The sequence below is a fragment of the Hemitrygon akajei genome, unplaced genomic scaffold, assembly GCF_048418815.1.
Source record: "Hemitrygon akajei unplaced genomic scaffold, sHemAka1.3 Scf000167, whole genome shotgun sequence".
NCBI classification, from domain to species: Eukaryota; Metazoa; Chordata; class Chondrichthyes; order Myliobatiformes; family Dasyatidae; genus Hemitrygon; species Hemitrygon akajei.
Window position 1 is genome coordinate 162,128 of NW_027332053.1, and position 144,179 is coordinate 306,306.

Sequence of the window (144,179 nt, forward strand, 5' to 3'; positions counted from 1 at the left end):
ACAATCACACGATTGCCTTCAGTTCTTTCATGCACGCATTAGCTCTGTTGAAAGATTTTACACTCGTGTGTTCCCACGTTAAACTATCGCAGAGCCCTTAAGTGTTCAACAGTTAACAAATAGTCTATAATTAGAATCATACAACATTTAAGAAATCCTTTCGAGTCTAAAACAAATGGGCGCTGGAAGTTATGTATCATCCACAAATTATTATGCAACATTTCTAAAATATGACGTTACGACGTTAACAAATCTCCAACTCCTTAAACGTTTTCTCACCTCCAATCGCTGACCAAAGATATGATTGAGATTAAATGAACAATTTGTTGAATGTTATGAGTTTTAATGATCTCCACCACCACCGTTAAAGTAACAAATTCGTTTACAGTACTGGTACCTTGGCCACATGCGCCCCCCAACCGGAACTATGTTCTTTTCTGCCTCAATGATGGAGTGAAGGTATATTCCTTTAGTGTTTTACCTCCTTTATAATCGGAGGGAGGAACTTAGATGATGCCGCCTAACGGAGACTCGTTTGCTGGCATCTTCTGATTCAGCTATATTTCTATCTTTAATATCTCTTCTTCTTTCATTTCTGAGCACCTTTTAAGGCCGTGGCCTGGAGTTACACGGCGTAGAAACATATAAAACTATGAAAGGGATGGATAAGATAGAGGCAGGAAAGTTGTCTCCACTGGTAGATGAAACCAGAACTAGGAGACATGACCTCAAGATACACTATATACATTTTGGACTGAGATAAGGAGGAAATGTTTTCCCAGAGAGTGGTGAACCAGCAGAATTTTCTGCCCAAATGAACAACTCAGGCTACCTCATGAAAAAATAGTTAAGACATGTTCGGATAGAGTTTAGCAATGTAGGGGAATTAAGGGTTAAGGGGAAAAGACAGCTAGTTGGAGATGAGTCCATGGACAGATTGGCCATGAACTGATTAAATGGCGAAGCAGGCTCACTGGCTCAAATGCCCTACCCCTGTTCCTATTTCTTAAGTTCTTCTGTTTTTTATGCTTGCCGCTCGTATGACTGCATTAGGTTAGCACGGCTCGCGGCATCCACTGCTAACACTTAAAAGTAACTTAACGAATTCTTTAATTCTTCGCTTTGTCCTCTATCCTTGTATTTCCGGAAAAGTTGAATGTTACGAAATTAATTCTGAGACTTTATAAAACTGTTATGTTGCGGTCTTTTGAGATCTTCGCATAGGAACACAGTCCAATCAATTTCATTTCCTCTGCCATACCGTGACATGACACTACTCTCTAGTGATCAGTTGCTTGTAACAGCTCACAATGATTATCCGCGGGCAGTAATGTCCCAATATCATAATCAATATTTATCAGTTACTGTTCGGATTACAGAATCTGGTCACTCTTTGACACCCTCTCCGTTCCTCCATTAACCTGGTCACCCTTTACCCCTCTCTCCGTTCCTCTATTAGTCTGGTCACTCTTTGACACTCTCACCACTAATCTCCAGAAGTCAAATTATAACACTATCAGAATAGTCCTGAAATTCTCAGCAATTGAGAAATGAGCATGCCTGGCTCTGGTCGTACCTTGGGGTTTACCGTCGTGAGCTGAGAGAAAATAATAGAAAAGAAAACTAATAATAAGAGATTTCTGTAACATTAGATATGTCCGGCAGAACGTTTGCAAGGATACTGCTTAAACTTTCCATTTCGAAGTTATTTCTCAGGAACACGTTTTAATAAAACTTTAAGATATAGACCAATTATCAATGTGATCGTTGGGGCGCATGTCAGAGAAACAGAGAGAGAGAGAAGGAATAGACAGAGAAAGAGAGAGCGTAGGCATAGAGACGGGCGAACAGTCACGGAACACACGATTTTCTAAAACATACAGTAATTGTGAGCACCGCACATGCGTACGATGTAATGTTATTACTCAATCTCACATTTCCTCTTGCTAGAACCATGCAGACGGATGCGGATTGAAGGACAGAAACAAGTGAAATCGGGATTCATGAGACCATGAGGTATTCCTTTGTGTTTTCTAGCAGGAGAGCTCCATGTTGTGAGCAACGTGAGCAATGACCTGTTTTGTCACTGCGGATGTTTCCGACATTCCAAGTGGTTTTAATTTTCTACAACAGCACTGACTGGTATTTCACACCTTGCGCGTCTGTACCCCCTTTCTCCATCTTTAATGTTGCTGTCTCCACAATCACCAAATGTTTGGCTTGTAATATGGCCAAACTCTATTAGAAATCTATTTTCTCAAATGACCACATTCCCATCCTCTTTGCAAAATGATTTCGCGGACGAGAACCATTCCATAGGTTTTGTTTGTACAGACCTTACCTGAAATGCTTCCTGATGTTTGCCTGAACTTTCTTTTCTTTTGCCAGTCTGCACCTATGGCCCGGTGCCTTTGAAGCAGGATTAACTTTGAAGTAGCAGCTCTCTTCGTTACATAGCTTAGTAATTTTGAAGATCTCTATCATGTCTCCTTGAATTACATTTCTGCCGAGGCTAAAAAATTTACCTCCTTCATTCGTTCTTCTGAGCTCATACCCTACAGACGTAGAATAATTCTAGTCTCCCATCTCGGAACTGTCTCCAGTGTCTTCATATCCCATTCTGAATATGGAGATCAAGATTGCACACAGTACTCATGGTGTGTCCATAAAAGCGCATTATACAGATACAGGTAAACTTCTCTAAAAATGAACTCCACTGAGCGCATTGTATAGGCCAACATTCTATCAGCCTTCTTAATTGTCCAGATGTTGATAGTGATGAGTCTAACACGGCTCCCAAATGATTCTCATACTATTAACTCTATAACTCAAGACCCGCCTTTGTATATTTATGTCTAATATTTGCACTTTTCTAAATGTAATACTTTATATTTACTCACATTAAATGTTCTAATGTTTATCTGCTCCAATCTCGATTTTGTTTCGATCTAACTGCATCGATTCTGCTGCATGGATGTTATTAGGAAGCACCCTAATTCAGTGTCATCAGCGAACATTACTAGTTTAATTCTTATGTGATTAACAGAAATATTAATCTTAAGTTAAAACAGCAGGCGTCCCAAAATTGATCCCTGCAGAACCCCACTTTAAACATCTTCTATGTGTGAAAATGATCCTCTCACAATAACTCGTTCTCTTCTGCTTTTCAGCCAACTCTCCTCCCAATTGCAGACCTTACCCTGATTCCCTACCTCCTGCAATTTGATAATTAACAACATCTCAAAGTCTTGGTAAAAATGTCAACCGCTCTAATGTGTACATAAATTCTCTCTGTCATAGAACTTCAGCATATTAGTAAAACACGATTTCTGCTTTTTGAGCCAATGCTGACATTTTGCGAACATGCTGGATCTCATCAATTGCTTGTGTTTCTCATTCTTATAGACAGGGACAAATTTAGCCAATTCCTACTCCGTAGGGATTTCCCCAGTCGTCAAACACTTCTCAAAAATACAAATTTGGGGTTTGTATATAGAATCACAGACCTCAATAAGTAACCTTGGATATCTGTTGTCCGGCCCTGGTGATTTATTAATTTCAGCATTTTCAACTGAAGATGCCCTCACTTGTTAAAGTCTGTAAGTCACTTAAAATATCTTTTTTTTCACTCTACACCTGCTAGCATATCGCTGGCATCTTCACAGGTGAATGCTTCAGCAATCTATGTGTTAACGGTATCCGCTATGACATTCTCAGCATAATTTAACACCTCACTATTATTCTTAATACACTTAAGTTCTTCAATGGCAGTTCCTTTAATACTAAATTATTGATAAAATGTCTTTTTGTTTAACTTCGACTATATACATCTCAAACTGTCTTTTGGCAACATGAATTTCCCTCTTCACTGTAGTTCTCACGTTTCCATATGTCCTACGGTTAAGATCGTTAATATGTTTTTGTAATCCTTATATAGCTGTCTTTTATTCAATATTTTATTTATATCTTTATTCATCCATTTCACCTTCTATAGATTTGCTATGTACAGCAACAGGAAATAAATCTTAGGGTTGTGTGTGGTGTCATATGTGTACTCTGACAATAAATTTTACTTTGAACTTTGAACATTGATCTATTGTTTTTTATTGCCTCTCCTGACCTTGGCTATGAATTTTCCCTGCACTGTGTGGATTACTTTCTGCCCCATTGCTGCTTAAATGACCCAATGTTAAACAGTTCCTTCCAGATCATCTTCCAAAGTCTTAGCTGCATCTTCACAAACATTACCTTCCCGAAATTGATTTACTTGATTTGTTCTTTACTGATACGTTATCTCCAAAATACTGAGACTAACAATGTTATAATCACTTGTTCCTAAAGGCACAGCAACATATGTACTCAAAATACTACTCTGATTGTTACAGAATATCAAATTTAGACAGGATTCTGCTCTTGCTGGTGTATGAACAAAAAAAAAACAATAATTTAAAGTTCTAACGAATACGCTTTTTTCTTATCCATTAGTCACTGGGTTCTCCGACATAGTATTTCGGAAATTAATGTCACCCATAATTACATCACACCCTCACTTTTTTTTAATAGTCTGATGGAGAAATACGTAAGGTCATTGTGTAGACTACGCTGGTCATGGAGGCATGGATGAAAATGAATAAATAAATAAGTAGATAGATAGGTAGATAGATAGATAGATAGATAAGTAAATAAATAAATGGATGAATAGGTAAATAAATAAATAAACAAACATACAAACAAACAAACAAACTATGACACAGATGTGAATGACTGCTTACGGGAGGATGTGACGTGTGGTATTTAAACGAGAGCATAAGGATATTTAATTGAGGATTGGGGTCAAAGTGGGCAGCAATCCAAAGCACAACGGGAATAATTAGAAGAAGCAATTATGCGTCACATGAGGATCTGTCCGACTTGAAGAGCAAATATTCACCTTAAGGAGAAGCCTAACAATTTACAAGGCAAGTGGATTCAAGGAGCGTGGATAATGATGCATGTCAATCAGTTTTAGAAAGCTTATTATAGAAAAGAGTAAGTGTTAAGAATCATTTTAGCTTGTAGCAAAGTGGAAGGATTGGGGAAAATGTGCACTGATGTAAACACATTATGATTGTAATTCCTAAATCAATATTAGAAAAGAAACATAACACTAAAGTTTAGAAGAAGTTCCCAAAGCAGTTAGAAGAGCTGCAGGGCCATCTTGCCCATTCAGCGAGAAATAATGTGTGTTTTCGACCTAGGAAGGGACGGGGTGACGCAGCTCCGTACGGTTATGACGAAGACAGGTTGCCTCGTTCCAAACGTCTCTTGCCAGCATACAAATCGAAGAAGTCTATACTATTCCTGGCAGTTTTCCCATGTGGGACTAGAGAGAAATCGCAAAGTAAGGAAACTGAAATAAGTATATAACATGCACTACTTCCTTTGTGTTTAAACGTCTGACGGATATTGCTCAGGGAGTTGGGACATTAGTGCCTGTGGATGATCATACTGAGCTGTTACTGACAGCTGATCACCGGACAGCAGTACACGGTCCAGGTACCGCTGTTGCAAGGACATTGATTTTAATATGTTTCTGTAGGAACATATCATTAGGTCATAGCACACAGCAGCCTTTTTAAGCCTCAGAATTACATTCTTAACACACGACTTTGCAGAAAATACAAGAAAAAAAGGCAGCAAGTGAAGAATTGAAGAATCCCTTAAGTTATTACAGGGTATGAACAAAGTATCTCACTAGACATTCTAACCACATGTAACCAGAGGAGTGGCAAGCACTCAAGTACATTTTCGTCAGATCGATGAATGGTGCTCCAAGGGCCACAATGAATAAGTATCATTTTGAGACAATTTAGAGCCAGTAGTCAGATATATATGGTGACGAATTTTAGTGTCTCGCAGAAGCGACGAATCTAGACAGTCAATGACATTGTTTCATCCCTCTGTCCTTACACACAGTGAGGCATTGAGATTTAGTAAAACGTTTTAACGTGTGCATAAGAAAGTGCAAGTCTGAGATTATAAGGGAGGTAACGCACTAAAGGAATATACGTTCACTCCATCAGAAAGGAGATAAAGGCGGTATTTGCGGACCGGATTTTCTTGGGGCAAATTCCCAGTACTGGGTCCAAATCTGTTCATTCAGCGGTAGTAACAGGAATTATTAAGCCTGATACTATTCAATAAAATTTTCATTTACACCGAATCCTATCCTTGTTCGGAGATTGGAGGTGAGAGAACGTGGACGCCGCTGGAGATTTGATGACGCGCTGACGTTATTTTTAAATAGGCTGAATATTAATCTGCGGACGATACATAGCTTCCAGCGTCCATTTGCTTTAGACGCGAAAAGATTTCTTATATGTTGTATGATTCTAATTGTAGATTATTTGTGAATTGTTCAACACTTAAAATTATGTCATTTTCTGTGATAGTTTGAAGTGTGAATGCATTGAGAATGTAAAATATTGTAGAAGGACTGGACATTTATCAGTTCACTTGAAATATAAAGAGAGATAATTCGTGCATGAATGAACGGAAGGCAGTCATGTGTTTGCTAGGTTTGTTTTGAGAGAATATTGGAATTAATCCTCTGTTTCACAACACGATACGACTATCTCAAAATGTCTGTTTCTTTGAGTGAAATGTATTTCCAGGATCTGATGGAAATTTCAGAATGTGGGTTTCTTTCAGAAACTGTTAGTGTATCTGGGCGACTATCAACCGCATTTACTTTCCCTTTGCCCTTTAGCATATTTGATAAGGAATTTCACCCTGGTAATTAACTGTATATTCTCCATACGCCAGTTACCTGAAACGGTTTTGACGATAGAAATGTGCAAGTGTTTATTTGTGTTTTGCTTTACCTGCGTATTTAGAATGTATTCTTTTATTTGTCTGCTTTTGTACTGATTTCAGAGAGAGACGTGGATTCCACATCGGCCAGGTGGAATCAGGGTTAAAGGGATCTCAATATTAATGTGTCTGTTCCGGGTACGGCAAACCCACTGTTGAAAGATAATTTGGCATAAGGACAAATTCATGTATACTTGAAATCGGAATTCGGAATTCGCATTTTTGGAGCTTGGTTGATTTGGGGAGCACAAACAGAGGCTGCTGAAGACTTTGAAATGTTGAGTATTAGGGTTCGACAGGAAATATTTGTTTCGATATCATTGTAGCATCAGCTCCGTAATATGCAAACGGGAGGTCAGATTATATAGCGTACAGTTCCATTCTGAAATTCAGAATTTTGCATTCATCGTCAGCAGTAATTCAATAAAATATTCAAGCGTTGCAAGATGGTCAAGCTACTGTCGGTCTTTCAGAACACTGTAATTGCGGAGTGGAGCCATAGTTGTAAGGTGCACTGAAGTGTATACCTTCCTTGCGGAGCATCACTGGCCACTGTCTTCCCTTTTTGTATTATCTAATCTGCCTTCTGTTATCCAAAATGAGGTGGAGACCTATAGAGAAAGGGTTACACAGTGGAGAGCTCTAGACCTGATGCATATGAAACATTTTTGGTTCAAGTGTGAGAAATAACTTAACTAAAATAAAAAGTGACTGAGAGGCCACAGTCGCGAAGGATGAAGTGGAGTACATAAGGAAACAGTTCAGTGATTTACAAACGGTTATATATGTGATTCGGAATTCCGCATCGAAATGAAAAGCAACACAGGCGATCGTGCAAAGTGTATAAAACAGATTCAAACGTTGCAGACCAACTTGCAGCACAGAGAAAAATAAAAAGTGCTTTTGGATCTAAACACGGGAGGAAGCTGAACATGGAGATATTGATTTCCATGATTTAACAGATGAAGCTACTTGATACAGTTACGATAACTACACAGCACCATTTCTCGTGGAATTCCCACCAAGGCACTATCAACAGGAGCGGGTACTACCATCTGCACAATTCATAAATCTAGTTATTATCAGAAAGCTGTGGGGTTGGGGACAGCGCAGGGTGAGCAAATTAAATACGAACGTATCATACACCGCACCGCTCGCGGAAGAGCAGCTTAGAGACATTGCTGCGTATATGGGAACATGTGTGCTCGAAGACGATCCTCGAGAGCTTTTCAAGCAACTGGTCATCACAGAGTTATACATGGCCTAGATCACTCTGAGGAAAGGAAATTAATGATAGTGTTTATATCCAAATATGCACTCAGCTTTGCCAGATATACAAACATACGTCCTGGGAATGGACTGAAGAACGCAGTAATAACTGCAATGCGTGTTGACAGACGAGGCCCGGCAGACTCGCTATCCAAATGCTACCAGGGGAGAGAGGAACATGCCTGTGCATTTGCATACAGTTTATGGACTGCTGGATCGATAGGGGAGAGTGAAATTAAACGGCTTGAAGATGACATCGCAAAGTGCTTGACGATATTCGAAATTAGGAGAGAACACTGAGATATTTTCATTACAAAAACATGTCTTCTGCTCCCCTCCAGCTTGGGCTGCCGTGCTTCCGGGCCCAGTTTGACAGACAAAAGCTCTCGGTTTTCGAATTCGTAGTTAAACACGGCGAGAGTCAAGCGACGGGAAGCTAACACATAATGGCGCAGCCAGTTATTCGCTGAAGTGAAATGGGGGAGTACAGCTCCAATGCTCCAGTGGATTGAACTCGACGATGAAGGGACGGCACAAGTCCGACTTTTATGACACTGGGGTTCAGAGAATTCCTGCCCGGCTTCACTTGTCTACAAGGTTGTTGCACACAGTGAGCACATTTAGAATGGCCACCTGATCAATTGTGGGTAAAGTATTGCAAACCCCATGTGATCGCCGCATCTGCTTTTCCTGTAGTTGGTTTGGGCCACTCTGTAACTGACTGCACTTTAACCGCGTCGACTTGAACTCTGGGCGGTTTGTGCATATTTCCCAGTAAAACAGCACCGATTCCTTGTAGAATTCACACTTCTCTGACTTGAGATAAAAGATATTATCTATGATCTTCATGGGAATCTCCTGAAATTTTTGACGTGTTCCTGGTGACGACATATATATTGTAGATTATTATGTTGTATAAATAAATGATCCTGGTGAAGGGTCAATAATCAATATTCAGAAGAAAAAGAAGACCGGGAATGTTGCCGAGGTTCGCCGGCAGACAAACCCGGAACCATATGCCATCTAAATGTACTCTTCGATGGCCACCATTTCGGGACAATGGATGGAATAGTTACGGGGAGGACAAGCATCGGGTCAGATGTCAATGGCAAAGTCGGATGGTCGGTGTCGAGACAGAGAGGCCGCCTTGTTCTTTATAAAGATCACATGAAGGTCGGCATTTTCAGCAGGAATGCCAGGGAGTCCACACTAGCAGCTAACAACGGAAAGGATTCACGGGCAGATGAGTTAGTTACCGCCGCACTGGAGGGTGTCATGAAGGGCGCCTCGTGGAGACGTTTAGGGGTATTAATCCATTGGTTGTTATAACCAGGGAAGTCCAGGAGCAGCAGTAGTTCAGTTCAATGTGATAGATGCTCGCTATGGTTGCCTTCCAGCACAAGTTGAAGGAGTTTTGGGAAGATGGATCTTGCTCGTGCCAAAGGCTGACAATTCTAGGCATGATATCGGCATTCTCTCATCTGCTCAGTGGGAATGGCCTTTTACAGCCAGAGGATAACCTTGAGTTTCCTACTTCTCCGGATTCAATAATGCCGGAAGTTCATGGTTCTGAGACACCCAAAGCAAATAAGCTAGTAGCATTATACAGTTGGGTAAAATGCTTGCAGTTAGAACTGATCCGTCAGAACTCGCCATTTTGCTGGCGGGTATCTGTTTACACTGGGCTGTTGGGACATGAAGTCCAGAAATGTTCCGCGTCCTCACAAGCTTATTCCCCTGCGCCGATATCTTCCCTTGTGAGATTGGTGCAGGCGCCTCACATGGAGAGACTCCTCGCTGATTGTGTACTTGGTAGTGCGGGAAAACCCTCTACCTTGGCGCAGGTACAGTATTCGTTGGGGAGACTCCTGACCCCTGCAGTCGCTTAACTGAAAATCAGTACTGATCTTAAACAGTGTAATTGTAAACGGGAGTCTTTCTTTCCCTGAGCCTGGGCAACGGTAAACAGGGAGCAATGACGTCGTTCTGCTTTGGGTTAAGTCTGGACAAGACTGAAATGATAGGAAGTAAGTTAAATACCACCACAATCAAACACTGTTTGGTTGGAAAGTGCATGATTGCCGAACCCGTTCTACAGCCGCCACTCAGTGCGCACAGGCTCCATGGCAAATTCCATGGCTGTAATAATGATAGCGTTGTTCAGTTGGTGTTTAGATAGGCATATCACTGTGCGGGAATGTAAGTTGGTGGATTTTGTGCAGGCAGAATGCATTATTATTAACAGCATCGTTTCCGGCGCAAATCTTGTAGGCTGATATGCTTGTTCCTGTGTTTTATGGTTGTAAGTTCCATACAGTGTGCCCGATGAAATCGACATGAATTGTAACATTGCGCTGGCAAATCGCACAGGATTGATTCCATGGGCTTGAAGGCAAAGGGATAGGTTGGAGTTCGGATTGTCTCAGTGACACGGTGTGTTGCCACTAATGAGGCGAACCCAACTGCAGGACACAGGCTCAGAGATTTAGTTAGGATGCAGACGTGAACGGCAAACAAGAGGGTGAGCAGGAAGGCAGGAGACGGACAGAGTTTATCTTGACTCGAAGCGTAGAGAGGGAAACGGCGGACAAAACTCGTCTTTGCACGGTGAGACCGAGTTATGCAGACAAACCTCGGTGCTGCAGTAAAACTTCGGAAGTCTTCCCTTGACGCGGAGAGGCTGGGTTTTATAGTTAAACCTCTGAACTGGACTAGAACTTAGAAAACTGATCTTGACACGAAGAGACTGAGATTCACAGGTTATTCTCGATACTGGAGCAAAACCGAAAACTTACAGTCCTAAGCGGTCTGGAAACATTAATTACCACACTGGCGAAACCAACGAGCTGGCAAGTAGTGGATGTAACGCCGAGGTTCTCGTGCTGCAGATCCTGCTGGAAACCAGGTGTGCCGTCATCAAAGACAATTTGGTGCAAATGGAAAATTAACGGTCGGAACCAGGGCACAATCAAAGGAAATTAGGATGAAATAATGAATACACGATCGGGACCGATATTGTACACCATCCTCAACTCTCAACTGGAGCCTTCCGGTGAGCCAGCAGCCTTATCCAGATTGTCGCGATGGAATTCATGGATGAGGGAAGGGTCCAAGATGAAGGAGCGATGAATCCAGGAGCGTTCCTCCGGGCCGTAGCAGTCCCAATCGACCAGGTATTGGAGACCCCTGCCTCCGCCGGGCATGTCCAGCATTCGTTGGACGGTGTACGCTGTGTAGTCGTTAATGATCTAGGCGGGTGAAGAGAGCTCGCAGAAGGGCACAAAGTGCTGAGAGGCACACGTTTCAATTGGGAGACGTGGAATATGGGATGAATGTACATCGATCTGGACAGTTTGAGTCTGACTACCGAGGGTTTGTTTACACTCTCGATTTCGAATGGTCCGAGATAACGAGGAGCTAGTTTCTTGAGTTCATTCTTAAGGGGGATGTATTTTGACGAGAGCCAAACCTTCTGACCTGGCCGATAATTGGGTGCAGGAATTCCATGGCGATTGGCAATCCTCTGCCTACGGTTGGCTGAGCAGAGCAGGGCCGAGCGTGCATCCTTCCAGATCTTGCGGCACCGACGGAGATGGGCCTGAACTGAAAGAACAGCAAAGTCTTCTTCATATGCGGGAAACAGAGGGGTTTGTTAACCGAGGGAGCAATCGAAGGGCGACATGATGGTGGCGGTGCTGACTAGGGAGTTGTGGACGTACTCTGCACGAGTGAGAAGGGTGCTCCAGGAAGAAGGGGTTGTTGGCGGTTATACAGAGCAGTGCAGCTTCGAAATCCTGGTTTGCTCGTTCTGCTTTACCGTTAGTCCGCGGATGGAAGCCGGAAGACAGAATTATTGAGACTCCCAGTAATTGACAAAAGGATCTCCTGACTTGAGAGATGAATTGGGCGCCCGGGTCAGAAATAACGTCAGAGGGAATTCCACGAAGGCGGAAGGCGTGTTGATCAAGGAGGTCGGCTGTTTCACGGACTGTTTCAAGCGCCGGTAGAAGTTGGCTTTCCACAGAAATCGCTGGAGTTGTTTCAGCGTCGTGAGTTTTGGCCACTCAGCGACCGCCCGGATCATTTCGGGATCCGCCCACACTTTCCCGCTCTCGATTATGTACCCCAGGAAACTAACACAAGGGACATTGAACTCGCACTTCTCTGCCTTAACGAATAGCTTGATCTCCGAAAGCCTCTGAAGAACCTGGCGGACATGGCGCGTGTGTTCCTGTAGATTACGTGAGAAGATTAAGATGTCGTCCAAATAATAATAAAGTCCCTAATAAAGTCATTTACCAGGGCTTGGAAGACAGCGGGGGCATTGGTGAGACCGAACACATTGCCAGATATTCGAAATGACCGGCTGTGTGTGTTAAAAGCTGCGGCCCATTCATCTCCCTCCGTTATCCTGACAGGCACTCAGCAAGTCCAACTTAGAGAAAATGGCGCCTCCGTGAACGGGTTCGAAAGCAGAGTTGATAAGGGGCAGTGGTTACTTATTCTTTATGGTGATGCTATTCAGGCTACGGTAGTCAATGTAGGGGCGCAGTGAGTCGTCTTACTTCCCCACAAAGAAGAACCTGCGCCTGCAGGTGCAGATAAGGGTCGGATAATGCCCGCCGCAACAGAGTCATTTAGGCAAGGCTCCATTGCTTCCTTATCTGGTCGGGACAGGTTGTACAGGTGAGTAGAGAGGTTCCGGAGAGAAGCTTAATTGAACAATCGTATGGGCGATGTGGAGGCAGGGAAAGAGCTCGTTATTTGCTAAACACTTCTCCCAGATCGTGATACTCGACTGGAACTTTGGTTAAGTCGTGGAGTTCAGAGGCGGGCGAGGTAGCGGTGACCTCCACTGGGGAAACAGCTGATTGTTGACAAGTGGTGCGACAGAATGAACTCCAGATGACTATCTTCCCGGTGGACCAGTCAATGTGGGGGTAATGACGATTTAGCCAGGGCTAACCAAGAGCTATGAGAGCTTGAGGTGAGGAAATTAAATTGAATCGTACCTGTTCACGATGGTTTCCGGAGAGAAGGACAGACATGGGTGGTGTGCAGTGTCTGACCCGGGCCGGTAATCTACCGTCCAGTGCCCGGATTTCCAGGGGGTACAGCGTCTCACGAGGAATTCCGGCCCAGAAAGCTAAGATTTTGTCCTAAAGGTTACCCTCAGCGCCGGAGTCCACTGGTGCTACTAAAGGCAGCTGCGGTTTGTTGTAATGCAAAGAGGTTTGATGCTGAATCCGGGTTACGGAAATGGAAGGGTATGTTGTCTGGCTCACCAGGGTTCCCCTCTCTACTGGTGAGTCTTCCCTTTTGGCAGAACGGGACAGGTAACACCGAAGTGGCCGGACAGTCCGCAATAGAGTCACTCTCCCACTGTCAATCTCTGTCGTCGTTCTGTGGGGGAAAGGCGGTTCCATCCCAGCTGCATGGTTTCCTCTCCCGTGGCTGTGCAAACGGCCGGGCTGGAAGCGACTCTAGGAGCAGGAGCAGGAGAGACGCTTGATCCGGCGGGAGGCGGTAATGTGTGCGGTGGAGTGGCCAAAGGTGCTGGACGACCAGTTCTTTCTCTATGGCGTTCTCGGAGACAATTGTCCAACCTGGTTGCTAGGGAGATCAAGGAATCCGAGCTGTCGGTGTCATCTATGGCCGCCAACTCGTCTTTCACCATGTCGCTGAGACAATCCGAAATACCCCTTGGAGTGCCTTATCGTTCCACCCCGAGTCGGCCGCTAACGTCCGGAACTCCAAGGGATTAACGGAGCGGGCGACGGAGTAGAGGGAGACAGAGTAGGAAGGTTTTTGCTCAGGAGGCTTCGGCCAGCTGAGGCTGAGGACGAGCTTGCTCCCATTCAGGTAAGGCCAGGTAAGCTCCTTTAATTGATCCAATTAGCTTAGGACTGGGTAATGGACGCAGCAGGTTGGGTAGTCGAGTACTCCATTTGCAGTATGTGGTAAGTCAGGGCAAGAACAATTGTCCCTGATGACTACACCTGCAAAAGGTGCATCCAGCTGCAGTTCCTGACAAACCGTGTTAGGGAACTACTGATGGAGCTGGTTGAACTTCGAAGCATTCGGGAGGCCGAGGCACAAACAGACAGGAGTTTCAGGGAGATAGTCACCCCTAGGAGTCAGGAGACAGGTGACTGTCAGGAGAGGGAAGGGGAATGGACAGAATGAAGAGAGCACACCTGTGGCCGTTACCGTCAATAATAAGTATACCATTTTGGATACTGTTGGTGGGGATGACCTACCAGGGACAAGCTGCAGTGCTTTTAGTCTCTGGAACAGAGAATAAACCCTCTGCTCAGAAGGAAAGGAGGGAAAAGAGGAGAGCAGCTGTGTTAGGGTATTCGATAGTTAGGGGGACAGATAAAATGTGGAAGAGATCGAGAATCCCGGATGGTCTTTTGCCTCCCTGGTGCCAGGGTCCGTGATAACTCGGATCGAGTTCTCAGTATTTTCAAGAGGGAGGGTGAGCAGCCGGTTCTCGTGGTCCATCTAGGGGCCAATGACGGAGGTAGGAAGAGAGAGGAGGTCCTGAAAGGTGAGTTTAAGGAGTCAGGCGCCAAGTTAAAGGACAGGACTTCCAGGATAGTAATCTCAGGATTACGACCAGTGCCACGTGCAGGTTCGTTGAGAAATAGTAACTGGCTATTCTGAAGACACGGTGCAGGAGCGAGGGCTTCAGATTTGTATATAACTGGGCAGTTTTCCAGGGAAGGTGGGACCTGTTCCGGCGGGACGATTTACATCTCAACTGGAGGGGAAAAATATTTTTGCAGGTAGGTTTGCTTGAGAAGCTCTTGTGAATTTAAATTGGATGCAATGGCGGAGGGGAACCAGAGTGTAGGAGCACATGTATGGGAGAAAGAAGAAAAATAAAATAGTGAAGTTGTTTGCACCGTTAGTGATAAACAGAGGGTTACAGGTGGAGAATTTCTTAAATACATTTATTTTAATGCGTGGAGCATTGTAAGAAGGTTGAATGAGCTTAGAGCGTGGATTGATAACTAAACAAATATGATGTTATAGCTATTAGAGAAATGTGGTTGCAGGAGGGGTATAATTGGGTTATAGGGGTTATAGGGGTGTATTATAGTCCACGTAACGGGAAGCGAAAATTGGATTAGCAAGTTTGTAAGGAGATAGCAGATATTTATAGTAATCACAGGGTTGTGATTGTGTGAGATCGCAATTTTCCACACATAGACAGGGAAGCCCATTCTGTAAAAGGGCTGAATGGTTCGCAGTTCGTAAATTGTGTGCAGGATAATTTCTTTCGCAGCAATGCATAGAGGTACCGACTAGAGAAGGGACAGTGTTGGATCTCCTGTTAGGGAATGAGATAGGTCAGGTGACGGAAGTATGTGTTGGGGAGCACTTTGGATCCAATGATCACAATGCCATTAGTTTCAATATAATTATGGAGAAGGATAGGACTGGACCCAGGGTTGAGATTTTTGATTGGAGAAAGGATAACTTTGAGGAGATGCGAAAGGATTTAGAAGGAGTGGATTGGGACAATTTGTTTTATGGGAAGGATGTAATAGAGAAAAGCAGATCATTTAAAAGTGAAATTTATGAGGGTACAGAATCTTTATGTTCCTGTTAGGTTGAAAGGAGATGTTAAAAGTTTGAGAGAAGCATGGATTTCAAGGGATATTGGAAACTTGATTCGGAAAAAAGAGAGATATCTACAATAAATGCAGCATGAAGTAAATGAGGTGATCGAGGAATCTAAAGAATGTAAAAAGAATCTTAAGAAATAAATTAAGAAAGCTAAAAGAAGATACGAGGTTGCTTTGGCAGGTAAGGTGAAAATAAATCCAAAGCGTTTCTACAGTTATTTAAATTGCAAAAGATTAGTGACGGATAAAATTGGTCCCTTAGAGAAAGAGACTGGACAGCTATGTGTGGAACCAAAAGAGATGGGGGAAATTTTGAACAATTTCTTTTCTTCGGTATTCACTAAGGAGAAGCACATTGAATTGTGTAAGGTAAGGGAAACAAGTAGGGACGTTATGGAAACTATGATGATCGTCCAGTTTCCGCAGGGAACCCTGGCTGGCGATGGCTTGTTGAAGGGTATTTGTGTCCGCTGGGACTATAGTGGACAGATCATTCTGTTGCAACGAGCGAGGGAAACCCAAACGCCAAACACAGACACGGAGACTGTGCTAAGATGCAGACGCGGGCGTGAGCGTTGAATGATAAACAGGAGGGAGTGCAGGACAGTAGGAGACAGGCAGAGCTTATTTTGACACAAAGCGTAAAAAAGGGAAGCGGCAGACAATGCTTCTCTTAGCTCATAAGCGGCAGATAAACGTTAATTACCTCAGTGGCAAAACCATCGCTCTTGCAACTAGTCGGTGCAGAGCCGAGGTTCTAATGCTGCAGATTCTGATGAAAACAAGGTGTACCGCTATCAAAGGAAATTAGGGGTAAATGGGGAATTACCGGTCGTGACTATGACACCGGAGTTAACACAGGTGGAGCGTCGAGGGAAATCTGAAGAATATGGGAAATATTTGAACATACAGTTACGGAATCTGTTTGTAGATACTAATTACAAATATGTGTCGCGAAAACATCAACGGAAAAGAAATATTGGTAACATTGCAATTTTGGTCATCACGGAGTCGATTGAGCAGTTGCAGAATCTGTCTTGGTGGCCAGAAATGGAAAATGAACATATTATTGTCAGAATTGTTTTATCAATGCCCACTTCCATCCAAATATATCCATTGCAGAAGCAGTTTTATGACAGACCCACCCTGTGGAAGAACGATGGATGAACTTTCAGATCGATTTTAAGTGCACTTTATTTTCATGCCCTGGAGTACAGAAATATATCCTAGTGCTGGTGAGTACTTTCTCCCAGCTGATAAAGTCTTTTTGAACTGGGAAAGACATGCGAAGTTTACAACCAGGATATTGTGAGCAAAGGATTTTACCTGTTGCAGATTGCTGAAGGGTTTTTCATCAGATCAAGGTCCTCACTTCACTGGAAACTTTGTAAAACTGTTCTCCCGAACGGCCGAAGAGTAGGCGAGTTGTGAACGAGATTGATAAGATGACAGGGACATTGATACACTACACACCCTGTTTCTTTTGTTCCATCGAGAATAACACGCAGTAAGCTGCTCGAGCTCAACAGCTCAGGCGGATTTATGGAGGGGAGTAACCCACTAAACAGGTCGGGCCGAGAATTTCATCGGGACTGAAAAGGATCGGCGAAGAAGATGGGGACTGGGAAGTGGCTGAATAAAGAGTTTACAAGACAGAGGGCGATAGGTGACATCAGAGGGGTGGTAGTTCGGTGATGGGAGATAAATTAAAGATCTGGGTGTGATAACACGAAGCGATTAAGAGCAGAAGGGAGAATCAGTCGAGGAAGGAAAAAAAAATCAAGCATGAGAAATAGGACTGGAATGGTCGCCAGGCAGAGGAGATGGGCAGAAGAGAAAATCAGCATGGCTAATAAGTGGGAATGGACAAGTTTGAATGTGGACGGAGATATTATTATAATTTAGAAAAAATGTATTCATAATGCAATCACAGTTCAGGCGATCTAGATGGAATGTGACGTGATTTTCAACCAACTTGGGTGTGGTCTCCTTCCTTTCGTACAACTGGAACTAGGAAATTTCCTTTTTGTGGCGAATCCCTGTTCTCCGTCGAATCTCTCCGATGTACAGAAGGCCGCACAGGGAGCACCGGATACAGAAGGTGACCCCGATAGTTTCTCCGGTGCACTGTCACCTGACCTGCAAAGGTGGGTTGTGGCCCTGAATTGCGGAGAATGAGGAGATATGACACTTTCTTAACTTGCAGGAATAAAAAGTAAGAGGCAGGCCAGAGGGGTAAGAGGATTGGACAAGAGAGACATGTACAGAGCGACGCCTTTGGGACGAGCCGGATTATGGAGGGATGGGGGAAAATTTGCTTCATGTTTGACTTATTGTTATCATTTGTACCAAGTTACAGGGAAAGCCCTTCATTGTCATGGCATCCAGACATATCATCCATTCATTACTCAGATCGGACAACTCTCATTCAGCCTCACACTGAGACGCCACCACGAATCTGATCCTAAACAGCACTGTTTACTGAGACCTGACCCTGACATGTGAAGGTTAGACTCTATCATACCCTTTCATTTTACAGAAGTGGTTGACTGCTGACCCCACCAAGCCCTCAGCCCTGATTTGGATGTGTGACTGTGATCACAATACAATCAATGCAGCGACCTTGGACAGCTCGGAAACTATAATACACTGACTCCTATGTGTGAAACCTAACCTAGAGCTTCCTGAGATCTGAGCCCGGTGGGTGATGCCTGACCGAAACACACTCCCAGAGATAACCGGGAGCTTATACCACCAACCCAAATTCACTCCGATTTGTGACATTGTGCGTGACCCCTGACACAGCCACAATCTGAGAGCAAACTCGGACACGTGACACTGACGCTACCGCAGCCTGTTATCTAACCCCATTGTATGACCCCGGACGCCAGAACACGCTGTATTCGGATCTCTGGCCACACCATTTAATGATATTTGACATGATGTCTGCGAACACTAACTACACTACTCGCTGCTATCTGATTGCATATGTGTAACCACTGACCGAGATCACACTGAGAATAGATGCACACATGTACCTATCGCCTGAACCTATCACCATGTCATACGACTCCAAGTGAAGATAATACCCCACTACACACTGAGAGCTGACCCAATACGCGTGATCCCAGACCCCACCATAGCTTGAAGGCTGTGAATGTTAATTTGCCTCCAAAGCCACTTTTCCCTGAGAACCGATCCCCATGACGGACGCCTTTGTTGAACACTGACATGAAATCCCTTAGTTCTTGCTCCCGTGTTTGACAAGTGACCGAAACATATCTTGTAATCCTGTAAGCGTGTGACAGCGTCTGACGCTGTTGTGTTATACCAGCGCACCCTGATTTTTGAAGCTAACACATGCTTCAAGCCTTCTCTCCGATAATATATTTCAAAAGTAGAGGCGTGTTTACCGGGAGATGGCAGTATAATTATGTAGAAAGTGTCCTTTAATATAAATAAGTTACTCAAAACAACTGACCCTCCAACCTGCTGAGATCAAAGCCGGTGTGCTTGATCTCTGACTCCAATTCATTCTGAATTTTATCCCATATTTGTGGCTACTGACACATACACTCTGAATTCTGACATGGTGCATGACGCCGACTAACAGCATCTCATATAAATAAAGTGCGTGATGACTTCCCCCGCCATCCGATGAAAAATGAATGGACTGCCATGCCCTGAGAATAGTCCGTCGTCTACCGGCTCGATTACGTATTTCAGTCTGCATTCAAACCCGATTGTTTTTACTTCGATTAATTACAAGCTACCATCCATCTCCCATGATCATCGACGGCTTTACTCCTGGGAGCAATGTACACCAGAGTGGCAGTTACAATAGAAAACAAGCGGAACGCTAATTTGACAGCTGAGCCGGAAAATCGATTAGTGTTCATGTGTGCGTGTCTGTGTTTGTGTGAGCCTCTTAGTTAGCATCTGTGTGTGTGTGTGTGTGTGTGTGTGTGTGTGTGTGTGTGTGTGTGTGTGTGTGTGCATGTGTGCATGTGTGCGTGTGTGTGTGTGTGTGTGTGTGTGTGTGTGTGCGTTCATGTGTGTTAGTCCACTCTTTCTATCTGCCTGAGTCTGACTGTGCCTGTGCATCTGTGAACGTGTGTGTATCAGGGACAGGTAGAAGTAGAAAAACTGAAGGGCAGAGAGGACATGAGATGCAAGATTAGAAGCCGCGTTAAAATCCAGTATAGACAAAATAGAAATCGAAACCCTGCATTTTAATGTATGACTTATAACGCTACTTTTTTTTTCTTTATAAAATGAAAGAAGTATGACAACAACTTTTTTCTTAGAAAGGAAATAATACAGAGACATCGAGAAAATTTACCAATTCACTCTGGATACAAAACTAAACGGTTGTAATTAACCGAATTGACTCAAAACCCTATCGTCAGCACAGACATTCATTGGAACGCTGACTGGACGGGGGCCACACGGTAGACCAATGATTACCTGGCGCAGTACTGTAGGGGTAGAATTGAGAGCTCTGAAACACACCTAGGGCCTAGTAGAGAAGATAGCTAAGTACAGAGAGAGATGGAAGACATTCATTGCCGCTCTAAGCGTCAGAAGCGGACAGGAACAAAGTCGTTGGGACGGGAAGGACATAGAGGGAGACATATTCATTTCAGAATCTGCTACTCTATGTCCCTCACCTCTCACCGCTTTTTGAAAGTCACAATTAGAGTAACAGGATAAATAAATACACTCTTCAGCTGCTCCCGGAACTTCCTCTGGGTTACTGCGTAGATGGCCGTGTTCGTGCAGCAACTCAAGTGCTGCAGGATGAAGCCCATCTTCTGCACAAAATTAGGGAGAACGATCGATCGAAACCCCAGCCACCACAATCGATTCCAGATGGAGTGGATCATGAACACCGCCCACAACACGATGAAATTTCCAGAGACGGCGAAGAGTAAAATGATTGATTTTCTTCGACTTTCCATCTCAGCGTCTCTGGGCTTCTCCCCGCTGCTCTGACCCCGAAGTCTGTTGCGAGCTCTGCTGGCTGTTAAAATCTGTTTTACGGTTAAAGTGTTGAAGAGGAGAATGAGAAAAAAAGGAGCGACCGGGTTGAGGAAATAATGAGTGAATTCAATCGTTGCCCAAAGAGTTGAGCCAACAACACCACCTCTTCCCCAACAAATCCAGGGATCACTAAGAAGGTTATATTCACCCGTCAGCATAAAATACCAAAACAAATCCTTCAGGCAGTTGAGGACGGTCACTGTTCCCAGAACCACAGCCACCGTTCTCTCAGTACAATATGTGGATTTCAACTTCTGACAACAGATGGCGACAAACCGGTCGAAGGTGAACGAGACTGTGAACCAGACAGAGCAGTCTGTCGCTGCATAAAGGATAACGGCGTGAAAATTACAGACCGGAACTGGCCAGGGGAAGTGAAATTGCCGCCAGTACACCATCGTGATGTGCCTCAGTATCAGGTCAAAGATGACGACAATTAAATCCACCGCGGCCATGGCCACCAAATAGAGAGTGACACATTTGGAGAGACCGCATTTTCCACGTGACAGGATCAGAATGGTCAGCAAATTGCCTGAAAGAATGGAAATAGACATCGATATGTGAAAACAAGTTTAGCTTGTTAACACAATATTGTTAATTCATGTTTTCATAAATTCATAAATACCTGAGTTCAGGTCTTATTTTCAAACTAGTAAACTCCTCCTAAAAACTTTGCCCATCTTTACAGGCCACTGACGTTCGAATAGAACAGCGAGCCAGATCTTCAATTCGATCTTTGACATTTCCGCTATTTTCGTGCATGAGGTCTTTGTTCTCATTGTACAGGGGTGTGAGAATACACCGTGCACCTTCATCTTCCCCCTAAGGGCCCCGTGACAAATGGACAACATCTCGGTTTTGTTTTGTTCTGCATGTGGCAGCGAACAGGGAGGGTAAAGAAAACAACACGGTGAAAATAGAAATAGACACATAGCAAGAAAGGAGCAAAGGGAGAGAAAATCATGGCAAATGAAAGGCGATTTGAAGGGGATAAGTTGTCACTTTCTCCTCGGAGAATGCGGCAAGCCGGCAGAAAGCAAGAACTTGCAGATTTTTTTTTTTCACAAAGGTACAAAGCGACAGGAGTAACAATAGAAACAGTCAGATAGGGTTTGATGAATAATGATATGAAATACAAAAAAAACTGAAAACAACAATGACCCTGCAGGATTAGACGTCCTGTCTCCTATATAATTGCAGAGATTACTGCAGACGTTCTCTCGGGGATAGAATTTACTTGCATGAATACTTACAGTAACAGCTGTCGAATTAAAGACAAGAGCGATTTTTTTTTTTTTAATTGGACGATCTTCCGAATAGAAAGACTTATTAAAACTTAACATACGGGGGGAAAAAAACGAGACGGTGTGGTGACCAAAATGGTAATTAATAGAAAGGAAGTAAGTTGGCCAACTGAACGAAGTGTGTTCTGTTAATCGCTGCCTGTCGAGGGCTCCATTGTGTTTAAGAAGTACAATCCAATAAATCCTGCGGCTGCATTTACAGAGAGCTGATTGAAAGCAAATTATCAGAACTAAGCTGGACAGGCTACACGTATGATTCGAGGAGTTGGCACCCAATCAATATCCCTGCTTCAGCAGGCACTTCCTGGAATATCATCTCATGAAAATGTATTCTGATGGGAAAACGGGAGGAAACCCGAAGTTGCAAATTGGATACTTTATTGCGAATGCACAGCTCTCGGAGGGCGGAGATACGGAATCGAGAACATAAGCCAGAATGGAAGTAGGAGAGAAAAATATGTCATTTTATGAAAGAGTATTGGGATAAATAACGGGAACATTTAGAAAAATATCAGAAAACTTGTAATTGTTAATGTGCAACGTGTTTGATTTTGAGAAGTAGGTCTGGATCGGTTAGTCCTTCGGATCATTAAGACGTCAACAAAAGCAAGAGGTTAAATCGGAATTTCAATACAGAGTGGACTTAATTAATTTACTAGCATTAACTAAATAAGGCGATCATTTAACTGGCCGCAGAGCTTTGTAGTATGCAAAGAAGCTTCCAAGTGTTTATTTCTTTGTAAAACCTAGCCCAGTTAGTTAGTTCTCATTCTATTACAAAAACAAAACAAAAAACCTGAGCTCTTTCAGACAGGGTTATTTGAACCGAAATATATCGTCGGGAGTATAAATAAAGACATAATAATGACATATTTGTAATTATACATAAGTGCAGACGGAAAGGCACAATGGCAGGGAGAGTGGAGTAAAATTGAACTGTGTGTAAAGCTCAACATGACTTGCATCAAGAATAGTTGAATAAAAACAAAACTTACCAGGAACCGCAATAATAACAAGTAAAGCGAAGTAGATTGGCTGGATACCCTTAAGAAGCAAAACAATCCGATCTTCGAGTGGTAAACTGCCATAATGTTCCGTAAGCTCGGTAAATGCCCAGAACACATCTTTTCCCATCCATTGAACATTAAAATCGACTTTTCTCAGTTCTCTCTCCGTTTCTGTATCATTCATCAGCTTCAGATCCGCTGACAGAATGGTGGAATTGATTACCGTCAGGCTGTGATTTCTGCTCTCCATCCTCTGCAGATTTTAGTGTCTGTCAGAGGCGGAGCAGCTGCTTTTATTAACGTCAATGAATCGCTGATGAAGAACTCATTTGTTTCAGACACTCCAAGGACTCAAATTAGCCCCAGGGAGACTGTGCTTAATTTTATCCAAATAACAATGTTAGCGGGAGGGGCAGATTCAATTAACCATTTTAATTCCACGCTGCACACTGCAGTACACAGAATATATGTCCGCATCAGATTATAATCTGAATTAGTTTTAATATCACTGATATACACCGTGACTTTCTTTTTGACTTTGTGACAGCAGTACAGCTTAATACATTATAATAGAGAAACTGAATTAATAAAGTAACCATAAATAAACTATATATAAAGTAAATATATAGTTATACATTTAAATAAAGTATAAAATGTCATCTGGTAGCTTTCGTTGTTTTCAATGTCCATTCAGATATTAAATAGTGAAGAGGACAAAGCTGTTCCTGTATTTCTAAGTGTTTGCCTTCGGGCTCCGCTAAGTGTATCCAGGTGGTAGAAATGTGAACAGGGCATGTCCTGGGTGATGTGGGTGTTTAACGAGAGACGCCGGCTTTCTGAGGCATCGTTCTCGAAGTTGTCCTCTATTCTGTAGAGGCTATGGAGCTGTGCAGCGTACAACTCTCCGCATCTTATCTCAGTTCTGTGTAGTGATACTCTTCTCCCCAACCCCAACACCCCGCCCCCGCATTCCATACGACAATACAGCCGGTTAGAATGTTCTCCCCGGTGTATCTGCAGAAACGTGCGAGTGTATGCCATACCAAATCTCCCGAAACACCTCATGAAATATAACTGCTGTTCTGCCGTCTTTACAGCGTCATCCCTATGTTGGGCCCAGGATAGAAACTCGGAGAAATTGACAGCCTGGGGCTTGAAATTGCTCACTGGCTCTTCTTCTGTTCCGTCTATGAGGGCTGGGGTGTCTAATCGAGATCCATGAAGAGTTAGCGGTTCAAAATGACGTTTAGTCAATCTGTCTAGAATGTGTCTCTTTTTGCGATTCAGAACTGAAATTAAAAATCGGATTAGATGTAAATAATGTCAGTGCGAAGCCAGTGACTGTTTGAATTATTATTGTTTTTTACGTAGTTGGCGGCCAAAACGTAAGAATCCTTACAGGGCTCATCTTCTAAGTCTTTCGGGGCTCATTTATTTTTGCATCCAGGACCCGTTAGCAGGGTGAGAACACTGTCAGCCTGAGTCTTCATTGGAGTGCGAACAAACTACATAATCAAATGCTGGTCCTTTCTCAATGTTTCCCACACTTTCTGCAGAGTTGCAGCTCTTCCACAGGTGTTGCGGATCTGACAGGCGTGCCGGACTATTCGCTAAGCCTTTCTGCGCTGAAAACGTCGCAGCATGGCCATTCTCTATAGGAAGGCAAACGAATTCTTCAAAGAAATTAATTTGATAGTATTTGATTCCAATGACTATGGAGGGACGAATCCTCTCATGCGCATTGATTCTGGCTTCTGTGGTAAAAATGCTATGTCCTCCTTTGGCACATTTTCTCTGAGGTCCAAACGACGAAGCCAGATGTCTGAATTTACTCTCCGTGCAATTCCGGTCTGGAAAAGCTGGATGGTCAGACCTCGTGAAGTTTGTGACCTTTGTTTGTCGATAGGACGCTGCCCCATGGATTGGAGGCAAATGTACTGTTTCAAATACTTTGCAGACAGTATGAAATCCTTCTTTCTATTTGGTAGTTATACATACAAAAACACACTTTGGATCATTTTGTTCATAATGAATGAGATGTCTATTGGAGTTGCTCTCCTTTTCCTTCAGTTCACCAATAACTTTGTAAACCCTTTTAATTCCTGTACTTACCCGAATGTCCATTAAACTTCGGAAATGGGCAGATTGCGATCTGATCTTTCCGATTCGTGGTCGCTGCTATACTCCGCCAAACTGAGAAACAACTTCAATCGCTTCACGCCAGTGAGTAGAGGTGCATTTATCACAGCATCCACACCCTGTTTATCAATCTCTCGACTCCCCAGGTTATGAGCACTCCCAGGTAACCAACCTGCTGCTGCATTACTTGAGTATTTTCATGGTTACTCTTCAATCCCATCTCCTGTAAGAGTTATTGTAGTTTCTCAAGTATTTCATAATGCTCCTCTCGGGTCTTTGTACGAGGAGATCATCTACATATTGAAGTAAACACTGGGGAGACGAAAGAGCATTCAGTCCATTTGCAAACCATTCGTGGAAAATGGTCGGGGAACTGTGAAATCATTACAGCAGACCGTTCCATGTATGGTGTTGTCCTTACCAAGTGAAAACAAATGTATGTTAACACTCACTTTTCAATGCAACAAAACTAAATCATTACTTACATCCAGTAAAGTAAACCGCTTTGCTAAAATACACTGTCTAATCCTTGTCTCTGGACTCTTGTCTACAGTAGATGTTGTAAAAGAATAACTCGATTCTATTCTCAGTCATCTCCGGTGACTCTACAACTTCCATTGAACTGACCATATGGGCGAATCATTAGTGGATGCAATTTCTTCCAAAATTCCTGTGGTTACAAACCCTAAATAATTTTGTATATACGTGCTTCTGCTTGCTTCGGAGATCCGTATTGTTTCCGAAGTTTTAGATTAGAGACTTAGTATCCATCCACATCACTCCAACAGCACATGTCCTGTCTTCATATTGTCGTACTGGAATATCAAAAGGGATCTGCTCTCTATCCCAACTGACGTTCTTGATCAGTCCGCAAATCGATGAGCACAACTGAGTGGAGCAATCTGTTTTGTCCCAACCGTAATTTCAATGGTGCAATCAAATTCTCTCGTCGTGAGTACCTAGTGCATCAAGTTAAAATAATATCTATTTTTATTGTAACTTGGTGCATTAAATGTGGCTGTATGTAGGCTTTCTCCCCAAAGCAGTCTATAGTTGCTTAGGATTTATTTTCTACTTCTACAAATGTTTGGGTTTGCAGATAGCAGCATCCGACCTTGCGGTTCACAATAATGTAACCCGGACCTAACTCCATTACTGAGCCACCATGTAAATCTGGGTGTAGCCTGGACAGAACACAAGAACCGCTATTACGTTCAGAATGCAAAGGGCTCAACTCTTGTCAAGCCAAACAAGCTCCGCAGTAAACATTTTGCATCTTTCCTTTGCCCTTTCTCACTGTAGATAGCACGATTGTTGTGTCTTTAAAGAAGTCCCATGGGACAATGCTGTCGATCGTCCTCCACGACCATCCATGCAGTCAATTCCAGACCCTCACCGCTGAAAGTTTTCCCTCGTTGTCCTTCGTGTTTCGTTAAACATTCAATTCCTCTGGAGTGGTGCTCCCTCGATAGTACGTGCGGTTTCTTTTGTATCCCTTAATGATTTATGTACAGCCAACAAACCCTCACACAACTGTCCGTATGACCACAATTCTTAACTTAACTTCAGTAAATGTCTTCTTTAATCGAGAAGGGCAACATGAAAAGTATAGGATACATTAAAATGTGTAACTAGAGTAAGTTAAAAGAAAGTAAATTCAAACAATTCCCTTATCTATTGGCGGCATTCAACACTGGTTGGGATAATGCAAATTCCACAAATTAATCACCATATGGGACAATCAGGTTAAGATACGACAACGTCAGTGTGGTTGCCTGTCAAACCTGTTGTAATACTTGGCAACCAGAGACCAAAACCTAATGTGTTCGGCAACGATCATTCATTGTTCATGCGGCTCGTATTAACCCTTCACAATCGTTTTGGCATGATATACTGACGCCACACTTGATCACTTCTGGAAACGTTTCATATCCAGTGAATAACACAAAGTACTGGCTCTGAGTCGGTTTGAAGAAACGGCATATTCTAGTTATAATGTCCTGGTTAAGATTTTTATTACGTTGTTAACAATGATTCAATCAATTGCAAAGTCAAGACGAAATGACTACTTTTTTCGGGGGCGGGGGAATAATGTATTGCCCTGGTGTTTTAGAGAAATATGAGAGGAGAAATTTTAATGTCGGACATCGTTGAGCTTCGAGGTCTTTTATTTTTTGGTGTGGCGGGAACCGCAGGGAGGAGATCGGCAGAGATGGCCGTCGGATTCCATCCGACTGGAAGGTGCGATTGCAAGCGGTAGTTCGCAAGTCGAAGGAGTTCAAGATGGGAAGTTCCACCTGTGAATAGGGATGAGAGGTCGGCGCCGTGAGTATCGGACACATTCAGGATTTGGAAGATAGAAGCTCCAGCAATATGCACATTTAAACTGGCTTAATTACAAAGGCGCCTTTTCTTTTTTTTATTATTTCATGTTCTTATCTTCATAGTAACTGTTTGATGAAGCTGAAATTAGTAAATGCAGTTTATTTATAAATGAATGGATGTACCATCTGCTACTCGAGCGGGTGGGGGTCGTCAGCCTCGGACGGCTGCCCGCCGTAGACAAGCAAAACTGTTTTTCAGTCTCCGCTGAGTTGCGGCCATTGCCACCAGGGGGAAAGGCTTCGGGAGTAAACCTCGAGGATGAAATCTGCAGCCGGGATCCCAAAGGCAGTTTGATTTTGTTTAAAATTCACTCTGGTAACCTCTGCGACGATAGTCGTGTCAGGCTGCATCGGCGCTTCTCTTCCTTTAGACTACACCAGAGACGTGGGCAAACAGCCTTTTCCTCAAAACTCCCGCCCAGTCTTGCACCATGGAGAGGACATAGTCCACCAGACGAGCAAACACGTGATCCCCTGGGATCGACGGTTGCCTGCTACTGTGATCTGTTATTTCATGCTTACGGATAATTGTGTATAGGCAGCATTTACACAGCATTCTCTCAATCGGGATTCCATCAACTACCCACCGTTCCATTCTATCAACCCAGCGTTGTGCTTGGGTGAGAGTCACATCATACCGACCCTAGCCGTGTATTGCTTGATAAAGGTGGCTTTCTCACCGCTGAGTCATTTGACTGTAAGCAGAACCGGCTATCGATACAAGTTTCTATCCAATATAGTACAGGTTTTCGTACTATATGTCGATTCATGAAGTCAAAAAATCTGAGACAGACAGCACGGGAAAGCGCAAATGGTCAATACCGAACAGGATTGTCAGCTTGCATCGTCTCATTTAGCTGGGCTTGGCCAATGTCCTCTACAGTGTTTTGGTATCCGCAGATCCCTTTAGTCGATGTAAACTTCCTATGCTCTCTAAATGCTGTTGATCGAAGTGACTGATCTAAGTTCTTGGCAGGTCATTTCAGACAACGGCAGAAAAGGTTAACTCTTCAGTTCCCCTGACATCCTTTCCCTCTCGTCATTAATATATGCCCTATACACCTAAATTCGCCATCCCTGGGGAAACGATTCAGCACGTTATCTCTCGACATAATATAAGACGCCTCTCCGACCTTTCCAGTGCAAGAAGATTCAGCCTGAGCAATACGTCACTCGAGTCCCGACTTCATCTTCGATGATCTTCACTGCATATGTTCCAGGTTGTTGGCACCTTCCCTGTTCAAAGGCAACTAAACCCGAACGCAATATTGCAAACAGGGCAAAGTCTGAAGATGCTGGAAATCAGACAGTGCCGGTGGCACTCAACAGGAAATATTACCAATGCGGTCTCAGCAGCGTCTTCTAGGTCTGCATCGTAAAATCGCAATACCTAAGCTTCATGTCCTGACTGAAGTAGGAGTATCACTGTTCCAGACCAAGGTAGATTCAAACCCAGTGCTGCCGACCGCCCCGCAACAAGTTATTTTCAAATCTGCTGTAAATGTTGGTAACCAGCGATGGCCAACAACACCGGAAATGCCGCAGTGCCTGCGATGGTTAACTCGTCACTGGGAATACCAGTGGATTCGATCTGATCTTTCCAATTCCCCTGAAAAGACATCGATTCAGATAAAAGCACAGCACACTAAAACGTTCGGAGCTCAAATAAACAGTGAAAAGTCACTTAACCAACTAACTCTGTCAGCAGTGGAAAAACAAATGGATCAGTGAAAGGAACACTTTTGCGGAATGACTGCTGCTGTTTTTCACACAACTGCTTCCGAAAGGCGGTTGGATGGGCAGGGCAGCTATTTATTTTGGATGTCGTCAGGAAACATGGCCGGGGATCATAAATCACTAGTAGACGCTTTCTGCAGTTGCTTTGGCCCTGTGAGTGTCCACTCTAACGGTATGTGCTTCACAGGTGACTAGCAATGTGTGGTTACACATGAAGGCCAGAAATACATATTTCACAACAAAACCGTTTTAAAGATGTCTGTAACGGTACCTGTGTGTTAAAAATCTTTTAATGTTTGCTTCATTGGGTGAGAAGATTGACTCAGGGCTAAGCTCTGAGTCAATGATGCATATACCTCCCAGATATATGCATCTGGGTGTCTTGACTTACAAGATGCATATACCTCCAGATCTCATTTAACTTATAATCAGTTGAAAAGGAATTAATAAGTGATGTAGAACGAGAAGTGATATGCATCTTGTCTTGTTCTACAAGACAAGTGGTGTATATGTAGAACAAGATACCACTTGTTTTTTGCATCAAGACAAGCGGTGTCTTGTCCTGGTATATGACTGGTATATGCATCTTGTCTTGTCCATACATTTTCATTCACAGCAGATAGCAATCACCGTTATTATCCGTGTTCCAATGTCATAATCTTATGACAAAATTTGTCCGGCCTTTGCTTGACTGACAAAATCGTCACACAGAAATAGTTTAGGATTTATCGATATCTATATCTCACTTTTTAGAGTATTATCATCTGTCCGCATCACCGCTGAGAAAAAAAAAAGATTCTTTCTTCATGTTGTTATCTAACATCGTCCCTGTAGCAAGAAAACTTAAGTAGTTCTTTATACCTGAACGATTGGCATCCAGTCACACTCACCTCAATCATAAACAAATGCTTTGAGAGGCCGGTGAAGGCCTATATCTTCAGCATGTTACCGCGCTTGCTGGACAAGCCACAATTTGTCATGGCCCAGTCCGTGAGTCCGCATTCCGGTTCACGGTCCGGTCCATTTTCTTATTCCAGGTATTCCGGGTTTCCTCAAATTCTGTTGAGGCAGCTGTTTCCTATTTCGGCTGGCCTCATAAATAGCTTCAGGACTCAGCCTCTGGCTGCTAGATTGTTCCTGTCCTAACCCTCTGTTTGTATCCTTCCCTTCACCTTCCTGCCGGGAGCCCTGCCTGGCCTCGCCTCTGCCTGGAGGCCTGCCTCGCCTTGTCTGTGTCTGGAGCCTCGCCGTGTTTGGGATTGTCTGTCCATGTCCACACCTTCGCTATGTAGATCTGGCCGTTTTGCCGCTGTCTAGCGTGGGGAACTGTCTCGTCGTGTTTGGGATTCTGTGTAATGAGTCCCGGCCCTATGTCCTGTACCCAAGGAGGGGTCCCGGCTTGCTGTTCCATGTCACTGTCATGTAGGCTCTGTAGGCTCATGTAGGTTCCATGTAGGCTCTGTGTCCTTGTCATGTCCATGTGCTCCGCCCAGCACAGGAGTACCTTGTTCAGCCCGGTGCTGGAATTCCTTCGTCCTGTCCTGGGGTTCCCTTGTCCAGAAGTCTCACGTCCATTCCTGTTGTCTCTCCCTCGACTCAGGCTCTGAGTTCTCGTCATGTCCATGTGCCTCACCAAGCACAGGAGTACCTTGCCCAGCCCGGTACTGGGATTCCCTGTGCTGGGGTTCCCTTGTCCAGGAGTTTCACTTCCAGTCCTGTTGTCTCTCATCGTCCTGTAGCCACGTCTTGTCCAGCACAGGAGTACCTTACCCAGCCCTGTACTGGGATTCCCTGTGCTGGGGTTCCCTTGTCCAGGAGTTTCACTTCCAGTCCTGTTGTCTCTCATCGTCCTGTAGCCACGTCTTGTCCAGCACAGGAGTACCTTACCCAGCCAGGTGCTGGGATTCCCTCGTCCTGTGCTGAGATTCCCTTGTCCCGTCCAGGAGTCTCTCGTCCTCGTCCTGTAACCTTGTTATGTCCTCTACTGGTTCTGGACTTCGAGCCCGAGTCAAGACCCAGATTCTGGATCCTTGTCCATTCTCTGGCTGGGAGTCCAAGATCAGGCTCCTGGTTCCCAGGTCCATGGCCTGATTCCCTATTCTAGTCAGGTCCTAGCCCAGGTCGGAAGTCCATGTCTCGTCCCGGGCCGGTTTCATGTCCTGTGTCCTTTCTTCCCCACTTTCCTTGCTTCCTTCTCACGCCTAGTCCTGTTCTTGGTACTTCAGTGTCTGTGTCTTGCATCTGGGTCCACTCCAACCGCTCCCTGTATGACACAATTAGCCTACTGATCAACAGACTTTGCAAACCCGTAGCACGGCACTCACCTGAGAAGAGGGCTGCATACGATAGAATGCTGCTATTGGGCTACATGTCTGCATACAACATTATCATTCCGCCCAGTCTCAACGAGATGTTCAGAAACCTCGGCTTGCACCCCCTGCCTTGCCCAGCTGTATCGTGGACGTCTTGTCGGTTCGTCGGCAGTTGGAAAGGATGAGTTCACTCACCGCTGCCCCTCTAACCCTCATCACAGGAGACCCCTTGGTCCTGAGTCCCCGCCTCTCTCCCGATAGACCGACGACCGTGCTGCTAGGCGCTGCTCCTGCCAGCTGATCTTATTTGCAGATGATACGACATTGATTGGCCTTCAGAGGAGGTTAACACTTTGACACAGTGGTGCCAAGAAAACAGCATCATCTTCAGTGTTGAAAGGAAAAACCGAAGGAGCTGATCGTAGATTATGCCAGAAACAGGTACAGTCTAGCCCCTATTGACATCAATGGAACTGTAGTTGAGAAGATGATTAATTTCAAGTTCCTCGGTTTACACATCACCGAGGATCTCACTTAGACAGTTCATCCCGGCTCTGTGGTGAAACGAATGGAGAACAGCTCATCTTTCACCTCAGATGGCCGAAGAGGATTGGCATGAGTCCCTCAATCCTCAGGACTTTCTACAGGGGCAGTATCGACAGCATGCTGACTGGCTGTGTCACCGCCTGGTAAGTGAACTGTACTAACTTCAGTCGCAGAGCACTGCACAGAGCGGTGCCGACTGCCCAGCGCATCACTGGATGTGAACCTTCCTCTCTGCGGGACAACAGCAAATGCGCAAAAAGGGCACGGAGGATCATCAGAGACTTCTGCCACGCCAACCATAATCTCTTTCAGATGTTTTCGTCTGTTGTTACAGCAGCATGAAGATCAGGATCAACAGGCTCCGGGATAGCTTCTTTCATCAGGCCATCAGATTTATCAATACACATTGATCTGATTGTATATCTGACTGTACATTACATATATGCAAAATAATTACCCACACAATCTTAGTGTTTGAGCAATATCTTACCACATAGATGATAAATAACAACGGACCTGACACCAATCCCTGCAGCAGACTAGTCACAATCAAAGAATCAAAAACTTCCGGCTTCTAATGTTAAACCAGTTGGTTTATTTTGATGCGTTTGAAAGAAAATTGTAAGAAAACATGTGATTTTCATCTGTAGAATCAAAAATATGTGGTGACTCAGCAGAGTTGGATGGGGACATAAGCAGCTCTTTGGATTTTCAGTGCACAATTTCAGTGCGAATGTAACGTATTATATTTTATGGAGTTTAATTCTGTTTTCGTAACAATAGACCAGCAAGATGCTAGCCTTTTGTTGGTAGAATATCATATGGAGACTAAGATGCGTAGAGGAGCGAGATATGGCAACTGAAAGAGTGGTGTCGCAGCAACATCCTGGTAGTCAACGTCAGTGAGACGAAAGAGCTGAGTATGGTCTTCAGGAAGGGTAAGGCGGGGGAACATACACAAACCCTCATAGAGGGATCAGAAGTGGAAAGAGTGAGCAGTTTCTACTTACTGGGTGCCAATATCTTCCAGGATCTAACCTGGTCCCAACATCGATGCAGTTATAAAGCAGGCAAGACAGCAACTGTACTTCATTAGGAGTTTGAAGAGATTTGGCGTGTCAAAAACGTCTATATTGAGTATATTGGCGAATATTCTGACAGGCTGCATAACTGTCTGTTATGGGTAGGAGGGAACTACTTCAAGGGACCGAAAGAATCTACAGAGGGTTGAAAAATTTATTCAGCTCCATCTTGGGTACGAGACTACAAAGTACCCAGGACATCTTCAAGGGGCGGTGTCTCAGAAAGGCAGCGTCCATCATTAAGCACCCAAGGCATGCCGTTTTTCTCAATGTTTCTCATTCTCGTGTAGAAATCAGAATCAGAATCAGTTTTATTATCACCGGCATGTGACGAGAAATTTGTTACCTTAGCAGCAGCATTTCAATGCAATACATAATCCATCAGAGAGAGAAATATAAATAAAATCAATTACGTTGGATAGATTTTTAAAAGAATGTGCAGAAACAGAAATTCTGTATATTACAAAAGTGAGGTAGTGTCCAAAGCTTCAATGTCCACTTAAGAATCTGATGGCAGAGGGGTAGAACCTGTTCCTGAATCGCTGAGTGTGTGCCTTCAGGCTTCTCTATCTCCTACCTGACGGTATCAGTGAGAAAAAGGCATGCCCAGGGTGCTGGAGGTCGCTGCCTTTCTGAGAAACAGAAGCCTGAATGCACACACTCAGCGGTTCAGGAACAGTTTCTTCCCCTCTGCCATCCGATTCCTAAATGGGTATAGAAACCGTGAACACTACCTCACTTTTTGGTATATATTATTTCTGATTTCTGAAAGAATTTTAATCTATTCAAATGCGTATACACATATTTATTTATTTATTTATTGCTGCTATTATATTTTTCCTCTTCCTCTATATTATGTATTGCATTGAACTGCTGTTGCAAAGCTAACAAATTTCACGACAAATGCCGATGATAATAAAATTGATTCTGATTCTGAAAGAACACTGATCAGAAAATATTCCATTTCAGCAGCTGACGCCAGGTGTCTTGGAAATTAAACTGGCAATGTTCACATTATCTTTTGTTTTAACTTATAACATCCCTTGAGGAAACAAATTCCTTGCACAGACTCAGAGCGAGAAAAAAAAATAATGCAAGAGTTTGTGCAGCTGGCTAATGTGGCTGATGTGATAACCACGCTAATTGCCTCTGTGGAATTACTCACACTTGCATATAACTCTGCAAAAACCGATCACCGGTCCATAGGAGCAGTAGGACCATTCCGTACAACCGAACGCTGCTTCTGACGGAATATGGGATATCCAGCGATTTACTACATCTCGAGCATTTTCTATCCTACACTTGTAGCGGTTGGTGTCCCTGGTAAGATACTGGAGCTGATCACTATATGTATGGTGCCGGCGTCTTGCGCCTGTAAGACATCTCGGAGTTTTACTCAGCACAGATGCTACCCTCATCTGACAAGCGTTTCAAGAATGGAGGGTTCATGTATCTGATGGATTTATTTTCATTTTCCATATGTGAATAGATGTTTTTTCTTTCTTGTCAATTACGTTGGTGCCGATATTGACATAGTTTCATAGTTTCACCTGGCTCGGCTTTCTGAAGCGATACTGGTCTATGGGTTTCTAGGTCGGTGTCTCTATCAATACAGACACTTCGACCTTACAACAACAACATGACGGCTTCTTCAAATGACCGGCCAGTCTATTTCCGACACGCAGCTCTGTTCTTCCACAAGTCAGTAAAATATAATTTATGATTTAAATCTCTTTAATTTCACTACAAATAATTCCGTTAGCCGTTTCACCTCTAATAATAGGAATGATGTTGTTTATGCAGCGATCGACTGTTCACCAGTACGTGAATTGTGGAAATCAGTTGCCTGGCTCTGAACTGTCGGAAGGTCGCCAACACACTGTCACATCAGTCCGATATTGTCCACTAGACGAAGTGCGCCGACGGAGTCCGCACACACTGGATTTCCAAAAAAATAAACGGGTCCTGTATAGCATCAGAAGAATGGTAGGCATTCAGACAGATGCAGCTAACGATAATTCTTTTTTTCTCTCTCTCTCCAAATTTCTTCCAGTTAATTTAACGGCGATTGTGATCCTATCTCGGGGAAAATGCGGACTCTCCAAATGCATCACCCGTTACCTGGTTGGAATGGCAACAGCGGATCTGATGGTGGTTATCATTGTTGCTTTAGTGGAACAGACCAACTATATCTACATGTATTCCAGATCCCTGCTCATCACTCCTGTCTGCGCTCTGACACTTGTATTCAGGATTGTAACGCAGGACTGTTCTGTTTGGTTTACGGTCAGTTTTACCTTCGATCGTTTCATCGCAATATGTTGTCGAAAACTGCAGGAAAGATACTGCACTGAGAGAACAGCAACGGTGGTGATCGTGACCGTGGTTATAGTGAGCTGCGGGAAATGTATCCCGTATTACTTTGCCATTGAACCTTACGCCATTATTGAAAACATACCGTGGCGTTGCGCATTCACACATGAATACGCTACTTTACCTGTGTGGAAAGGATACGAATTACTGGATAGCATTTTAACACCGTTGCTACCAATCGGTTTAATTTTACTTTTCAATGGGTTAACAGTAAGACATATCATTGCGGCAAATAGAGTCCGCAGAGGGCTTCGGGGCAGCAGTAGTAATCTGAACGATACCGAGGTGGAAAAACGCAGAAAATCGATGATTTTGTTGTTCGCTATATCAGCTAATTTCATATTATTTTGGATACCCTTTGTAGTTCGTTCCCTGAAATGGCAACTGCAAAACTATTTTTATCATGACAAATATTTGAATTCCCCGGTATATATACTACAACAATTTGGGTACATGTTGAAATGGCTCAGTATGTGCACCAATACCTGTATCTATACAGTGACACAGAGGAAGTTCAGAGAAGAGCTGAAGAATGGACTGAAGTATGTGTTTACATTAAATGGTCATCTGTGTAGATAACGCCCATGTCCAATTGCAATTCAGTGGAGTTTTCGAATAAAAAAGTTCAAAAAGTAAGGAGGTTTGGCATATATGTCATACATTCGAACAATAATTTACCGATCATGATGAAATTGCAAAATTCAGGAAAATATTGCATACTTAATACAGTTAAGGGCAAACGTACAATGGACTGGCGTGATTGTTATATTGGTTGAATTATACTGCACGCTTTCACAGAGACTTGACAATAACAAGGACAGCAATGTCTTCTAGACTTTCCGGGGTTCAGATGTTTCCAAATGGACAGAGTCACGTGAAAGAGAGGGCCATTGGGGGATAAAAAAGGAACAGACATAGTATGATAGTACCGCAACTGCAGATAGGTAGGACAACATGATGAGATTGTCTATTGATAAACTCAGAAGCAGAAAGGGAGCAATCAGTAGTTTGGGAGTGTTCTGCACAGACCAGATGCCCCCCACTGTGAATTAAAAAATGGAAACAGCGAGGAACTGATCAGGAGAAAGATTGTGGGCAGGTGCCATATTAACACCGTTGTTGGCAGAAGCAACTTAAACATCCCTAATATTCATTGGCACTTTCTCAGGTTAAAAGGATTAGATGACGGAATTTCTCAGTTGCTTCCAGGAAGGAGTCTTGGCACAATAAGCGGTCAGGCAGACTGGAGATCAGTCCATCCTGGATCTAGTACCAGAACATAAAAAGGGTAAACTATTCGACATTTACTAAAACCTTACACTGGAATAGGAGCAGCCTCTATAGAATGTATTTAATTGGTGCTATTAGGTAGAATCTTGGGAGCCGAATTCGGAATGGTGTGCTCATTGACATGCGCAGCAGATGATTCTTAATGGCACACTTGGACTGGGGTTCTGTATCGGCATGTCTCACTGAGGTGAAGTAACCTGGAGTTGCAGATTTTAATACTGAAACATTAATGGGGAGGTTGCATTAATGGTGGTGGTGGATTTCGGGTTGCAGATACTGCGGATTTGGATTCATGGTGTGTCTCAAGCTTTTTTTTTCATTTAGAGATACAGTACTTTTATAATCTGCGCACGTTGAAATTTCATCAACAGTATCTTAATAGTGGAGGCAGTAAACTGTTTCAAATTCTGGGGCACTCTGATGTGCTTATGTGGGTATCAGCACGTTTGGGATACCCAGTGAATTCAGGTTTTATTTCGGGGTTCGCACAAAATGTGATGACTGCGCATTTGGTTGGGACGTCTCTCAAGTTTGTTCAATTATCTGTGAAATTTCAACAGTATTCTTGTTGTTTTCTGTCTGGGATACACTGTGCATATGGCGGCGCCGGCGGGTTTGCAGTGAACCTGGATTTGCGGATGGCACCTATTTGGAAAGTGCATTGAGTGTGAGCATGTTTGGGTTCTGCTTTGGGGATTGCGCCCTTTTCAGGCGATGTCAGTAAATATGGGGATGGACGATGACTTAGGGACAGATTTAGTGATGTGCCCACCAATATAGAGGCTCACACTGATTTGGGGAAGCTCATTGATTTAGGGGTGGTCTCGAATATGCGGCTGCGCACTGAATTGTGGATTGCACAGATTTAGGGGTATGCGTCAAACATGGAGGTGCGCAAGTAGTAGGTGGGTGCGCATGGACTCTCGCAGTGCTCTGGAAATGGGGGTACACACGATTTGTAGTGAAATCCAGATGCGGGTGAGTAGCCGGATCTGGAGTTGCAAACGGGTTTAGGGGATGTGCGGAAATTTCCATCTGTTGGCGTAGAATAAATGCATTTTCAATCTTGAATTTTTTTCTTGATATATTACTAATGTGGATATATTTATTTTCAGAACAATCTGAAAGGATTCTTGTACTGGGATTATCGTGCGCGTGTGGAAATGTCAGCGGGTTTGGTGCTGCTTATGGATTTGAGTGTGCGTGCGATTTGAGGATATGTGCAGATATAGTGGCGTTTCGGCGTATTTGGGTGCACATGGATTGGTGTATGCCGGTGGATTTGGGGTTGTGACGAATCTCAAACCTGTTTCATTTATCGATACTTTAATGATAAGCGCACTGTAAACTTTAAAATTTGTTCTTGCGATTTCTTTAAGGAGGAGGCAGTTATTTTGTGAGCTGTTTGAAATGATTCTTCTCTGGGATAACGAAATGTGCAAATGCGGGTGCCAGCTCATTTGCGGGTGCACAGCGATTTGCGGATGTTCTCAGATTCACGGAGCGTAACGACGAATATGGAAGTGCAGACGGAATTGGGGGTTCAGAGAGATGTGCGTGTGAGCTGTCAGCAGGTATGGGGATGTGCACGGATTAGGGGTTCATATGGATTTAACGATGACCACAGATTATGGAGTGTTACAGTGAATATTGGCGCATAGGGTGCACTCAGATGTGGGAGTGCGTGCGCTGATTTAGGGATGTATTGGCGCATATGTATGCACACAGATTTGGGGTTATGACGAATCTCAAATTTACTTCATTTAAAGATATTTAGGATATTTAGGATATTTAGGTTATATTTAGGTTATATTTAGGATATTTAAGTTATATATAATAGATAGGTTCAAACTGAAATTTATTCTGGATATTTCTCTAAGATGGAGATAGAAATTTCGTAAAATGTGTGAAATGACACATTATCTGAGATAATGAAATACGCATGTGTGGATTTGAGCGGCTTTGGTGCTGTACGCGGAGTTAGGATGCACAAGCACTTAGGGATGTTCGCTGATTTATCGGCGTGTCATGGTGCTTTTAGAGGAGTGACGAATCTCAAGATTGTTTCATTTATAGACAGTTTATTAATAAGTCTATAATTGCACTTTAAACTGAACTGTGGTCTTGATGTTTCTTTATCGGGGAGGCAGCTATTTTGTGAACTATTTGAGATTATTATTATTTTCCACTCGGATAATGAAATGGGCATGTGGTGACGTCAGTGCATTTGCGTTTGTATACGGTTTTGGTGATCTATGCAGAATGTTGTCAAATACAAGGACGATCACAGATATGGGTTTTCATATTGATTTGAAGTTGGGGTCGAGGCGAATCTCAAGATTGATTCTAAAAACCCCTTTCTCCCCGGGCGTCTCAGGAAACTGCTCCTTCGCCCTCACTGGCAGTACAACCCAGCACGTCTGGCATATAGACACCCGTTCCCGCCGGTTAGTGAGATCCGGATGTCTCCTCCACCCAAGCCTCAGCATTGGTCTGAATGCTGTGTGTTTCGCTGCTTTTTTACAGTTCATCATAGGAAAGGACATATTCACACGGCGTACAATTAAAATAAGTTTATTTATGAGCAGAAACTTTACTTAATTTGCACAGGTTGGAGCATAAAACCTCAAAAACTCGTATTCATTGATCCCCAGCAGACTCCCCCACGTTGGCTCCATGAAATCATGGTCCCCACCGGATCGAATCGTACGGCTTGTTCTCTCCAGTGTTTCTTCTCGTCCTCTCCCGCCAATCAAAGTCGAAGTCTCTTCCCGGTGATCAGCACAAAAAAAAACCTTCTCCCCAGCCTTGGTGATTGGATGGCCCACATTCCTGAGCACTCCTAATCTCTACCAATAACTTGAACATTGTTTGCAGTGAAACCCTTTCCAGACCGTTATACTCTTCCGCGCCAAAAATAGTTCTGTCCCCTTGACTGTGAAATAACGTATGATCCCCTCATTAATAACACAGTGTTTAAAGGAACTTCATGATGAAAGAAGCTCCAATCAATTTGTAAATGGTAGTGTCATCTCTCATTCGGGGTATATTCTCAGCACACTGACCCCACTGTGCGACACTGGCCAGCACATGGGGGGGGGGGGTGGTTCCAGACTCTTTGAGACCACCTAACCCTATGATATATTTCTTCAATATCAGCCTCTCCCTGGCATCATTCCTCCCTACATGGTAAGTCCCTGCCCGTAAATTTCTCGTGCCTTCCGACAACAGAGTGACAAGTCCCCTTGTCACTTGGCTAAGCACGGCTATCATTATCACTACCTTTAGATCCCAGTCTCCTGTCATTTCCCAGCCGCAAACCTGCCTGACCACTCCTAGTTCAACCCATTTCATTCGCATCAGGGTGGGGAGGCTTGGGAAGCTTTTTGTCAATGATCGTGGATGTGCAAATGGTGACGCATACTACATCCCCATGTCCTCATCCTCTGATCTATACGACATTCAGAGATTAGGTTCCTTCAAAACCTTTCCGCTGCTTGTCCTTCTGTCCTCCCACTTGCCGGGCTCTGGATCAACATGAATCTCTTGACGGGGCAAATGGTGGTTCCGATGGAGATTCCTGGCAGATCCATTGTCATCCTGTGGCTTCACCCGGAAAACTGTAACTTTAGACATCTGACTCTCCACTACGTTAGGTGTAGCCTCCTAGCGGCCGGACAAATTATATTTCACAGGTAGCCCCACATTCTTAATGAGAACTCTGTCTGGACGCATCACTTTGGCGAACCTAACGAAGTGATTATATCTTATTTCCTTGAGTTTGTTTGGTTGCATCGACACCCGCTAGTTCATGCGGTTTTTTGCAATTCCCTCATTATATCAGACACAGAGACAGATAAGTGTTCTGTGGAAAATCTTCCGCAACAGTCCCAAACTAAAGGTCAGCTGGCAACCTTTCTTCGCGCCCAAACACCCAATATGTTGACTCCATTTGTCCGTCTTACTGATCTCCAACTTGTGGGCATGTAGGCTTGCGAAATGTCGCAACCAGAACATCCCAAATGTTCCATCGCTCGATCCTGCACTTGCCTCGCCTCTGATTTCACCATGATGGTGAACTGGCACATTGCTTTAACTCCAGGGGCAGGAACACTCTGCCACTCTCTGTCCATTACCACCCTTCTTGCGCATGTCAGAACAAAGCCTCCGCATCAATGCTCCGGCTCCGTGACCGGTACTAGAGGCAAATTATGGGTAGACAATGCCACCTGTTGCATCCAATTTCGCCGAGGTCAGGAATATGTCAATGGATTGTTGTCCGACTTCACCTCGAACTTGGCACTTAACTTACCCACTAGATCCCAAATCAATGTCAGAAAATCCAGTTTGCTCGTGGGGCAATAACGCTCGGATAGACATACTCCGGCTAACAAAAGCAATAGGTCTCAACCCTGTGCCTTGATCCTGATGTAGAATGCCACGTAAGCCCTCTCTGCTGGCGTCTGCATGCAATATATATGGCAATTGGGAGTCTGAGGAACAACTAGCACAAGCACTTCCGTCAGCAGCTCCTTCAGCAACTGAAATGCCTCTTCAGGTCTTGCATCCCATTTTCCTTAAATGGTTCCAAAGGACTAAGATAACCTCTACTTTCTTCTTTCGTCCTCCTCCTTTTCTTTCCCAAGGGAGGGTTACCACACAGAAGCTGATTCAAATGGTGACTCGTTTTATAATAGTCCTTCAGGAACCTCCGATTGTACCCACAGAATCCAGGGAACGAGCGGAGGGCGCTCACACTCTGAGGCCTTGGCCATGCGGCTACCGCCTCTATCTTTGAGGGATCGTGGCGATTTCATCCCGTGAGACTGTGTAGCTAACACTGTTGACAGACGTGTTGCAGAATTGGCACGACCAGGGGAAGTTATAATCCTCCAGCTTTCAAGGAGCCTAACACATTCATCAGGCTCGCTTCATGTTCCTCCAAGGTGAAGCCGAATACTATGAGATCGTCCAGGTACATCAATATCACAAACAAGTATATATCCCCTCCCGTTTATCCATGACACGCTGGAGAGTAGCCGTGTGTTCGGATATCAGCTGTGCCACTATTTCGAACTGTAAGACATATGAATGAAGGGTTTCGCTCAGAAGCGTCGTCACTACTTCCTCCCATAGATGCTGTCTGGCCTGTTGAGTTCTGCCTGCATTTTGTGGTTTTAGACATATGAATGCCGTTTTCTCCTGCCAGCCTCACTCAACGGGACCTGGTAACCCCCACTCTTCAGATCCAGCACACTGAACCACTTCACTCCACTCAGGTCCTCGGTCCTCAGAGACGGATAATTGCCGGGGACGATAATAGACACACTTCTAACCCTTCCTGTCCGTCTTCCGCGCCACCACTCTGTCTTTACTGTAACAATTTTAACAGTGTTGTAACTTGAAACGCCGACGCTGTCAATACGATGACGTTCTAAAATGTTTCAATGTAAAGGTTTTGGTACGTTTATTATTCAGAATATTTATGGATTAGTTTCATTAACACAATTAATGTAAGAGTATTTCATCATATTATCAAAGATTTGTAAAACTTATTAGCATAATTTCAGAATTATATTAACATGATATTATACAAAACCCAGCGGCACAACCCCAAATGCTATGATCGCGGCAGCAGTTCAGTTACTGCGCAGCCGCGCAACCAGAGGGGAGCAGTGCTGACACCAGCGAACACAGAGAGGACTTTAGTGATGTGGGGGGAAAATGGGAACTGTCAAAGAATAGGAAATGGAGTATCAGTTAATCAACAGTGGAGGGAGAAATAGAAGAGGAATAACGGAGTTTACTTTTTGGGAAGAAGGAGGAAAGATTTCTCTTTGAAAATGGTAAACATGTTAGACTATTTGTCTCCTCCCATTAGGCGAGTCTCTTTCACCCTTCCCGAAACTCAACCCGGCCTCGATGACGACGCACACGAAACCACCAAGTTCGCATAAAACCTGATTTGTTTAGCGAATGTCCATTAGGGATGGAAAATTATCTTGTTCGTATGTAACCGTGGTCTCACGAATCTTATGCGTTACTCCTCTGCTCGGGGAGATTAGAGACGGGTAATAATATCAAAATTGCGGTGAACCCGTACATAAAAGGGGAAAGAGACTCACAAATTGAAAATAAACTTATTTGTTGTGAGTTACGACCTTAATCGATCGCTCACATGAAAGAGTTCGAATGAATGAGGTCAGCTAATGACAAGAGGTTTTGATAGTATGGACTGTGTGTGTGTTGTGTCTGTAGAGCTCGATGTGTCACCTCACAAACGAGAAGACTGCAGGCAGTTCCAGTGACATGTTAAAATATCAACTGGGCAAGAAATAGAGACGATCGAAACAGCATTATTGAGACTGGCAGGGACACGAGTTGAAGAGCTGAAAGAGCGTGCTGCTAGATCAGGTGATCAGCGAACAGCTCTGACTCTGCTGTTTGTTTCGAGAAATAGGGCCATGCAGAATTTTGGAGTGCCTGCGGATTTTTAATGCCGAGAAAACCATTTTCAGAAAAGTTTGAACTGATTCCTGTTCTGAGATAACCTATTATATATGTGGGAGTGTGAGCGTGGTTGGGGTGCGCTCTGCTTTGGGGATTGCACCCTCTTAAGTCGATGTCAGTAAATATGGGGATGGACACTTACTTGGGGATGCGAACAGATTTGATAATGTGGCCACCAAGATAAAGGCTAACACTGGTTTCGGGATGCTCATTGATTAAGAGGAGTGTAGACTAATGTGCGGATCTCCTGACGAAGGGTCTCGGTCCGAAACATCGACAGCGCTTCGCCCTATAGATGCTGCCTGGCCTGCTGTGTTCCACCAGCATTTTGTGTGTGTTGTGGGGATGTTTACCGTTTTCGGGTTTGTCACAGAGTTGTCAGGACTGCGGATTTGGTTTTGTGACGTAGATACTGCCATAATCAATGCATATTCAACTTTCAACACATTATTGTTATTCTATGGCGGAGGCAGGCATTTTGGGAATAAATCATATACTCCAATGTGCATGTGGAGGTGGCAGTGTGATTGGGGTGTGCAATGCTTCGGGATGGGCTCGGATTTCCAGGTGTGTTCGCAAATAGGCATGCGCACAATGAGTTGGGGATTGACTGGTGTGTGGTCAAATATAGGGCAGCGTATGGATTCAGGGGTGCTTATTGATTTAGGGGTGTGTTCTGAAATTTGGGGTGCAGACGGATCTGGAGTTGCAAACCGATGTTAGGGTGCGAGGGATTTTTGATGTTGATACAGTCATTTTTCTGAATTCTTTGAAATGATTCCTGCTCAGAGATTTAGTGATGTGTCCGCCAATATGGAGGTGCACACTGATTTCGGGATGTTCATTCATTTCACGGTGGTGTCGACAAATCTAGGGTTGCAAACGAGCTTCGGGGTGCTTGCAGATTTTAATGTTGAAACAGCCAATATGCGGAGGCTACGGATTTCGGGGTACTCACAGAGTTGTGGAACCTGCGGATTTGGATTCATGGCGTGTCTCAGGGTTGTTTCATTTATAGATACTTTCATAATCGGTGCACTCTGAACTTTCAATAGTATCCTTGGTATTTCATAGCGAAAGCAGCCAATGTGTGAACTGTCTGAAAATACGTTTGCTCTCGGATACTCCAATACGCTTATGTCCGTGTCTGCGGATTTGGAGTTGTGACAATTCTCAAGTTTGTTTCATCCCTAATAGATAATATATAATCATAAACTTTCAACGGTATTCTTGTTGTCTTCTCTCTGGGATACACTGTGCATATGGCGGCGACAGCGGGTCTGGGATGTACATGGACTTATAGGTGCACATTTAATTGGGATGTCGCACATCTGTGGGTACACTTGGCGTTGGTGTTGCATACGGATTTGGGGGTCACTGTGGATTTTGGCTGTCGGTGAATTCTGTCGTGGGTCGTATATGGTGGTGCACATGGATTTGGGGATGTGAACGGATTTAGGGGTGTTCATGAACATGTGGGTGCGCACCCATTTGGGATTAGATCCAGATTTGGGCATGTCGGCCGATTCGGAGTTGCAAACATATTTTGGTGTGCCTGCGGAGACAGCCATTTTCTGAACAGTTCTGAACGGATTCCTGTTCTGAGATAATCTATTATGCGTGTGAGCATGTTTGGGGTGCGCACTACTTTGGAGACTACGCCCTTTTTAGGCGATGTCAGTAAATATGGGAATGCGAACAGATTTAGTGATGTGTCCGCCAATATATATGCTCACACTGATTTGGCGATGCTCATTGATTGTGGGATATTTACCGGTTTCTGGGCTGTCACAGAGTTGTGGAGACTGCGGACTTTGTTTTGTGGCGTACCTCGGAGTTGTTTCATTTATGAATGCTGTCAAGTTTGAACGTGCACCCATGGTGGGACAGGCATTTCTGGAATTATTGAATTATCCGGGACACTCGAATGTGCATGTGGGAGTGTCAGCTGGCTTGGGGTGCGCTGTCTCTGCGAATATCGTGCTTAGGATATTCATGTTCATGGATTTCCGGATGGCCATGGTTTTAGGGTGTTTTCTCCAATATGTGGCTGTGAACTGGATTGGGGATTGTGCAGTTTTAGGGGTATATGTCAAATATGGGGGTACACGTGGATTTGAGGATGCTCGCAGCTTTAATGGTGTGTTCTGGAAAATTGGGGTACCCACGATTTGGAGTTAAACCAAAGATATCGGGGAATATCTTGGGCTTTAACGGTATTTACAAACCCTCAAAAACAGTTCAGCTGGGCTATGAATATCCACTCACACGGGTTTGCTACCGGTAATCCCGTTGATTCGTACCAAGGCTCAACTTCTGCGGCATCTATAACCACGTATCTTAATCACGTATCTTAATGGTTTGACACCTCGGTTTAAACATTCAAACCTATTGATCAATTCTGGGGTAAACACACAGCATCCAACAATCTCCATCCCGGACGAGCCCCCAGAAAGAACCCCCTTTCTTCCCGGTTGTCTCTGGAAACGGCTCGTTTGTCCTACATGAAAGTCTCTGAACGCGATGTCGAAAGTCCCGCTGTTCTCCAGCCGAATAGGTCTCGGAATACACATCCCCGTCCAGGCAAATCTGTGAGATCGGGATGTCTCTCCAACCCAAGCCTGGTTTGTGTGAATGCTCTGAGATGTTCTGCCCAGTTACCACTCGTTGTCAGGGATAAAAGGCAATTAAAGAAAGTATATTAATGGCAACTTTAATAAACACTTAGTAACAAAAGGAAAGAGAAAAAAAAGGGGCCTATTATAACTAACAGTTAACTGTGCACAGTTTGGAACTCAACTCTTCCAAAAGTCATATTAATCTATCCTTGCTCCGTCGAATCACGGTCCCCATTGGATCTAATCCTATGGCCAGTTCTCTCCAGCGTCTTTTCACATCAGCTCCCGCGGAATAAAGACACCGGTGTCAGGCACCAAAAAGAAAAAAAGCTGCGCAACCCTTCTCTCCTGATTGCATGCTCACATTCCGAAGCACCCTTTATCTCTAACAATAAACCAAACGCTGCTTACTCAGAAAGACCATTACATGAAATACCCTACAACGTTAGCAGTGAAACCTTTACCCGGGCGTTACAAACTCTTTCAATCTTATTGATATATTTTCTTTAGATAGGTGACCAGAACTGGTGGTACTGCTCCACATTAGGCCTCGCAAACGTCTTATAAAACGTCAAAATAGCATCAGAACGACTGGACTCAATCCTTTCGTTTAAGAAGACCAATGTGCCAAATTCTCTCTTTCCGACCTTATCGACCTACGTTGCCACTTTCAAGAAATTCTGGATCTATATTTCAGAATTCCTCTATTCCACGTAACACCTCAGTGCCTTAAAAGTCTCTGTGCAAGTCCTACACTGATTTGTCCCCCGGAAGTATAAAACCTCGCACTTATCTGCATGAAATTCAAACTGCCAGTTTTCGGCCCATTTGTCCAGCTTTAGTTATTTGAAACTAAAGACCAATGTTGTAGGCCAATGCACGGCTCTGTGACGTTGTACTGTTTTCTCAAACGACTTTGATGCATTTTGGAAAGATGCACCAAATTGGATCGGATTGAGTTTTCACCGCACAATCTCCCTCGGTATGAGCTTGCAACTATTTGTTTGTACATTACCTGCTCTGTGAATGTTACACTTTTTATTTGTATTGATTTAACTTGTTTTGTACCGTATATTGTGTAATCATTGGGCGTTTATGGAACGAAACGCCAGACATGTTTTCAGTCCATCTCGGTACATGTGCGACTAATAATTCTAAAGCAATAAAAAAAAATAAACACAGATAGAGGAAGCAATAGATAGGCGGGTTTTTGTCTGTGGCAGCGAAACACTGAGCTGAGAAAATCACAATTATCAACAGATGATAGTCAGTTTTAATCTATTCCACACAAGGCAGGCGTCTTAATTCAGGCAGGATACAGCACTGTGTAAAACGGTTAGAGAATCGAGGACTGAGAGGTGAACACATTGAAATGGACAACATCATTAAGGGTTGAACCAGGGATCCCATTCTCTGAAATAGGGGGTGGACTGTCCGGGACTGAGATGAGGGGAAATGTCTCCACTCCGAGGGTGGTGAGTGTCTGTAAATCCCCACCGCAGAGGTTGGTGAAGACTTAGTGATCATTCTCACAAAAAAAAATCAGAGCTCGGCAAATGTGCGGACACCAAAGGGATCGAGTAAATGTGGATCTGTTAGAAATATATGGCTGTGATGGGAAAGCAGCCGTCATCTTGTTGACGGTTAGAGGGGCGGAATGGCCACCTCCTGCTGTTTCTCAATTGGTGATGTATATGTTCTACTGTCCAGTGAGGCCGGGGGAATGCGAAGGGAAATCATTGATTATAAACACTGAAGTGAACAGATGACTCATTTCAGTTCTGGGTGCAAATTGTATTTTGGAATGGTATGGGGATCAAACCCGTGATTGTGTGAGACGAAGGAGCTGGGATGGGGAAAGGTACGGAATGGAAAATAAAAATGTAGTTGCTATAAATACGAAATGATGTAGAAAATGCTGCAGGTGGGCCGGGCAGAGCCAGAGGGGCGAGGAGCAGAGATACTAGGTTAAGTCTGAGTCCATAAATCGGCCACGTGATCCAGTTTCCCGCTCCCATTTTACCGCAGATTTACAGCCCCTGCGGGCTTGATTCTTGTTATGTGTAATCTAATCCGTCGCACGTTCAGACATAGCATTGAGATCCATATTTGTCACGTCCAGTCCTTTCAGGTGGGCATTTTTTCCCGCACTCCTTTGCCGAACTGCGGCCAATATTTCCCAGTATATGACCGTATCTCACCGAGATTTAAAAGGTTTCCATTTATCCAGGCTTCTAAAAACTGTGTACAGTGCACTTAAACGTCCTTGCAGAATATTTTAATAAGCAACCCAGGCTCTCTAATATTTACACACAATTAAAATGGCCAATTGATTTATTACTCTTTCATTTAAATTTTGCACTTATTTATTTTAACTCACAATAGCACGCACACACACACACAGAGCCAGACACAAACAGAGTCACAGACAAAAGCACAGATGATTGTGAAAGCAAAATGCTCAGAGAGAACTGATACAGACACCAAAACGCATACAATGCACACACACACATACATGAACACGAAAACACTCACACACTCTCTCTCTCTCACACACACACATACACACACACACACACACACACACACACACACACACACACACACACACACACACACACATACAGATATATATATATATATATATATATATATATATATATATATATATATATATATATATATATCTATATCTATATATCTATATACACACCAAAAAACAGTTTATAATGCTTTACTTTGTATTGCTGTCATAAAGACAACATATTTCCTGAACTACGCCGGTGATATTAACCCTGATTCGGAAGTTGTCAGGAGAATCCCGCCCATCGATCACGCAATCACACTTTACCGGAGATCTGAAGGAGTTGCGTGTTTGATTCCCGCAATCAATGCCCGCCGCATTGCTTTACTGAGCCGAGGGAGGGATCGGTAAATACGGCGTGAAGAATGCGGTGAAAATTGAGGCCGGCCGCAAACGGGGAGGGCTTATTTTGGGACATTAACGTCCCCGAATTGGCGGACGCGCCTTGACTTACCTGGACAAAGCCTGTGGGCATCAAACGGTATGGGGTAAAGGCAGGTGAGTGGGAAGACTGGAAGAATTGGATCAGTACCAGGATTGAATGGTGGAGCAGACTCAGTGGGCCGAATGGCCTACTTATGCTCCTATACCTTATGGTCTTACGGCGTCAGTCTGTGTTTTGGGACCTTCACAGCGAACCGCCTGAGATGAACTGGAGCGGGGAAAAATGAGGCGGCTTTGCCGGAACGGGACCCATCTTTCAGCTCTCGTTCGTTCAGACAAGGCGCTGACATCCAGATCTGTCACGTCCTCCCATTATGGGGGTGGATTTGTTTTTCACTCCATTCCACTGTTACGACCCGCTGATGTGTAGTCAATGTTTCCCGATGTATGACCCTATTTATGGGAGAGTTGAACTCTTCCATTCCTCTGTGCTTACACTTCTGCAGAAAAAGGATGCTATTGTGAGAATGCTGTTCTGGGACTACAGTAGAGCTGAATGCTGATTCAACACCATGGTTACATCCAGGCTCGACAAGAAGCTCAGAGGTCTTGGCCGCCATCCTTACAGATCGCCAGCCGGTTGTAAGAGGCACCCCCAGCTCTCTGACTCTCTATACAGGAGCCCCTCAGGGCAGCGTACTGCGTCCCCTCCTTTACTCCCTGTGTCCCCATGACTGTATCGCTACCCACAGTTCCAATCTGCTAATTAAATTTGCCGACGAAAGTACATTGATTGGCCTTATCTCAAACAATAACGAGGTGACCTGCAGGGAAGAAATCATCTCTCTGACACAGTGGTATCAAGAAAACAAACGGTCCCTCAATGTTGCAAAGTAAAAGAGTTAGTTGTGGATCACAGGAGAAATGGAGACGGGATAACCCCTATTAATATCAATGGATCTGTGGTTGAGAGGGTAAACAGCTTCAAATTTCTCGGCATCACCACACCGAGGACCTCACGTGATCTGTACACACCAGATGTGTGGTGAAAAGGCACAACAGCACCTCTTCCAACTCTTCCACCAATTCAGGACATTTACAAGGTCAGGAGTGTAAAACGGGCGTGTAGGTCTTTGGGAACCCAAGCCATTCCAAACATAAACTTTTCCAGCTGCTACCATACTGGAAGTGGTACCACAGCATAGAAGCCAGGACCAATAGGCTCCGGGACAGCTTCTATCACCAGGCCATCAGACTCATGAACTCACGTTGATTTGAGTGTACTCTGTGTTACATTGACTGTTCTATTTATTATAAGTTGTTTTAAATTACTGTGATTGCACGTTGCGCATTTGGATGGAGATGGAACAAAAAGATTTTTACTCCTCATGTACGTGAAGGATGTAAGAAACAAACTCAATTCAATTCATTTCATTTAAAAAACATGTACAGTTCAGTTAAGCCTTCCTCCAGAAGTTTCAAATCGGCAACCCAGTTTGTTTGATTGACATGGAAATTCACCACTCGGTCATGTGAGCCTCTTTACTGCGGAACTGCGTCATCTGCGGGTTTGCTTCCGCCCATCCTCCACAGCTCTGATGACGGGGAGCTCATGTTGCGCTTGCCCAGTCTCTGGATACTCCGTGCTTTCCTTTCCGTTGATGCTGATCGTCGGCAGGGAACCAGGGGAAGATTTACTGTCTGCGGGGAAAGTTCCCATCGGTGAGTATTGAGGCCAGTCCAGAGCGATGAAGTCTGATGTAGGGTATAGAGTCCCGTTAACGCACCAGATCAAGCGGTTTCGGCTCTGGTTGCTGGATAAAACCTAGCCCAGTCGACCCGGATTTTGGACTTTCACACGGAACACTTGAACTGAGCCTACACACAACCCTGCTGCTCTAGTCCCAGGAGCGGGATGAGGCAGCGATACCGGGTCTGCTCCCATCTATAGAGTTGTTGCTGGGGAATTTTATCTCCATCACCCGGCCCGGTAGCGTATCCAAACTTCACCTGGATCAATAATTGGCCATTCGATCTGTTGTGATCTTGCAGACACAGAATGCCAAAGGCTTTACTCACACCTTTGAGACACTACCCCACGTGTATGAGCAGTTTAACCTTACTTCAGTTCAGACAAAGCAGTAAGATCCATATTTGTGACGTCCCCTCATTTTGTCTGGGCATTTTTTTTCTTGATTCCACTCCCTTGTTACGGCTTGCCGAGCTGCAGCCAATGTTTCTGGGTATATGACCCAATTAATGTGAGAATTAAGCGTATTCCATATAGGTGAGTTTCTCAAAAGTTTGTACACATACGTCAAGTCTCGCTGCAGATGTTCCAGTGCAGAAGCTCAGTCTGTATAATAATTCTGCACAATGAATGTGGGAATCGTTTATTATTGCCTTGCAGCGAGGTAAATTGAAAAACTTTTCTGGCATCCCATCGATCGAGATCAACATATTACAACAGTACATTGCGGTGATCGAAAGTAAAAGAATAGCAGAGTATACAAAGCATTATGGTTACAGAGAAAGTGTGGTGCAGGTAGACATATAGTGCAAGGTCACATGGAGTTAGAGAGTGAGCTCGAGAGTCCATCTTATTAAACTGTGTCTTATCATACTGGGGACATTTAATTTAATATAACAGCAAATTGGAAGCCATCCTTGAGCCTAGCGGTATGTTTTCTGCTTTTTTTTTAATCCTCGCCCAGATGGGTAGATGAGAGATGAGAATGGCTAGCAAGATCCATATCAATGTTTCCGGGTATTAACCATATTAATGCGAGAAAAAAAGTATTTCATATATTTGAGTTCCTCAAATGTTTATACACATTCGTGAAGTCTCACTCCAGATGTTCCAGAGCAGAAGATCAGTCTGTATAATATTTCTGCACAACAAAAGTGGGAATCGTTTATTATTGCCACGTCCCGAGTTAAATTGAAAAACTTGTCTCGCACACCGTCCAGAGAAATCAATACATTACAAACAGAGTGTAAAAAAATAAATATTAAGGTTACAGTGAAAGGTAGACATACGGTGCAAGTTCAGATGGAGTTAGAGAGTGAGGAGAAGAGTCCATCTTGTTAAGCTGTGTCTTTTCATATTCGAGATATTCAATTTGATGTACCAACAAAATGGAAGCCGTCCTTGAGCCTAATGGTATGTTTTCTTTTTGTTTTTTATCTTCGACCAGATGGGTGGGTGAGAGTTGAGAATGTCTAGGTTTGTGGGAAACTAATTATGTTGCCAGCTTTGCTGAAGCAGCGGGAAATATGGAGACAGTCCAGGGATGGGCGGCCTGTTCCTATGTTGTGCTCAGCTGTGTCCACAGTTGTGTGATGTTTCATGTAGTGATGGGCAGGGCAGTAGCCGTACGAAGGCGTGAAGTAACCCGATCGGATACTTTCCATGACGCATTGATAAAGTTTAGTAAGGGGCAAAGGGCATATGCCAAATTTATTATCGTTCGTTCTAGCTTCGGCATTTTAGGATACCTGAATGACAAGTATCAGAAATTTTTCTTCTGCCTACGTCTTCATTGTAAAGTGTTCTCTTTCAACGTTTACGTCATTGAATTTTCCAGGTATCGTTGTTTCAGTTGTTTCTTATTCTTGTGTTTTTGTTGTTTTTTTTTTTTCCTTTTGTGAGCAAGAACTACCAGAGGTCTAATTGAATACAGCTCGTGGCAGGGTAAAAGCAGGCATTACAATTTCAGTCTCACCGTTACAAAATTGCTGGAGTGTTGAACCCTGTCATAATGTAATTCGTAACATTTAATATTGAGTTTGTTATTTCCTTTCTCAGTTACTTTTGGTGACCCACTTCTTGGTGTCCATGGTAACGGCCCGCCAGAGCAGCAAGAGGTGTTGCACATTTTATTGTTCTGTGGTCGCCGCCTCTCAGGGTAGAGACAGTTGCCTCAGGAGTAAATGCAACAAAATGATAGTGGGAGGAATGGATGCTGTGAGCATTGACTGTGTGGGATGTATTACACCAGGGTCTGAATGAACTCAGAACTAACAAACTGGTTGGGGTGAGGGTGTCCCAATCATTTTGGGTTGTCCCAATCATTTAGCAAACAGCTGCTATCTGTGCATTAAATATAAATAAAAACTGCTGTTGGCGGAAATTTAAAGTTAAAAAAAAGAGTGAATACTGGAACCATTCAGCATCTTGGGCAGTTCCAGTTCTGATATTGGGTCTTCCACCATTTCTCCTGTAGTCTGATGTACTGCGTTCCCGGCATTTTCTATTTTGTAACTTTACATTTTGTTTCTGCTACCCTGAGGGAAACATGGCAAGCAATCGTGTTAGACAGGACCCCTCACGGTAATAAGATCGTGATCAAATGTGTTCAGCTTAGCTGCTGGAGACATGCTGGTGTAGCCGTATCCTCTCTCGATATGTGGCCACCCCTTGTGCCAAGACGAGACCACCCTCAGGGTGTAGAAACAACACTTTATATTCTATCTGGGTACCATCCAACCTGATTGTATGAATATTGAACTGTCCTTCTCAGTGAAAAAATTCCCCCCACCCACCTCTATTCTCCACGCCGAACTTTCATCAACCGACTCAAACGACTTTAATGCATTTTGGAAAGCCGGGTGTGGTTAGAACATAAGCCAGTGAAAGCGGGTCTCTGCTGAGCCTGAAGCCACAAGCATTTCTAGCCGTTAAGCCCGTAGATCTCCATATGTAACAATAGGTCAGAATGTGCGTGGCATTTCCTCCGTGTTTATTTGCCCAAACCGGAGTGAGAACAGAACGGCCTCCTGGATACCACCGAATCCCAGAGCCACTGATCGAATAATCACCAATACAACATTTCCATCTAAAGTAAACTACATGCTTCCTTTAATAGCATGAGACACTGTGTACAAGAACAGAGATGTGTTATTACAAAAGTACTCGGCTCGTTTCAGCATCGACTGACGCGCCACACGCAGCTTTCCATATCGCAATATCGGGAGAGAAGGCCCAGTACAAACGCTCTGAAGAATCTCACCGGCATGTTCTTGGGATGGACAGTTTCATAACAGGGAAACGTAGAAAGATTCAATATTACACGTATATGGGTGCAATATATGGGTGACAGTCAAGAAAGACAGGGGGAGCAGACAGAGAGAGCAGAGCACCCCTGTGGCCGTTCCCATCAACAATAAGTATACCGTTTTGGATACGGTTGGTGGTGATGACCTACAAGGAACAAGTTTCAGTTGTCCTGTCTCTGGCACTCAGGTTGGACCCTCGACTAGAAAGAGGAGGAGGGAAGAGAAGTGAGCGGTAGTGACAGGGGATTCTATAGTCAGGGGGGCAGACAGGAGATATTGTGGGGAAGATCGGGAGTCTCGGATGGTATGTTGCCTCCCTGGTGCCGGGGTCCGGGACATCTCAGATCGGGTGCAGGTTATTCTCGAGAGGGAGGGCAAGAACCCAGATGTTGTGGTTCATTTAGGGACCAACGATGTGGGTAGGATGAGTGAGCCGTTCCTGCTTAGTGAGTTCAGGGAGTTAGGTGCGAAGCTGAAGGGCAGGATCTCCAGGGTAACAATCTCAGGATTGCTACCTGTGCCACGTGCGAGTGAGGCAAGGAAAAGAAGGAGTATACAGATTAATACGTGGCTGAGAGAATGGTGCATGAGGGAGGGCTTCAAGTTTTTAGATAATTGGGCTTTGTTCAAAGGAAGGTGGGATCTGTTCCGACGGGACGATTCACACCTGAACTGGAGCGGTACTAACATTCTTGCAGGAAAGTTCGCTCGTGCTGCTCCGGGGGTTTTAAACTAAATTTGCTGGGGGCAGGGATCCAGAATGTGAGAGAGGATAGCGAGATGAAGAATAAAGGACAGGTGGGGACTACACGGTTCAGGAATATTAAGTGTGTAGTAGAGAAAGGTGAGGCGGAACAAGTGATAAGGAGGACACATGTACAGAGTGATGATCTGACGGAACATGGAGTTAAATGTGCAGAAAGAATAAGTAAATTTAGAAAGGACAACAAAATTCAAGGGGCGTATAGCACGATGGGAGTTCGGGGAGCTGGGTTAAGCACGATAGGCAGCGATTTAAACAGAGAGAGGAGAAATGGGCTAAAAACTCTATATCTGAATGCACGAAGTGTCAGAAATAAGGCGGATGAGCTTGAAACTCAGGTGCGAATGGGTAACTATGATGTTGTTGGGATAATGGAGACACGGCTGCAGGGAGATCAGACCTGGGAAATGAATGTACAAGGGTATACGTGCTATCGTAGGGAAAGAAATGTGGGCAGAGGGGGTGGGGTGGCCCTGTTGGTGAGGAATGAGATTCAGTCCTTTGCAAGGGGGATATAGGATCAGGAGAAGTAGAGTCTGTGTGGATAGAACTGAGGAACAGTAAGGGCAAAAATACCCTAATGGGTGTTGTCTACAGGCCCCCAAACAGTTGTTTGGATATTGGATGCAAGTTAAATAGGGATTTAACATTGGCATGTGGCAAAGGTAATGTCGCAGTAGTTATGGGGGATTTCAACATGCAGGTGAACTGGGAGAATCAGGTAGGTGCTGGACCCCTGGATAGGGAGTTTGTAGAGTGCCTACACGATGCATTCTTGGAACAGCTTGTACGAGAGCCAACCAGGGACAAGACTATTCTGGATTTAGTGTTGTGTAAGGAACAAGGTTTGATAAGCGGTCTTGAAGTAAAGGAGCCATTAGGAGGTAGTGACCATAATATGATAAGTTTTTATATGCAATTTGAGAAGGATAAGGGCAGATCGTAGGTGTCAGTGTTGCCGTTGAACATAGGAGACGATGGAGCCATGAGGTAGGGACTGTCCAAAGTTAAATGGACGGATATCCTAGCAGAGAAGACAGTGGAAGAGCAATGGCAGGTATTCCTGGGAATAATGCACAAGGTGCAAGATCAATTTATCCCCCGGAGAAGGAAAGATTCAAAGGGGGGGGGGGGGGAAATGGGGCCACAATGATTGACAAAGGGAGTCAAAGTTTCGATAGCATTAAAGAAAAAGAAGTATGACTGAGCTAAGGTGAGTGGGAGGACAGATGATTGGGAAATTTTTAAGGAACAACAGAACTTAACTAAAAAGGCAATACGGGGAGAAAAAAATGAGGTATGAACGCAAGCTAGCCAGGAATATAAAGGAGAATTTTAGGTATGTGAAGAGAAAGAAGATAGTTAAGAACAATGTTGGGCCCTTGAAGAATGAATTGGGTGAAATTGTTATGGGAAACAGAGAAATGGCAGAAGAATTTAATAAGTACTTTAGATCTGTCTTCACTAGGGAAGACACAATCAATCTCCCAGATGTATGGATGGGCCAAGGACATAGGGTAACAGAGGAAATGAAACAGATTGACATTAGGAAGGAAACGGTGATGTGTAGACTGATGGGACTGAAGGCTGACAAATCCCCAGGTCCAGATGGTCTGAATCCTAGGGTACTAAAGGAGGTGGCTCTGGAAATTGCGGATGCATTGGTAATCATTTTCCAATGTTCTTGAGGATTGGAGAATGGCTAATATTATCCCACTTTTTAAGAAAGGAGGGAGGGAGAAAACAGAGAACTGTCAACCTGTCAGCCTAACATCAGTAGTGGGGAAGATGCTAGAGTCCATTATTAAAGATGAAATAGTGGCATATCTAGATATCAGTGAGAGGATTGGGCCGAGCCAGAATGGATTTACCATGGGCAAATCATGCTTGACTAATCTATTGGAGTTTTTCGAGGATGTAACCAGGAAGTTAGACAAGGGAGATCCAGTGGATGTAGTGACCTCGATTTTCAGAATGCATTTGGTAAGGTCCCACATAGGAGATTGGTGGGTAAAATCAGAGCTCCTGGCATTGGGAGGGAAGATATTGACATGGATAGAAAACTGATGGCAGATAGAAAGCAAAGTGTAGCGATAAATGGGTGTTTCTCGGTATGGCAGGTGGTGACTAGTGGGGTGCCTCAGGGCTCGGTATTGGAACCACAGCCGGTTACGATTTACATCAACGATTTAGATGAAGAATTGAGAATAACATCAGCATGTTTGCTGATGATACTATGCTGGGTGGCAGTGTGGCATGTGATGAGGATGTTAGGAGAATTCAGGGTGACTTGGATAGGCTGGGTGAGTGGGCAGATACTTGGCAGATGACGTTTAATGTGAATAAGTGTGAGGTTATCTACTTTGGGAGTAAGAACAGGAAGGCAGATTATTATCTGAACGGTGTAGATTTAGGTAAGGGAGAAATACAAAGAGATCTAGGAGTCCTTGTTCATCAGTCACTGAAGGTGAATGAGCAAGTGCAGCAGGCAGTGAAGAAGGCTAATGGAATGTTGGCCTTTATCACAAAGGGAATTGAGTACAAGAGCAAGGAAATCCTTTTGCATTTGTACAGGGCCCTGGTGAGACCACACCTGGAGTATTGTGTACAGTTTTGGTCTCCAGGGTTAAGGATGGACATCCTGACTGTAGAGGAAGTGCAGCATAGATTCACAAGGTTAATTCCTGGGATGTCCGGACTGTCATACGCAGAGATGTTAGAGAGACTGGGCTTGTACACGCTGAAACTAAGGAGTTTGAGAGGGGATCTGATTGCAACATATAAGATTATTAAGAGATTGAACAAGATAGATGCAGGAAATATGTTCCAGATGCTGGGAGAGTCCAGTACCAGAGGGCATGGTTTAAGAATAAGGATAAGTCATTTAGGATAGAGTTAAGGAAAAACTTCTTCTCCCATAGAGTTGTGGGGGTATGGAATGCACTGCCGCAGAAGGCAGTAGAGGCCAATTCTCTGGATGCTTTCAAGAAGGAGCTAGATAGGTATCTTATGGACAGCGGAATCAAGGGATATGGGAACAAGGCAGAAACCGGGTATTGATAGTAGATGATCAGCCATGATCTCAGAATGGCTGTGCAGGCTCGAAGGGCCGAATGGTCTACTTCTGCACCTATTGTCTATTGTCTATAATATGGCTCTGTACGGCAGTTGCTCTGCATCTGACCGCAGAATACCGCAGAGTTGTGGAACCAGCTCAGCTCGGTAAAGCGGCCACCATAATCAAAGGCCGACCCACGCCGTTAATTCTCTTTCCCCCCACCACCTCCACTGACACCATCTATCGGGCCGATGATACAAAAGACTGAAAGCCCAGCCACCAGGTTCAGTAACAGATTCTGTCCCGCTCCAATAAGACTATCAAATGCTGCCATAGTCCGATCAGAATGAATTTTCCCCCACAATCTCCCTCGTTATGAACTTACACCTATTTGTTTAGATGCACATTACCTGCTCTGTGAATGTTACACCTTTTATTGTTATTCATATACCTTGTTCTACCCCGTAAAATGTGTAATCATTGGACGTTTATGGAAAGAAACGCCAGACACATTTTCACTGCATCTCAGTACATGTGACAATAATAAATCTAAAACAGTAAAAAAAAATAAACCCAGATGGAGGAAACAATGAATAGGCGTGTGTGGCAGAGAAACACTGAGCTGACAAAATCAGCAGATGATAGTCAGTTTTAATCTATTCCACACAAGGCAAGCGTCTTCAGTCAGGCAGGATACAGCACTGTGTAAAACGGTTAGAGAGTCGAGGACTGAGAGGTGAACACATTGAAATGGACAACACCATTAAGGGTTGAACCAGGGATCCCATTCTTTGAAAAAGGGGGTGGACTGTCCGGGACTGAGATGAGGGGAAACGTCTCCACTCCGAGGGTGGTGAGTGTCTGTAAATCCCCACCGCAGAGGTTGGTGAAGACTCAGTGATCGTTCTCACAAAAAAAAAATCAGAGCTCGGCAGATGTGCAGACACCAAAGGGATCGAGTAAATGTGGATCTGTTAGAAATATATGGCTGCGATGCGAAAGCAGCCGTCATCTTTTTGACGGTTAGAGGGGCGGAATGGCCACCTCCTGCTGTTTCTCAATTGGTGATTTATATGTTCCACTGATCAGTGAGGCCGGGGGAATGCGAAGGGAAGTCAATGATTATAGACACTGAAGTGATCAGATGACTCAATTCAGTTCTGGGTGCAAATTGTATTTTGGAATGGTATAGGGATCAAACCTCTGATTGTGTGAGACGAAGGAGGTGGGATGGGGAAAGGTACGGAATGGAAAATAAAAATGTAGTTGCTGTAAATACGAAATAATGTAGAAAATGCTGCAGGTGTGTCGGGAAGCGCCTAAGGGGCCGTGTGCAGAGTTCCTGGGTTAAGTGTGAGTCCATTTACAGTGTACAGGACACACTGTGTACTGTACATTTAAACCTCCTTGCAGAATAAGCAACCCAGGCTCTCTAATATTTACAAACGATTAAAATGGCTCATCGAAATATTACTTTTTCATTTAAATTTTGCACTTATTTATTTTAACAGACAGACACACACACACACACACACACACACACACACACACACACACACACACACACACACACACACACACACACACACACACACATATTAGAAATTCAGTTGACAATGCTTTACATTGTATTGCTGCCGTAAAGTCAAAATATTTCCTGAACTATGCCGGTGATATTAACCCTGATTCGGAACTTGTCAGGAGAGTCACGCCCATCGGTCACGGGATCACACTTTACCGGCGATCTGAAGGAGCTGCGTGTTTGATTCCCGCAATCAATGCCCGTCGTATTGCTTTACTGAGCCGAGGGAGAGATCGGTAAAGGTTGCGTGAATAATGCGGTGAGATTTGAGGCCCGACGCAAGTGCGGGAGACCGAAATGGCGGTCGCGCCTCTCTTCCTGGATAAAGTCTCTGGGCATCAAACGGAATGGGGTGAAGGTAGGGGAGTGGGAAATCTGGAAGAATTGGAGCAGCCCATGTTTGAATGGTGGGGCAGACACGATGGGCCGATCGCCTACTTATGCTCCTATATCTTATGATCTTCAGATGACAGTCTGTGTTGTAGAACCTTCACAACGAACCGCCTGAGATTAACCGGGGCGGGGAAAGTGAGGCGGTAGTGCCGAGACGAGACCCATCTTTCAGCTCTCGTTCGGTCAGACAAGGCGCTGGCATCCAGATCTGTCACGTCCTCCCATTATGGGCTTGCATTTGTTTTTTCACTCCATTCCACTGTTACGACCTGCCGAAGTGCAGTCAATGTTTCCCGATGTATGACCCTATCTATGGGAGAGTTGAACTCTTCCATTCCTCTGTGCTTACACATCTGGAGAAGAAGGATGCTTATGTGAGAATGCTGTTCTGGGACTACAGTACTACATTGAACAGCATAGTTCCATCCAGGCTCGACAAGAAGCTCAGAAATCTTGGCCTTCAGCCCCGCCTTGTGCAGCTGGGTGCTGCGCTTCCTGTCAGACCGTCAACTGGTTGTGAGACAGGGTTCCCTCAACTCCAACTCTCTGACTCTCAATGCAGGAGCCCCTCCGGGCTGCGTACTGAGTCCCCTCCTCTGCTCCCTGTATACCCTTGACTGTATCGCTACCCACTGTTCCAATCTGCTCATTAAATTTGACGACGATACGATTGGCCTTATCTCAATCAATAACGAGGTGGCCTACAGGGAAGAAGTCATCTCTCTGACACAATGTTGTCAAGAAAATAATCACTCCCTCAATGTCGCAAAAGTAACGGAGTTGGTTATGGATTACAGGAGAAATGGAGACGGGAAAACCCCTATTGACATCAATGGATCTGGGGTTAAGAGGGTAAACTGTTTCAGGTTCCCCGGCATCCACCTCCCCGAGGACCTCACGTGGTCTGTACACACCAGATGTGTGGTGAAAAGGCACAACAGCACCTCTTCCAACTCTTCCACCAATTCAGGACATTTACAATGTCAGGAGTGCAAAAAGGGTGTGTAGGTCTTTGGGAACACAAGTCATTCCAACCACAATCTATTCCAGCTACCACCATCCGGGAAACAATGCCACAGGATAGAAGCCAGGACCAACATGCACCGAGACAGCTTATTCTACCAGGCCAATAGACTCATGAACTTTTCCTGACTTGAGAGTACTCTGTGTTACATTGACTGTTTATTTAATATAAATTATTTTAAATTACTATGATTGCACGTTGCACATTTAGATGGAGACGTAACATAAAGGTTTTTACTCATCATGTATGTGAAGGTTTCAAGAAACAAAGTCAATTCAATTCATTTCCAAAATTCATACAGTTCGGTTAAGTCTTCCTCCAGATGTTTGAAATCGGCAACCATGTTTGTTTGATTGACATGGAGATTCAACAATCGGTCACGTGAGCCGTTTTACTGCGGAGCTGCAGCATCTGCGGGTTTGTTTCTGCCCCCCTCGCCCCACCTGGCCCATCACAGCTCTGAAGAAGGGGAGCTCGTATTGCGCATGCGCAGTTTCCAGATAGTCGGTACTTTTACTTTACGTTCCGTGTTGATGCTGATCGTCGGCGGAAAGCCGGTGGAAGATTTACTGTCTGCGGGAATAGCTCCCTTCGATGAGTATTGTGGCCGGTCCAGAGCGGGGAAGCCTGATGCAGGGTATAGAGTCCCGTTAACTCACCAGAACAGGCTGCGTTTGCTGGACAAAACCTGCAGGGGTCGATCCGGGTTTTGGACCTTCACACCGAACGCCTGAAATGAGCCGACGCTCAACCCTCTGCTCTTGTCCCAGGAGCTGGATGAGGCAGGGGCCGGGAGTGCTCCCATCTGTGGAGTTGTCGCTGGGGAACCTGGCCCGGTAGCGGATCCAAACGTCACCTGGATCGAAAATTGGTCATTCGATCTGTTGTGTTCTTGCAGACTCAGAAGGCCAAAGGCTTTTAATCCCACCTTTGAGACACTACCCCACGTGCATAAGGAGTTTAACTTTACTTCAGTTCAGACAAAGCAGTAAGATCCATATCAATGTTTCCGGGTATTAACCGTATTAATGCGAGAAAAAACGTATTTCATTTTTCTGAGTTCCTCGAAAGTTTATGCACATTCGTGAAGTCTCACTCCAGATCTTCCAGAGCAGAAGCTCAGTCTGTATAATATTTCTGCATAACGAAAGTGGGAATCGTTTATTATTGCCTCGTCCCGAGTTAAATTGAAAAACTTGTCTCGCACACCGTCCATAGAAATCAATACATTACAACAGCATATTGAGCTGATAAACGGTAAAGCAATAACAGAGTGTAAAAAATAAGTATTAAGGTTACAGAGAAAGGGCGGTGCAGGTAGACATACGGTGCAAGTTCAGATGGAGTTAGAGAGTGAGCAGAAGAGTCCATCTTGTTAAGCTGTGTCTTTTCATATTTGAGATATTCAATTTGATGTAACAACAAAATGGAAGCCGTCCTTGAGCCTAATGGTATGTTTTCAGTTTTTTTTAAATCTTCGACCAGATGGGTGGGTGAGAGTTAAGAATGTCTAGGTTTGTGGGAAACTATTTATGTCGCCAGCTTTGCTGAGGCGCAGGAAATATGGAGACAGTCCAGGGAGGGGCGGCCTGTTTCTATGTTATGCTTAGCTGTGTCCATATTTATCTGATGTTTCATGTAGTCATAGGCAGAGCAGGATCCGTGCGAAGGAGGGAAGTTACCCGACCGGAAACTTTACATATTAAAGCTTGGTCGGGGGCAAAGGGCATATGGCAAATTTCTTATTGTTCTAGCTTTGTCATTTTAGGATAGCTCAATGTTAGGTATCAGCAATCTTTCTTCTGACCGATCTCTTCATTGTAAAGTGTTATCTTTCACCGTTTACTTCATTGAATTTTCCAGGAACCGTTACTGTTTAATTCGGTTTTTTTTTGTGTGTTCTTGTTGTTGTTGTCTTTTTTTCTCTCTCTCTTGTGAGCTGGTACTACCAGAGCTCTAATTGAATGCAGCATAGTCAGGGTAAAATCAGATATTACAATTTCACTTCCAGCGTTACAAAATGCTTGCAGTTTTAATCTTTGTCATAACGAAACTCAACATTTTGTATTGAGCTTGTTATTTCCTTTCTCAGTTACTTTTGGTGACCCACTTCCTCCGTTTCCATAGTAACGGTCCGCCAGAGCTGCAAGAGGTGTTGCACATTTTATCGCTCTGTGGTCACCGCCTCTCAGGGTAGAGATCGTGTCTTCGGGAGCAAATACAACAGAGTGACAGTGGGAGGGGTGCATACAGCGAGCATTGACTGTATGGAATGTATTAACCAGGATCGGAATGAACTGAAAACCAACAAATTGGAGGGGTGAGTGTGGCAATTACACAAATGGTTTGAACATATTGGGGTGTCCAAACATTTTGCAAACAGCTACTACTTGTGCATTAAAAACATATAAAAACTGCTGATGCCGGAAATTTAAAGTAAAAAAGAGAGAATGCTGCAAACGCTCAGCAGATTGCTAACGGCTTGAACATTTCCAGATCTGATATTGTGTCTTCCACCATTTCTCCTTTCACGTATGTAGCCCTATGTACTGGATTCCCAGTATTCCCAATTTTATAATTTCACATTTTATTTCTGCATCCCTGAGGGAAACATGGCAGCCAGTCGTTTTGGGCAGGATCTCTCACGACGGTAAGATAGTGATTAAACGTGCTCAGCATCCCTGCTGGAGACATGCTGAAGTGTATCCGTATCCTCTCTCAAGCTACAGCCTGGTTAACCAGCCAGAGCTCCGGCGCAGGCAGAGGGTCATTAGGTTCCAGTTCCAGATCAGTTTGTGAATTGAAAATGGTAGGAACATTGCGACAAATCGCCGGCATCAAAGAGTTTGTAAGTGAGTTATAATATTAGGATGGAAACTCTGAAAATATTTAGCTGGCAATGTACGGTCTTCAGTCCATGTTGGTAATTCTAAAGCTGGGATCGGAATTTCCTCATTCTGCAGTGAAGCTGAAGTCTCGGGGTGTGAGACATCACCCGAGACGCTATTCCTGGTTGGCGCGACTGTATCGAAACCCAATTTCCCTTGGGATCAATAAAGTATGTCTGCCTGTCATTGGTTATGGGGAAATCACAGACGGCGCCACCCAGTGGGATATCAAATCTGGCAAGTATTCTGGAGCTTGTTGAAGAGGTCACTATGGCGATAGATGGAGATGATGTTGTCCATAAGGACTTTGGTAAAGCCTCGAACAATAACTCGCATGGAAGCTGATCTGCAAGTTTTGGTCACATGGGATTCGCGGGGAGCGAAAGAGGTGGATTCACACCGGGCTCAATGACAGGTAGCAGAGAATAATAGAGTTTATCTTATCCTTATCTACCTCCCCTTCAGACTCTGCAACCTCCATCATAGCCAAAGAGATCTTACAACTGAACATATTGTTCCTTCCTCGCTCCACCCGGCTCTCTTCTTTCAATAGGATCACTCCTTCCATAATTCCCTTGTCCATCCTCAGTAATCTCCCTATAGCCACTTATCCAAGCAAGCGGCCTAATTGCTACACCGGCCCATGCACATCCTCCCTCACCTCCACTCAGAGCCCAAAACAGTCCATCCAGGAACACTTCACCTGCGTATCTACTGGGGTCATCTATTGTGTCACGTGCTCCCAATGCGGCCTCATTTACATTGGTGAGACCCACCATAAATTGGGAGACCGTTTTGTCGAGCATCTCTGTATCATCGGCCACAAGGGGGGCCTTGCAGTGGCCAAACATTTTAATTCTGTGTCTCAATCCAACAACTCGATCAATGGCCTACTCCTCTGCCAATATGAGAATACCCTCAGGGTGGAGGAGCAACACCTTCTATTCCATCTGAGCGCCCACCAAACTGATTATATGAATATTGCATTCTCCTTCCATTAAACAAATTCCCCCCACCCATCTCTATTCCCCACGCTGAACTTCCATCTCTCCTCACCAGCCTATTATTTCCCACGTGTCCCTCCTTCCCTTTCCCCTATTGGCAAGTCTCTGATTCTTTCTTCTCCAGCTCTTGACATGTCTATCATTTGATTTCAGATATAACCTTCCCGCTCGCCTCTTTCTCCTCCATCATTTGTTTTTATTCAGAGATCTTCCCCTCCACCTCAGTAATGAAGTACACTCTTTGCCCAAACAGTCGACAGTTTATTCTTTTTCAAAGATACTGCTTGATGTGCTGAGTTTGTCCAGCATTTTGCCTGTTTTGCTTTGGATTTCCAGCATCTGCAGCCTTCTCGTGTTTGAGGTAATTATTTGAATTTTGTTGAGATAATACCTGGAATATGGTGTAAAATCCCGCTCCCCATTCTAACACGGGTTATACAGACCAAAGAACGAAGCGCCCCAGGAACTCAGTGGGTCGGGCAGCATGTGTGGAGGAAAATTGACCGTCAACATCTCGGGCCGAGACCCTCCCTCTGGACTGAGAGTGTACAGGAAATAGTCAGAGAAAAGAGGTGAGTGGTGGGGATGGGGCAAGAACTGGGGAGCGAGAGGTGGATCCAGCTGAGGGGGGAGGTGGGAAGGTGGAAATAGTGACAGGGGGGAGGTGAGTGGTTGGGGCAACACAAGGCTGCTGAAGATGGTATTTAATTCCACGGAGGATTATCTAAGAGGTTAGACAGTGTTTGTTTTAGAGATTCACCAGACTGATTCCTGGAGGACGATGAAGATCACTGATCGTCTTCACATAAAACAAAGACAAACAGATGTGTGGAGACGGAAGGAATCGAGGAAATGAGGATCGGGCAGAAACATGTGGCTGAGATGGGAGAGCAGCCGTCATCTTGCTGATGGTTAGAGGGGCTGAATGGCCGCCTCCTGCTGTTTCTCACTTGATGTTTCAGTGTTCCTGTCTAGCGAGGCCGGAGGAATGTGAATAGAAATTAGCGTTTGTAAATATAAAAGTGATTTGAATGAAAACAGCACAATTCCGGTTTGCGTCTGAATTGTGTATGGGATCGAGATGGGAATCGAACCCTTAAGTCTGAGAACCGGAAGGTGGAGCTAAACGGACAGCGAAGGTACTGAGGGAAAGATTAAGAATGCAGCTGTTGTAAATATGAAATAACGGGTAAAATGCGGCAGGCATTTCGGTCAGAATGTGAGAACGGTTCAGATGGGAGAACATCCGCCCGTCACGTGATCCACTTCTCACTCCCATTTCAAACGCAGATCTGCAGCATCTGCGGTTTTCCGACACCCCGCCCCGCTCTCCAGTCCCCAGAAAGGCGGTGGATTTCTTTCCTGTCTGTTTTGAAGCAGATCGTCGGCGGGGAGCCGGGGGTCGGATCACTGTTTGTGGGGCAAATTGATCAAATTCTCATGGGTGAGTATTGTGGCCGGTCACGAGCGGTGAACGAGACGGACAATTTGCCATCGCTGGGTACTGAGACCGATCTCGAGGGTGGGGGGGGGGGGGTGGAGACCTGATGTTGTGAAGCGAGTCCCGTTAACTTCCTCGAACTGGCGGCCTCGTCCCGCTTCCTGGACACATCCTACCCGGGTCGGTCCGGGTTGTGGGAACTTCACACCGAACAGTCTGAGATGAGATGCCTCTCAGTCCTTCTTGCTCGGGTCCCAGGGGCGCGATGAGGTGGTGATGCCGGAACTAAATCCATCCGTACATTTGTAGCTGGGGAACTTCACCTCCATCATCCGGCCCAGTAGACGATCCAAACTTCAGCTGAATCGATGCCTGGGGTCGATAATTGTTCTACATATTTCCAGCACACTGGAAGCGGCCGATCGGCCCTTTGTGTTCTTGCAGATAGAGAGGGTTAAGCAGAGTAATCGCACCCTCGGGACACTGATCCACGTGAATAAGAAGTTGCATCTTTTCCCCTGTTCAGACAGGACAGTGAGATCCAGATCTCTCACGTCCTCTCGGGGGACTGGGAAGTTTATTTCCATCTTCTGTCCATGACTATGACTTGCCGAAATGCTGACTTTGTTTCCCGATATCTGTCCCTATTAATGCGAGAATTAAGTCTTGTTTCTGGGAAAGTTGTACACTCCCTCCAGAATTTCCAAAGGAGTGACCAGGGCTGTCTAATATTTCCACACGATTGAAATGGGGAATCTGTTTTTGTTTTCCATGTACAGAGGTAGAGTGAAAATCGCGTCTCCGGTATTCTCCACACAGAACAATACATTGCAGCAGTACATTGAGTTACAACAAATTATTCTGATTACCGAGAAAGTGCAGTGCAGGTAGCTATGTGGTGCAAGGTCATATCGATTTAGACTGTGTGGTCAGGAGTCCACTCATCACGCTGTTCGCTTCTAACAGCAGAATGGACACCGTCCTTGACCCGGTGGTATGTTTCTGTTTTATTTTATCTTCGCCCCTATGGGAGGGTGAGAAGTGAGAATGTTCAGGGTTATGCGGATCTTTCATTATGTTGGCTGCTTTACTGAGGCAGTGGAAAGTGTAGACAGAGTCCATGGAGGGGAGGTTAGTTTCTATGATGTAGTCAGCAGGGTTCACACTTCTCCGCTATTTCATTCAGTTAAAGGAAGAGCAGTAGCCGTGTGAAGATGAGAAGAATCGGGATGGGATACTTTCTCCGGTGCATTGATAAAGTGTGTAGTGTAGAGAAGGACATATACCAAAGTTCGTATTGTTTGTTCTGGCTTTGTTATATTGGAGTCACTTATCTATTAGTGCGTACTATTCTTTCATGATCTGTGTATTGCGGGAGAACCATTAGAGATCATCCTTGATCCACTTCTCCCATCTTTGTCCACCTGCTCATCCCTTTCCCACCTGGGTCAACTTCTGTCCAGCCTCTACACCACCACCTCAACGATATATATCAACCATCTTGTTTAAACTCTGCCCAGCCTGCTTCTCACCACCTCAATGATATATATCAACCAGCTTGCTTTACCTCTGACCAGTCTGTATCCCATTGCTGCAATGATGTATTTCAGCAATCTCTCTTTCAAACCTTGTCTTCATTATGAATTTTTTTTTTGCATTTTTTCCAGGATTGATTTTTTTTTTTTTTAGATTACTGGGACTACCAGAGGTTTAAATGAACACAGCACATGGCATGGTAAAAACAGCAATTTCAATTTTAGTTTGACCGTTACAAAATGGCTGCAGTGTTAATCTTTGTCATTATGGAACTCATAGCATCTGTTGTTGAGTTTGTTATTTCCTTTCTCGGTTATTTTCGGTGAGCCACTTCCTCAGTTTCCAGGGTAACGGCCAGTCGGAGCTGCAGCAAGTGTTGCACTTTTTATCGCTCTGTGGTCACCGCCTCTTAGTGCTTGGAGAGTGGCCTCAGGAACACCTGCAACAGAGCGATAGCGGGAGGAACGATGCTGTGCGCATTGACTGCATGGGATGAATTACACCAGGGTCAGAATGAACTGATAACTAACAATGTGGTTGGAGTGGGGTGGCATTTATAGTTTAAGGTGGCAATCAGTTTCGATCTGTGCATTAAAATGAAGAGGATCGAAAATACTACAGTCGCAGGAAATTTTAAGTCAGGAGGAGAAAATATGGGAGACCCTCAGCCCCAGCGTTTTCTACCTGATAATTTTACATTTTGTTCCTGCTGCATTGCAGGAAACATGGCAGCCAGCTGTGCTGGGCAAGATCCCACACAGCAGGAAGATTGTGATCAAATGTGCTCGGTTTAGCTGTTGGGGGCAGGCTGAAATGTAACCGTATCATCTATACAGACCGGGGAACCAGCCGGAGCACCGGCCTCGGCAGAGGGTCCTTAGGTTCCAGTTCCACCTTAGTTTGTGAATCGGAAATAGCAGGAACGCCACGGCAAATCGCCGGCACCAAAGCCTCTTTGTATGTGTGATAATACTGGGCCGGTGACTCTGAGGATATGGAACTGGCAGTATACGGGCTTCAGTCCAGGTTGGTAATTCGACAACTGGGATCGAAATTTTCTCAGTCTGTAGTGATGCTGAAATCCCGGGCGGTTGGGCATTGGTTATGGGGAAATTAGCGTCTAAACTGCCCAATTGGACATCATATCTGTCAGGTATTTTGGAGATTATTTACGAGTAAACTAGGGAGTTGGGTGAAGTTGGGCAGTGATTTTATTAATCTGAACTTTGGTAAAGCATGTAACAAGATCCCGCATGGCAGCTGATCGGGAAGGTTCGGTCACGTGGGATTCACGGCGCGCTGGCGACGTGGATTCACACTGCGCTCGAGAACAAGAAGCAGAGGGTGATGGCTGAAGATGGAAGTCTGCCACAAGGGGGACTTTGCATTGGCAAAACATTTTAATTCTGACTCCCACTCCCATTCCGACGTGCCAGGATGAGACCGCCCTCAGGGAGGAGGATCAGCAACTTATATTCCATCTGGGTACCCTCCAACATGATTGTAGGACTATTGAACTCTCTTTCCAGTAAAGAAATCCCCCCCCCACCGACTGCTCGATTCCCCACTCTGAACTTTCATTTCTCTCAGCAGCCTCTTACTTGCCCCCGTGTCCCCTCCTTCCCTTTCTCCTATTGATAACACTCCGATTCTTTCATCTCCAGCCCTTGACCTGTCCATCGGTTGACTTCACCTATTACATTCCAGCTCGCCTCTTTCTCCTCCCTGGCCTTTTTTATTCAGATCACTTCTCCTCCTCCTCAGGAATCAAAAAGGCTCGTGGTCCAAAATGTGGCCAGTTTACTCTTTTCCATAGATACTGACTATTGTGCCGAATTCCTGCAGCATTTTGTGTGTTGCTTTGGATTTCCAGCATTTACACGTTTTCTCATGTTTACGTATGGTAATTACGGTAACAATTATTTGGGCTTTGTTGAGATTATACGTGGAATATGGTGTAAAATCTCGATTCCCATACTAACACGGGTTATACAGACCAAAGAACAAACTGCCGGAGGAACTCAATGGGTCGAGCAGCATCTGTGGAGGGAAACGGACCGTCAACATTTCGGGCCGGGATCCTCCCTCTGGACTGAGAGTGGACGGGAAATAGTCAGAGAAAAGAGGTGAGGGGTGGTGATGGGGCATGTGCTGGGGAGTGAGAGGTGGATCCAGGTGGGGGTGAGGTGGGAAAGTGGAAATAGTGGCAGAGGGTGGGAGGCGAGTGGTTGGGGCAACATGGGAGTGCAAAAATGGTATTTAATTCCATGGAGGATTATCTAAGAGGTTATAGAGAGTACTTGTTTTTAGAGATTCACCAGACTGATTTCTGGAGGACGATGAAGTCTCACTGATTGTCTTCACATAAAACAGAGACCGACAGATGTGTGGAGACCGAAGGGATTGATTTGAAATGAGGATCGGGTAGAAACATGTGGCTGAGTTGGGAGAACACCCGTCATCTTGTTGTTGGTTAGATGGGCTGAATGGCCTCTTCCTGCTGTTTCTCACTTGATGTTTCAGTGTTCCTGCCCAGTGAGGCTGGAGGAATGTGAATAGAAATTAGTATTTCTGAACATAGAAGTGATCTGAATGAAATTTTATCGGGTATGACGTGTATCGGATCGGGATTGGAATCGTACTTATAACTCTGAGATCCGAAAGGTGGAGCGTTGGGGACGCCAAAGGTACCGAGGGACAAAATAAAAATGTAGCTGATGTGCATATGAAATAACGTGTAAAATGTGGCAGGTAGGTCAGACAGTGTGTGAGGGGTGAGGAGCAGATTCATCGATTCAGGTGGGAGACCCTCCACCCGTCAAGTTTCTCGCTCTCATTTCAAACGCAGATCTGCAGAATATGAGGTTTCGTTTCCGAAGTCCCGACCCGGCTCTCGCAGTCTCCGGGTGGGTGGTGGCTTCCTTTCCGTTCTCTGTTGAAGAAGATCGTCGGCTGGGAGCCGGTGGACCGATTGCTGTCTGCCGGACAGATTGGTAAAGTTCTCATCGGTCAGTATTGAGACCGGTCACTAGGCATGAACGCGACCGACGATTTCTCATCAGTGAGTGCAGAAACCGATCCCGGGTGAGGGGGGACCAGATGTTGGGCAGTGAGTCCCGTAAAAGTTCCTCGAACTGGCGGCCTCTCCCCACTTCTTGGGTATAACTTTGGATATAACCCATGTCCGGGTTATGAGACTTTCACACAGACACTGGTGTTCTGGTCCCAGGAACGGGATGAGCTGATGATGCGGAGACAGAACCCATCCGTTCAGTTGTACCTGGAGAGCTTTACCGCCATCACTCGGTCAGGTATCGGTTCCAAACTCCAGCTGGATCGGTGACTGGGGTCGATAATAGTTTTACATGCTTCCATCACACTGGAAGCGGCCGTTCGGCCCGTTTTGTCTTGCAGACAGCGAGGGTTAAACAGAGTAATCTCACCCTCGGAAGACTCCTCCAGGTGTATGAGTAGTTTCATCTTTCCCCTGTTCAGACAGGACAGTGAGATCCAGATCACTCACGTCCTCTCGGGGGACTGGGAAGTTTATTTCCATCTTCTGTCCATGACTATGACTTGCCGAAATGCTGACTTTGTTTCCCGATATCTGTCCCTATTAATGCGAGAATTAAGTCTTGTTTCTGGGAAAGTTGTACACTCCCTCCAGAATTTCCAAAGGAGTGACCAGGGCTGTCTAATATTTCCACACGATTGAAATGGGGAATCTGTTTTTGTTTTCCATGTACAGAGGTAGAGTGAAAATCGCGTCTCCGGTATTCTCCACACAGAACAATACATTGCAGCAGTACATTGAGTTACAACAAATTATTCTGATTACCGAGAAAGTGCAGTGCAGGTAGCTATGTGGTGCAAGGTCATATCGATTTAGACTGTGTGGTCAGGAGTCCACTCATCACGCTGTTCGCTACTAACAGCAGAATGGACACCGTCCTTGACCCGGTGGTATGTTTCTGTTTTATTTTATCTTCGCCCCTATGGGAGGGTGAGAAGTGAGAATGTTCAGGGTTATGCGGATCTTTCATTATGTTGGCTGCTTTACTGAGGCAGTGGAAAGTGTAGACAGAGTCCATGGAGGGGAGGTTGGTTTCAATGATGTAGTCAGCAGGGTTCACACTTCTCCGCTATTTCATTCAGTTAAAGGAAGAGCAGTAGCCGTGTGAAGATGAGAAGAATCGGGATGGGATACTTTCTCCGGTGCATTGATAAAGTGTGTAGAGTAGAAAAGGACATATACCAAAGTTCGTATTGTTTGTTCTGGCTTTGTTATATTGGAGTCACTTATCTATCAGTGCGTACTATTCTTTCATGATCTGTGTATTGCGGGAGAACCATTAGAGATCATCCTTGATCCACTTCTCCCATCTTTGTCCACCTGCTCATCCCTTTCCCACCTGGGTCAACTTCTGTCCAGCCTCTACACCACCACCTCAACGATATATATCAACCATCTTGTTTAAACTCTGCCCAGCCTGCTTCTCACCACCTCAATGATATATATCAACCAGCTTGCTTTACCTCTGACCAGTCTGTATCCCATTGCTGCAATGATGTATTTCAGCAATCTCTCTTTCAAACCTTGTCTTCATTATGAAGTTTTGTTTTGCATTTTTTCCAGGATTGATTTTTTTTTTTTTAGATTACTGGGACTACCAGAGGTTTAAATGAACACAGCACATGGCATGGTAAAAACAGCAATTTCAATTTTAGTTTCACCGTTACAAAATGGCTGCAGTGTTAATCTTTGTCATAATGGAACTCATAGCATCTGTTGTTGAGTTTGTTATTTCCTTTCTCGGTTATTTTCGGTGAGCCACTTCCTCAGTTTCCAGGGTAACAGCCAGTCGGAGCTGCAGCAAGTGTTGCACTTTTTATCGCTCTGTGGTCACCGCCTCTTAGTGCTTGGAGAGTGGCCTCAGGAACACCTGCAACAGAGCGATAGCGGGAGGAACGATGTTGTGCGCATTGACTGCATGGGATGAATTACACCAGGGTCAGAATGAACTGATAACTAACAATGTGGTTGGAGTGGGGTGGCATTTATAGTTTAAGGTGGTAATCAGTTTCGATCTGTGCATTAAAATGAAGAGGATCGAAAATACTACAGTTGCAGGAAATTTTAAGTCAGGAGGAGAAAATATGGGAGACGCTCAGCCCCAGTGTTTTCTACCTGATAATTTTACATTTTGTTCCTGCTGCATTGCAGGAAACATGGCAGCCAGCTGTGCTGGGCAAGATCCCACGCAGCAGGAAGATTGTGATCAAATGTGCTCGGTTTAGCTGCTGGGGGCAGGCTGAAATGTAACCGTATCTTCTATACAGACCGGGGAACCAGCCGGAGCTCCGGCCGGGTCCTTAGGTTCCAGTTCCACCTTAGTTTGTGAATCGGAAATAGCAGGAACGCCACGGCAAATTGCCGGTACCAAAGCGTTTTTGTATGGGTGATAATATTGGGCTGGTGACTCTGAGGATATGGAACTGGCAGTATACGGGCTTCAGTCCTGGTTGGCAATACCACAGCTGGGATCGGAATTTTCAGAGTCTGCAGTGAAGCTGAAGTCTCGGGCGGTTGGGCATTGGTTATGGAGAAATGACCGTCAACCCTGCCCATAGGACATCATATCTGTCAAGTGTTTTGGAGATTACTTAAGATTTAACTAGGGAGTTAGGTGAAGTTGGGCAGTGATGTTGTTCATCTGAACTTTAGAAAAGTCTGTAACAAGATACCGCATGGCAGCTGATCGGGAAGGTTCGGTCACGTGGGATTCACGGGGAGCTGGCGAGGTGGATTCACACCGGGCTCGAGAACAAGAAGCAGAGGGTGATGGCTGAAGATGGAAGTCTGCCACAAGGGGGACTTTGCATTGGCAAAACATTTTAATTCTGACTCCCATTCCGACGTCTTGATATATGGCCTCATTTTGTGCCAGGATGTTACTGCCCTCAGGGAGGAGGATCAACACCTTATCTTCCATCTGGGTACCCTCCAACATGATTGTAGGACTATTGAACTCTCTTTCCAGTAAAGAAATCCCCCCCACCCACTGCTCGATTCCCCACTCTGAACTTTCATTTCTCTCAGCAGCCTCTTACTTGCCCCCGTGTCCCCTCCTTCCCTTTCTCCTATTGATAACACTCCGATTCTTTCATCTCCAGCCCTTGACCTGTCCATCAGTTGACTTCACCTATTACATTCCAGCTCGCCTCTTTCTCCTCCCTGGCCTTTTTTATTCAGATCACTTCCCCTGCTCCTCAGGAATCAAAAAGGCTCGTGGTCCAAAATGTGGCCAGTTTACTCTTTTCCATAGATACTGCCTATTGTGCTGAATCCCTGCAGCATTTTGTATGTTGCTTTGGATTTCCAGCATTTACACGTTTTCTCATGTTTACGTATGGTAATTACGGTAACAATTATTTGGGCTTTGTTGAGATTATACGTGGAATATGGTGTAAAATCTCGATTCCCATACTAACACGGGTTATACAGACCAAAGAACAAACTGCCGGAGGAACTCAATGGGTCGAGCAGCATCTGTGGAGGGAAACGGACCGTCAACATTTCGGGCCGGGATCCTCCCTCTGGACTGAGAGTGGACGGGAAATAGTCAGAGAAAAGAGGTGAGGGGTGGGGATGGGGCAAGAGCTGGGGAGTGAGAGGTGGATCCAGGTGGGGGTGAGGTGGGAAAGTGGAAATAGTTGCAGAGTGTGGGAGGTGAGTGGTTGGGGCAACATGGGAGTGCAAAAATGGTATTTAATTCCATGGAGGATTATCTAAGAGGTTATAGAGAGTACTTGTTTTTAGAGATTCACCAGACTGATTTCTGGAGGACGATGAAGTCTCACTGATTGTCTTCACATAAAACAGAGACCGACAGATGTGTGGAGACCGAAGGGATTGATTTGAAATGAGGATCGGGTAGAAACATGTGGCTGAGTTGGGAGAACACCCGTCATCTTGTTGTTGGTTAGAGGGGCTGAATGGCCTCTTCCTGCTGTTTCTCACTTGATGTTTCAGTGTTCCTGCCCAGTGAGGCTGGAGGAATGTGAATAGAAATTAGTATTTCTGAATATAGAAGTGATCTGAATGAAATTTTATCGGGTCTGACGTGTATCGGATCGGGATTGGAATCGTACTTATAACTCTGAGATCCGAAAGGTGGAGCGTTGGGGACGCCAAAGGTACCGAGGGACAAAATAAAAATGTAGCTGATGTACATATGAAATAACGTGTAAAATGTGGCAGGTAGGTCAGACAGTGTGTGAGGGGTGAGGAGCAGATTCATCGATTCAGGTGGGAGACCCTCCACCCGTCAAGTTTCTCGCTCCCATTTCAAACGCAGATCTGCAGAATATGAGGTTTTCGTTTCCGAAGTCCCGACCCCGCTCTCGCAGTCTCCGGGTGGGTGGTGGCTTCCTTTCCGTTCTCTGTTGAAGAAGATCGTCGGCTGGGAGCCGGTGGACCGATTGCTGTCTGCCGGACAGATTGGTAAAGTTCTCATCGGTCAGTATTGAGACCGGTCACTAGGCATGAACGCGACCGACGATTTCTCATCAGTGAGTGCAGAAACCGATCCCGGGTGAGGGGGGACCTGATGTTGGGCAGTGATTCCCGTAAAAGTTCCTCGAACTGGCGGCCTCGCCCCACTTCTTGGATATAACTTTGGATATAACCCATGTCCGGGTTATGAGACTTTCACACAGACACTGGTGTTCTGGTCCCAGGAACGGGATGAGCTGATGATGCGGAGACAGAACCCATCCGTTCAGTTGTACCTGGAGTGCTTTACAGCCATCACTCGGTCAGGTATCGGTTCCAAACTCCAGCTGGATCGGTGACTGGGGTCGATAATTGTTTTACATGTTTCCATCACACTGGAAGCGGCCGTTCGGCCCGTTTTGTCTTGCAGACAGCGAGGGTTAAACAGAGTAATCTCACTCTCGGAAGACTCCTCCAGGTGTATGAGTAGTTTCATCTTTCCCCTGTTCAGACAGGACAGTGAGATTCAGATCTCTCACGTCCTCTCGGGGGACTGGGAAGTTTAATTCCATCTTCTTCCCATTGTTACGACTTGCCGAAATGCTGACAGTTTTTCCTAATATCTGGCCCTAATAATGTGAGAATTAAGTCTTCATTTATCTGGGTTTCTCGGAATTGTGTACACCCTTTCCAAATTTTCCAAAGGAGCAACGCACATGATTGAAATGGGGAAACTTCATTTTGTTTTAAGTGTACAGAGGTAGAGTGAAAATCGTGTCTCCGGTATTCTTCACACAGATCAGTACATTGAGGTAAAACAAATCATTCTGGTCACACAGAGAGTGCAGTGCAGGTAGATATGTGGTGCAAGGTCACATCGATTTAGACTGTGAGGTCAGAAGTCCTTGAGCCTCATGGTATGTTTCTGTTTTATTTGATCTCCACCCCTGTGGGAGCATTAAAGTGAGAATGTTCAGGGTTGTGCGGAACTTTCATTATGCTGGCTGCTTTACTGAGGCAGTGGGAAGTATAGACAGAGTTCATGGAGGGAGGTTGGTTTCTATGATGTACTCAGCTGTGTCCACAGTTCTCCGCTATTTCATTCAGTAAAAGAAACAGTGGCCGTATGAAGGTGTGCAGAATCGGGATGGGATATTTTCTGCGGTGCATTGATAAAGCGTGTAGAGTAGAAAAGGGCATGTAGCAAAGTTCTTATTGTTTGTTCTGGATTTAATATATTGGAATCTGTTATCTACTAGTGCGTACTATTCTTTCAGGATCTGTGTATTGCTAGAGGACCATCAGAGATCACGCTGGATCCCCTTCTCCTATCTGTGTCCATCTGCTCGTCTCCTGCCCATCTGGTTCAACCTCTGTCCAGCTTGTAACCCATCACCTCAGTGATATATATCAACCATCTTGTTCAACCTCTGTCCAGTCTGTATCCCACCACCTCAATGATATATATCAATCATCTTGTTCAACCTCTGTCCTGCCTGTATCTTGTTCAGCCTCTGTCCAGCCTGTATCCCATTGCTGCAATGATATATTTCATCAATCTCTCTTTCAAACTTTGTCTTCATTCTGAAGTTTTGTTTTGCATCTTCTCCAGGATTATTATTTTTTTTTTCTTTTTTTTTGATAGCTAGGACTACCAGAGGTCTAATTGAACAGAGCACTTGGCAGGGTAAAAACGGCCATTTCAATTTTAGTTTCACCGTTACAAAATGGCTGCAGTGTTAATCTTTGTCATAATGGAACACAAAGAATCTGATGCTGAGTTTGTTATTTCCTTTTAGGTTATTTTCGTTGAGACGCTTCCTCAGTTTCCAGGGCAACAGCCCGTCAGAGCTGCAGAAAGTGTTGCACATTTTATCGCTCTGTGGCTACCGCCTCTCAGGGTACAGACAGAGTCCTCGGGAGTAAATGCAACAGACTGACAGTGGGAGGGAAGGATACTGCGAGCATTGACTGTATGGAATGTATTAACCAGGGTCGGGATGAACTCAGAACTAACACATTGGAGGGGGTGGGGTGGCATTTGCTCAGTTTGAGGTGTTCCAGACATTTCGCAATAAGTTACCACCTATGCATGAAAAGGAGGAGGAAAAAATCTGCAGTTGCAGGAAGTTTGATGTAAAATAAGGAGAAAACGCTCGAAACGCCCAGCAGATCGGCAGATCCCAGTTCTGATACTGAGATTTCCACAATTTCTGATTTCACAGATGTAGCCTGAAGTACCGGGTGTCCAGCATTTTCCACTTTATAATTTGACATTCTGTTCCTGCTACACTGCGGAAACATCGCAGCGTATTGTTCTGGGCTAGATCCCACACAGCAATAAGATATTGATCAAATGTGCTCCGGTTAGATGCTAGAGAAACGCGGAAGTCCGAAACAGCAGAAAAAGGAAGCAAAATGGAAAGTATAGACCAGTTATCTTGACCTCAGTGTTTGAGAAAAATGTTAGATGTAACAATGGTAATTGCTAAGGATGCTGTGATGGAGTACTTGGTGCCACAGGACAAGATAGTACAAATTCAGCATGGTTTCCTTCAGGGAAAATCACGCCTGTCGAACCTTGGAATTCTTTGAGTTGATTACAAGCAGGATAGACAAAGGAAATGCAGTGGTTGTTGTGAACTTGTATTTTCAGAAGACCTTTGACAAGGTGACATGCATGAGGCTGCTTGCCAAGTTAAGAGCCCATGGTATTACAGGGAATTTACTGACATAGTTAGAGCATTGACTGAGAGGTAGGAGGCAACAAGTGGCAATAAAAGGATCTCTTTCTGGTTGGCTGCCAGTGACTAGGGTTGTTCCGCTGAGGTGTATCCGGAGAGGGTCCAGAGGAGGTTCACAGGGATGATTTCAGGCATCCTCTCACAGTCTACAGACTGGTGAACCAGCCGGAGCCCCGGTCCCGGCAGAGGATGATTAGGTTCCAGGCATCATCTCACAATCTACAGACTAGTGGACCAGCCTGAGCAGCGGTCCCGGCAGAAGGTGATTAGGTTCCAGCTCCACCAGAGTTTGTGAATGGGAAATGGCAGGAACATCACGGCAAAACACCGGCATCACCTCCCTCACACCTTCAATGCATTTCCTCTGATATTACAGATTTCCAAACAGCAAAAAGATACTCCCTGTCTACACTATCTATTGTTTTCATGATCTTATAAAGCTATATCAGATCTCCCGTCAGTCCCTACCGCTCTAAAGAGAACAACCCATGATTTCCACTTCAAACTGAATAATATATGAACCATTCGGACGGAAGTTTAGGTCACCGAATCATTAACTATGTTCCTTTCCCCATAACTGTACTTTACCTGTTGAGTGTTTCTATAATTCCAGTTTCTCTTTATTACATTCATTCTGGAACACTTTAAATCGGTTGGAAATGGAGCAGTGCACAAGCTCTCGTTTTGTGATAGTAGAACATTTAGGAAGCCATAGCTTCACCCTGTAAATTATCCTGCAACCACATTACTAGTTACCCCTAACAAGGCTCACAAGAATAAGCTGAGGAATGATAAACTTTATGCATGAGCTGCATTTGATGACCTTGGGCCTGTGTCAGTGGAGTTCAGAGGGATCGTGGTTGAGGGGGTGTGGGTGGGGAGTGATTATTTACACCAATTGAATAACAACAAGTCTGGATACAGTGGGAATGGAGAGGCTGCCTCGATTAGACCGAGAGTCTGGGATGTGAGAGTGCAGCCTCAGAATAAAGAAGCGTCACTTTAAAAATGACAGGAAGGCAATTACTTCAGCTAAATGTTGATTGATCGGTGGAATTTGATGCTACAGGGAGTGGTGGAGGCTATAGTTGGGTATATTCATGTTCTGGATTGCTATATAGGGCGAGTCTCCCCACAATGTTGTGCCGACCCTTAAACCCTGCCCCCCCATATAACCCTCCACCTTCTATTCTTCCATACACATGTCTAGTAGTCTCTTAAAATTCACTTCACTAGTGTATCTGCCTCCACCACTGACTCAGGCAGAGCATTCCACGCACCAACCACTCTCTGAGTAAATACACGTTCCTCTAATAACCCCTTCAAACTTCCTTCTCCTTATCTTAAAGCCATGTCCTTTTGTATTGAGCAGTGGTGCCCTGGGGCAGAGCCGCTGGCTGTACACTCTGTCTTTTCCTCTGAATATCTTGTATACCTCTATCATGTCTCCTCTCATCCTCCTTCTCTCCAAAGAGTGAAATCTTAGCTCCCTTAATCTCTGATCGTAATGCATACTCTCGAAACCAGGCAGCTTCCTGGTAAATGTCCTCTGTACCCTTCCCAATTCTTCCAAATCCTTCCTGTAGTGAGGTGACCAGAACTGGACACAGTTCTCCAAGTGTGGCCTAATCAGAGATTTACAGAGCTGTATCATTACCCTGCGACTCTTAAGCTCTGTTCTCAACTTATGAAAACTAACACTCGATAAGCTTTCTTAACTACCCTATCTACCTGTGAGGCAACTGTCAGGGATCTGTGGACATGTACCCCCAGATCCCTCTGCTCCTCCACACTCCGAAGTGTCCTACCATTTACTCAGTACTCTGCCTTGGAGTTTGTCCTTCCAAAGTATACCACTCACACTTCTGCGTGTTGAACTCCACCTGCCATTTCTCAGCCCACTTCTGCGCAATCTTCGACAATCTTCAACTTGGAAAAGAAACATCTTTGAATACAAACATCCTCCATGATTGATTATGGAGCAGACTAGGATGACCGAATCATCTAATTCTACACCTATATATTATTACTTGTAACTGATACCATTACTGGTCCCCGGTATGTGTTTCCCATCACAAGTAAGAGTAAACCTTCAAATACCTGAAATCCAAGGAACACACACAAAATACTGCAGGATCTCAGCAGGCCAGGCAGCATCTATTGGAAGAGAGTAGAGTCGACATACAGATGTTTCCTGGCCTGCTGAGATCCTGCAGTATTTTGTGTTACAGCTTTCATCACTCAGATCATTATATATGCTTTTAGGATTTAAATTTCAATTAGTTTAATTTTTATGCTAGTTTTTATTGTTAACATGCTTCATTATCTCTCTGGTTAGGGTTAGGCTTTCGTTGAGAGATTTATTGGAAGAAAAACCCACGACTGGAAGAGAACCACAACTGTAGACGAGGGAACAGCAACAATGGAACAGCCCGGGGACTGAGAGCACCAACCGGAGAGAACCCTTCGGACTCGGAGTTTCCATTGATTCATTCAGAAGATAGTTTGGTGAGTCTGATTTACTCTAACACTTGTCCTTCAGACATTACATTTCTGTTCCAAGGAAGTTAGGAAATTGTTGGGGTGAGACTGAATAAGCTAGAAGTACGAGTTATGCCTAAATCAGACCCAGCTGTAATTTCTCTAGATCTGTTAATGTGCTGTCAGCATCCCAGCTCTTTCAAGCCACTTCCATTTCCTCACAGCGTTTAAAAAAAAAAACTCTGGCATTTTCTGAGTTCAGAATAAAGAAGCGTCACTTTAAAACTGACATGAAGGCAATTACTTCAGCTAAATGTTGGTTGATCTGTGGAATTTGATGCCACAGAGGGTGGTGGAGGCTATCGTTGTGTATTTTCATGTTCTGGATTGCTAATTAGGTCTAGTATTATAGAAGGAAAGCAAGAGTACAGTTTTGGAACCAAACAACCTCCATGATTGATTATGGAGCAGACTAGAATGACCGAATCACCTAATTCTACTCATATATATTATGACTTGTAACTGATACCATGACTGGTCCCCGGTATGTGTATCCCACCACAAACAAGATAAAGTCATCAGATGCTGGAAATCCAAGCAACACACACACACACACACACAAAATGATGCACTCAGAAGGTCAGGCAGCATCTATGGAAGAGAGTAGAGTCGACATAGAGATGTTGCCTGGTCTGATGAGTTCCTTCAGCTTTTTGTGTGTGCTCTTTTATATCCCATGCCAGGTTTTGTAAAGTGTGGGACGGTTTCAGCTTTCTTCACTCGGATCATTATATATGCGTTCAAGATTTAAATTTCAATGAGTTTAATTCTTTGTTCTCGTTTGTATTGTTAACATGCTTCCTTATCTCTCTGGTTAAAGTTAGACCTGTGTTATGAGATTTATCGGAAGAAAAACACACAACGGGAAGCGAACCACGACTGAAGACGAGGGAACAGCAACAAGTGAACCAGCCCGAGGACTGTGAGCACAAACTGGAGAGAACCGTTCTGACTCGGAGTTTCCATTGACTCAGTCAAGAGAAAGTTTGGTGAGTCTCATTTACTCTAACACTTGTCCTTCAGACATTACAATTCTCTACCAAGGAAGGAAATTGTTGGAGTGAGACTGAATAAACCTAGAAGTACGAGTTATGCCTAAATCAGTCCCAGCTGTAATTACTCTAGATCTGTTAATGTGCTGTCAGCATCCCAGCTCTTTAAATTCACTCCCATTCCTTCACAGTGTTTGCTCATTTCAAGCTCTAGTATTTTCTGAGTTCAGACATTTCCTTGCTTGGCTGTGTTACGTCATAATCATCTCAAAATGCATTGAGAATTTCCTCCCTTTATAAGATGTCCCAAGTGCTTCGTGCTGTAGTGGTTGCGGAAATGTGGAATTACCAGGAACTACAGCAACATGTCACTAATTCCTCTGGCTATTGTAAACTGCAACTATATACATCCCCTCGTTGTGCAAGCCTCTGCTAAGAACCCACCCATATGAAGCCAAACGTCCAGCACCATATTTCCTTTAGTCCTCATAAGCAAAACCCAGTCAATAATTTACGTTTACATACCCTGGCCTCATCAAGTACTTTTCGACTAAATCAATTATCAGAACCTATGAACCTGTAATTAAGCAGAAATAGATATTGGAATGAAGTTATGTTCCAATTTTACTGTGTACCAAAGGCACGGTTTAGTCACCACCGGTTTTGGATATGGCCCAGGTTTCGGAGTGAGAAACACTGAAGTGGGTCGATATTTCGCAAACTTCAATGCAGACAGAGTTAAAGGGAAAATAAAACAATAAACACTAGGCTAAGCAGGGCCGTTAACTAAAACTGTCAAGTCTCAACAAATATTACGACGGAATGAATGGAGTTAAATACTGTCACAATGACATAATTAGCTGACACGTGCTTCCTATTGCCGAATCTGCTGAGCTGCGGAATCCGTGGTTGTGACACGCGTAGTTAGTTGGGTGGGTTGAAATATGTTTTCTTCAATACAATATTAAGAATAAGAGTAACTTCCAACATGTTATAGTGCATGGATAGTACATGTTATCGCCAGTACACAGATTTGATTGTTACAACGGCAGGACTGGCTGTTCGATGTTCCAGGGTTTAGTTGTTTCAGAATGCACATGGAGTGAGGTGAAAAGGGGACAATTGTCATTGCTAATTATAGATGATATCACGGCGATGGAAATGGGGGAGATCATGTAGGGACCATCGACAGTCTCCGTGTGGGTGAAAGTCAGAACAGGAAGTGCGCTATCATTCTGGGAGGTCTCCCACAAAGCCACTAGGATATTGAGGAGCAGGTAACTTAGCAATGTTTGGAAAGGTGCAAAAGCAACAAGGTTGTTATCAATGTTGACCTCAACTTTTCTGATGTTGATCCCACCTCCTTATTCTAAAATGTGTCAATGTGGTATAATGTGTTGTGTGTCCTGACTTAGTGTGTGGATGGGCCAATTGGAGAATATGTATACAATATCTAGTACTAGGTAATGATGCTGTTCCACACAGAGGGAAAGAATACTTATATAAACGAACCGTGGCTCGCAAGAGATGAGGACATTTAAGCAAGAGTAAAAAGAATATCATTCAGGTTTCGGAAGCAATATTCAAGTAGGGATATAGAGAATTATAGTTTAGCTATGAAGGAGCTTAAGAAGGTATTTGTAGGTCGAAGGGGACTTGAGAGGTACTTGTCAGATGGGATGAAGGAATGGTCAAAGGCGTTCCACACGTGGGTGAAGAAGAGGAGGATGAATAGATTGAGGGAAGGACTACTTAGGTGCAAAGGTGGAGACATGCCTGGAAGATGAGGTGGTAGGTGAGGTGCTTAATGAATGCTTTCATTCAAAGTTACGAAAGCGATGGACTGTGATTGTGACGTTAGCACAGGAGTACGACAATGTTAAAAAAGGGGTGCTGTTGAAGATTCCAATGTACAACACTTTACTACTGGAAGTGGTGTAGGAGCTTTCAGAGGCATTGAAAGTGACCTTTGTGTTGCCTCTGGCCACAGGAGTAGTAACACGTCGGTGGCGGCCAAACTCTTGAATCGGATATTTTAGGACAGGAATTTTGAAACTTTGGAGAAGCATAATCTTACAACGGGTTGCCAATTTGATTTTTTTTAATGGAGAATTGAGAAATAGGAAAGATGCCAGAAATAATATTCCGCAATATGTACCAACATTTGGATCGACAGAGTCTGATCAGGAGTGACCATGGTATTGTGCATGGAAAGTTGTGTTCAACAAGACTTCATAACTTTTTTGAAGATGATTGTCATTGAGTGTGGGGGAGTGGATGTTGTACATTGAACTCCAGTATAGCCTTTGACAAGGTGCCACGTGGAAGCTTCGTCTGGAAGATAAGGTCCCATGCGGTCCGGAGAAAGAAAGTTAGATGCATTCAAAATTACTGTGAAGGAAGCAAGCAAAGAGTAGTGGTTGAAAGTTTCTACTCTGAATGGAGGCGGGAAACTTGTGGTGTTCCGCAAAGCTACATGTTGGAACCTGTAATATTCATTATTTTATAAGACCAGAAGTACCCCATTCGGACCCTCGAGTCCTCTCCGCCATTCAGTCATAGACGTAACCAGTCTTCCAGTCATCCCCACTTCCCTGTCTTTCCCCCATATCCTTTGGTGCTCTGGCTAATAAAGAACCGTTCTAACTCTTCCATAAATTCAACCAATGACATGGCCTCCACAGTCGCTCATGGTAACACATTCCACACATTTACCACCCTCTGACTAAAGTAATCTCTCCACATCTCAGTACTAAAAGGACGTCTTTCAATCCTGAAGTCGTGCCCTCTTCTCGTAAAGTAAAATAACATAGGAAATAACTTTGCCGTATCTAATCTTTCAGGTCTTTTGACATGCGTAATGTTTATCTGAGAGCCCACTCATTCTCCTGAACTCCAGGGAATACAGCCCAAGAGCTGTCAGACTTTCCTCCTACGGTAACCCTCTCCAATATCAGTATATCTTTTTAAAAAAATAAGGAGCCCAGAACTGCACAGAATACTCTAAATGTGCTCTCCCGAGTGCTCTATAGAGCTTCAGCATCACATCCCTGCTCTTCTATGCTGGACCTCCAGAAAAGCATGTCGAAATTGGATTGGCCTTTTTCACCACCAACTCAACCTGCAGGTTAGCCTGCACAAGGACTCACAAGTCCCTTTGCATCTCTGCATTTTGAATTCTATCCTCATCTAAGTAATAAGTCTGCCCATTTATTTCTTCCATACACTTCCCAACATTGTATTTCATTTGCCACTTCTTTACCCATTTCCCTAAGTTATCTAAGTCCCGCTGCAGTCTCTCTGTTTCCTGAACACTACCCGCTCCTCCACCTATCTTTGTATCTTCGGCAAATTTAGTCACACATACATTAATCCCACAGTTCAAGTCATTGACACATACTGTAATTTAAAACAATGATTTAAATACGAATGCACAAGGCTTGACAAGTAAGTTTGCGGAAGACACAGAATTAGTAGATAGTGCTCACAGTGAAGGTTATCGTTGCTTATAGAGGATATGAATGGGCAGAGGAGTGGTAAATAGATTGCAAAACCAACACGAGCAGCAACAGTTCCATGCAGAGGCTGGTGGTGATGTGGATAGAACTGCCAGAGGAAGCGGATGAGGCAGGCACGATTGAATAATTCTAGGAAAAAAGATGAGTTGTACAGATGGAGGGAAGAGGCCAGGAGGAAATGGGCCCATTTCAGCAAATTGAACCGTCTCGGTGGGCACTGTGGACAACATTGTCTCGTTGAACTGAAGGGTCTGTACCTGTGCTCTATTTTTCTGTTTATTTATCAGTGGAATGAGCAGGCAGACAGACATTGTGTGGAAGTTCAAGTTAATGGTGAATGTTTAGTACCTAAGCCAACTGCTGATCTGATACAGAGGATGACGATACTGTCATATTTGCAAAGTAATTGTACTCTCTTGTTGTGTGTAATTCAGAGCATCACCAGCGGGTGGAGCTTTCCTGCACTGAGACCAAAGTGTAAAGAAGAAGACGATAATCACCAATCGTCAGTCACAATCAGAATGGCTACAGGTATGATCACTGGGAGCTTTATAATTAAACTTCTGTCCTGTTGCTGCACTATAGTTCAGATGAAGAAACTTACACAGATGTTAACAGGGCACAGAAAAGTTTCATCAAGCAAAGTTTCTATGCTTCTCAGCATGGTCGTTGATCTCACTGGTAAAACAGCTTTGAGTAATTGATCTATCTAAAAGTTTCAGTGCAGGGACCTGACACGGGTAATGGTCGAATCACTTCGCTCACCATGCAAAGCTTCAGCTGATTGAAAGGAGCAGGAGACTCTGAATCAGGTGGTTGTGAGTGAAACCCGGACAGAAATGTGACAGTGGTCTTGTGGGCAATGCAAATATATAGAGTCAGTGTCTGTTTCACCTCTAGATAGGTCCTGATGTGTAAAACTTCTGCAACTTCCATTTATAAAACTCAACGCCAGATGATGGGAATCTTTCCAGGGTTTCAGAGATTGTGTCGTAACATTGTATTTCAGGTTTTGGAAGAGGTATCAAGTTTCCTCTGTTTTTTCTTGGCTGCAGTGCAAAGAAAATGAGGGGAGTTTCAGAAATCTGTTTTCTGTAGCCGAGCCAAAAACATCGCTAGTGTTGGGAATGGCCGAGGATCAGGAGACAGAATTTTTTAGATAAATATGTGTTCTGCTTCGGTGTTTTAATACCCCAATGAATATCTGAGCTGTGGACAAATATCAGATGATCTGCTACCTGAATTTAATTTCCCTGGACCACTGAAGTGGAAACCCAGTATAACCAATAACTATGTCACCTGTCGGCATTGTGATTGTGCCAAACTCTGTGATTCCAGGTGGATTGAAAAATATTACAGTGTGGAAACCGACCCTTCGGCCCATCTGTTTCATACTGATCAAAATGTATGAACTTGCCCATTTTCCTGCAGCTTTTCCTAATTTTCCCTTTTAGACTTTTTCTCCCGTTTTTCATGTTCTCAACTTCGCAATTGTATTTGTGTTTGCAGCCTCCTGTGGTTGCACGTACTTTATGCCCACCAGCCGACACGTGAAGGAATGTCCCTTCGGTCCCTTTTAAATCTCTGCACTCAAGTCTTAGGCTCCCCTATCCTGGGAAAAAGACTATGACCATCTACCCTATCTGCACCCCTGCTTATGTTATGTGCCTGTATAAGCTCACCATTCAAGCTCCCATGCTCCATGGCAAACTGTCCCAGCCGATCCGTATAACACAAAACCCAACACCCCGTCCAGTCCGATACTGGTCAAAGCTTAATCAGGTACATCCTATAGATTAGCAACTGCAACTACTGCTCTCTAAGCGAGACTTTGCCATTGACTTGGATAGTTGTTGCATAGCTATCATCAGCGCGGGATAGGATGGGAACCAGGGAACCGGACATCATAAATCTCAAGGTAATGGTCAGTCTGCGACCCAGATGATCGGATGATGTCCGTGTCAAGGGAGTGGTCAGTGTGTATTCAAGGGGACTGGACATTGTGTGACAAAGCGATTGGAGAATGTGTGATCCAGCGGATCTGTCCATGTGTAATCCCGTGGCTGGTCTGTGTGTGACATAGACAACTGGACAGTAAGTGACCCAGGGAGATTTTTGTTAGTGGAAGATAATTGCTGTGATATTGTCCAGTATCACCGGACAGCCTGGTCATCCGTGTTTTCAACTACTGTGAATCCGGTCATCTGTATTACTGTGTCTATCTTGCTCTTCTTCTGAGAGTGAATGTGTCCAGTCACAGGGGGACTGGGATGGTCACCTGACAGGAAGGACAGTTCACACTCACCAGCACGTTCCCACCCCAAATCTCAGTCTCGCCTGCATTGCACGCAGAAATTCCAGGATATGTATTGGAGGATATGCAGCTGTCCAGATAACAGAGTATTTCCAGGATGCGCATTAACGGGAATGTATTAGCCAGAATAGGGAGAGTATCTCTGGGAAGCAACTATCATTGACATTCCCAACATTTATTGCTCATCTTGAACTTCAATAGGTAAGTGGGTGGGATGGTGGGAGAGACAGCTTTCTAGAAAGTCTGGTTCTTCTGGTTACGTAATGTCCAGCACATTATTGGGTCGGTGTTAAAGACAGTGTTGGAGATTGGGATTAATTCCATTTTAGTGGCTGAAGGCAGGTGAACACTAAGGTTCAAGACATGATTTTTTTGAGCTGGCTGAGAGGGGTGGAGACGAGGGATATTTGAGTTCTGTCTATATTCCCTTTCTATATTCACAGAGCCAGATTTTACCATTTCTGACCTCCTGGCACAGGGGGAGGAGTATCGACTGTACCAACTGACAAAGTTCTACAGAGACAGACTTAAACAAGCGATTGAAGAAAAGGTTGAAAGACTCGGTTGGATGTTGACAAAGGAGGGACATTTCAGTAGAGAAGAAAATGAAGTGAGTGTATTTAGTGTATTGTTACCGAACTGCTGGTATCGGAGGGAATAGTGATCAATATTAAATTCCTCCATTTCCCGCACTTCAGCCCTGACCTCATCCTCCCGTCACCACAAAAGGGACCGAGTTCCCTTTGTCTTTACCTGTCACCCCACCAGCCTCCGGACCCAGCTTATTATCCTCCGCAACTTCCGCCACCTTCAACAGGACCCCACCACAAAGCACACCTTTCCCTCTCTGCTCCTCTCTGCAGGGATCGTTCCTTCCGCGACTGCCTGGTCCACACGTCCCACCGGGCACTTATCACTGAAAGCGCAAATACTACACCTATCCCCGCACCTCCCCCCTTACCACCATTCAGGGCCACAAACATCCTTCCAGGTGAGGCAATACTTCACTTGTGAGTCTCTTGGTGTCATCTATTGTATTCGGTGCTCCCGGTGCGGCATCCTCTACATCAGTGAGACCCGACGCAGATTGGGGGACCGCTTCGTCGAGCACCTCCGCTCCGTCCTCCACAACAGACAGGATCTTCCGGTTGCCACCTACTTCAATTCTACTTCACATTCCCATTCGGATATGTGCATGCATGGACTCCTCTACTGCCATGATGAGACCAACCTCTTGTTGGAGAAGCAACATCTCATCTACCGTCTGGGTAGTCTCTAGCCCCTTGGAATGAACATCGAATTCTCCAACTTCCAGTAATTCCCTCACTCTCCGTTCCACCATCCCACTTTCACTCTGCCTCCTCTTCTGGTTGCCTATCACCTCTCTCATGATTCTGCCTTCTTCTGCTACCCATAGTGCTTACCCCTTACATTCCTTCTTCACCTCTCCTGCCTATTCCCTCCCTGCTCCCCCCAAACTCTTGATCTTTCTTCTGATTGGTTTTTCACCTGGCACCTTCCACCCGCCCCACACCTTCCTTATAGGGCCCCTGCCCCCTCCTCCTTCAGTCCTGACGAAGGGTCTGGGCCCGAAACGTTGACTGCTCATTTCAACGGATGCTGCCTGACCTGCTGAGTTCATCCAGCTTTTCTACGTGTTAATATCAATCGCCTACACACTTTAGGACTTCTTCATGGCAATGGAACCTTTGGTATCTGACTGGTCTTCAGCAGGTCTGGTCTCAGCTGTTAAGACGGGGAGCACAGGAAACTTCAGGTTCAGAGTCACCTTGTCCTCTCACACCTTCTGTATTTATCAGTGTGATATAAGAGCAGAGGCCTGTTGAGCAGACATTCAGTCTAAAATTAATTTTGCATTTTATCAGGACAGTCGGTCCAGTTTACCTGAGGTCATTAATCCAGGATGAGTATTAAGCTATCAGATTGTAAATTGGTCCAACTGGCTTCACTGCAGTACTTCAGAGAGGGAAACCTACTAACCACAGTTGCCCTGGTCTCCATCCAAGTTCCCGGACAATGCATAGCTGACTTGTCATGTAAAGTGTAGCACAGAAACAGGCCCTTTGGCCCATCTATTCCATTTCGAACTACTTAAGTTGCCTATAAGCCATTGGCCTGCACCGTGCTATACCATTCATCTATCTATCCAGACTTCTCTTACCCGCTTGTACAACTTGCGCTGCTAGCTCGTCCCATGCTCTCAGCACCCTCTGTGTGAAGAGGTTTCTACTCATGTACCCCTCGAACTTTGCACCTTTCATATTTTACTGAAGACCACTTTTTGTGGTACTTCTTTACTTTGGTACAAAATGTCTGCTTGCATTTACCAGGTCTATACCCCTCATAATTCTTTGTAGCACTATCAAATCTCTCCACAATCTTCTACGTTCTAAGGCATAGAGCTCTAACCAGTCCATTCTTTTCTTATAAATCTTGTCCTCCAGTCCCAGCAACATCCTTGTAATTTTATTCTGTACTCTTTCAACCGTCTTTAGATCTGTCTCTAAGTAGGTGACCGGACCTGCGCACAGTACCTGAGATTAGGCCTCACTAACTTCTTATACACGTTCATCTCCTGTACTCAATATTTTCATTTATGAAGGCTAATGTGCCAAATATTTTCTTTCCAAAAAATCTACTTTTGCTGCCACTTTTAATGAATTATCGACCTGTATTTCCAGATCACTTTATTCTACCACACTCCTCAGTGCCCTAGCGGTCACTGTAGAAGATCGGCCCTGCTTGGTCCTTCCAAACACGTCGCACTTGTCTGCATTAAATTTCATCGGCCATTTTCAGCCTATTTCTCAGCTCGTTTAGATATCACTGCAAGCTGTGGTAGTCTTCCTCACTCTCCGCTGCACGTCCTCACTCTTGGTGTCATCGCAAGGTTTCTGATCCATTTAACTACATTTTCATCCAGACCGTTGATATTGATGACAAACAACAGCAAACCCAACACTGATCCCTGTAGCACTGAACGAGTTACAAACTGACAGTCAGAGACGCACCAGTCTATAACCACTCTCTGTCTTCTTCCAAAAAGCCAATGTCTAACCCAGTTTACCACTTTACCTTGGATCCTGAGCAAATGAACCTTCTTGACCACCTTTCTATGCGGTAGTTTGTCAAATGCCGTGCTAAAGTCCATAGAGACAACACCGGATTTCTTTGATTCATCAACTTTCCTGTTAACTTCCTGGGGGGGGGGGGAGGACTTTAAGATTAGCTGGAAATAAACTGTCACGCACAAAGCTGATATTTCATGAACTCAAAAATCAATATTTTTCTCCAAAACAGCATATATATCAGACGAACATTTTGCTAAGCTGGTTTATATCATTCGCCAGCCTACCTTCGTATTTTCTCTAATTACGGCTTTTTAGTTTCCTTCTGTTGGTTCGTAAAAGCTTTCCAATCCTCCAGCTTTCCTCTATGTTTTGCTATATTCTATGCCCTCTCCTTTGCCTTTGTGCTGCATTGACTTCCTCGTCAGACACGTTTGATTACCTTCCTTTGGAATAAATTTTCATCTTTGGGATTATCTATCCTCCGTCTTCTGAAAGGTTTCCAGAAACTCCAGCCCTTCTTGCTCTGCCATTGTCCCTACTAGTGTCATTTCAGGATTTATTTTTGCCCAGATCGTCCATTATGCCCCTGTAATTCCTTTATTCCACTATGATACAGTTAACTTTACTTCTCCCTCTCAAACGGATGGATGAGTTTTGTTATTTTATGATCAATATTTCTGAAGGGTATATTTATCTTAAGCTCCTTTACTAAATCTGGTGCAATACATAACACAGAATCCGGATCCACCTTTCCTATCGTGGGCTCAACCATAAGCTTCTCTCAAAAGCCATCTCAAAGGCATTTTTCAAATTGTCTCACTTGGGATTCAGCACCAACCTGATTTTCCAAAGCCAGCTGCATATTGAAATTCCACATGTCTAGTTTAACATTGATCTTTTCTACATGCCTCTTCTCTCTCACATTATAATTTGTAGCCCATATCCTAGCTACGGTTAAGAGGCCTGTATATAATTCCATCAGGGTCATTTTACCTATGTAGTTTCTTAACATTACCATCGCCCAATCTGATATCACCTCTTTCTAAGGACTTTTCATGACAGCAGTGTCAACCCAACACTTTCACCTACCTGCCTATTCTTTCGATTCAATATTTTTCCTTGGACGTAAGCACCCAATTAAGACCTTCTTTCAGCCACGATTCAGCAATGCCCGCCATCCATTTTTTTGCTCTTTCTCTCTCCCTCTCTTCCGTTCTTGTTGTCACATCATTTTGATATACTGTTGCCCATTGACGGATCGAAGAAAATAATCACTTTGAATTTACTGCAGAGTGTCAATAAATCCTTATTCTTTCACACTATTGAAATTTCCTTCAGTTACTGTTTTTCTGTTAATGACTGAACCCAGGGAGGATGAGGCAGCAGCCCAGTGACTGCATCTGTTCTGAAGCTACTGGGAACATGAACGGATATTTTCCTCCACATTCTCCATGTCTGTCTGTCTGCTCCACAATAAATTCATTGTTTCCCTTTTATAGAAAGTCACAGAACTGACTGAGAAGGGAAAACTGACTGAGAGTTCCACACTCTTCCTCAGTTTGGTGATGGGCAAAGGCTCCGGGGCCCGGAGGGCGATGTGGGAATCCTTTCTGACATGGAGGACTGAGTTACCGAAGTTGGACAAAATACTGAGAGAAATACAGGAACTCGGTATGTTAAACCCACGCTCTGAGCACAAAGGCACATTGACATGAACAGTTTTAACTATATTAGCTCTGTTTCCATTACCTTATTTTTAGGTCCCGATCCACAGGAATACATGAACATCGGCCAAGGGTTAACTGAGTTACCGACTCAATTGATAGGTGAGTGATGAAATGCACATTGAAATCACATCTCAAATGTTTGACTGTGACTTTGCAAAATTTGGGAATCAAATTTCACTGTAAATTATTCGCCAAATTATGGATTAAAGTAACAATTCAGAGAATTTCTTGTTGCAGCTTGAATATTCTACAATGCATTTTTTCTATTAATACAGTTGTTGGTTGTGCTGAACCCTTCACTCCTGGTCCGAACACTCTGGGAATTTCCATGCGCCCCAAGCAGGTTCCTGCTACACTGCAGCTTCCTGCCCAGGTGCCTTTTCTATCTTCAGACCTTTCAGCTTCAAAAGCACCTTATTCTTCCTAAGAGCACTACACTCATTTCTGCCCTCTGATATACTTGACATGTTGGCCATACAGCTGGTGTCTTCCACAGAGTATAAAACACAAAAATACAACTGCAGATGCTGTGGATCGAAGAATACGTACACAACGCTGGAAGAACTCAACAGGTTAGGCAGCATCCGAGAGAAAAGAGTAGCCAACGTTTCGGGCCGGGACCCTTCATCAGGAATGGGGGGTGGGGGGAACAGAGGGCCGAAGCCCAGTAATAGAGATAGAGGAGGGGGTAGGGCCTTGTGACATACTTCCTCAGAGTATGTCCGCCATTTCCTTTTCACCCATTAATACAAATGCGTTATCATTTTTCAAGTTGTCCGATGCCCATCCTCTCCGTTCTTTCCTTATTCTTATGTGTGGGATAGAGAGAAAAAAAAACAAATTGGTATCCTCTCTTATTATTGACCATATCCTGCACATTCATATATATCTTGGGGACATCAATAACAGTCGCCTTCGACACGACCAAGGCAGTACATTGTAGGCATCCATCCCTCTGAAAATCTACCCACATGTTATGTAAAAGTACCCCATCTCACAACCAAATGCCCTCTGCTATTAGACAATTTGGTCCAGCGGAAAAACAATACAAAATACAGAATGTCTACGCTACCTTTGCCTCTCTGAAACTTGCACACTATTGTTTGACCTCTCCTCTACCTCCAAGAGAAAACAAACCATTTTATCAAACCTGTCCTTGAAGTACATGCTCTCGAATCCAGGCGGCATTTTGGTGAACCCATTCTGCACCCTCCCAATTCTTCCAAGAGTTGGTAGATGTGCATTGACTACAATACTCCAAATGCTGTCTAAGACCAGAATACCAAGGAGCAGAAATAGGTCATTCAGTTCATCGAATTTGCTCCACAATTCCTTTCAGCCCCATTGTCCTGCCTTCTCCCAGTAAACTTTGACACCCCTATTAATCAGGGTCCTATCAACCTGTGATTTAAATATACCCAATTACTTCTCTACTTCAGCCGTCTATGGCAATATTTTCACAGATCCATCACCCGCCGGGGAAAGAAATTTCTACCAACATCAGTTCAAAAGGGACGTACTTCTAATCTGAGGCTGTGTCTGCTGATCCTAGACTCCTCTACGATAGGAACCATCTTCTCCACATCCACCCTATCTAGGCCTTTCAATTTTCGATACGCTTCAATGAGATACCCCGTTATTCTTCTAAACTCTAACAATAAAACGCTTCTCATGTGTTTACACTTTTATTCCCGATATCATTCTAGTGCGCCTCCTGTCCAATGCCAGTATATCCGTATTTGGCAATAGGGTCCAAAACAATGCCTTATGAGTCAGAGTTACACCCTTGTAGTTAGATTATTGCCCTCACGAAACAAAATGCTAAAATTGCACATGCCTTCCTTACCGACAACTCGATCTGCAAATTATTATTTAGAAATCCCTCCCGAAAGCTCATAAGTCAATTTTGACCTCTGATTTCTGTGTGTGGTCCCCGTTTAGTAAATGGTCTACTCCATTAGCCTAATAGCAAAGTACACGACCATACACTTTCCTACTCTGTATTCCATGAAGCACTGCTTTCCCCATTCTCCAAACCTGTCTAAGTACTTGTAAAGACTAATCGGCAAAATTGGCCTGGAAGACATCACTTTGGAGGGTGAACTGTCAGCCTACGTTGAGTTTTGTAAACCGGTAACATAACTCTTGAACACAGATTCTGAACTAATAAAGACAAGCAAGTGACAAGGCCTCTATACAACTTGAATCTTTCTGTGCTTTAAATATACCCTCCATACCAGCCCTTGAATCCGTTTATGAGTTTGAGGTTATGAGGTTATGAGGTTTATGAGGTTTATGATCTATGAGGTTGGAACCCAAGATCTCTCTGCTCGTTAACACTATTAATGGACTTAACATTAACAGTGCACTGACTGTTTACTTTTGAACTTGCAACACATTACTTTTGACCGGTTAAAGCACCAGATTTCCTTTCTATTCCCATGTCTACAAGTAAGCTATTTCCTACTGTTTCCTTTGCTAACACCTGCTCTATCCCCAATACCTCCAATCTTAGTATCAACTGCAAAGTTATTGATCCTCCCAGCAACATCTTATTTCAGGTAATTTATAAATACAAATATGTGTATAGATGTTGTTCCCGGCGGAAAATCATTGGACAATGAACTCCAGCCAGGTTAAGTCTCATTACCATCTGTTTGCTACGGGGAAGACAATTATGAATTAACAAAGGCAATTCACCACCGTTCGCAAGCATTTTGATTTGCTGTATGAGCCTCCCATGTGGAACATTGTCAAACACTCTACTAATATCCAAATAGACAATACCCACTGTGTGACTTCATCTATCACCTTTGCCACCTCTTGGAAGAATTCCATCAAGGTAGCAGGACGCTAATCCCCCCGCACAAAGCCGTGCTGCTGTACCCTAAACCACCTCAGGCATTCTCCCTTCTCATACTCCCCTAGGGAAGAAGATACAGAAGGCTGGAAGTAATGTACCACTAGCCCCTAGGACAGCTTTAATTCTGCAATGATAAATACAAGGAATGGTCACCTGCTATGTTATTATTGGTTCTTCATTGCCATAAAACAATTTGATATATAAAATTGTAACTTTGTGCAGCTCGTAACTAATGGACACTCACTTAGCTGACCACACTATACTTACAGAAGAAAAGAAAGAATCCTTTTAGGGTATGAAAAGAATTTAAGAAAAACTGATTTAATTATGCAATTGTATTCAAACGCAGATGAAAAGCAGAAACCTGTTATATTATAAGATTAACTAAGAAAGATCATTTAATACTGTCCCTCACTCTTAGTTATTAGAAGTTCTTATTATATACAAGGTCCACCCAACAAGTGAAATTTCTACATCTGATGAAGCATTGGCATACAATAATCTCCTGATCCACATCAGAACGCACTAAGATGGTAGCGCGATATTAATACGCAGCATCCTCTCCAGACTCTGGATTTAGGGATTGCCAAACGTTATGTGGATTTTCTGATGTAGTCTGTTTTGTGATATCATTCTGGCGGAACGTTGTTTCATTTTTTTTTAACTGCATTGCAGTTGTAGTTTCTAAATAACGGTAAACAGAAATTCAATTCAATTCAATTCAATTCAATTCAATTCATTTCAATTCAATTCAATTGTTGGGTTATCCACCTCTGTCGGGTCTGGTGTCTGTGAGCAGAACTTTACTTCATGTCATAATATTCATGGAAGCATTAAATTAATTCATGTAATCTCAAACACTCAATGTTGAAATGCAGTTATAAAGTTCTTTGTCAGTTGAGCCATTTAACATGTTGACTATGTGTCTGTTACCATGTAAGATGTTCAACAGAAACATAAGGAGACTCTGCGGGCACAAACTGAAACATTGAGAGTGAACACGATCCTTATGACGGAGAAGGCAAAGGTTTTCCAGCTGGTTGATCGATACGCTGAGCTCACGGTCACTTCTACGATTCGAGATCGGACACTGGTGGAACATGAGCTGCTGGCAAGAGGCAGAGACCACGAGGAGTGGAGAGAAATACAGCTCCGCGGAGATTTGGAAAAAATCCGGACTGATCAATTATTCCATAGCAGTTTTTCCCGGAGTAAATATAAATCTGGGTGCACGGCAGAAGTAGCTGGCGTCCCTGGGATTGGAAAAACAACAATGGTGCAAAAGATTGTTTATGACTGGGCTATGGGGGAAATATACCAACAATTCCAGTTTGTCTTCAGCTTCAAATTCCGGAACTTAAACTTCATTAATTGTCAAATAAATTTAAAGGAACTGATTCTGGATCAATATCCTTACTTTGGGAATATCTTGAGAGAGGTCTGGGAAAACCCAAAGGGATTACTGTTTATATTCGATGGTTTGGATGAATTCAACGATCAAATCGATTTTACTGACAGTCGAAGAGAGACAGAACCTCGGTCCACATGCACAGATCCGGATTTCAAGTGCAAGGTGTCTGACATTGTGTACAGTTTAATCCAACGCAAGCTGCTCCCAGGGTGTTCAGTGCTGGTGACCACCCGCCCATCTTCTTTACATTTACTAGAAAAGGCGAAAATCAGTGTCCGGGCTGAGATACTGGGATTTGTTCCTGAGGAACGGAAAAAATATTTCATCAGGCACTTTGAAGATCAGACGGTGGCGGCAGCTGTTTTCAAACACGTGAAGGAGAACGAGATCCTGTATACCATGAGCTACAACCCTTCCTACTGCTGGATCCTCGCTCTGACACTGGGTACGTTCTTTACTCAAAGAGACAGGGATCCGCAGCGAGTTCCCAAGACCATCACCCAACTGTACTCCTACTACATTTACAACATCCTGAAAAACCACGGCCGTGAGATTGAGAACCCCCGTGATGTGTTACTCAGGGTTGGTCAGATGGCCTTCAGAGGAGTGTCCGAGAGGAAGATTGTGTTTACCGATGGAGATTTGATCAACTACGGTCTGCAGCCTTCCCAGTTCCTTTCCGGGTTCCTGATGGAGCTTTTGGAGAGAGAAGATTCTGCACGATGTGTGGTGTACACATTCCCACACCTCACCATCCAAGAGTTTGTAGCTGCAGTCGCACAGTTCCTGAATCCATATCCCGGGGATATCCTGAAATTCCTCACTGAAACCCACAGGGGGAATGATGGGCGGTTTGAAGTATTTCTTCGTTTTGCTGCGGGTCTCTCCTCTCCAATGACAGCTCGGGGCCTGGAGGAGATTCTGGGTCCATTTCCTCATGAAACGACCTGCCGGGTGATTGACTGGGTGAAGGAGGAGGTTGAACGCCAGGGCGGTAATGCACAGAGTGAAAATGCTAAAAGGAGCCTTCTGAACACATTGCATTACCTGTTTGAAGCTCGGAATCGTGGGCTGGCTGAGGCCGCACTGGCATCTGTGGGGCAACTTTCATTCTGTGAAATACCATTGAATCCGTTTGACTGCGCGGTCCTGTCTCATGTCATCGGACTCTGTGATACAATAAAACGGCTCGATCTTTGGTACTGCGACATGCAAAATGAAGTAATCCAGCGGCTGGGACACGGGCTGCACAAATGCCAGCACTTGAGGTAAATTGGTTTATCTCTCACTCTGAACTGTGAATCTGTTAAAATCTGTTGTTTCAATGTAAAGGAATTTGGGTAAAACTGTAGTAAATCATATTATGAAGAATTATGACAAAGTGACCAGTTGAAATGTCAGTAAATCTCCAAAGACGTGAGGGTTCTGTTGTTCCTTGTGAAGGGATGTTGGAAACTTAATCAGATCAATGAGCAAGGCGATTGGCTTAATGGTAGTATATCAGAGGAATGACTGCGTTTCTCGCTGCCTGTGACACGTCCATTGACAATGTTCCTTCTCACTGTTACTGACACCCAGACCGACACCGACTGAAACAGGTGGGTCAGCTTCACACCCCCTTCGCAGTGACGGACAAAAGACCGACAGTAGACTGTCTCTGTAAGAAGGAAAGAAGTACCATTGTGAGATTATCCGCACCTTTCTTTCTCCGTGTGTGACTATCACCATCACTCCATATGAGCGATTTTGCTCACTACCAGATACCCAGACCCATGGGGACCTCTCCTCGACTGATTGTAGGCCTCATTCTGGCCAACCTCTCCTGTGCAATCTATTTCTGCACCCTCTCGCCTTGTGGATTCTCTTTTCCCAACCGTATCCTCCGGTGGAATCTCTTCATCCTCATTCATCTTCCTCCCTTGGGGATGTTTGTTCCCCATCCTCCTTCCTCCGATTGGTTCTGTCTTCCCATCCTCTTTCCTCAGGTGGGATCTCTTCCGCCATCTCCCATGTTGACATTCACATATCTTTCTCACTGTAGGACTTTCTCCCACCCTTCAACCCTGCCCATTCCGACCCTCACGTCAGGAACACTTTTCAAACCATCAGGGCATGAGACAGAACATGTGGAGTTTACAGGGTCACACCGACGTTCCCTGGAGCTGAGCAGTGATGGACATTGACAGTGATGGGAATGCCAATCAGTGATTTACTGAAGGGTGAAATGTTTCCTGCAATATCCGAGTGAGAGAAATTCCCTCAGAACGAAGGTTTCAATCACTTTGTTCATCAATTTGTCTGTTTGTGTTTAGTATTTCGGGTATTATCCTGAGAGAATCAGAAGTGAAACTGGTGTCTGCGGCTCTGAGGAACCCGGAGTGTAAAATACAGAAACTAGTGTAAGTAACAGACTGCGGGAAATTGTGTGAGACTGAACACTAATGTGATTACTAATTGTGTTACTGATATACAATGGGAATTTTAACCGTCTCCTGTCTCTCTGAGTCCTTCACCCTCACTCTCTCTCATCACCAGGCTGATCGAGATCGGTCTCACAGATTCTGGAGCCAAGAATCTCGTCTCCGCTCTCAGTTCAAACCTACCACTAACGCAGATAAATTTGGGAGTAAACTCTCTCACAGACCGATCTGTCCCGGCTCTCCGCCGCCTCATACGCACCCTCCCGAATCTGGAGCTCATGGCGTGAGTGTTTGTGTTATTATTCAATGTGATGAAATGTCAGAGGATCCGCGGGTTTTCTGCTGATATTTGTCTGTGTGTGTGTTCTTGCAACATTACCCCCAGTCCCCTCTTACTGACACTGTTGTGTAACCTGTTTATTACATCTTTATTCTTCAATTTGTTTCAGGCTGCCGGGGAATAATTTCACTGTGAACGGGAAGAGGAAACTGAGATCTCTGCAGGAACGCAGTCCCGGACTGACAGTACTCTTGACCAACTGAATGTGTGAACATCTTTGCCTGCGGGATAGGGATATTTTGGCCGATCCCTGACCATCCCCTTTAACTGCCGCGCTCCGGGTTTAATTTCTGGTTCCAGCCGAGCGCTTTCTAACATCAGAACTTTTCTGCGGTGTTGTAATTCCGCCTTGAGTCTGGAGACGCTACTTCCGACGCTGGTCCGGGTTGGAGAGCTCCCCCAAATGAGACTCCGAAGAATTACACAGACGGCTGGAGCCCAGGTGTCGACTCCAGAGTTCCGGGGCAGGATTGTCCGGGGAGAGAATCCTTCTGTTGTCTTTGGGCTCGGAACGGTAGCCTCGACAGACTGTCCGATATAAAAATGTTAAATTGACAACTAGTCCGGCAGTGATCCTGGATATGCAGCGATCTCGGACGCGGTCCTGAAGTGTGAATTTGTAATCACCGGTTCCCCGATGTAGAGTCCCGATGAGAAACGGGACTGATTAGTCAACCGGTCACTCGTTGTCGCTGGTCAGTCAGTATCAGGTTATCTATTTCCACAATTTAGCAGCTCACACATCGTTTAGTTTACATTCGTCATTGATTATTCGGAATCAATAAAGCGCTGTAACTTCCTGTCTTGGTGTCTGGCTTGAGTTTTTTTTTGAGGTTTCTTCTACCATCCCCCCCCCCCCCCCCCCCGCACTCCGTATACTGGAACAGTGGGTCGGAGTTCCTCACAATGACGTAGTAACGTCTTAGCTCCCGGCTGAGGGAGGTCGGACCTGCAGAGTCTAGGTACCGGGGATCTCATCTCCAGCCATCTCCAGCTAACTGGTCCCGTCCTCGCGTGTACTCCTGGCACTCGCAGACAGTTAAAATTGATTATAATATCAGACACAGAGTGATGCTCCTTCCACCCTGTCCCATCACAAACGTCGGGAGTCAGGAACAGACTGAAGGACTCTCTGCGTTGCACAATATCGCCATCTCCTGCAGAGTTATGGAGAAGAGGTTTTTGTAGAGTGCTAAGTCCTCGAGTTGAAACAGACTACAGAGGAGATTACAGATTACAGATTATAGATTGCGTTCAGTTTGGCACAAGGACACCCCACCACCCCTCCCCCTCGCTACACACATGAGATGAATCTATGTTGCGGAGGTCAGAGACGGGGAGTGAAATACAGGAGAGGCGGGCAAAGATACAGGCTGCACGGAGCTGAAGAGAATGAAAGAGGCGGATAATGGATAGGGGAGTACTGGCGGATATTAGAACCCTAACGGTTAACAATACTTTTGACATCTGGGTTTGAAATATAGCCCAGGATGAAACCGAAGATGATGATTACTTTGCAAAAACGGGACTGTCCTGCGAGGGGCTCCTGATTGAACATAAGGGATAGGGAGGGAACGACAGAAGGATTTGGAATGGTCACCAGGGAAGGAGTGAAAGGTTGACAGAAAATGGTCTCCAGGGAGAAAGTGATGGGCTGTGTGACGATGAGCTCGAGGAAAGGAGCGATGGGCGAAATTAGGATGGCCATGGTCACCTTTTTTTTTCATGGACAAGAGGGAGGGAGTGATACGCTGACAAGAGAGTGGGAGTGACAAGCAGAATTAAAATGGCCGACTGGGTGGGGATGACGCACTGATTGATAATAATCACCGGGGAGGGTGTTATGTCCTGATTAAAGATGAGATTCTGGATTAAAGCTAGAATATAAAATTATCATCAGTGACGCGCCAATATAATATTGTCACCAGGGAGAGAGTGACCTGCGCATTGAAAATGGTCACCAGGGAGGGAGGTTTGCACCTTGGGAAAATGGACGCCAGGAAGGCAGTAACACAATGACAAGTATGAGGGAGTGGCGGGCCGATTTGAAATAGTCCGTGATTCATTTGTTCCCTGGCCGACAGGGAGGGAGTGATGGACAAAGCAAATGGCCAACAGGGCGGGAGAGACGCACCGGGTAAAATAACCACAATGGAGACAGTGGCACATTGAAAAGGTGGGGGGAGTAACGGGTCGATATAAAAAGATCTAATGGGAGGGAGTGAAGTTCTGATATAAAATGGTCGCAGAGAAGGAGTGAAGGACACGTTGACTTCAAATAGTCGACACTTCACTTGAAATGGCAGCTGGGGAGGGAGTGACGGCTTTGGTAGAAGTGAGCACAGAAGAGGGAGGGACACGCTGATTTAAAATGGGATATGCCTTGGTTAATGTGGCCGCCAGGGATGGAGTGAGACAGTGACTTACAATGGCCACTGTCACACACAGAATCTATGGCGAAGGAACTTGCGGTGTTCATGGATACAATCCCGGGATGGAGTGTGTTATAACCATATAACAATTACAGCACTGAAACAGGCCATCTCGGCCCTTCTAGTCCGTCCCAAACGCTTACTCTCACCTAGCCCCACTGACGCGCAATCAGCACATAACCCTCCATTCCTTTCCTGACCATATACCTATTCAATTTTGCTTTAAATGACAATTTAACCTGCCTCTACCACGTCTACTGGAAGCTCATTCCACACCGCTACCATTCTCTGAGTAAAGAAATTCCACCTCATGTTACCCTTAAACGTTTGCCCCTTAAGTCTCAACTCATGTCGTCTTGTTGAAATCTCCCTGAATCTCAATGGAAAAAGCCTATCCAAGTCAAATCTATCTATCCCCCTCATAATTTGAAATACCTCTATCAAGCCCCCCTCAACCTTTACGCTCCAAAGAATGAAGACCTAGTTTGTTCAATCTTTCCTTGTAACTTAGGTGCTGAAACCCAGGTAACATTCTAGTAATTCTTCTCTGTACTCTCTCTATTTTGTTGACATCTTTCCTATAATTCGGTGACCAGAACTGTACACAATACATGAAATTCAGCCTTACCAATGCCTTGTACAATTTTAACATTACATCCCAACTCCTATACTCAATGCTCTGATTTATAAAGCCCAACATACCAAAAGCTTTCTTCACCACCCTATCCACATGAGTTACCACCTTCAGGGAACTATGCACCATTATTTCTAAATCAATCTTTTCCTCTACATTCTTCAATGCCCTACCATTTACCATGTATTCCCTAATTGGATTATTTTTACCAAAATGTAGCAGCTCACACTTATCAGCATTAAACTCTATTTGCCATCGCACAGCCCGCTCTTCTAACTGGCCGAAATCTCTTTGCAAATTTTGAAAACCTACTTCATTGTCCACAACGCCACCTAACTTAGTATCATCTGCATACTTACTAATCCAATTTACCACCCCATCATCCAGATCATTAATGTCTATGACAAACAACATTGGACCCAGTACAGATCCCTGAGGCGCACCACGAGTCACTGGCCTCCAATCTGAGGAGCAGTTGTCTAACACTACTCTCTGGCATCTCCCATCCAGCCACTGTTGAATCCATTTTACTACTTCAATATTAATACCTAACGATTGAACCTTCCTAATTAACCTTCCGTGCTGAACCTTGTCAAAGGCCTTACTGAAGTCCATATGGACAACATCCAATGCTTTACCCTCGTCAACTTTCCGTGTAACCTCTTCAAAAATTTAATAAGATTTGTCAAACATGACCTTCCACGCACAAATCCATGTTGACTGTTTCTAATCAGACGCTGTCTATCTAGATAATTATATACACCATCTCTAAGAACACTTTCCATTAATTTACCCGCCAGTGACGTCAAACCGACAATTCTATAATTGCTAGGTTTACTCTTAGAACCCTTTTTAAACAATGGGGCCACATGAGCAATCCTCCGGCGCCATCCCCTTTTCTAATGACATTTGAAATATTTCTTTCAGAGCCCCTGCTATTTGCACACTAACTTCCCTCAAAGTCCTAGGGAATATCCTGTCAGGATCCGGAGATTTATCCACTTTTATATTCCTTAAAAGCGCCAGTACTTCCTCCTCTTTATTCGTCATATTTTGCTTAACTTCCCTACTTGTTTCCCTTAACTTACACAATTCAATATCCTTCTCCTCAGTAAATACCAAAGAAAAGAAATTGTTCAAAATCTCCCCCATTTCTTCGGGGAGTGGAATATGTATTCCACACATACTTGTCCACTCTGATTCCTTAAGGGACCAATTTTATCCCTCACTTACGTTTTGCTATTAATGTAACTGTAGAAACTTTTAAAATTTATTTTCACCTTACTTGCCAAAGCAAACTCGTATCATCTCTTAGCTTTACTAATTTATTTCTTAAGATTCTTCTTACATTCTTTATATTCCTCGAGCACCTCATTTACTCCATGCTGCCTATATTTATTGTAGATAGCTCTCGTTTTTCCTATACAAGTTTCCAACATCCCTGAGAACCACGGCTCTCTCAAACTTTTGACCTTTCCTTTCAACCTAACGGGAACATAAAGAATCTGTATCCTCAGTTGGAAAAAAGTTGAATTTCCCCATGGGGATGAATAAAGTATCTATCTATCTATCTAAAATTTCACCTTTCAATAACCTCCATTTCTCTATTACATCTCTCCCATAAAACAAATTGTCCCGATCCACTCCTTCTAAATCTTTTCGCATCGCCTCATAGTTAGCCTTTCTCCAAACAAAAATCTCAACCCTGGTCCAGTCCTATCCTTCTCCATGATTATATTGAAGCTAATGGCATTGTGTTCGCTGGGCCCGAAGTGCTCCACAACACATACTTCCGTCACCTGACCTATTTCATTCCCTAACTAAAGATCCAGTACTGCCCCTTCTCTAATTGGTACCTCTATGTATTGCTGCAAATAATATCCTGCCCACATTTTACAAACTCCAAACCATCCATCCCTTTTACAGTATGGTCTTCCCAGTCTATATGTGGAAAATTAAAATCTCCCACAATCACAACCCTGTGCTTACTACAAATATCTGCTATCTCCTTGCAAATTGCTCCTCCAATTCTCCAGCCTCATTAGGTGGTCTATAATACACCCCTATAAGTGTTACTACACCTTCCCCTTTCCTCAATTCCACACAAATATCCTCCCTAGATGAGCCCTCTAATCTATCCTGCCAGAGCACCGCTGTAACATATTCTCTGACAAGCAACGCAACACCTCCCCCTCTTGTCCCTCCGATTCTATCACACCTGAAGCAACGAAATCCAGGAATATTTCCAGGAATATTTAGTTGCCAATCACACCCGTCCTGCAACCATGTTTCACTAATAGCTGCAACATCATATTTCCAGGTATCAATCCATGCTCTATGCTCATTCACCTTTCTTACAAATCTCGTAGCATTAAAATAGATGTAATATCGATTCTAATAATAAAATATTGATTGAATTAACGGAATGTTAATTTGTGTTTTCTCTAGTCTTGGGTATTGCATATATGTTTTAATTCCAATAGTTTTGCCATTGAATAAACTAATGTATATATCTCAGATACTCGCACATACACATATGTGTATATATAGGTTTTTGGGGAGGAAGGGTGAGGGGTTTGGTAAGAAGAGGAGTGATGGGACGAGGAGTGGACTGATGAGAGTGGAGTGTGGCGAGGTCACTGACTCAATAGGGGATGAAAAGGGGAGGGGCGAAATTTCCCGTTACAAACTGGTGACCGACATGGATATGATAAATACGGGGCGAGGAAGAGGGAAACGACAGGAGGGGAGCGGGTGTGATGGGGCAGAGTGAGAGGAATTGATGGGAGTGGAAAGGTGGTACGTGATGAGACGGGAAGGGAGGGGGACTGATAGGACTGGGTGGGTAGGAACGGGATGGGATTTACTTAATTGCGGAGGAAGGGTAGATTGTGACATTTCCTTCGCAAATAAGATGGACGGCACGATAGCAGACAGGTGTGCACGAGGGGGAAAGGGGGAGCGAGGAGTCGGGGATGCGGTCAGGGCTGATGGGACGGAGAGTTCAGTCTCTCAATGGAGAGAGAGTGTAGCGACTCACTCAACGACGGAGGGACGGGATCGGGTGGGGGAGCGAAATTTCCCATCAGAAAATCTTCACCACCCAGGATGTGGTGTATGCCGGGAGAAAGGACAAAGGGACAGAGATGGGAGGATGTTAGGAGTTATGGGGTCAGTAGGGAGTGTGACTCACTGGGGAACAGAGAGAGGGCGATGAGAAGAGGCGAAATTTGGCATCTCAAAATGGCAGCCAACCAGCAGAGGATGCTCAACATCAATGTGGTGGGGAGAGGAAAGCGAAGGGAGGGAGATAAGGGGTTTACGAGTGATGGGATGGGAAAGGCGTTGAAAAGATGGTGAGTGTGAGGGAGTGATACACAGCGGTGGAGGAAGTGGGTGGGAGAGTCACACACTGTCAGAAAATGGCTGTCAGCAGAAGGTTGAATGGAGAGATGTGACAGCTGGCACCGAGGGAAAGGAGAGGAGGGGTGAGGACTTGAGATTGAACAAACAGGGAGGAAAGTGATTGGAAGCTGAGGAAAAGGGTGTGATTCATTCTATGATGCTGGGAGAGCGGCTGTCAATGGTAACCATCACAAAAAGGCCTTCAGCCAGGGTGAGATGGGCGGTGATAGAGGGGAGAGCGAGGGAACAGAAAACAGAGTGTTTCAGGAGTGGCGGGATGGCGAGGATGGGGTAGGGTGACTCGTAACAATTGAGCTGTAAATGGGGGGCACCAGGGGGAGGAATGTGGCAAGGGGAAGAGATTGGTAGCCGTAAACCCCCCCCCCCCCCCACACACACACACAAAGGCCACCGTCTCCAAAGTCCAGCCTGGACAATTTTTTCCACCGCTCCGTAGGTCGCTCGGCCCGAAACCGTCAAACTGTCTCGTAGAATGGGGAAAGTGTCGTCACTGGGGCCTATGAAAGGTAGGAGTGGGCGCGGGCTTGCTGGAGAAGATCAAGTCGAGGACTGACGGTGCAGTCTAGTTAGCGTGTATCACCACCATTCTCTGCGGGCGGGGTGGGGGGGGGGTGGAGAGGGAGAGATCATATTGAGGAGGAGAGGGCAGAAAGAAAACACGCGGAGACGAGATGAGTAAAACCTTCATCGCCCTACCGTCTTCCATTCCCCACTCCCTCACCTCTCTGTCTCCCTTACTTCCCTCTCCCCCTGTTCTCTTTTCTCTCTCCAACTCTTCCCCCACCTCTCTCCACCCCTCACCACCCATGATTTCGTTTGTCCCCCTGTCCCCATCTCTGTCTTTACCCCTCCGGGCTCCTGCTCCTACCCGTCTCTTCCTACCCTCTTTTACTCTATAGGACCCCAGTCTCTCTACTCTCCCACCACGCCCCATCGCTCCGTCTCTATACTCCCGGACCCATCACAAATCTCTCCCTCATCCCGAAGCTCTCTCATCTACGATTTCTCGTTCTCTCCTCCTGGTCTGTCTCCCAGATTGGTCTCTCCTTCTCCATCATTGGCCTTTCTCCTCGCCTCAGTCTCCTTTCTCCCCAGTCGTTCATTTTCCGTCCTCCCAGATTCTCTCTCTCCCAGATTCCCTCCCTCCAACACTCTTTTTCACATTTAAAAGCAGATTTATTGTGAAACTACATCTGTGTCACCACATACAGTTCTGAGGTTCATTTTCTTGCAGGCATACCCAGAAAACCAACATAAAATAATTAATGAAGTATAAATGCTGATGGTAATTGGGCAGCGTTTTCTTCCTCCATTCTCCGGCCTCCGGACATCATTCCCTTCTCCACTCTCTCCTCATTCCCGACTTTCTGCCACAGACTCTCAGCCCCTCTCCAGACTCTCTACCCCAGAGCACTTTCTTTCTCGTCTCTCTCTGCAGTCTCCCTCTCTTTCCCCTTGAAAGACTCTCAATACCAGTAACAGTGGTGTTAACTGCTCAGGCGAACAAAATAGCTTTTTCTGTAATGTTATTTAATGCTATAATGGGTTTCTATGTCTGGTATGATTAGGTTATGATTACCGATAAGGGGGAAAGTAACCAATGTACAATTGTTATGCTATCATATATGTGTAAGCTGAGCGGGAGTTGACGGTCTTTTTTGGGAGGAGAGCGAGGAGGACGGATGTGTCAGGAGCGGACAGCGGTTTCCAGAGCGACGGTGGCCGAAGGCTCAGAAAGTCGTTGTGGATGGAACAGGAGGCGTGAGTTCCAACGATTTAAAATATTATGTCCACAAACTGATATACTTATTATTGATCTGGCGCCATAAGGTTATCTGTTTCTACAAACACCTCACTAAGAAATAAATATAAATTGCAATTATTTACTCGCTTTTAGTGTATTGTCTGGTAATTGTGTTGCGAACGTGTACTGGGGTCATTACGCCGTATTTGCACCAACGTATCGCATTGTTGGTGGGGCGACAGGGGTTCACCCGAGGCAAGCTGGGCTAATCTGGGGGCCCCATCATCCGGACCTGGTGAAGTTGAGTGTGAGGTGTGAAGGGGTAAATCTCTCCCTCTCTCTCTCTCTCTCTCTCTCTCTCTCTCTCTCTCTCTCTCTCTCTCTCTCTCCTCTCTCTCTCTCTCTCTCTCTCTCCTCTCTCTCTCTCTCTCTCTCTCTCTCTCTCTCTCTCTCTCTCTCTCTCTCAATCTCTCACCCTCCGCATTCTCCCCGTTCCCGTAGTCCCTTTCTCTCAATCCGCAACCCCAGACTCTCTTTCTCCCATGTGAGGAAGTGCGAGGAGAGAGAGAACGATTGTGATAGAGATTTTTGCAGTGAGAAAAAAGAGAGAGGGGCAGTCAGACAGGTAGACAAATACGGGAGATGGACAGAAAAACAGAAGGCAAACTCGAGAGGGAGAGAGTGGGAGTAAGGACCGAGAGAGGGAGAGATACAGAGTCAAGTGAAGTCAAGTGAATGAGAGAGAGGGAAAGCGAGAGAGAGAGTGTGTAGTTAAAGAGAGAGAGGGAGAGACAGAGACTGGAAGGAGAGAGATAGAGAAAGACAGAGATTGTCAGGATCAGTGTCAATCGGATACGAGATGTGGACGGAACAGCGACGCGTGAAAGGTTGCATTCAGAGTAGCGGAAACTCGCACCAAACCTCGGGAACAGGAAGAACTGGCGAACGCAACGAGAACGGAAAACCTCAGACATCTCCCCTTGTGCTACCTTGGTTACTGAGTGTGGGCCAGAGAGAAAGGAATTTCCCAATCCCCTGTTTGAGTGCGAGTGGCTCCCTCACCCTCTTCTATCTTCTGTCCACACGCTCACCTCCTGCATCCCCCCGTCTTCCTCACCCTTCACCATTCTCACACAGCAGTAAATCTCCAGAAAAGCACAATACTAAACATCATTAGAATAGTCGGAAAGTTCTGAGCAATTGTGAAATGAGTGTGCCCATATCTCTGGTGTTATCAGCTTTAGCCGAGAAAAGCAAAATGATACATATTGACGTGTATAACACACATATCGCATAATATCCTGGTCTGAAACCAATCTGGAAAACAGACAAAGGAAAATAAGGACTGAAATGAGGAATTTTAGAAAACACCATGTACACTCGAACCCATTTGCATTAACTCCACCTGGGAAAGAAGGATGAACAGAATAAGTTATAAATACTTTACACAACAATCAGATAAAACTTATAAGGATATATTTTCATTAACGGAAACATGATTAACCACTCCAATGAGCATATACTATTCTGATAATAAGTACAGGAAACTTAAATTAAATGCATGCACAAGGACGGAAAATGAAGGAGGTATTACGACAGAAGAAACTGTTAACCATATGGTCTGAACTCCAGACCCGGCAACATCCTTGTAAATTTCCTCAGAAATGTATCACACTACTTCAGCGTGACATCCCATCTTCTGTACTTAAATCTTTGATACATGAAGGCCAATGTGCTCAAAGCTTTCTTTTTGACCCTATCTACCTGTGACGTCACTTCCAACAAATTTTGGACCTGTATTCACAGCTCCCTTTGCTCTACCGCAGTGCCCTACTGTTCAAGCTACTGTTCTACCGAATAGCAACAACTCGCACTTGTCTGTATTAAATTCCTTCAGGCATTTTCAGCTCATTTTTCCAGCTGTTGCGGATCCCACCGTAAGTCATTATAGCCTTCCTCGCTCTCTACTACACCTCCAATTATGTTGTCATCTGCAAACTTCCAGTAAACCACATTATCATTCGGATTGTAGATATAGACGAAGAACAAATCGTACCCAGCACTGATCCCTACGGCACCGTAGAAGTCACAGGCTTCCAGTCAGAGATAGCGTCCTCATCAGCATTACAACCTCCTTACCAAATTACTGCTGTGACGCGTCTAACGAGTTTAGATCTGTAATCTTAATACTGCTTCTCTTTCCACAGGTACTGCCTAACCTGAGAAAACTGTTTAAAAGCTCGTTTTCATTTCCGATTCCCAGGATGTCTGTGTGTTTGTCTGTATATAACTGTTCTCAAATCAGGCATTCATTCTGTTCTCAAACGCAACCATTTGTTTTGGATATGAAATGGGTGACACAAAGTTGTCAGTGTGGCCGAGCGGTCTAAGGCGCCAGACAACTGTCGTTCCTACAAACGCGAGTGTTCTGGTCTCCATCTGGGGGCGTGGGTTCGAATCCCACTCCTGACAAAATGTGTCTTTAAACATTCAACAGAGGTAATGTTGTTGCTGCGAAGCAAACGAGGGTTGTTTTACTGGATTAGAAAATCGGTAGAAAGAAGAGATTGTGCATTCGTCACGGCACATCGCAGCACAGCAGATCATCGTACATCGAATTCTGGGTGCCTGATTTTTTCAGAAACAATCCTGGTGGAGCATCTCGGACCCGAAACGTCGACTGTTTACTCTTCTGCACAGATGTTTGCCTGGCGTTTTGAGTTCCTGCAGACAAACTCAGCTAATCAATATATAAAAGTGTTCAAAGCGAACACTGGCTGTCGGATTATTCAATGGATAGGCACGTGATTGTAAGTTATCAGCTTTTGATCAAAAGCCTGATGGTTGATGAATAGTGACTGTCCTTGAACGTGGTGGCGCGAGTGAGTCCTGAGTCTCTTCTTACTTCTACCTTCAACCTGATGGCAGCAGCGGCAATAGAGCAGGGACGGGTTGGTGAGGGCCTCTGATGATGAATGCTGCTTTCCGATGATAGCGGTTTATGTAGATTAGCTTAATGCTTGGCAGAGCTTTACCCATGATGGACAGGGCTGATGAATACACTAACTTGTTATTAAGAGTTTTCTTGAAAGGCCTTACTGTTGCCGTACCAGGTCGTGATGCAGACAGACAATATAATCTCCACTGCACATTTATAGATGTTCGCCTAGATTTTTAATGTCATGCCGAATCTCCGCAGTCTCTTATGAAAGTAGAGGAAATTGTAATACCCACCAATTTAAAGTTACTTACGCTCTCCACCTCCGATCCTTCAATAAGAACTGGCTCATGGACCTCTATTTTCCCTCTCCTGAAGACCACAATCACTTCCTTGGTCTTGCCGACATTGGGTGAAGGAGTGTTGTCACATCTTCTTTAAAATTATCCCCTCTTAGTTAAAATGTATGCCCGATGGAATAAGCTATGTCAACTCTGGGATGGAGATAATCTCTGCGTGCTCTACCTTCATCTATGCCTCACAAAATCTAAAATGCATCTATCAGATTCAAACAAGGAAGGAATGGTATGATCACGTTAATGGGGATAGATTATTGACAACTCAATGGTCAACAGTTTGTAGGCGGCCAACTTTGAGAAGATATCGCAGTCTATTGCAAAGGCATTACAGTTGTTAGAGTAGGTGTTTTTAGCATTCCTCACGTTGACTGTTAATTCCACACTTTTAAAGGACTACATGGGTAAGAGATAGTCCATTGTGTTCAGGATATTTTCGGGGTTTTTTTGTGCGTTGACGTCTCACCGAGAGCGTGCGCGATACTTGATCTGCTATGGTGAAATAAATGAGACTGGACAAGAGATAGAAGTTTGATTTAACGAACACTTTGTAACTCGTGATTACACTGCCATTGGTTTCATTGTAAATATGGAAAAAAAATCTTCTAGTCCGTCCGTCGATCATTTCTCATTGGAGAAAAGAGAATTCTGACGGTATTAAAAACCATTTAGCAATTATTGATTTGGCAGGATATTTTCTGGCAAGTGGGGCGCGTTCCGAAATGAAATTCGGAGCGTACAAAGCTCGTATAGGCCTGTCAGATATAAAGGTAAAGATAAGAAGAGTAAATAACCCTGGTTTTCAAAACAATATGGATTTTTGGCACCTCGCTCCCAATGCTGACCGATGCGGACGAGGTCCCTCACTGTGATTTGGCTTCTGTTTTCACTAAAGACACGTAGACCTCTGGGGGAGAGTCTGGGATCTCTTCTGCTCTGAAACAAAGGAACTCGACACACTCCCGCTACGGGTGGGGTCTCAGAGGTCATACTCAGAGCAAGATTCAGGAGGAATTGCAGCACCCCATTTGGTAGAAATCAAATCCGTTTACAAGGATTTGGAAGACATTTCAGTGAAGGAAGTTCTCAACTCTTCCACGGCACCGAACCTACGCCTAGGCAGCAGATCACTTCCAGGTCCCTGTCCTCCGCGGGGTCGATTATACGCGTTCAAAGGCCCGGGCAGACGCGCTACGGAGGAGTCTATTAGGCAGGCTGTTGCCCTGGGATTCATTTGGTCCTCTAAATCTCCTGCCGACACTGGGTTCTTCTTCATACAGAAAATGGTCGGGAGTCGGCGGACTTACATTGCTGATGGAGGACGGAACTGCCTAACGGTCAAAGCTCATACCCTCTTCCACCCACAAACACTGCTCTTGATGTTCCCCAAGGTGAAAGAAGATTCTTGAGGCTGGGCTCCCGGAGTTCATACAACCTCTTTCGCAAATAGGAGGGTGACGAGCGGAAGACGTCAATCAATACACCGACAGAGAACCTTGAGTTCCTTAGCATGCACTTCGGTCTTATGAACGCGCCAGTTGTTTTCCAGACATTTAGAAACGACATACTGTTGATCAGGGTCATTACTTCAAGCTGAAACATTCTGGATTTCACGTTACCTCAATATCCTTTTTGAGCTTCATCATCTCTAATGGTAATCGCAAGAGGGACCCGAGTATCTGCATGCAGACGGAAATTCACTTAACAATCCATTGCGAAGCAGTGCTAATTCCTGACATTTGCCAACCTTTATCTAAAGTGTATCAGAAACGTCAGTTCAGTAGCGGCTCCGCTGACGGTTCTAAACAACAGATCCCCGGTCCTTTTCTTTGGACTACCGAGGCGGAGGCTGCTTCGCTCATAGAATTGTCAAATTGTTGCTGATTTCAGTGATATCTTTACATGTAGTGAGTGAATGAACACTTCTCCTTCGGCATGCTCTGGTTAAAATCGACATTCTTTTACAAACACTAATACTTAAAATGAATGCATAGAACATACAGTAGTTCTATTTGATAAGCAGCCCAATGATGTATATTATGGATCTCTGTTCACACACCAGAATCGGAAAAAAATGAGTTCTATAAAAATGATAAATGCTGAAACATATTGAAAAGAACCACGAATGTTGCAAATGAAAACCATGCTGGAGCAGTTTCTTTTACTTTGGGACTGTGTTAGTTCATTAGGTTAACAATTATTCCGTACTGCCTTCCGACACACGAGTCTCAGTGTCGACTAATAATCACTTCCATAGCCAACACGCTCGCTGATGGGCTGCAGATCAGAGCGAAGACTCACAGTCGGGATCACCAGAAGCAGAGGGCAGTGCGAAACTTCCAGCACTCCCAAATTGAAGATTTTTGGCACAGTGACTGATGTGACCGCTGGCATTGGTTAACTGTTTGACTCCCTGTTAGCATCAATGGATCTGGTGTTGCGAGGGTGAACAGCTTGATGTTCCTCGGCATAAACATCACCGAGGATCTCATGTGCTCTGTACATACCGTCTGTGGCAAAAAGGCACAACAGTGTTTCTTTCACCAGAGACATTTGAAGAAGTTTGGTATGGGCTACCAAGATGTAAGAGCTGTCTGGTATGGAAACTGTACCTACCTCAATCGCAGGACTCTGACTTCGAAGCGTATCTGTAGACGTGAACATCCCATATTCAGGACATATACAAAGAAATATGTGTAAAAAGGGCCCAAAGTATCATGGGGGACCCGAGTCACCCCAACCAACAAACCGCTACCATCTTGGAAATGGTATTGCAGCATAAATGCCAGGGCCAACAGGTATCCGGACAGCTTCATCCACCAGGCCATTAGACGGCTTAATTCATGCTGAAGCAACTGTACTTCTGTGTTATATTGACGATCCTTTCGCAGATAATATTATAAATTACTATAATTGCACATTGCACATGTGAAGGAAGAAGTAACATAAAGATTTTTACTCTTCATGTATATGAAGTATGCAAGTAATAAAGTCAATTTAATTCAAATAAACGATGCAAAATAAAGTTACGATGGAGGTAAAATGGAAGTGGACTTGTAATATTAATCATGGACTGTCATATCTGTTGGCTAGTGAGGCCGTGATGAGATTCTTGGGCCTGAACCCATGTATTCATGCTCCGGTTTTCCACGGATACGGCGGGACAGGCGAATAGCTAAGTTGCTCCATTACCCAGGAAGGAAAATCAAGAAAATACAAGTAACTACCCCTGTGAATCACTACTGGACACCGGCAGTCAGTCAGAAAAGGCTCCCTTTATTCCTACTGTTCACCGTCTGGCAATCAACCATCGCTTTATCCATGCTGGAACCTTTCCTGTATTACCATGGGCGCGTAGCTTGCCAAGCAACTTCATGTATCAAATGCCTTCTGAAAATCCAAGTAGAGGACAGCAAGTCATTCTAATTCCGCCGGATTGTTACTTCTTTAAATAATTCCAACAGATTTGTGAGGCCAAATTTTCCCTTGACGGAACCATGCTGTCTCTGGTCTGCTTTATCATGTGTCTCCAAGTCCCCTGAGACTTCATCCTTAATGATTGAATCCAACATCTTTTCAACCGCTGTGGTCAGACCGAGCGGCTTAGATGTTTCCTGTCTTCTGACTCTCCATGCTTGAAGTGTGAGATGATATTTGCAATTTTCCAGTCTTCCGAAAAAATTCTAGAACCGAGTGGTTGCTGCAAGATCGTCACTAATACCCCCACCATGTCATCAACCGGCGCTTTTTAAACTCTGGGGTGTGCAACATCTGGTCCCTCCAGTCTAACTTCAGACTCTTGAGTTACTCACTTACCTTCTCTCCAGTCATGGTAACTTCGCACACTTCACACCTCTGACAATTGGAACTTCCATCACTCGGCGGGTGTTTTCCAGACTGAAGACTGACGCAAAATACCACTTTTCCTACTTTATGTATCAGAAGAAAATTTTGGTAACTTTGTTGATATTATTAGTCAGCTTACTTTCGTACTCTATCTTTACCTTCGTAATGCCTTTCCAGTACTGCAACTTCCAACTAATATTGCTCAATTGTACTTTTTATTACTCAATTGCTCTTTTGCTTTTTATATTGGTTTTGAAATCTCGTATTAAGACCTTAAGATATAGGAAAGAAGTAGGCCATACGGCCTATTCAGTCTGCTTCGCCAGTCAATCATGGACTGATCCCAAACTTCCATCATTCTCACGACCCTGTCTGTTCAGCCCATAACCTTTGAGGCCCTGGCTAATCAAGAACCCATCTATCCCTGACATAAATACACCGAGTGGCCTGGCCTACTCAGCCGTTCGTGGCAACAAATTCCACAGATTTACCACCCTCTGACTAAACAAATTTCTCCTCATCTCAGTTCTAAATGGACGTCCTTCAATCCTGAAGTCGTGCACTCTTGTCCTAGAATCCGCTACCATGGGAAATAACTTCACCATTTCTGATCTGTTTAGACATTTTAACATTCGGAATGTTTATATGATATCCGGCTCATTCTCCTGAACTCCATGGAATACAACCCAAGAGCTGCCAAATGTTCCTCATACGGTAACCCTTTCATTTCTCGAATTATTAAGGTGAATGATTCACTGAACCATCTCCAATAGCAATATACCTTTTCTAAAATAAGAGCCTCAAATTGCACACAATACTCTAATGTGGTCTCACGAGTGCCTTATAGAGCCTCAACATCACATCCCTGCTCTTATATACTATACATCGAGAAATTAATGCCAACAGTGCATTCGATTTCTTCAGAAACGTTTCAACTTGTAGGCTAACCTTCAGGGTATCTTGCCCAAGAACTCCCAAGTCCCTTTGATCTCTGTACTTTGAAATCTCTCTCCATCCAAATAATTGTATGCACGTTTAGTTTCTCCTTCAAAATGCATGTCCATACAATTTCCAACATTGTATTTCATTTTCCACTTCTTTGCCTATTCCCCTAAACGATCTAAATCGCTCTGCGAGCTCTCTGTTTCCTCGACACTACCCGCTCCTCACTTATGCTGCACCGGTGAAACACCACTGGTAACCGGCACCCAGACCAGTCGCGCAGGAGTTTACTTTCAGAAATCTAAACAGGCTTTGTCCTATCTTGTCATGTGCCTGCCGGTACTCCGTAATCTCATCCCTAACATCGATTCCGACAACTTCCCAACCACTGATAACTGGCTAACAGGCCTACTTAAATAGTAAAATAACGTTTGGAATTTTTCTGTCATCCGGTACGCCAGAATCTATGGATTCTTGTTAGATTATTGTTAATGCCTCCACAATCTGTAGCATTAAAATTGTGGGGGTATAGCTCAGTGGTAGAGCATTTGACTGCAGATCAAGAGGTCCCTGGTTCAAATCCAGGTGCCCCCTTCAAAAAAAAAGTGACCACAGCGATGATACAAAATGTAATTTCATTTATTGAAGTTTAATTGAGCTAAGTGTGAGGTGCTAAATTTTGCTAGGACTGATCAAAATAGGCCACACATGGTAAATGGTAGGACACTGAGGAATGCAGTAGAACAAAGTGATCTAGGAATAATGATGCATAGTTCCCTGAAGCTGGAATCTCATGTGGATAGGTTGGTGAAGAAAGCTTTTGGTATGCTGGCCTTTATAAATTATAGAATTGAGCATATTGAGAATTGGGATGTCATGTTAAAATTGTACAAGACATTGGTGAGGCCAAATTTGTAGTATTGTGTACAGTTCTGGTCAGCGAATTATAGGAAAGGTGTCAACAAAGTAGAGAGAGTACAGAGGAGATTTACTAGAATGTTAGCTGGGTTTCAGCGCTTAAGTTACCGAGAAAGGTTGAACAAATTAAGTCTTTATTTGTTGGAGTGTTGAAGGTTGAGGGAGGCCTTCATAGAGGTAATTAAAATTATGAGGGGGATAGATAGAGTTGACGTGGATGGGCTTTTTCCATTGAGAGTAGTGGAGATTCAACCAAGAGGACATGAGTTGAAAGTTAAGGGGCAAAAGTTTAGGGGTAACACGAGGGGGATCTTCTTTACTCAAAGAGTGGCAACTGTGTAGATCGTGCTTCCAGTAGACGTGGTAGAGGCAGGTTCGATATTGTCCTTTAAAAAACATGAATAGGTATGTGGACAGGAAAGGAGCGGAGGGTTATTGGCTGAGTGCAGGTCGGTGGGACGAGGTGAGCGTAACCGTTCGGCACGGATTAGAAGGGCCCGGATGGCCTGTTCCCGTGCTGTAATTGTTATATGGTTATTCTCTCCCGCTACTTCCGTCAGAACCTGAGGGTGCATTCCATCAGGTCCAGGAGCAGGTAGCTTCCTGAGCACCTTCTCAGACGTAATTTTTCCTGCACAAACTTCACTTCCCTGGCGCTCCTGAATGTCCGGTATACTGCAGACGTCTTCCACTGTGAACCCTGATGCAAAATACGCATTCAGTTCCTCTGTCATCTCTGCATCTCACATTGCAATATATCCCGCGTCATTTTCTAATAATCCTTTTTCTACCCTCGACTCTCTTTTACTCTTTATGTACTTAAAACAGCTATTAGTATCTTCATTGATATTAGTCACCAGCTTCCTCTTGTAATTCATCGTTTCCTTCGAAATGACCTTCTTTGTTTACTTCAAAAGATCCCCAATGTTTTATCATCCCACTAGTTGTGTCTTCCATTTACGCCGCCTCTTTTGTTTTTACTTCGGCTCCGACTTCACTTGTCAGCCACCGTAGTGTCCTTCCTCCTTTTGAAAATGTATCCTTATTTTTCTTTCCTGCAAATGTCCCTTTCCAGTCAACTTAGGCCAGCTTCCCTCCCATGCCATTGTAATTTCCTTTATTCCACTGACATACCGACACATTGGATTTTATTTTTCCCTCTCAAATATCAATATGAACTGGATAATAATGTGATCTCTGTTCCCTCAGGGTCCTTTAACCTTGAGCTCTCTTACCAGCTCCGATCATTGCACAACACCCAAACCAGCACAGCCGATCCGCTAGTGGGCTGAACAACAAGCTGTTGTAAAAAGCCATCCCTTAAACATTCTGCAAATTATCTCTCTTGTGGTCCAGTACTGACGTACTTTTCCCAATCCGCTTTCATGTTAATATTTCCAATGATTATCATGACATTGCCATTCTGACGCGCATCTTCTATCTCCTGCTGTAATTGGTAAACCAACAGGCTGTTTGGAGGCCTGTATATAACTGCCATTAGTGTCCCTTTACCCTTGCCATTTCTTAACTCAACCCGTGGATACTCTACACCTTCCAATCCTATGTCACCTCTTTCCGATGATTAAATATTATTTCTTATACACAGAGCCACAGCACCCCTTCCGCCTGCTAACCTATCTTTCCGATATACCCTATATCCTTGGACGTTCAGCTCCCGATGGCAGCCATCCTTTAGCCAAGTTTCAGAGATAGCCACAACGTCATGTTTGCCAATCTGCAGCCGAATTTTCAGATCGTCCATTTTATTCCTTATGCTGCGCGCACTCATCCTACTTAACGTCGACCTGTTCAGTCATATCAGCCTGTTCTAGTTGTGCTCACATTTGTCAAGGTCTTTCTTAATCGTGAATACTGAGAGAAAACATTCATTAAGGACTTTTCCTACCTCTCCGATACCAGGCCATATTTCCTCCGTTATTCCTGATCGGTCCTGTCGTGACTCATGTAATCCTTCAGTTCCCACATACGTGGAAAACGCCTTCAGTATTTAATCTCCTTCCTAACGATATTTTAACCCTTTCTGATCGTAGATTCCATGCTCTCTAACTGTAGGAATGCGTTGCCCAGAGCATCTGTGCCGCAGGCTCTCCACACTCACCCGGCCAAGCACTGCCGCTTTCTGTGATCGGTTCTCTGCTGACCAATACAATCCCGTCAATAAAGGGACAGCGGTTGCACTGAGGAACTCTCCCCTCACCTCTCTCTGTTTCACCTTTCAGTAACGAGGTCTGGTTCGATGCCACTGGCGAAATGGATTGCCCACTCATGTGAGGACGAGCCGTGGATCGCCCGCCTTGCTTCGTATCAATCACCGCTTTCGGCACCCTCTCCACTAACAACGTGTTCCCATACCACTATTCAGTAATCACAGCAATGGCCTGTTCACCCAGCCTGGCCTCGGCACCCTGTAACCAACACGTGAGGGAATTTCACCCACTCTCACAGTAACCGCAATGTGGCTAGATTAGGAGACCTTTTCGAGGACTTCCGGCCACCATGGTCCTCCACTGACCCAGGAACATCGGACCGCGTTGATAAGGGAAGCAGTTTGAGAAATCTGTGCCCACGTCGAGAACAGACAGATGTGTCCTGCTCCCGGGTCTTTTGCATCCCTGGTACAAGAGTGAGATCCGGAACACATTAAAAACCACGCGTCACGTATGTTGACGCTTGGGGTATTAAGGGATGGCTGTGTCTCCTCGGGGAACGCACTGGGGAAGATGAAGGTCACAGGCCAGTTTTGTCTGACCGTATGGGTTGCCAGCGCTGGACAGTTGCACACACTGGGCAGAACGGGCAGCGGGTGTTCGATGGATCTGCCGCTGTCTCTATGTAACTACAATAATTCTCCTGGGCTCTGATTATGGGAAAGGGTTACAGTTTTCCGGTGTTCACATTCTCTGGTATCGGTACTGACTATACAGTATCCCGCTGATCGTTGCCCCGCCGTAGTACAACCGTTACTCCATCCAACTGCATGACTCAATAAAACTGACGCTGTTTGCATTAAACTGGTCTCCGTCTCTTGACAAAACCTCGCTGCCTTCGGTACCGGCGAACCTTTGGGAAGATCTGTGGAGCCCCACCGGGCGCACAGAGTAGACTGCTCCCAGTGCAGACAATGCAGTGGCCTCAAACAGCCCATCCCGCTTCCCTGCCAACGCCTAGTCACTCTGAGGGAACTACCACATCCTATGTCTGGAATTTGTTGTTTTACAGCAGCAGTTCAGTAAAATAAGTACTGAATTGTGCTCTTAAGGTAAGTGTTTTAAGATAAATATGTAAATCTTAAGCAAAGAGTAAATAGTGATAGCGTTCATTGTCCAGTAAGAAATTTGCTGCTGGAGAAAAATAAACTGTCCCTGAAACTGGGAATGTGGGTCTTCAGACTCCGTCAAGTCCTCATTGATAGTGGCAATGAGAAGAGGGTATGTCCAGGATTGAATATCCTTATTGATCCCCCATTTCTAATCATCCCTCTTCGACGCCTGAGAGGCTGGTTCCCGTGATGCACCTGGCTGAGATTTCTGCAGCTTCTTTTTTTTATTATTTTTTGTGGAAGTTCGGCCGGGTGATCATTGCAGGTTCAGGGCGGAGTTGCGCTTTTGGGAGATTCAGTGCTCACTCTGCCCATTAACGCAGTGAGGGTCGTGGAGGAAACCGGCAGCTTGTGATCCAAAGTACCCTGACACTGCGTCCCTGCACGGTTCTCCCAAATCTTACAGTAGATCACAGCCGAGGATGCCACTCGAACACTGAACGCTGCCCTGCCGATCTCTAGGACGATGGATAATCAAACCTGATTAACGGTCTTGTATCTTCCGGGACCCTATTGGCATCAGTACCCCGATTATTTAAATATTCAGCTGTCCGCACCTTAACTCTTCCCTATGGACCGTGCCGATTACCACCACCTCCTGTAGCTCGGGGGTTAGAAAATTCCCCGGATAAGATCATAAGATAGAAGAGTAGCACTAAGCCAATTGAGCCAGCGTGTCTGCTTCGACTTTTCAACATGGCGACTTCATTTTCCCTCCCAGCCGCAGTCTACCTTCGCCCGTTTCCCTTCACGTCGTACAATGTATCAAAGTCATACTTAAATAAACTCAACTTTACTGGCCTCCACTGTTGATTATGACAATTGATTCCACAATTTCACCAGGTTCGGGCTAAAGAAATTCCTTCTCCTCTCTATCCCTCTATTTTGAGGCTGCATCCTCCCAACAAGAGATCTCACTGCCCTATAAATCTGAAACCCTGTCTCCTGCAGCAGTACCTCAGCCACACATTCATCTGCCGAATTATCCTTTTCTTATGCTCTCTGCCGTGTGGCACGGGAAGGGCTCCAAAGAGAACTACCGTGAATGTTCTGTTTTTCCGCTTTCATAGAAACATGGAAACATAGAAAACCTGCTGCACAATACAGGTCCCTAGGCCGACAAAGTTCTGCCGAACACGTCCCTACCTGAGAAATTGCTACGCTTACCTATGGGCCTCTATTTCTCTAAGCCCCATGTACCATTCCAAAAGTCTTTTGAAATACCCTATCAAATCCGCCTGCACCACCGTCGCCCATTCCACGTACTCACCACGCTCTAAGTAAAAAACTTATCACTGACATCTCCTCTGTACCAACTCCCCAGCAGCTTAAACCTGTGTCCTCTTGTGGCAACCATTATAGCCCTGGGAAAAAAAAGAAAAAACATGACTATCCACACGATCAATGCTTCTAGCAACCGAAATTCATCTAGCAACCTAAAATCTCTCTTCAGTACCTCTTAATCTTTTTCTATTGATGCCATTCGTATTGATCGGTAGTATGACATCCGGCTGCCTACACTTCCACTTCAGAAGACCCGATCTAAGACATCTCTGATCCTGGCACCTGAGAGGCAATATAACATCCAAGAGTCTCTATCGCGCCTACAGAATCGCCACTCTGCTCATCGGACGTTTTAATCTCCTTTCAACTCTGTAGTCCCCTTCAATAGTCTTCATTTCTGAGCGGCAGTACCAGATTCAGTGCCAGAAACCCAGTCACTGCGACCCCCGTCCCTCCCTTGTAGGCAGACATCAACGGTATCTACAGTGTATTATCTCAGAGGGGAACGGGCACAGATTACCCTGCTCTGGCTCTCATTTCCTTCCCTTCTTCTGACAATAACCCAGCGACATCCATCGAGCTACAGCGCAAGTTGTTTAATCTGTTTTCAGGAGAGCTGCTGCTCGATTCTTTTGATGCTAATGAGGTTATCTGGGAAACGACTTCTGACGCACGAAACATAACACTGCCACCGGAGACATTCTCCCCGCACTATTGTGCTTTCATGGACGAGGAATGAAGAATTATGAAGAAAAATAGAAAAGCACCTGATAATTAGCTCACCTAAACCTGATATCGCCGAAGCCTGATGATCCAACGACACTCAGAACAATGTCCTTTCCCGGAATGGCCGCCCCGCAATGCTTACGCTATTTTTACTCAACCTTTATAATGAATCCCGCTCAGATATTGGCCGCAGTCCAGCTAAAAAAAAACTCTGTCTTTTAAAACTTGAGAGCGGACATGAATGTCGCAGTCTAAATCTGAAAATCTCCCCCGAATTTCCGCCTTTTAAATCTTGAATGGGGGTCTGATTGTAATGGTAAACTAAAGGTTTTCACAGTGTTTCGTAAAATCACCAAGCTCAGCTTATCCACTGCCACATTACTTTCGTTTCGACAACAGTCAGAACTGGGAGGGGCTGTAACGCACAGTATGTCTGGATAGATAGATAGATCGATCGATCGACGGATACTACATAAGCCGAATGAGCCGCAGTTAGGTACTAGGATATTGCGTGCAAAGAGAGGCATTGGGACGGGAAAGACTGGCACCTCAATGTTCCTGGATGCCATACGACCATTAAGCCATGCGATATTGAAGCAGTATATGGCCATTCGGCCCACCGTGTCTGCTTCGCCATTTGTTCATGGTCGATCCATTACCTCTCATCCTCAGACTTCCTTCCTTCTTCCCATAATCCTTCACACGTCTGTAAACCCTTGTCTTGAATATTTTCGATATATATATTCTCAGCCGCCTGTGGAAACGCATTCTACAGATTCACGTCATTGGCCTACATGTATTCCTCTTCTCCATTCCAAATATCTGGACCAATGCTGTGAGGCTGTGTCCTCTGGTCCGAGATCCCGCACCATAGTATCGTCCTCTCCAGATCGAGTCCTTTTAGCATTCGACAGGACCAATGGTTCCATTTACTCTCAGAGAATGTACACTCCACACATCATGAAATAATTACTCTTCACATACATCCTCGATACAGAAGAATACCCTGGGAAATGAATGAAATCCGAAAAAAAATACTCCCTCCTCCTCTCCCACCACCCCTTCACTTGTTCTTTCAGGAAGCATCAGGGCTGATCGCCAACAGACAAGTAACATCAAACCCCAGGAAGAGTGACCATGTACTGCAGGTCAACAAATCTATTATTCACCCGGTAATTTCGACATCCCTCATGCTCTCACTCTTACTAACAGGGAGAGAGAGGTTTCCCCCCTTCCACAGGCAGAGGAGAGGAAAACACAGGCCATCTATAATGATGTTCCCAGAAGTTGAGGGCCAGAATTAGTGAGAAGGATTCAATAGATTTAGTCTCACCCAAACGGACGCTTTCCTTCATCGGGAAGGGTGACACTAGAACAATATTCAGGAGACCCGCTGATGAATACATGGATGGGAAGGGTATGAAAGGCGCCGCTTCTGTTGTCGTTCGATGGTACTAGAGCAAACCATAGGCCGTCACACATCAGAAGCACCAGGCGGTCTACTTCTTCGTGAGGTGTTCGAGCGCTCTACATCCTGTCCATAAGCGTCCTCTCCAGTAACTTTTCAAACACTGACGTGAGATTCAACAGTCAATATTTTCTTTCTTTATCTATTAAACGTCTTAAATAATAAAATTACATTTGTCACAGCTTTCTGGGATCTTGTGTGTGGCTGCGGAGAACACTGGTCAAGACGGAGTAACCTCAACACCCGCCTCTCTGTGAATAAAATGCGGTATACCCAGTGGGCCTTGGGGAGTTACCCAGCTCACTGCTCTTTCACACTATCTTTTTAGTGATCTTGTACTTACAAAAAGAAAAAAAAAATCAGCTTTGATAAGTACAGCATAGGAAACGTTTCTTCACATAGTCTTACAGCAGGGAAAAGACTCTTCAGCGCATGTGCCCATATGCGATTTAAAGATACATTCAAAATAGTTCAAGGCCCCGATGAGCTGGGTGAAACGAAGCCAGATGTGACTACTTTAAAAGGACATCAATACAGATGGAGCGGGTGGGCCGAAGGGTCTGTGTCACCGCTGTGAGGGAGGGTTTCATCCGAACCGTGACTCTATTCCTCTCAATAGCTCCTGGCTGAACTGCTAAGTTTCTTGAACAGTTGCATTAAGTTCGACTTAGTATTCTATACAAAGGATCTTTTGTGCTGGAAGGCTGCAGAGAAGATTCATCATGATTTAGGGGCTTGTTCCATAATACCATAAGACCATAAGACTTGTGTAACCCCTGGGTCGCCTCAGGCATCGCTCAAACTCGTTCTAGTCTAGGGGGAGCAGCCTTCGGCCCCGCCAAACTGGGTAATCAGCTGGTGTGGATGCTGTGTGATGTCCCCGCCTCGCCCAAAAAACAGACAGTACACCTTATGCGATTAAATGAGTACAATTTATAAAGATTACTATAACTAAGCGATTACTAACGATACAGTATATATGAAGAAAAAAAAAGAAAAGGCGCCAAACTTATCAAAGTCCAAACCACTTCGTGCACAACCGTTGGAGCTCAATTACTGAAGTCTTCTGGCCACCATTCGATCCCCTCCGACTTGCTCGACCCGCCTCCTGGGACCCCCACGGTGGTCGACCAGACGCTCCACACTCCTCTGTCTCCGTCTCCTCTCATCACCGAAAACCTTGGGCCGGGGACCGTCGCCCAGCTTCCAGCATCCCGTCCTCTCTCTCTCACTCCATCGCGCCGACTCCCCAAAATCCCCCCCAACAATCAGTTTACAGTCCCAAACAAGCTTCCAGCACTTATCATAACAAAGACGCTAGCATTCCTACTATTAACACAGGCGCCAGCATTCCTACTTTTAATAAAACAAAGACGCCATTTTGATTACATACACAGTAACAAAGAAAAAGAAACCCCTCGTTACACTTGGGAGCAGAGTTAGGCCATGCAGCCCATTTAGTCTGTTCCGCCGATCCCAGATTCCACACTGAATCCCTTACACCTCGCCATATCTGACCGATCAAGTAATGATCAACTTCTTGAATATACACAGAAACTTTGCCTCCGACGAAGTCTATGGCAGAGCATTCCACAGATACACTAGCCTCCGTCTAACAAAATTCCTCCTTCCCTGTCACAAACAAGAGATAATCTGCAGATGATGGAAATCCAAGCAACAAATGCTGGTCGATCTTCGCATTTAATAAAACGAACTGTTGACGTCTTGGGACGAGACCAGTCGGCAGGGCGGGAGAGAAAAAAAAAAGATAGGGTATAGATTTAAAAAGAGTGACATAAGGTGACAGGTGAAAATGGGAGGGGAGGGGCTGAAATAAATAGCTGCTGAAGCTGATTGGTGAAACAGATATAGAGTTGTAAAGTGGGAGCCTGACAGGTGAGGATAGAAGAACGTGGAAGAAAGAAAAACAGGTAGAAGCCACAAAGGGAAGCGATTGGCGGGCAAGCAGATAAGGAGACAGATGGAGAAAAAGAGGATGGGGCCTGGTGAAGGAGGGCGGGAGTGCCATTACGGAAAGTCTGAGAATTTTCTTCATGCTGTCAACTTGGCGGCTATTCCGACGAAACGAAAGGTGTCTTTTTTCAACCTGAGTATGGCCTCGTCTCGACAGTCGAGGAAGCCAGGAACTGACATATTGGAATGGGAAGTGGCACTAAACTGGGTGGCCAATGGCAGATATTTCTTCTTTTACGTACTCGGTGAAATGGTCTCTCAACCTACGTCGTGTCTCACCGATACACAGGGCGCTACCTCGGACGACTGTGTTGGTCTGCAGAGGGACCTTCGAATCTCAGTTCATAATTTACCGTTACTAGTTTCAGTGTCAGGCAGTTGTGTCAGTTATATAAATTTCTAGTTTAAAGCAGAGGATTTGGATCCTGAGGAGAAAAGGTTTATCAGGATACTGCCTGGATAACGTGAGACTGGACAATACCGGGACATTTTCTCCGAAGCGTCTAAGACTGGAACATGTCTGACACACTTTATAGGAACTTGAGAGGCACAAACAGTGTGGACAGTCGGCATTCCTTTTCCTAAGATTGAACTTTTTAAGACAAGATGGCACATATTTCATGAGAGAGGATGAACACTACCTCAATAGTCCCTTCTTGCGCTCTTTTTGCAGTGTGTAATTTAGTGGATGTTCTGCATCTTTTCCCGACACTGCTGTTGTAAAGACACACTTTGGTCAGATAGTAGTGTTAAAACTGATTCAGAATTTTTAGAGAAGATGTGTGTTCAAGTCAAGTCAAGTCAAGTCAGTTTTATTGTCATTTCAACCATAACTGCTGGTACAGTACACAGTAAAAATGAGACAACTTTTTTCAGGTCCATGGTGTTACATGACACAGTGCAAAAACTAGACTGAACTACGTGAAAAAAAACAACACAGAGAAAGCTGCACTAGACTTCAGACCTACACTGGACTGCATAAAGTGCATAAAAACAGTGCAGGCATTACAGTAAATAATAAATAGGACAATAGGGCAAGGTGTCAGTCCAGGCTTCGGGTATTGATTCGTCTGATAGCTTAGGAGAAGAAACTGTTACATAGTCTGGTCGTGAGAGCCCGAATGCTTCGGAGCCTTTACCCAGAAGGCAGGAAGGAGAAGAGATTGTTGCAAGTTTTAATTTAAAACATCGTGGTGGGCGCAGTGAATGAATACAAGTGGCGGTGGAGGAGGCAGATGTGTCAGAGGCTATTAGATACAGATGAATGTGTGGAAAATGGCGTTATGCAGACCTAGCTCAGGTTGAAAGGATTGATTTGGCAGGGCATACAATGAGCAGGTCAATCGGTTCAGAAAAACACAGCGAGGAGCAGGGCCTGATTTCCTGCTGTACTGTTCTGTGTTATTGAGACCACATCTGGAAAACTCTGAGCATCTCTGGTCGGCCGCCTCTGGAAGGACTTGATTAACCTAGAAAGGTCACGGCTTTCGTTGACGGGACTGGAGTACTCGAGTCAGATGCGATGCAACACCAATTCTTCTCCACGTCGCCACAGGCCCCGCTGTAACGATGCAATCGTGGGATAATGAAAAGGGTGTCCAACATAGAACATATAACATAGAAATATACAGAACATTAAAGACCCTTCGGCCCACAATGTAGTACCATCCATGTAACCTATTCTGGAACCTGTTATAAATCCCTACCGCATACCCGTCATTTTTTTTTTCTAAACTCTACCCACCTATCGAAAAGCCCCTTAAAATACACTAATAATTCCGCCTCCATCACTGTGCCCGCAGTGTATTGCACGCACCCACCATTTTCTGTGTGAAAACAACTTAACTCTGACATCCTCTCCACCCCCCGTACCAACTGCCAAACACCTTAAAATTATGCCTCTTAGTGTTAGTCATTTCACACCAGGGAGAAAGACTCTGGTCATCCACACGTGAATACCTCTCATCATCGTATAGATCTCTATCATCAACCGTCGGTCGAAGGAGAACAGGTCGTGTTCACTTAACATATTTCATAAGGAATACGTTTCCATCCAGGCATATCCTTATAAATCTCTTTTGCACTCTAATTTATCCACATTCTTCATGCGTGAATTGACGAGAAATGGGTTTACCTAAGTTCCTATTTAGCCTTAACGGTACTTCCCGTTCTCGAGCTCAATCCCAGGGTTGATGAAAGCTCACCGACCATACGCTTTCTTAACATTGACTATCTGCGCAGCATCTGTGAAAATCTTATGGATGGACAAGGACCCCAATTTCTCGCTGATATTCCACACTGCCAAGAGTCTTATCATTAATATTATATTATGTACTCAAATTTGACTTACCGAAATGAACTACTCTCCATGCTGATGACAGGTCCAAGGGAACGACGAAAGTCGATAGAGTTTGGTGCCAGCAGCATCGCAGGATTTGCCTTGCGGGTACCGGGTAGAGCAGTCAGCCGCCTTCGGGACGCCGACTCTGGAATTTTCCTCGCGGTTTACTCCCAAACCCTTTTCCCTGAGCGGGTGTAGCAGCAAGGCAGCGCAGGTTTGAAATCCAAGTTTTGCCTCTTCTAAATGAGGTATCATCCGTGCCTAGCGAGCCTCATCTGCCCGTAGCAGCTAGAAAAGACTATTTGCACTCAGACCCACTTAGATTGACACTGCCTTGGACAGAAGGAGGAACAGAAATAACACACATGAAAAAAAATCACACAAGAGTCAGATAAAACTAAGTATATATTTTCATCAAAAATGAAGAGGATTCAGTACTCCATGTGTATTTATGCAATTGTGATTAGCAATACCGACCTGAAAACTTCAATGAGAGGCAAACTCAGAAAAATAAATCATCACTATGGAAGATAACATTAACCAATGGAATGAGACTGACCCTCCATGGCAATGATCCGCGCTGGTGACATGGAAGCATCGAACACCGGACTGAGAGTTGGAGACTTCTTCCCAGAAGCAAAGGGGTCCCTTGCAGAAATACAGGACAAGGTGGTTAACAAAAGAAAGAATGAAAATCAAAAATACAAACAAACAAGGCAGTAAGTGCAGAAAATGCCAAGAGAAACCAGACGCAATCCAACATATTCCAGGATCATACAGCAGTTTAACTCAATCTCGTTACTAACACAGGTACAAACAAGTGGCAAATATCATTCACCAAGATCTTGCTTTAAAAAACAAACTCATGAATGCACTCCATCACTTCTTAAGAGCACCAGAAATTCAAGCCTGATCCAGTTTTAGAGTCAAAGTCTTACAAATTAAATGATCATACATTATTTCAGATAGGACAATCCATAATAACCACCCGGATATAATATTACAGGATACACAAGCAGGAACAAAACCCTAAATAGATAAAACTATTCCCAACCCACCAACGCTTCTCGACCAGTGAAGCACCTCACCAGAGATATTGTTTGTGTCACCAGTCAGACAACCGAAAGACTGTCTCTGTCAATCAGCTTCCAAATGTCGCTACTCTGTCATTCGCTGCCATGCCCCGGTGCTGATTCCCTTCTCCTGATCATACGTTCTTACCCCGACCACAGTCCAGAGCCCCAAACTCAGCCCTGTGCAGACCTGCCTCTGGTTTGTGACCCTGCTTCATTGAACATCCAACTAATGGTTTCAGTCTTTAGAGGACAGTGGTGTTTTCTAACAACCCTTTAGAACAGGCATGGGCTAACTACGGCCCGCGGGCCATATGCGGCCCGTTAAGCTTTTTAATCCGGCCCGCAGAACTTGATGAAATTATATTAATAAACCTTGTTAACACCTCAGATCCATCCTGAGAATCGCCACAACAAAACTAAATCCAGACTTTGATGCGCTGGCTAAAAAGGGAGACCAACAACACTGTTCCCACTGAAATTAACAGTGGTCTTTTGCTGGGGAGAGATGAGAAGAGGCGAATGGAGAGAGTGGGCCCTTTATCCATTTAGTTTCGTTCACTTCACTAACCATGTAGTCAAAGTAAGAGTTATCAAGCTCAATTGTTTAATCGCATATTCTGTACTGTTTATTATTTCCGGGTACAGTACTAATTTGTAACAGGGGACACATGGCGCAGCATGCATCCAAACGAGATTTCTTAAGCCTGGCCGGCTGGGGGCTATTTTAAGCTGCTTGCCAAAGCGAGTTACATAAGGTTAGATGACTGAGTGAATCGCTTCCCGCATTTAGAACACGTGGACAGCCCCTCCCCAGTGTGAACCTGGTAGTGTGTCATAAGGATAGATAAATGAATGAATTCTTTACCACAATCACACCACGTGAACGGCCTCTACCTGGTGTGAACTCAATGATGCACATTTGGTTGATCTGGCTGAGAGAATCTCTTCCCAAAGTCTGAGCAGGTGATCGGCCTCAGCCCTCTGTGAACTCGCCGATGTGCCTTAAGTTGAGATGATGGAGTGAATCCTCTCCCATTGTCTGAGCAGGAGAACGGCCTCTGCCCAGTATGAATTGGATTTCCAGTTGGCGGACGATTTCCCTCCACGCAGCTCTGACATATTGGGAAATCGTGTTTGTGACAGGATACAGCAGTGGTTTTGCCTTTGCCTTCTGCCAGTTGAGTTTTAAGAGATCACCGCCTCTTGCAGTGGATGACCAGGAGGTCTAAGTGTCTTGTCGTGCTCTTGGCGCTCCACCAACGTATGCTGGCCTGCCTTCTTGAACGTTGGACTCTTGCACTCAATCCGGAATTGTGGTCAAACCACACCCTGGGACAGGCTGATCCCCTACCTCACCGAGGGCCGAAGTCCGGTCGGCTACCTTCAACTGGTTTGGCCCGTCTGCCGAGACGGTTTACCAGGGTGTGGCCACTGCGTGTATTACAGCGACTTGGAGCCACAGGTGAGAGCTGAGCGCCAGATGGGGACCAATGGTGGACAAGATAAGGGAGGGAAGTTTAGAGGAGACATCAGCGGTAAGTTGTCTTACCCAGAGGGTTTTGAGTGCATGGAATGACTTGCAAGGGATGATGGTGGAGGCTAAAACATTAGGGGTATTTAACAGCCTCTTGGACAGGCACATGGATGAAAGAAAAATGGATGGTTATGGGTCGTGTGGGTTTAGTACTTTTTTAAGGTTTACATGGGTGGGCACAACATGGAGGGCTGAAGGGCCTGTACTGTGCTGTGGCGTTCTATGGTTCTATGTTTGATGTTTTTATGGACTGTCTAAATATTTTATTCGCATCTCCCTTTTTTACTGCTGTTTTACTTTTGCCTGACTCCTTAACCTTGACAACTGACTGGAACTCATCTGCAAATTACTTGTTGGCGGGGCGATTAAGGAGCGCAGCCTACAAAACTCTAGATTCCTGCCGCCGAACCCAGACTATTCCTCTCACGATAGAACACACAGCCACGATTTCCTTCGAGCACGTGATCTTCCTATTGCACTGCATTCTATCAATCTTTCTAGCAATGTACACTCCATCAACAGAGCATTCCGAACTATCCAGCTCTCTCTCAATCGGGTCAATTACCATGTGGTCACGTCAATGTGCAAGCAATTTTATTATCAAACCATGTTATGACATCACATACTACTTTGAGGTTACTTTTCTCGCTGGCATGCAGAGAACAACAGAGAAATGCAACTGAAACATTGAAGTACCATGCAGAAAGTTAGACTATGCAAATTGCCAATGTGCAATAGATGACACACTGAGCAAACAAGAAATAAACATATTAACGAATAACGAATGAATGGATGGATAGCTAAGGGGATGGGTTGATGGACAAATAAAAAGTAACACTGCGAAAATGTTGCAGGGTTCTTGAAAGTGATTCCATAGCTTGTGGAAACATTTCAGATTTGAGGTTAGTGAGGTGATCCAAGTTGGTTCTTGATCCCGATGGTTGTAGGGTAACAACAGTTCGCGAAGCTGTAGTGTGGGAAATACGGCTGCCTTCCCTGCTTCCCAATGGCAGTAGCGGGAATGGCGCATGTCCTGGATGGTGGGGGTCCTTGATGATCGATTCTGCAGTTTGAAGAAGTGCTCAGTGGTGGGGAAGGCTGCTGCTGTGATGGACTGGACCCGAGGTTTTTTCTGCTCCTGTGCACTGGTTTATCGATAGCAGGGCGTGACGGAACCAGTCATGGTCCTCTGCACAGTGCATGGAAAGAGATTTGTCAAAGTTTTACTGGCAATTCCGGATCCACGCAAACTACTAATCATTCAATTATGGACTGATCCAACATAACTGGTAGCTACTATTTTCTACTCTTTTAAAGAGTGTAACCTTCCATTTTCCTCATAGGCACATGTCAGTCTGAGATTCCCTTCGAGTTCACTATTCCTTGACATCTACAACCACACAAGGATGTGCATCCCTTGCACCCTGTTTATAGCTCTTGGCTTTTACAGCTTATTTGAAATTACTACCTGAAAATTCCCCGTCACTTTGTGCATGTTTCTAAATAAATGTTCATGGTATCATTTGCAAGATTATTTATCAGTCCATTTTTATACATCTGAGTTGACTCTTTATATCTCAAACCCCGGATCAACTGACTGTCAACTACTCTTTGTGATTAAAATGCAATTCCTGGATTACAACGTGGTTGAGAGTGTACTACCCTTTTGCCTCACAACCTGGTACTCCAGCTGCAGTGCTGCTGATAAAAAAAAGCCTTGCAGAAGGTGGTTAGGGGAGCTGAGAAAGTTATTGGGGTCGCCCTTTCTTCTGTCCAAGACTCCTTTCAGAGTCGATCCCTCCAGAAGACACGGGACATCATTAAAGACCCCTCACACCCTCTCGATGATTTTTTGTTCTTCTGCCATCAGGCAATCGTTACAGGAACATCAAAACTAAAACCAGCAGGCTACTAAACAGCTCCCTCCCACAGGCAGTCAGACTGCAAAATAGCTGCTCTACCTGACTTTGCTTTGGACGCTTTTAACTTGCACTGGACACTTGTAACTTGATTTTAACTGACATGTGGCTGTTGTGTTTTACTATTTATTGTTATGTTTATTATTTAGTGTTGCGTTTGTTGTGTTATGATTGCACTGCTCCTGAGAAACGCTGTCTCATTCTGCCCTGCAGAGCTGATGTACGGTTAGAATGACAGTAAAGGTTTTGAATCTTGAATCTTGAATCCTGAATGAATATTGAAATCGCTGCCTTACAGGCTGCCACTTGCTGGTGGTAGTATGACAAAACTATTACTTGACTGACCATCTGGACTTTCAACAAGTTTCCACAACATCCACAACTCCATCACGTTTTGTGTCGTCCACAAGCGCATTTATGAATCTTCCCTATCTTCATCCAAGACAAACGTCAGAATATCTCCAACACTTGTCACATGCAGAATCGCTGCCCCCAACCACTGCTTTTTGCCAACCAACTCTATGCCCGGAGAACATTTGAATCCATGCCAGCCCCTGCAGCTCGGTCTTATGGATCAGCCTCGCGGAACGTGTCCTTCTCAAATGCCTTACTTCCAGTCCGTTCCCATGGCTGCCGGAATGCTCCACGTTCCCAGTGGCCCGAATCATGGGACAATTTTCAGTGACACATTAAGCTATCAACATATAAGTATTAGAATTTGGTCTGTGTGGGGAAACCAGAACATCCCGATGAAACCCACGCCGTCACAGACAGCGGCGGGAAATCAGGAGAACACCGGATGATCAAATAAAGAAGGAAAAAAGGAAGAAGAAAAAAGACTCCGGGAGACTGAACAGAGGTGTCGGTCGACGTTTCGGAAAGGATACGATCCAGTCAGGATCTCAGGTGGAAAATGCTGCAGTGCAAGATGCTATTGCTGAAGGGTCAGCGGGAGAAAGCTCTGATGTATCGATACCAATTGATGGCGTTTATGCTAGAGCCATACATCTGACAGCATTTCACATTTCGTGCCGAATCTCAATAAATACAAAAAGATCCGGTGCCCTTTCCTCAGCAGTCACCTTCCCCACACACCCAAAGTACTCAACTCAATTCGACAGATTGGACCTCCACTGCACTAAGTGTCCATGAATTTGTTTAATTTCCGAAAAGCACTGAAATGGCAATTACTGCTTGGGAAGAACGAGCGAAAATTGAATGAATGGTGTTCCGGGTGCGAGGTAATGACATTCTCTCGAGGTGGCAGACAGATCTCCAAAGATCAAAGTCGCTAGCGGTGTTCTCGGTCAGTCTTTGGCAAGGGACTCGCCGGAACCGATTAATGGCAGGAGTTCTTGGAGCCACTGGACCCTCGTCGGAGGAAAGAGATTGTGCGATACTGGGAGATTGCGAGCAGCCATTAGGGCCGCACGGAATACCCGCAGGGCCCAACTCCGCATTCCGATTTTGATGCAATGTTTGGCATGCGAGGAAAGTTCGAATCACCCACTTGGTGCAACTAAAGGAGACATTGCAGGGAACTCGCGGCGAAAGTAAACTGGAAGGAGCAATACAGAACGCAGACTGAGGAGAAATCGGCGATCGTGTCAGTGTATCGAGGGGCTAACCACGGCCGCTCAAAGCCTCAATGGAACTGCATATGCACGTGAAGAAATGGGATATTTTGGGGCGGTATGGAAGAAAGGTCACTGAGGATCAATGCGGAGCTGACAACGCCGAATAAGCTTTGTCATGAGACTGAAAGGCGATTTCACCGTCTCCTTCAGCTGAGCCCTGAACCTGGCCTGGACCACGGCGTAAAGGGCCGTGTTGGTGCAGCAGCTCAGCAGTTGCAGCATGTAGCCCAGCTCCCGCAGAGTATCCGGGGGCAGCACGTAAGTGTAAACATACAGGCTATCCCATACGGAATACACCGTCAGCAGCACCCACAGCAGGATGAAATTCCCTGACATCACCAGTAGTAACAGAAGGGATTGCCTGCGGTTCTTCATCTCCGGGTCGGCGGGCGTCTCGCCATCGCGTGAAACACGGAGTCTCCTCCGGGCTCGGCTGGCCACTAAGACGTGTCTGAAGGTTAAACTGTTTAACAGAAGAATCAGGACAAAGGGTAATGCTGGGGTGATGAGGAAATTAATCAGTAGGTATGCAGCCTCCTGAGATAGTGAAAAACTATAATTACGCAGACAGAGCAGGGGCAAAATTACCATCGAATATGACCCATCGAACAAAAAGTACCAGACAATGTTTTTTACGCAGCTCAGTAGAGGCACTGTCCCCAGAACCAGAGCCGCCGCTCTCCTGGTGCAGTGTTTTCGTTTCAGCCTCGGAAAACAAATGGCTACAAATCGATCAAAGGTGAAAGTGACGGTGATCCACACAGAACAGTCCGTGACGGCGTATAACACGACAGCGTGGATATTACACACGGGAACACGTAACGACCAGAGGAAAAGCTCTATTGATATGTAAATCAGTGGAAACTTGCTCAATACCAGATCGAAGAGAACGACGAGCTGATCCGCTGCTACCATGGCAACTAGGTACGTAGTGACGCCTTTGGAGAGACCGCACTTTCCCCGCGACAGGATGACGATTGTCAACACGTTCACTGTGCGGGGGGAGATAAAGACCATCAACAGACTTTTGGATGGAAACATTCTGAAATTACAATTCTTTTAATCGTTACCTCTTTCGAACAGTTAGGGGGAGAAATATCTTCGTACCGAGGCTGGTGAATGTGTGCAATTCATCGCCACAGACGGTTACAGTCAGTTCATTGGAACGATTTGTAGCGGGGATTAATCGACTCTTGATTTGTCGGAGCTTCAAAGGATGCGGGGAGAGGGTCCAGAATGTGGTCGGGAGGGATGATAAATCAACTATGATGGAATGGCGGAGAGGGCTCGGTGCTAAAATGGCCGTATTCAGCTCCCGAGCCTTATGGGCTAAGCAGTGATATCAACCCATGGCTGGAATGTACTCAGATGTTTCGCGCTAGAAGGAGTTGCAACCGGGAGGTGTAAAGAGAATAATGAACTGATTCATGTAACAAGTATCACGGTGACGGAAATTCAACTCCGCTCAACTGCAAACATGAGAGAACATGAGAACATTAGCAATTGGAGGAGGGATACCCCATCTGTTCGATCTGGCATGCTCCGGCAATGAAGATGATCATGGCTGATCTGATCATGGACTCATCGCCGCATACCCGTCTTCTCCTCAGAGTCCGGAATTCTTCTGGTATGCAAACAACAATGATAACTTGTCTATATTTAACGAGCTAACCTCCACTACTTCATTGCGCATATATTTCCACAAATTCACCTATCTCCGCGAAAAACCGTTCCTCCTCATCTCCGTCTCAAATTTACATCCCAGAATCCTCAGGCTATTTCCCTCAGTTATAGTCTTACCTACCAGTGGAAACAACTTTCCTAACTCTATCTTACCTACCGCTTCAACAATTTTAAATGTGTCTGTAAGATTTTCTCTCAAACTTATGAATTCCGCCGAGTACGATCCCAGGCGAGTCTATTTCTCCTCATAGTCGGACCGCCTCATCTCTGCAAACAACTGGTGAACCGCCTACAACTCCAGTTTATCCTTCCTCAAGTCAGGAGATCAAAACTGCACAATACTCCAGACACAGTCTCAGCAGTACCTTGTGCAGATGCAGCATAACTTCCCTGCTCTTAATTTTTGTTCGTCTCGCAACGAAGGCCAACATTCTATTTGTCTTCCTGATAGCTTGCTGCACCTGCAAACCAACGTTTTCTGATTTAAGCAGAAGCACTCCAAGTTCCCTCCGTATAACAGCACACTGCAATCGTTTAGCACTTAAATAATATTCTGTTCTTCTATTTCTCATTCCCAAGTGGATGACCTGGCATTAACCAAATTTGTACTCCATCGGCCAGTGCTAGTTCATTCGCTTAACCTATCAATATCCCTCTACAGGCGCTCTGTTTACTCAACACGCTTGGTGACGGTGATAAATCATGACAGTGATGATGCCCAGGTGACCACATGCTCTTTAACAGGTGAGACGATGGAGCTATTTATTTATTTATTATTTATTTATTCTTTTCAGCAAGCAAGGCAGCCCACTCCAACAAACTTCTGCAAAGCCGACTAATCCTGCCCTGACCCAACTGCACTCATCACTACGGGGATCATAAAGAGCAGACGTCTTGGTCCCCTCACTACAGGAAGGACGAGTAAGTTTCAAGGGTGTGCATATGAAATACATCAGAATGCTGACTGGATTGCAGCGATTCCCTGTGTGGAGAGTTTGTGTGTGCTCAGACTTGTTTCTCTTCGAGTGAAGGTGCTTGAGAGGTCACTTGGTGGAAGAGTTTAAAAGGAGAAGAGGCAGAGATAATGTTTGCCTGTCAGAGAATTAATCGGGACACCGAGGGCACCAACGATGGAAAGAGAAATTCCGCAATGAATCGAAACATAGAAAACTTACAGTACAATACCGGCCTTTCGGCCCGCAATGCTGTACCGAACATGTCCATTCCTAGGGATACACATAGCATACTATTTTCCTAAGCTCTATGTGGCAATCCAGTAAACCCTATCGTATCCCACTCCCTCACAGTGCCGGCAGTCCGTTCTGCGTAATCACTGTCTGCATATGATATATACCCCTGACATCTCCTCCAGACCTACTTCCAAGCACGTTAAAACTGTGCCCTCTCGTGCCAGCTATTTCAGCCCTAGGGGAAAACAAATCTTTGACTATCCACTCGATGAGTACCTCTCGTCATTTTATAGACCTCTATCAGGTCACCTCTCAACCTCCGCCGTTCCAAGGAGAAAAAGCTGGGTTCACTCAACCTACTCTCATTTCCAATCCAGGCGACTCCTTTGTGAAGCTCCTCTGCACACTTTCTATGGTTTCCACATTCTTCCTGTTGGGAGGCCACCAGAACAGAGCACAGTACTCCAGGGTGGGTCTGTACTGGATCCTATGTAGCTGTAATATTACATCTTGGTTCTTAAACTCAATCCCATGATTGAAAACAAGTGCACCGTATGGCATTCTTAACCACTGCGTCAGCCTGAGCAGCAGCTTTGAGTGTCTTATGCACACGGACCCCAACATCCCTCTTAACCTCCAACAACACCAAGAGTCTTACATTTATCTGTGTTGGAATCAATCTGCCACTTTTCACCGCAGTTTTGCGTCCTACCAATGTCCCGCTGTAAACTCTGACAGACCTCCATACTATCCACAACACCCCGAAAATTTGCGACATCAGGAAATCTACTAATCCACCCCTCCACTTATTCATCAAGGTCAATAACAGAAAATCAAGAAGAGCAGTGGTCCTAGAACAGATCCCTGAGTCACACCACTGGTCACAGACATCCATGCAGAATAAGACCCGTCTACAACCACACATAGGCAACGATTTCTGGATCTACAAACCAATATCCCCTTGGATCGCATGCCTCCCTACTTCACAGTAAGCCTTGAATGGTTTACCTAATCAAATATACTCAGAGGAAGTTTGCGGAAGCGATACCGGGTTGAGAAAGCCGCTGTGCAATTAGCGCGCCGTTAGAGGACAGGTACGAAAGAGAAGCTGACATATTTTTCAGCGTTAATCAGGAGAAAAAGACGTGACGAGACACTAACCAGGAACAGCTAAAATGGCGAGTAGAGGGTAGTAAATCAGTTGGATGGTCTGAAGAATAATCATGACTCGAATATCCAACTGCAACCTTTCATGATTTTCAAGAAGATATTGAAACGCCCAGAAAATATTCTTCGAGATTCCCGCAGCATTCCGCGTTGCATTTCGTAGATTAAAATCCATTGCTGGTATAGTCCAGATTACCGTTCGCGATTCAGCCTCTGTCCTCTTTCTATCTGGAGCCGGCTCGTCTCTGATAGCGTAGACTGGCGGCTCTCACTGTAGCTGTCGTTCTGAGGGATTCATATTAATAGACCAGGCAGCCAGCAGTCACACCTCCGCGGTGACGTCGACAATCCCCATGGATACTCCTTTCATTAAATTCTATGGAATGACAGGTGCAGTAAACCCTTTATCTGCAGGCCGTCAGTTAAGCAATACAAATGCAGGTTGGAAGTGTATCTAGTAATCCCAGCAGTTAGGTGTCCACGGACGCGTGTCGTGTCTATAAGGCGACGCAACATGGATAAACTTACTGAAATATATATGAAGGTAGCTGTAGACAATTGTGAGTCACTGATAACGGAGCTTGCGAGTTTATGACATTGAAAGCTCATAGCTCAAAGAAGGGAAGTTGGCATGGGAGTAGGGGGTGGTGTAAAGCACACTCTGGTGTGAGGGGACTCATTATTAATGGGAGCGGCAGGAGGGTACCTGGGCGACAACGACCAGGATATCTTTGATCGAACTAGGTATTCTTAAGTGGAAGGGTGAGGAGCCAGACGTCGTGGCCCATGTACGTACCATTAGTACAGGGGTGGGCAAACTTTTTGACTTGTGGGCCACAAAGGGTTCTAAAATTTGACAGGGGGGCCGGACCAGGAGCAGATGGACGGAGTGTTTTGGTAATACACCTCATAAGAGAAAATAAAATATCATGGGATATGTAGAAAGCATGTGCTTTAATTTCAATTGAAAATGAACAAATGCATTACAACAAAATATCTGTCTTTGAAGTCCCATAGTATTTAGCTATTTATTGAAATGACTTTTAAAACACTGAAAATTAAATGAATAAAATACATCTTTTTTTAATAGTAACAGTTATTATTTTAAAGCACTGAAAATTCTGTTATCCTTCAAGATATTATCATCATCACTCTCCTCCTGACTGTCTTTAATTCAAAAACGGTAGGAGATGCAGGTCTACTTGTCCTGCTCCTTCTTATTCGATTGTCCCCTGTGCCAAAACTCAACAATGACCAGTGTCACTGACAGAACAGTGACAGCGTGCCAGTATGCGGAGTGCGTTATTTTATCTGGAGCGCATTTTTTATTTTGAGAACGTACGTGCACCTGCGCACTACTCATGTCCATCACTTAACAGAAATAACATGTAACATGTAAGGCTTATTGAAAAAAATATTTTCAAATGCATTTTTTACATAACACAACGAAGAAACTTGTTTTTAATTTCAGTGGGAACAGTGTTGTTGGTCTCCCTTTTTAGCCAGCGCATCAAAGTCTGGATTTAGTTTTGTTGTGGCGATTCTCAGGATGGATCTGAGGTGTTAACAAAGTTTATTAATATAATTTCATCAAGTTCTGCGGGCCGGATTAAAAAGCTTAACGGGCCGCATATGGCCCGCGGGCCGTAGTTTGCCCATGCCTGGGTTAGTACGAGGGCCATTCTCTTCTTTATATCTTCTCCGATAGGATACCAGAGTTGCCAGGCTGGGTAGTTGAATGCTCCTTTGCGGGATTGCGGGAAGGCATGGAGACCTGCGGTGTCCCTGGCGATTACAGCTGCGAGAGGTGCGGTCAGGTGCAGCTTCTACAAATCCGCGTTCAGGAGGCGGAGCGGGAAATGGATGAGCTCCAGATCATTCGAGAAGCTGAAGTACCGATAGACAGGACACTTAGAGAGGCAGTGAAACCCAAGGTGCAAGACACAGGAGACAGGATGACAGTCAGGAAGGTGAAACGGCTGAACGCGGGTCAATAACTCCAACTGAACTTTGTGTATTTTTTATGTGTGTTCTCCCAAAAGCCGTCGTCTCTGACTCTGTATTGCCATGGGCTCTTGTTTGTTTTCATGCCCCATGTGCTTCTGTCCCCGATCCTACTCTACTCCGGCCCCTGTATTACTGAGTACGCCGTCTCTCACCTATTTCACATTATGACCTGTTTTTCTGCCACTTCTATCTCATTGTATTCCACCGATCATCTGCCTCTCCCTTTATTGTTCAGTGTATTTCAGGACTCTGTTTTCACCTGTTGGTTGCGAGATTTTCCCAGTGAATTTCCCTGAGCCTTTCCAGCATTCGTATCTGTCTGTCTGAATATCGACTCTGCCCGTTTCCCGATTCTGATTTTTGGATTTCTCTGCCTGGCTTTGATCTCTGCCTGAACTTTGACTCCGGCTTTGTTTGCACCTCGGGATTTGTTACTCAATAAATATCACAGTGTGCACAGTGCAGGGTCTGCGATTGGATCTCTGCTCCGGCGCCCTAACAGAGTTCAGTCACAGTGCCCGTGTCTCTGCCAATCCGTTTGCCGCTGTGACTAAGAAGGGAAGAGTGAGGTGTGTATGGAGGGAGGGGGAATGCACTCTGCGCGGGCAGGAGGTTCTGTCCGCGACAACATCAGGGACGTCCGGGATCCAGTCTACAGCATTCCTAAGTAGGAGGGTGAACAGCTGGAAGTCTTGGTATATCTAGGTAAAAATGGCATGGGCACGATGAATGACGATGTTCTGCACAGGCATTTCAGGGAGTTAAGAGTATAGATAAAGGGCCGGGCCTGCAGGGTAGTAATCTCAGGATTGCTACCCGTGCCACGTGCTTGTGGACCGGACCCATGGAGAGTATGCAGTTTAGTAGGTTGCAAAAGAGTGCCTTTTATATTCCAGTCCTCTGCAGCTGTATGCTAACATTGCATTTGGCTTCCTCACCTTTCTGCATGTTTCCTGTGTGGAATCCTCCCAAGCGGCTCTGCACCTCTGCTTGTTTCAATGTTCACCCCATTGTTAAAACAGTTCACGCCTTTACTTAGTCAGTCCAAGAGTAAGACTGGGCATTTCACTACATTATATTCATTCTGCAAAAGTCTTTGCCTATTTCTCCAGTCTGTATAATTCCTTCTGCAAGCGCCCCGCTTCTTCAACTCCTCCTGCCCTTCCATCTATCTTCCGAGGATCGGCAAACCCTGCCACAAAGCAATGAAATCCTTCATTCAAATCATCGACACACAACGGGATAAGAAGCGGTCTCAACACAGAGTGCTGTGGAACTCCACTGATCACGGCCGTCCAATCAGAAAATGACCTACTCAGTACTGTTTATGGACATCTCCAGAGTGCTACAATATGAAGCACCCCCAGGATAGTCTGAACGTTCCGAGCAAATGAGAAATGAGCGTGATTGGCTGTGTCCGGACATGAGGTTTCTCCAACTGCTGAGAAACTTAAAAGACACAATAACTTACAGATCAGTGATTACAGACAGAACAATCCATCATAACCGCCCAGATAAAATGTAACAGGATAGACGAAGAACAACAATTTATTCAATAGATAAAGCCATTGTGAACTCAGATGACATACAGAAATCCAAGCTTTGTCTACATCACCATATTCTGAATTAAAAAGGAAAGTGAAAGACGATGGCGCATGAACAGGGTTATTATTGTCCCGAAAGTAATATTTGCAACGAGTATCTTCCCAGTCATTACAGAACAGCATTAAAAAAAACTACCGTACAGGCAAAATATTTGTGTCATTCCCCAGAACGCTACAACACTAAGCATCTCCTGAACACTCCGAAAGCTCCGAGTCATTGAGAAACCAGCAGGTTTGGTTCAGGTTTTATCAGTGTTGGGGTGAGTGAAGCGGTCCCGTCTAGTTCAAGAACCTGATGTTTGCGAGGCCACGACTGCTGCTGAACCTGGATTCAGCATTCCCAATCCTCAATGAAGTCCCCGGTTCAAAGAACAAATAAAAACACTCCACAAATTCAGCAAAGTCCAGCTGAGCTGCGGCCAAGAAGGCACCCTTCTCTCTTTACTTCCTGAAAGGACAAGGAAATCCGTCAGGAGCCTGTTGACTGCCCACAATATTTAAACCATCCTGTCCTTTCATAACCAGCGGCTAATCACTGACTCGGCCGTTTATCATTTTGCACATACGTTCGCTGGGTAACTGGCAATCGGTTCATCTGTGTCATCTTCTCTCTCTGTCATCGTCTCTGTCTCTGTCTCTGCCTGTCTGTCTGTCTGTATGTCTGTCTGTCTGTCTCTCTCTCCCTCTGATTGACAGGCGGATTCTAGCGGCCAGTCGAGCCCGCAGGGGGCTCCTGGGACAAAAGAGTGGAGAGAATGACAAGGACCGGGAGATGGAGAACCGACGCAAATCCATCGTTTTGCTCTTCAGCATAACCGGTAGTTTCATATTGTTGAGGGTAACGCAGATCGTATTTTATATTTATCAGCGGATTTCGATGCGTTTTGTTTTTTTATTTTGTCACGGATCCCAGTTACATCACAGAAGAGACATCGGGAATGCTCCGGATTCTCGGTTCCTGCACCAACACGTGCATTTACGCCCTGACTCAGAACAAGTTCCGAGAGGAACTCAGGAATGCGGTGCAATACCCACTGAACCAGATTTTGAAACTCATTAACCGTTAACAACAAAGGCAGTAAACTATGACATCTCAGCACTTCATGCTCCTATTCTGTACCCCCACTTCAGCGTTAGTGGATACCATGCGATGAACAGAGTTACTGCCAGGTCTGTTAACATCCCGCAGTATATTGCGTGCGTTGCCTTAGAACGAAAAACAGCTGTTTATCGTTATCCCGACGGAATCACTGGTGTCTGCGTCCCAGAAAAATATCTTCCTTGCCCCTCACCTCCCGCTCCGATTAAGTTGAAACTTGAAGCGAACCTGTTAACCCGGCTTTCGGGTTCTAACAAAACTGCTTGATATTGGAGTATATTTTAGGCTGTATCGACCTCCCCTGCTCCCATTATAACCCGTGGTTTCTATCAATCAGATTTCGCTTTCTTTCTGTGCGCGCAGCTTCGTCTTCTCTCTGCCACCATGAAACAAATTCAAGTAACAGAACTTTAAAAGTTTTACAACGACGTCAAAATTCTGTTCCCTTTATTCTTTTAATGTAGCTGTAAAAGAGAGTGAGAGTGAGACGGAAGAATGTAGAGTGAGGGAGAGAGAAAGAGAGAAATGTTCTATACATGCTCTGATATAGGCTAACCATACGCAACATGCTGGAGGAACGCATCAGACCAGGCGGCATCTGGACAAACATGTACTGTCGATGTTTCGTGCCGAGCCCCTTCAGCGGGACTGGAGAAAAAAATAGATGCAACCCTGCTGAGAGGTTTCAGCTACTGTTTGCTCCTTTCCTGGACTGCGGAGCTCCTTCAGCAATTGTGTGTGCTATTTGGATTCCCGGCATCTGCAGATTTTCTCTTGATTGTGACTGGTCTAATCCAGGCCTGTATCGAAGTTATATTTAACTGTACCACACAGACTGAACACTCGACAAAGAAGAAGCGAAGAATGGATGAAAAGGGCGGGTTGATAGATTACAAAAACAGAGGCAGAGACATGATAATTATTGAAATTATAGTTATAATTAATAAAATATTTAAATAAATTATAGTTATTTTTGAAATCACGCAACAGGGCATTTGGAAGGTCACTCTCAAAAAAACAGGAACTGGAATGGTATAGAATATGCGGGACTGCGCTGGGATATGGCAAATTGAGTTCCATCAGGAAGAGTATGTGCAGATACACCATGAAAAATCAAACTGAAATACAGAGTACAAATGGCATATTTTATCGCTGTCTTGGGGGACAGGAGAGTCGTGATATGTAAGTCTATAGATCCCGCAAATTTCCAAACAAATTAATTGGGTGATTAAGAAGACTTCTGGCTTACGAAGTAGCAATCCTGGGTTAGTAATCTCAGGATTACTTCGGGTGTTACAAATTTAAGAGGTCAGGTACAGTAAACGTGATGTTATCTATCTGTGCAAGAGGAAGGCAACTTGCACTCAGATTATTAAGCTCTCTTCCAGGATAGATGGAACGTATGTAAGGGGTTTTGCACCTGTACTGAAAAGGAATTAATATTCTAACAGGGGAGTTTACTGTAGCTAACTTGGCAGAGAATTAACATGTGGCATGTGGAGGCCGGGGGCTGTTGGGGGTGAGGAGGAAGCGATGCAAACTAGGGCTACAGGTCAGCAAGTAACATTGAGTAAAAGGTAGAGACGAGGTCAAGGAACACCAGAAGAAGTCCAGATGCG

At 44.7% G+C, this 144,179-nt stretch overlaps 2 protein-coding genes and 2 non-coding genes across 10 annotated transcripts; 3 read left to right on the plus strand and 1 right to left on the minus strand.

The window, feature by feature from the left end:
- Window positions 1-20,431: 20,431 nt before the first annotated feature.
- On the minus strand, window positions 20,432-23,362 carry LOC140724143 (probable G-protein coupled receptor 139). The gene is made up of 2 exons (XM_073038622.1): window positions 23,101-23,362; window positions 20,432-21,333 (listed from the first exon to the last, which is right to left on the minus strand). The coding sequence occupies exons 1-2, from the start codon at window positions 23,360-23,362 to the stop codon at window positions 20,432-20,434; spliced, it is 1,164 nt and encodes a 387-aa protein (XP_072894723.1).
- Window positions 23,363-50,733: 27,371 nt separating this feature from the next.
- Window positions 50,734-99,968, plus strand: LOC140724147 (NACHT, LRR and PYD domains-containing protein 3-like). Of its 7 annotated transcripts, XM_073038633.1 has the most exons (14): window positions 50,734-50,793; window positions 63,077-63,269; window positions 65,283-65,413; window positions 66,219-66,285; window positions 72,476-72,521; window positions 80,396-80,565; window positions 85,543-85,639; window positions 87,866-88,032; window positions 92,014-92,185; window positions 92,275-92,340; window positions 96,046-97,783; window positions 98,828-98,914; window positions 99,051-99,218; window positions 99,385-99,968. In XM_073038633.1, exons 7-14 carry the CDS (start codon window positions 85,630-85,632, stop codon window positions 99,476-99,478), a joined length of 2,502 nt encoding a protein of 833 aa, XP_072894734.1. In that variant the 5' UTR covers window positions 50,734-50,793; window positions 63,077-63,269; window positions 65,283-65,413; window positions 66,219-66,285; window positions 72,476-72,521; window positions 80,396-80,565; window positions 85,543-85,629; the 3' UTR covers window positions 99,479-99,968. The 7 variants fall into 7 exon arrangements, with proteins under 7 accessions (XP_072894734.1, XP_072894733.1, XP_072894735.1 ...); XM_073038632.1 differs by lacking the exons at window positions 66,219-66,285; window positions 72,476-72,521; XM_073038634.1 differs by lacking the exons at window positions 65,283-65,413; window positions 66,219-66,285; window positions 72,476-72,521.
- Window positions 99,969-109,878: 9,910 nt separating this feature from the next.
- trnas-acu (transfer RNA serine (anticodon ACU)) lies at window positions 109,879-109,983 on the plus strand. The gene is made up of 2 exons: window positions 109,879-109,916; window positions 109,949-109,983. It is a non-coding gene; the product is annotated as a tRNA-Ser (tRNA).
- A 6,132-nt stretch (window positions 109,984-116,115) lies between these two features.
- Window positions 116,116-116,187, plus strand: trnac-gca (transfer RNA cysteine (anticodon GCA)). The gene has a single exon. It is a non-coding gene; the product is annotated as a tRNA-Cys (tRNA).
- The last annotated feature ends 27,992 nt before the right edge of the window (window positions 116,188-144,179 follow it).

Excerpts from the sequence above, each read along its gene's own strand:
- LOC140724143 (XM_073038622.1), bottom strand. The coding sequence starts at position 23,362 with ATGGAGAGCAGAAATCACAGCCTGACGGTAATCAATTCCACCATTCTG. Across the intron at positions 21,334-23,100 it reads TGTTATTATTGCGGTTCCTG|GCAATTTGCTGACCATTCTG; the intron begins GTAAGTTTTGTT and ends CCATTCTTTCAG.
- LOC140724147 (XM_073038633.1), top strand. Across the intron at positions 88,033-92,013 it reads TCAGTAGAGAAGAAAATGAA|AAAGTCACAGAACTGACTGA; the intron begins GTGAGTGTATTT and ends TCCCTTTTATAG. Across the intron at positions 97,784-98,827 it reads CACAAATGCCAGCACTTGAG|TATTTCGGGTATTATCCTGA; the intron begins GTAAATTGGTTT and ends GTTTGTGTTTAG.